Here is a 139786-nt window from a genome sequence, read left to right as displayed (position 1 = left end):
TCCCAAAATTTTTTAATCTCTGGACACATGGTATAGTTTACTTTTCTCATGTTTCTTGCCTCCATTACCAGAGGGCCGCAGCCTAGCTGTCATGATGAACTGCAAGCACATCGAGACGTCTGCGGCGCTGCATCACAACACAGAGGAGCTCTTTGAAGGCGTTGTGCGGCAGATACGGCTGCGCCGCCGTCGGCGTGAGGGCGATAGCTTCAGCAGGGAAGGGGCCGGGGGCCGGCGTGAGAGCCTCACCAAGAAAGCCAAACGCTTCCTCTCTAGCCTGGTGCCGAGGAATGGACGCTTCTTCAAGCAGAGGTCAAAATCCTGCAACGACCTTTCAGTGCTATGAGCCCCATACCAGCATGCCAGAAATCTCTGCAATGAAAGGAAACACGTAAGACTCCCCTTACTCTCAGCTGCATCGAGCTCAGGAGAGCAGCCACGTCGACCCAGGGGCAGTTCCCAAACATAGCAAAGCTCCCAAAATCCTCCTTGGCTCAGCTCTCCTCCCATCATCTTCAATGCATAACCGAACAAACTATTTGCTCCTGTCCTCTGCAGCGTCTTGGCTCCTTGAGAGGGCTTCTCAAACAAAGAAACACACGAGTTTTACAAAAAACACACATTTAGTATGCTTTACAGGACCTGGAGACACCTGCTCTCCAAACTCACGTGCCTCTCACCTTTTCAAATATTGCTCGTGGCACTCTTGTGAGATTTATTTTCTTGTCTGCCTTTAAGGGTGTCTTGTCTTAAAGGTGCCCAACTGGTACAAAACGCTTCAGTCAAGAGACTCAGGACTTTTGTTCGGGATTTCTGTTCCTTTCTCGTCCGTGACGCTCAGGTGCCCATAATCTCTCATGGGACAATATTTTTTTTCCCCCAAGGCACTAACTCTAGAGTGAAACGTTACGTCTACTGTGTATGTAAACAAATGGCCCCTAGACTCTTTGCGCAAAGCCTTATCCGTCATGCTACTTTGCTATGTCTTAGGAGGTATTTTCAGAGGTGCTGTTTTTTGCTGCCCTCTGCATCCGTACATATACCGAAGAGGATATAAAATGGTGGAAGTTTATTTTCTCTATAGTTGTGTGGCGCACCTCGCTTTTAAGAGGCCCTTGCTTAAAGGCACCGACTTTAGAATGTCCCTTCCTGTATGGTCTAGCAAACAGGAATGCTTTGTGTTCGCTTAAATGTTCAACTTTGAAAAGGTAGTTAAAGGCACCAGCTGGGGGATATTTCAATCTCATTGCATCGACACAGTGGAGGAATAGCACCTCTAAAGCTTTGTGTACCTCACTTTTAAAGAGCACATAAGGGCATCCCCCAGCCCTGTGCTTATTTCAGCCAGCTAACTGCAGCTTTGGAAAGCTTAATTCGTTTGCTTAATGATGCTTCCTATGCCAATGCTCACCTTTTAAACAATTGTTCTGTGTTTTTTTTTAAAAAAATTATTAAGGAATTCATCAAAGGAATTGCTGTTTTAAATACCAAACACATATGCTTCTCTTTTAATATCATCACCCACCTGAAGGGCACGCTCCTCTTAAGGAGAGTCGTTGTGGAAGATGGATTACCAGTTAACCGCCATATCTAGCACATCCTTTTAAAGAAGCCATCGCAACAGCAGCCTTCTCAATTCAGCTACAGATGGAGAATTCTGCACATGCCGTAGCTTTTAACCTCCCTTTTAAGAGGCAGACTAAAGGCACAAACCTCAAAGCATTTGCGACTGTGGGGCAGGGATGTGTGTGTGTGTGTCTTCTGACTGACTTGCTGGACCTTTTGTTTCGAAGGCTACAACCAATAATGAAATGGAACAATTAATGATTAACCAGCTTGGAGCCTGGTTCTTTTCTTAAAGGGACAGGAATTTTATTCCTGGAAGAAGACTGCTTTCAGATTCCAAAATGACGGATTTGAAGGATGTAGCCTTATATGTACACCCCACACCTGCCAAAAAAACACCTTGAGGAAGAGTGCCTGACAAATGCTGTGTGCTTATTTTCCAATTAAAGCCATTTTCTATTATAGTACCTTCATTTATCTAACCTGTAGCGTCTGGGCCAGGGGTTGCTCAGAACCGTTGGAAAGTGGTGTGGGATGTGGGGAGCAACAAAGGAAAGGGATGTAAAAGGATGGACTGGCAGGGAAGCTGCAGGGAGGGCAGGAAGAACGCAGGAGGCAAGGCAGTGAGTGGTAAGCCAGATTACTTGTGGAAAGGCCATGAAAATTATGTGATCCTGGAAGTGCACGGCTCCTACTCAAGAAATGGACTTTAGGATGATTTGACAGCAGGGTGGGGCGTAGGATGAGAAGCTCAAACGCATCCATTGTGTTCAGGGCAGTTATACGTGAACCCATTTTCCATGTTTGCACCTGCAAGAGTTTTGAGGGAGATTGGCTGATCCACCTTTGCTCAGCCTGTTTCCCCTGGGTCAGAGCGCTTTTCTTGTCATTCTGTGCCTTGCGAAATAAAAAATAAAATCAATCCAATCTTACCCACTGAATTGGATCAGATGCACGGGAAAATCGGAAGAAAGGTTTTGCTGAACCGAGCTTCAGCTCAGCAGGTCAGATCACATTTTCGCAAGGCAGAACAGTGAGAAAAGCTCTCGAACCCAGAGGGAATTAATCAGGACGCAACACAATCAAAATAAGGGTCAACCCAAAGGGTGGCTAAGCTCACGGCTTTCGGCATGTGTCCCTTAACTTCCTGATGAAATCCTGCAGGATTTTATACCACAAAATCCTCTTTTTTGTTGTGCTTTAGTGCAAGATCTCCCCTCCAGACTCAGCAGTGGAGGAAGCATCGCAGAACGACTCGTGAATTAGAACCATGTGTGGACAACAGGGCAGTGTAAATCCACCACTAATTCCCTATTAGTGAGTCAGTACTCCAAGAAAGTACTTCTTTGTGCAATGCACAGTTAAACTACGGAACTCGGCTCCAGAGGAGGCAGCAGCAATGATCGACAGCCAAGGTGGCTTATAAAAGAGGACTGAACAAATTAATGGAAGACAAGGCTATAAACAGCTACTAGGCGCAATGGCTAATGCTGCCTTCGCTGAGGCAGTCATGCTTCTTGAATTACCACTTGCTGGGAACCACAGGGAAGATGCTGTTGTGCTGAAATCCTGCTTGCAGGTTTCTCACAGGCATTTGGTTGGCTGACAGGAGGAGGTGGGTCACTGGCCTGATCCAGAAGGCTCTTCTTTGTGTTCTTAAAACTGCAAAGTGCATCCACAAAAAACAAGCCAAACAGAAAACCCACCAGTATGAAGGACCCTCCAAGATGTGATTTTCGCTCAGCTTTGCAGGGACTTGGCTGTGACAAGAAAGAAAGGCCTTCTCCACATGCTCTGTTACCGTCCTTTCCTTCATCCATTCCCTGGGCTTTTACCCATTGAGAGCAGGTTTCAAGGGGCTGCACTTTGCCTCTATAGGCTGGGGGTTGGGGAAAAGACAGATCAGGAGCAGGAGAGGGAGGAAGAGGAGGCGGTTTGCCTACAGAAGCCCGATGAGCAATGAGAGTGGCACAGCAGTCAGCGGGCCTAGAAGCAAAAGGCAGTGCAAGGAGCCTGCTTAAGATGCAAGCTGTGTGCCTCCCCTCATCAGAAGAGGAGACAGGCTGACGGTTCAAGCTGTCAACGCTTGCCAGGGGCCCTCCTACGCCTGCCTTAAAAGAGAAGCACCTGCAACGAAGATTGCTATTCCCTCACCACCGACACTCCACTTTCTGCAAAGCTTACCTTTGCACAGATCCAAAGCACCCGCTGCCACCTTCAAAACCTCCACCCTGAGCCGTGATAGGCACCCTTGAGGTGTCACCGCCTCTGCCCCTGTGTCCTCACCACTTCTAAGGAGTGGGTGGGGAGAGAGAGAAAGGGGCTTATCAAAAACTTCAGAAGCGCTTGCATTTTCTGAAGGAACCAGCTGGTCACACCTCGCAGACTTGAGGTGGGTGGAGGGTGTCTGAGTCAGCAGGTTCTGCAGAAAAAAGGGGACCTGAACACCTGGATGTGTTGTGTCTTTTGTGACCCCTTTGCCCCTTACAAGTTCTTAAACTTGGGAGGGCATTAAAAGAGAGCCAGGTCAATTGAGGAAGCAGAAGGCTATTGAAGGTAATAAGTAAAGGGACCCCTGACCATTAGGTCCAGTCGTGGCCGACTCTGGGGTTGCGGCGCTTTATTGGCGGAGGCAGCCGGCATACAGCTTCCGGGACATGTGGCCAGCATGACTAAGCCACTTCTGGCAAACCAGAGCAGCACACGGAAACACCGTTTACCTTCCTGCCGGAGCGGTTCCTATTTATCTACTCGCACTTTGATGTGCTTTCAAACTGCTAGGTTGGCAGAAGCAGGGACCGAGCAATGGGAGCTCACCCCGTCGCGAGGATTCGAACCGCCGACCTTCTGATCAGCAAGTCCTAGGCTCTGTGGTTTAACCCACAGCAAACATTCCAGCAGTGGCCACTGTGAGAACTAGATGGACTGCTGGCGTGATCCAGCAGGCTCTTATGTTAAGCTATAGATGTATTAACACACACACCTCCCTATGTATATTAGAAATCCTTACATTACACATTTTGAGTATAATGCTATACTGTTGGTGCACCCTGGTTGTATACTTGCTGAATGTAATGTGTGAACACTCCTGCAGTCAGCTATATAGCCAAGTGGGGATTTGAACATCTCTCAGCTTCTAAACCAACCCTCTTAGCATGCTGGTCCTCAAAGTGAATATGCCGCCCATACCAGAATTGAACCCATAAGAGAACCAACAGAATGCATCCCCGAATTGAATTTACTTTCAAACCAATGACTAAAAATGCCTCAATAATGTACTCTTTCCCCTTCACAAGTCTCCAAAACCAGATTAACTGGTTTGAAGCAGACCCTCTCATTTTCATGCACAGGAGCACGTAGCACTGATTGCTCATCAACTATAGCACAGGTGTGTTCACCATGAAGATGGCTCTTTTTTTAGAAAACAAAGAAAAGAAAAAAGGGTAAAAAGAGACAGCATTTGTTCAGTAAACACCTAAATGCAATTTCAGGTCACCAAGGACGGAAGTTGCCGCCATACAAATATTGCAGAAATATTTTTGCACAAGGAGCAAGGAATGCTTTCGACTCCACTGCCTCCTAGCTTAGCAAAACCAAACCCACATTGCAGCCCCTTTTTCTCTCTCCCCTCCCCAATTCCTTCCTTTGCCAGCAAAAGCTATCAAAGCTATCACACTTGAGAAAACAATGAGGAACAAAATGTCTTCCCCTCCCCCCCTTCCTTCCCTTTCCATGGCTCAAGTATTCAGAAATTGGATGAGCAAGAAAAAGGGGGGGATGGGAAAGAGATGTGCATCTCTTCACCATGGAAACACCCTTATGGGTCCACAGCTGGGTGGTTGCCATGGAGACAAAATGTTTCCCATTGCTATAGCGATGATCATCGATTGAGCAAGCTGGCAGCCAGACTGCCACCCTAGTCTTCTGCAACCGAAATCAAGGACAAGGGGCTTGGGGGGCGGGCAGGCGGTGGAAGATACGGGGTCCCCACAGATGAACCCAGGCTTGTAATTAGGGGAAAGGAACGCCATTTGGGAAACGGGAGAAAGAGGTTAAAGTTATTTATGGATCATCACTCTCCGTGTCCCTAGGGGAGACCATGCAGGTGCATAGCTAGAGGTTGTAGGAGGCTGGGGGGGGGGATGGATGCTGAATTTGCCGACAGATTTCGCAGTACATTCAGAGCCATCTGCAGCTCAGAGCGAAGCAGCACCTGGGAGCCAGGAGCAGGCAACCGAGAAGTCGTGAGGAGGAAGCAGCAGAAGAATGGGTCACATAATTTACTCCTGGGGTGTGTGCACACCCTCCATCTCCAAAGGAAGAAGAAGAAAAAGATCTGCCAAGATATCCATGAGCAAAACCAGCATGGGGGTGGGGGAAAATAATAATCTCACACCCTACAAGTCACACATTTCTGTCACAAGGATGGAGAAGGGAGCTGGAGGGTTGCTCCTCCGCTCCCACACCAGCTGGATCCTGTGGCTTTCAAGTGACAAACAACAGCCACAGCTGAGCAACTTAATGTGGCACTGTGAACGGGCTCTGGCCATCTTCCTGCAAGACCAGGAGCAAAAAAACCCCCCGAAGCGCATCAATGCATGTACATCTGCACTCACCCAAGCAGTGAACGTCTGACCCAATTACCAACATATGCCTTGTATTTCACAACTCTCTAAACACAGCGAAGAGAACAAGAGGAGAGAATCAGAAAATAAGACAAGGTGGCAGCTCTGGGCAACATGCGCTGTGAACAGCCATTTTCTCTACGCTAACCACACTCTCTGCCGGGCAAGAGGATCACACATACTCGAGGAACCCCCTGGGAATAAAAGCTGCAGGAAATCCTGTGGGGTGGGGTAGCCCATGGCTCTTAGCTGTTTCCCACCAGGAGGCAAGCTTAGGTGGGCCAACCAGGATCAAAAGACCCCTTTGAGTCACAAGGAGGGTGTGTAGGGATAAGTGATGGCGAGTGGGCTGAATTTGGCCCGGGGACACCCAGGCAGCCCAACCGCGGATGTTGACTTGCACCTTTCAAGCAAGGCATCCTGCCCAGAGCGTCGGTGGAAAACAGTCCCTCTCTTTCTCAAATCAGTCATTCCTGAACAGGGAGCCATGGGAAGACTGGTGATGTGCCATAAACAAGTTAAAAACCAAAGGCTCCTGGCAAGTCGACAGAAGGAAAGCAGATCAAGATCTAATGGTAGATCTCAAGATCTGCTGTCGGGACCAACAAGGTTTCAGACTCCCAGTTATTTGACAAGAGCAACAAAAATGTGACTTCTTCTGCCTACATCAGGCTGCCGAAACAAGCTGACAAACTCTGGACTTTTTGTGTGCGCAAATTCTGGCGCGGAGAACGAATTTCAAGGCTTCTTACTCTTTAATTCTAATTGTATAGCTTTCGGACCTGGCTCTCATTTTGAGGAAACAAAAGTTGATCCAGCAAGCCTGAAACTCTGCCCACCCCTAGTCCAGGGCTGCCCTGGACTGCCTCCTCTGGCCTTGGGGCCTTCCACACATCGACTCTGCCAGGGGTGGCAATTTTGCCAATTGTCTGTGGCATGTGGCATGAGCAGACCCATCAATCACTCCTGATGGAGAAATGCTTGGGTAGCTTTGAGGATGTTTCAGTTCTGACTTAATTTGGTGTACATGACTGAAGTGTGCATCTGCCCCCAGACGGTTTGGAAACATTTATCTAGACTAAGAACCACAGCATCCTCCCTGTCTCTCCAACCAATAGTCTTAACCTGACAGACCCTCCCAATAACACTTTCATCCCCATATTTCAGCCTCAACCTGCAGATGTGCATCACCTCTGCCCCTCAATTCCAGGAGTAGAAGCAACCTCACCTCCTGCTGCCCTTTCACTGCCACAAAATGAAAAACACACCTAGCTACATTTGGTGACTTTTTATTATTCATTTATAAGCAAAAAAGAGAAAAAAAGAGAAAAAAAAATTAAAAGAGACAGATAAAAAGAAAACCAAAATACACCTTCAAATTTGGGGATGGAGGGGGAAGGGGAAAGATGTGATCCAAGGGACTCGTTTGAGGGAAGGTGCGGCAGAAAATGGGAACATCAAGAAGAGGATACAGACCCAAGAAAAGGGAGGGGTGAGGGAAAGTAAAGGGAAGAACGGGACGACATCCCCACACTATAGGCAACCTCAGAGAGATTGAGAGGGGATTACAAAACACTGCTTGGGAAGGAGGGGGGGAATATCCCCTCGGGGCCAGGCCTCCCACCCAAATGCTGGTTCTCGACTCTCCCCATTTCCTCCCTCTCTGCTATGTACAAGACACACGCGCACACCCATCTGCAATGAGCTCAATTCATGAAGCCATCCAGCAAATACCCACAACACACCACTGGAGAGCAGAGGGTGGGAAAGAGGAATGGCAAATGTACACCCTGGCGCTGCAAGCCCCGCAGGGCCTCTGCCAGGAGGCGGCAAAAAACAAGAAGAGATGCTGAGAGCCCACGTCTGTGGGGGAAACGGGTCCCTGGTCCTCCTGAGGGTCCCATGCAGGGGATTTAACGCAACCCCGCCCCCCACATCCGATTATGATTCCAGAATCAAGGGGAAGAACACCAACCCCCTCCCACCCCCAGGCTCCTGGTGGGAAGGGAATCGGAGTAAAATCAGTTCGCATTGAGAAGGGGCCCCGAGGAGGAGGGGGTGTTCCTTCAGAGTCCATCCCGCTCTGCCTTGCATTCAATGAGGGCGGTGATGTGGTGATGATGTGGAGATGATCATTCCCCTCCTGGCTCCGTGGGAGAGGGAGGGCAGGGGGGGAACCGGGTTGAGTTACCTAGGGAGAGAGAGAGACACATACAAGGATTAGGAAGGTACAGTATAATTCCTCTCCATCCAGCTGCACAGATTTCGTGCAAGCACATGATAACCAACATAAAATACCGAGGGCAGATTAGGCCTTTGTGTGTCGGTTTCTAAAAGTAGAATTTTCTGAGCCACAAGGTTGCAGACAAAAGAAAAGAAAAAAAGGCTGGAAAACCATTTCTGGCAAACCATCTCTCTCCTTCCACCCCACTTCGCCACATAGGTTTCGTGCCAAAACATTGCAGCTCAGAAAAATCACACAGAAGTTGTTTGATGTGAAAACTGAGTATATCCTGAGGAGAACTGTCAGAACACTGATGGCCATTCCTGGCAACTGTGAGTAGCAAGTTTAGAAGTGAGGGGGATTCAGGGATAAGGCAGGAAGGGAACAGCCTGGCAGTGCATTTTGGGAATGCGGGAGAACACTAGGCCAGGACGACTCCATTTCCACACACCAATTTAAGAGAGTATCAGCCCAATCTGGCTGAGGGAAATGAAACAGGCACCACTGGATTTTCCGGCACATAGTAAACGACCCTTGCCCCCCACCCCACCCGTCTCTGTCATTCAGCCACTCACATTGTCTGGGGAGTGAAGAGGCCCGAAAGCTGGAAGCACTGGGAAGCCAATGTCTGTGAAGCCAGGTTCAGTGCTGGGCTGAGAGCTAGAAGTGGAGAAGGACAGAGGAAAACAATAAGAGATTTTTTTTTTTTTTTACGGAAGCAATTCCCAAACAAGACAGTGGTAAAACAGGTTCATGCCTTAGGGAGCTACTCAAGCTTCTTAGCCGAGACCTATGTAAGCAGGCTGGGCAAATGTCTGGTTGGATTAAGGCCAGGGTAGCCTTCCCTTGGATCTGGGTGGCGCTGTGGGTTAAACCACAGAGCCTAGGACTTGCTGATCAGAAGGTTGGCGGTTTGAATCCCCACGACGGGGGAGCTCCCGTTGCTTGGTCCCTGCTCCTGCCAACCTAGCAGTTCGAAAGCACCTCAAAGTGCAAGTAGATAAATAGGTACCACTCCAGCGGGAAGGTAAACAGTGTTTCTGTGTGCTGCTCTGGTTCGCCAGAAGTGGCTTAGGCCACATGACCTGGAAGCTGTACACTGGCTCCCTCGGCCAATAAAGCGAGATAAGCGCCACAACCCCAGAGTCGGCCACAACTGGACCTAATGGTCAGGGGTCCCTTTACCTTTTAGCCTTCCCTTACTGGATGCCCTCAAGAGGTTGGGCTACAAATTCCCATCAGCCCCAGACAGCATCGTCAATATTAAGCAGTGATGGGAGCTTATGGTTCAACAATATCTGAAGAGGACCAAGTTAGGAAAACTTGATCCACTGGAGAATAGCAGAATGCATGCCTTGAACGCAGAGTGACCCATTTTTCCGTAATCTGCAGCATCTCCAGTTTAGAGAAGCTCATGCAGCAGAGGTAGAAAGGACCTATCCCCAAGACTGTGGAGAACTGCTGCCAGTCAGAGCAGAGAAATGGGGCCAATGACTGGCTCAGTATAAAGAGGTATCTCCAGACACAATTCCCAGGAGTGTACAACAATGGTCAGGGATCTGTCTCCTTGCTAAAGATGCTTTATTAAAGATTGTGGCTGGACCTCATGTCCCTCAAGCTTCTCATCAGGGTCACACCCCCCCCACCCCCAAACAAGCCCATCCAATGGATCACACACATTTCCCGCCTTACCTGTCAGGGCAGCTGGGTTCAGTGCTCCCAGGGGTATCGCTCCGTTGAGCTGCAGGGCTGCCTGAGCCGCGGCTGTAGTTGACAAGGGGATCCCGGAACCTGCTGAGAGGGGAGACGCCCCAAAGGGGAGACTCAGCCACAGACACCTTTTCATCCAACAAGCATTTCCTTAGCAGAAGGCGTTAAGTGATTTAACAACTCTTTGCTCTAGGCTGCTGCCTGAGCCACAAGTATATTGGGACGTGAATGAGGACCCTTTCAAAAGTTTCCCCTGCGCTCCCCCAAATCCCAGTCTGAGGTTAGTGATAGGCACTTTTCGGTGCACAGATGCTCCCCCCAAATCTCCACCCCTCAACTGCAGATGGCCACACAAACTCTCCGAAGCAACGGAAGAATTCCAAGGGCATCTCTCTTTTAATATGACTAAATGCTCAAAAACAGTAAAAGCTGTTATGATGAATCCAATGATTTTTTTTTTTTGCTTTCCTTCCCACTAAATGGTCAGCTGTAATCATTTTGGACAATTCTGCAGGAACAGCAACTGTCCTCTTAGTGTCTCCTCTCCCCATCATATTATTCTGATTTCCTTCCCAGCATATCACGAAGCCCCTCTAATAATTTATCATCGCAATCTTATGAGGCAGGCTATCTGGAGATCATGGCAGAGAGCATTGACCTCTGTAAGAAGCAAGACTCCTGTCATGTTGAACAGAGGGGCCTGGGGAAGAAGGGAAGCAGACCCTACTCTGCAGCCAAAGGGAGGCACAGTGTTCCTGCTTCTGCCACACTAACTCTTTTCTCCATGAGAACAGAAAATGAAGTACATCGAAGGGTTCTAATTTAGAAGGAGCTGTTATGTGCTGACACAGACAGAGGAAGGGATACAGATTTATTCCATCCCCTCTAATAGAACCAATGCAAGAAAAGGTGTAATTAGCCAACAGGTGTGGGTGGGAATGAAGTTCTCTAAACCTGAACTAGGGGGCAACCTACTTCTTCTCCTTGCCCATTACCATAACTGTTAATAATGAAAGTATAGAAGAGAGGCTGGAGTATTGCGATTTCCTCCTCCCTCCACACCACCCCTGGGGTTGCATAACTTCCAGCTTCATAAAGAGTTCTGGAGAACTTGGAAGGTTGCTCAATGTTTTGTGGCATTTCAGTTGGTCATAATACTATAATTATTATTACTATTACTATTAAATTTTCTATACCACCCTTCAGCCAAAGATCAGAGGGCAGTTCACAATATAAAAACACAAAAATATATAACGTAACACCAAACAAAAACAATACATTCCCTGCCTGCGCAATTAAATTAGCCAAAGGCCAATAGAAGAGGAACGTTTTCATCTGGCACCTAGAGATATGCAATGAAGTAAGTGGGGAGCCACTGCAGAAAAGGCCTGTTTGTGTGTTGCAACCCTCTGGACCTCTTGTGGAAGAGGCACATAAAGGGCCTTAGATAGTGATCACAGGGTCCGGGTTCATATATGGAGGCGCAGTCCTTGAGGTATTGCGGTCCTGAGTATTGCCCAACTACTTGATTTTGGTGTGTTCCCAGTCAAAGAGAGTTCAAAGGTTTTAAGACCAAAATGGCCTGGGAAGGGGATATCTGAAGGACCGTCTTCTACTGTACAAGCCCTTGAAAACAGAGATCTAGAGATGAGGTCCTATTTGCAAGGTACACCCCTAGAGGCAAGCTAGGCAGATGTCTACTAGAAGCAGGTGCCTTCCTGGTGGTACCCGTTCCCTTCCGTAAAATTTACTTCCCATCAGATCAACACCCTCAATTGTAGTACCAAGCTTTTAAAGACTGCTGCTCTCCAGACATCCATCTTCTTGTTAATATTGCTTTTATTGCTCCCTGCACGGCATTATCACTTCTTAATAAACAAATCAGTTTGTTTCCGTGATTCATGTGAAGAAATCTCTCCCAGTTTCCTCGTTGCTCAATTCCTACCAGGAAACTCACCTTCTGCCAGTTTGGCCATGAGCTGGAGCTGGGAGCCAGTGGTGCTGAGATTAAGGGCCGACCGCTCGGGCTCATCACCATCCGGGAAGGTGATGTCGGTGGTGCCGTCCAGCCGCTCAGTGACCTGCCCCACCCGCATGGGTCGGCCGGCCAGCTCGAAACCATTCAGCTGCTCCAGGGCACGCCGGGCACACTCAGCCTCTGCAAACTGACAGGGGAAGAAAGTGCTTTAAAAGGGAAGTATCTGAGGCTCCCCACCCACCTTCAAAGCCAGGTGAGAAGAGATACATACCGTGATGAAGCCATAGCCCTTGGACTGCCCGGTATCCTGGTCACGCATCAGCACAATGCTGTCAATCTGCACGCAGGACGAAAAAGCCACAAATCAGAACTCTGTGAGCCCCCACCACGCTCCGCCCACTCGCTCCTCCAGCCCTCCCATCTCACCCCAGTTACGGCCTCCTACCTTGCCAAAGGGCTCAAAGATCCCACGCAGCATCTCTTTGGTGATGTTGCAGTGAAGGGAGCCAACGTAGAGCCGCATAGGCCCCCCACTGCCTTTCTGAAGGTTGTTAGCCATGGCTGCCAGCCGGTTCTTCTCTGCCTAAGGCCAGGGAAAACCAGGCAGGATTAGAAACAGCCGCAAGCAATAGGCATTATTTTTTTAAAAAAATCAAAAATCAAATGTTTTTTCCAAACATTTGTTCCCGCAAGATGGCTTGCAATATTAAAAACAGTAACAGAGTTAAAAAGTTGAGAGCCGGATACGAGTTTTACACAAGTGTAAACAGCTCCTCATCCCCTGGCCTTTGGGTGGGAGAAGAGGGCTGTACAAACATGCCCAAAGGAGTATCTTACTAACTCTGGGCTGGGGCTTTAAGAACTTCCAGCCCTTTCTTTAAAAACCCAACCCTTCCAGTTCCTCCGAACACTCCTTTGCTCCACCTCTCTGCATCATCTCTAGCTCCATTTTTTGCCATTAACGTGTTCACCGGGTCACATGCACCTACCCCAATCCACACCCCTCCTTCTCTTTCTCAGGCCACGCATACTAAGTTTCTTTACCCGCCCCCTCCCACCTCAAATGTGTCTCGCACCTGGGAGGCCTGGACAATGATGGGCACCCCGAGGAGGCGCTGCCCTGTCAGCCCAATGGCCAACGGTACCGACTGGATCTCACAGAACTCCACGTAGGCGATGCCCTTGGAGCGGCGGGAGTTTCGGTCAGAGATGATCCGCACGTCACGCACCTGCTCGGAGGTACAAGGGGAGGCAAGTGAGAGACGGAACGGCTGCAGGAAGCCCATAGAAGTGCAGCTGAGGATGACTAAAAAGGCGTTTCTGGTTGAGATCACTGGGTACCATGCAGAACACAGAGGGAACTGTGGGTTTCAAGACTGCACTTGAAGGGGGGGGGGGAATAAGCAAATGCCAAAGCCCAATGGAGGGAGGGAGGGGAAATTGCCAACCTTGCCGACAGCAGAGAAAAAGTCCTCAAGGTCACGTGGGCGAATGCGGGCAGCCAGCTGCATGCAGAAGACAGTGCGGGCATCACGCTCCTCTGGGCTCAAGCTGCCCAAGGGCTCCCTGTGGGAGAAAAGCAGAAGTTGCCAAGGAGGTTCAAACCTGGGAGGAGGAACTCAACAAGCCTTCTTGGTTCTGGGGGACAAGGGGTGGGCAGCTGTGGGGGAATCCCTGGTCCTGAATGGGGTAACTGTGCCCCTGAAGGACCAGGTGCACAGCTTTGGGGTCATTTTGGGACTCACAGTTGTCCACAGAGGTGCAGGTTAATTCTGCATGCAAGGCAACTGTCTACCAGCTCCATCTGGTACACTGGCTGAGACCCTACCTGCCTGTGCCCTGTTTTGCCAGAGTGGTGCATGCTCTGGTTATCTCCCACTTGGACTACTGCAATGCGCTCTACATGGGGCTACCTTCAAAGGTGACTCAGAAACTACAACTAATCCAGAATGTAGCAGCTAGACTGGTCACTGGGAGTGGCCGCCAGGACCATATAACACTGGCCCTAAAGGATCTACATTGACTCCCAGTACATTTTCAAGCCCAATTCAAAGTCTTGGTGCTGACCTTCAAAGTCTTAACTGGCCTCAGCCCTGTATACCTAAAAGGAACGTCTCCATCCCATTGTTCAGCCTGAACACTGAGATCCAGCACTGAGGGCCTACTGGCGGAAGTGAGGTTACAGGGAACCAGGCAGAGCGCCCTCTTGGTAGTGGTGCCCATCCTATGGACTACCCTCCCATCAGATGTCAAAGAGATAAAAAACTTTTTTACTTTTAGAAGACATCTGTATAGGGAAGTTTTTAACATTCGATGTTTTGTTGTGCTTTTATATTTTGCTGTAAGGTGTCCAGAGTGGCTGGGGCAACCCAGTCAGATTGGCGGCATATAAAAAAATAATATTATCATCATCATTATTATTCTGGCCCAAGAAGCACCACCCAGCCCTCCCCAGTCGCAAACACTCACCGGAGGGGGCTTTTCTCTCTGTACAAGGGACTCTTGCTGTGCCCAAACCGACGCCTGCAAGGAAAGGGAATGGGACACAATGCAAGATAGCCTAGTTCAACCACGAGAGCACAAACAGGGCAACCACTGTCAAAATACACCAACTACCCAGTCCTTTCTCATTTGCTTGAGATCAAAGCCAAGAGAAAACATCCCAAGGCAAGTGACAGCCTGGCTATCAAAGGAGAGGCTCAGTACCCCTGCTACTATCTGCTGCCATATACTACCCACTTCCCAATACTGTTGCTTCCTTCTTAGCTCTTTCACCTGAAACACCTTCCAGGGCAGGGTTCAGATAGGAAGCAGGAATCCTATACTGTTTATATATAGATTGTCTAGCCAGTGTGGGGAACCTTTGGCCGTCCGGATACTGCTGCACTACAACCCTCCTCAGCACCAGCAGTAACAACAAAGCGTCAAGAATCATCCGGGTTGTGGTTAAGCAAACACCTGGAAGGCCAAAGATTGTTATGTACATTGATTATTGTACATATCATTTGCATTGTACAATACATTTGCATTGTTTGTGTATTGTCAGCTACGTTAAGCATCCAGTCTGAAATTCATTTTTAAAAAGAGAGATTTGTGCATTAAATAAAATGGGGGGGGGGATTGTTTCTGGGATATGCAATGGGTGGAGAAAGCTTCAAGCCATGTCATGGAGACGCTGCTGTGGGAGAGCAGGCCGAGGATTTGGGAGAGATGGAAAGCAGGCTGAGGGAGAAGCTCAGAGGAACATGGTCCATTGCTGTAAGACGGGCATTAACTCAGCCTCTCGAGCCATCCCTGTTGCTGACACAGCTAAGACGAATTATTTCCTCTCTTTGCATTAAACATTTGATCACCCGGGGCTTTTGAGACAGGACTGTGGCGGTGTCCCTTACCCAGGGGGTGGGGGGCTCCGGTAGCGCACTCTCTCGTCCCGCCGGCGCTCTCTGCTGCGAGACCGGCTGCCCCGCCTGCGGTCCCGGCTGCGGCTCCGGTGGCGGCTTCTGCTCCGGTGGCGGCTACGGCGATCTCTGCTGCGGCTGCGCCTGCGGTGGCGGTCTCGGTCCCGGCTGCGGCTAGAAGAGGTTTGAAGAACAAGAAAGGAGTATGAAGAATGGCAGCCTCCCTCAAAATGCCCTCGTTGCGCCTCCTACTGCAGGACCGTGGGACAGGGAACTAAGTGTGCTGGGTGATACCAGGCCCTCCTTTCACCCCATGGTGCATAACACATTTCAAGTACGTTCAGAATCCTGGGAACTGCAGTCACACACACCCCCCCCCCCCAGCGCTACAACTGCCAGGACCCTTCCCCTGGGAAGTCCGTGGGGGAAGTTTGCCGAATGCACTTTAAATGTATGGCGTGGATCTGCCCAAAGATACTGGCTGAAATGCATGCATGCAGCTAAAATCCAACCATCCTGGCCAAAATCCTCCAATCTCTCTGGAGCATGCAAGGGGAAGTGCTCCCCCTCTTGCTCTCCCTGGAAAAGGAAGGACGGAAGGCAATAAGCTCCTGACAGCTACATGTTTGCCAACCATGGCAAGTGGGGGTCCTAGACTAGCAACCCACACAGTTCCTTGCTCACTGCTCAATCCTCTCTCTGCGCTCGTTGGAGCCCATCCCTACCTACCTATGTCTGTGGTCACGGCTCCTGCTACGACTCTTGCTCCTCTTCTTTTTGCTGCAATCGGGAAGGAAGGAAGGTGAGAGATGCGCAGGAAAGAGGGAGGGGAGAAGGAAACGCCAGAGGAAACAGACCAACTCACCTGCTGCTTTCCCCGCTGCTGCTGGGGGCGCTTTCTTTCTTTGCGTCCTTTGCTTGCTCCTCCTGAGGCGGCTGGAAAAAGGGTCGGAAGACAGAAGAGAGGGGGGTAATATGCAGCCCCTGCTCCTCCCTCGTATGCCTTGTAGCCCAGCCCCACTCTGCCCTCCCCCAGCTGCTCCCGACCGCTTTCATACATTACCTGTGCTGTGGGGGGATCAGCTGGTGGCTTTGAGGGTCCTGGCTGGGCCTGGAGCAAACACAGGAGGGATGGGCCCAGCAGGGAAGGGTCACTGAGACACACAGGGAGAGGGGGGGCATGCACACACACACTCTCCACCATTCAAACCAAGAAAACAACAGCAACCCAAAACACGCTTCTTTCCATATGTCTAGCACAGAGCGGCACATCTGAGGGACCTTGGAGAATCACTGGCAGTACGTCCGAGCTCATTAATTATACGAGGCATGGGAGGGGGGACCCAGAACCCCAACACTTGCAATTAAAGCAGCTGCACCCTCTCGTTCCTTGGAAAGTGCAGCTGCTTTAAGATACTACGCTTTTAATGTTTTGTCTTTCATAAAAATTAGGAGCACAGCTGCAAGAACAACTGAGTGCTTAAGCTGCCTCAGCAGACTGAGACATAAGAGCAAAACCCACACATGCACCCCAGTATAGGCCTGTCCCCCACCAAATGCTGGGAGGGGGACCTCCAGGGCTCTTTGGCAGGGAGATAAGCCACTTTTGAAGTTTGAAAACCAAAGAGTTTTCATTAGGAAAGTTAGAATTATTAGCTTTTCATATCTGCCATGTACCAAAACTCCCCCTGCCCATCATTCTACTACCAGGAATTGTTTCCTTTAAAAAATCGCAATATACTGTTCAGCGCAGAATTGTCGTAAGAGGATGATATTCAGCCACTCAACTTTCAAGGGGGTTTCCCTCTGCTTAAAGAAGGGTCAAATCTGCTTGCCTTACACCCACTTTGAAACTGGTGCAGGATTTGCTTCCCTGAGAACCCCAACTTCTACTGTAAAGAAAAAAAATGTTTCACCCACTGTTTAGCCTACCCAAAATACCAGTGATATTAAACTGAGTTCTCTCCTATTGCCAAAACCCACTCCAGGAACATTTACCTGGCAAGCATTCAGTTTCCAGGGGGGGACCGGGACCGGGGACCTGCAGTCGGAATCATCAACAACAAAATTCCTTGATTTAATTAACACAGAATTTGTTGTTTTCGAGCTAATAACTGCATGAGCCAAGACTCGGCATGGGATGCTGTTGTTCTGGTCACAACAGCAGGTGGGGCGAAGTGCCACATGCAACCAATGCTTAGGAAGAGATAAACGTCACCACGGCCAAAATCGTGGCCAGATTCGCACCCACTGATTTCTAATGGGAGCTGCTTCTAAAGAAGTGCATTCCGGAACTACCTTAAACAAATAAAGGCCAGGGGGAAAACAGCATGTCGCACAAATGCACATAGCTTTCTTTGGAATGTGTTATTCTGCTGCAAAGTTTGGGTGCTCTTTGGCAGGGATGGAGAGGACAAGTGGTCTAACGCTTATAAAAGAGAAGGAACGTTTTTATTTTATTTCCTAGACCCCAGGCAGTATGGTGACTGAATTGTGGCAAGCAACTGGCAACCCCTTGATCCAATAAGCTTGTCTCTGAATTAACATGATTTCACATCTTTAGTGGCCTGCATCTATATGCAAGCCAATAACCAATTTCTTTGGTGGCCTTACATTAACAATGGAAACAATAAAATGCAGCTACGTGAGCTAGAAACGTTACTTTTTTATAAAAAAAACAAAGTTGAGGCCCTCAGGGAAGGGAGCTACACAAGGGACTGCATTAGGCACCACACTGCAATCTTGGTAGCATGGCTAAGAACCCCCTTTTTTCACAGGTTGGGCATGCTGCTGCTGCTGCTGCTTTCGAGAACTCACTCCTTACCTCCTCTTTCTTGTACGGGGCCTCCAACATGGCCTCTATCACGATATCAAAGTCATCCGAGGCCATGCCGTCCTCTTGGCTCTGCAAGTAGGAAGAGAGAGAGAGGGGAAGGGTTAAACGCAGAGTTCCCTGCAATGGAACCCCACAACACTACCTTCCCGGAGAACAAGAGAAGGGGGTGAGGGTGGGTACTCACTGGGTCCTGGGATGGATTGGGGAACGCCGGATCCATGGCTGGCCCAAACGGGTGGGCTCCCCACCACCCCGAGACACAGGAGCTGCTAGTGGAGAAGGGCTTCTAGCAGGCAAAGAATTCGATCACAGCCTGGAGAAGATGGAGGCATGAGTGAAATTGAGAAGTGGGCTACGCAGGGGTGGGCAGGGAGGACCATGCATGTTGCTTGGATACGCTAGAGTTCTAGAATCTACGGATCTGTAAAACCAACTGGAGCCCACCATGTGACCTCTGGGATTCTGGAATGCCAAGACAAACGTGAAAGAGCATCTCAGGTTGCCTGCCCACCTCCCATGCAAACGATCCCTCTCCTCCAGTAACCTGCCCCTGCCTCCTTTTCTAATCTAGAATGATCTCAATCCACCCAGTAAATTCCTTCACATGGGAACCTGCACTCCACACTCCTTCCACAGACCTCACACTGCAAAACATCCCCCAGGAGAGTAAAAAAATAAAAACACCCCACTTCTCCGTCTGGGTAAAGGGGTGCCTGCCAGATACACCTGCAAAATACTGGCTGCAACGTTTTTGCTTTAGAATGAGGTGGGCAGGAGAGGATGTGGGGAAATAATAATTATGTGACATATTTTAATAAAATTGAAGTTTGGGCACAGAAACCGGTAACTTTTTTAGAGGGGGAGCAGAGAAAGGACATAGAGGGACTGTGTACAGTGGTGCCTCGCAAGACGAAATTAATCCGTTCCGCGAGTCTCTTCGTCTAGCGGTTTTTTCGTCTTGTGAAGCAAGCCCACTGACGGCTTAGCGGATTAGCGCTATTAGCAGCTTAGCGGCTTTTAGCGGCTTATCGGATCAGCTGATAAGCTGCTTAGCGGCTTAGAAAAGGGGGGGGGGGAGAAAAAAAAACCCGCAGGAACTCGCAATACATTTTCGTCTTGCGAAGCAAGCCCATAGGGAAATTCGTTTTGCGAAGCGCCTCCAAAACGGAAAACCCTTTTGTCTAGCGGGTTTTCCGTCTTGCGAGGAATTCGTCTTGCGGGGCACCACTGTATTGGCAACCTTTGTAAATGAGGACCTGTATTTTCACTCTAGAAAACCAGAGATCTTTACTAATACCTCATAATCCCAAATATCTCTACTCTGAACTGCCTTGCACTTATTTCTACAGTGGTGCCCCGCAAGACGAACGCCTCGCAAGATGGAAAACCCGCTAGACGAAAGGGTTTTCCGTTTTGGAGGCGCTTCGCAAAACGAATTTCCCTATGGGCTTCCTTCGCAAGACGCAGCGCGTCTTCCCCACTGTCCTCGGACCTCCTCCGAAGGCTGGCGGCGGGAGGAGGTCTCTTCGCCCCACCGGCAGCCTTCGGAATGCTGTTCTGAATGTTGGCGTGGGGAGGAAAAACCCTCCTCCCACCGCAAGCCCCGGGAACAGAGGAGAAGCGCTGCGCGCCTTCCCCTCTGTTCCCGTACCTGTCCTGAAGGCTTGCGGTGGGGAGAAAAGCCCTTCTCCGCACCGCCAGCCTGGCAAGCGGTCTCCATAGGAACGCATTAATTGATTTTCAATGCATTCCTATGGGAAACCGTGCTTCGCAAGACGAAAAACTCGCAAGAAGAAAAAACTTGCGGAACGAATTAATTTCGTCTTGCGAGGCACCACTGTACAGGACTTTGCATAGGATGGAGCAGTTAAGTCTTTAGCAAACAGGAGAGCTGTTGTTTTCTCTATGGCCATGAAGTCTTCACAGGCAACATCAGATTTTTCATGAAAATGGTCTTGTCATACCATTGTAGCAGTACTCAATTTTAGGCACACACCACACTGCCAAAACACATTGTTCTTCAAACCTTTTAAACTCATATTCTTCTAAGTTTACTCTAGCTACCTGAGCTAGGAAGTTACTATGCAGAAACCTTGCACACTTTTGTACGTATACTGTGAGTGTAAGGATCTGAGCACTGGGGCACTAATCCAACACTAGCAGTAGAAGAACCAGAAGTGGGCATCTCTTATCCCCTCCTACAGCCAGTCAGTCATTCAGAGAAGAAGGAAGAGCTACTTGATCAGAAACTCTAGTCTGTTCCCTTCCTCTTTGCTGCTTTCACTGTTAGCAAAGTAGATTGGGTTGTTGCAAACTTCTGTTGACAGGAGGAAAGCATATCTAGCTCTGTCTGTTGCAGGATCCACTGCCCTAAGAGTGCCCCACAGTAGATTCACACAACCGACAGTAACCCTAAGGCTAAGAAAAACCTGTAATTTTGGGATGCATGGAATTCATGTAGCTTGTGTATTGTCAAATACCCCATGAATAGTGAGTCTGTAAACATGCAATAATTTATGAGGGGCTTCCTCTGAAATTCCTAAGTATACATGTAGGAAAGAACCTTCATGTAGCTTTCCAACAGTGAAAATACTATCACAACATTGTTTTAAATTTTAAGTTGATTCAAAGTTTCTAGTCCTTGTTGTTTCGTTCAAACAATTAGTTTTGTCACCGCTGTAGAATTCTCCGCACCTTTGCCCTGGAGTTTTTGGACTTTAACTCTTCCATAGAAAGAGAACCTTGCTCTAGAATAGTAGCTGATCATTTACTGGGATACAGAGGCAAAATTTTCCCACCTTCCAGTGATTTACTCAGGCAGAAAGATCAAGTATCCACTAGATAATACAGTACAATTACTGGTAATTTTTTCATTTCTCTCGATAAATGCCTAAGCTTTATTACAACAGTGACAGGTTTTAAAGGGCACACAGTCTACTGAAGACTCAGAAGCTAAAAATGGACTTCAGAAGTATTCCCAATGGCCATGCAGGCCTAGAAAACTCTCCATAACTCCTACAGGCTACCAAACACAGCCTAGATTCTGGGTTGGGTGGTGGTCTTTTCTTGGGGTTTTTTAGCTTAAATATTCTGGTGAAGCCTAAAAAGTGCCCCCAACAGACCATGCATATTCACATGCAGATATCTGCCTAAGCTTGGGGTTTCCTTGGAATCTGGAATGTGTCCAACCTTAGTTAAGATCTCTCATGGTGTACAGCTGCATTCAGTTGTGACAACATGCATGGGCTTCTTATGTTAACAGACAAAAGATGCAGAGGAGCTGCTGCTCTTCCAGTCACTTGCAGATGTTTTCTGAAGTATCCAGAGTTGCCCAGCTCTAGTCTTCATGGTACAGTAGAAGCTATTATGTGTCCATCATGAGGAATTTAACCACACCAAAGAAAGCTAGCAGAGAAAGGCTAGAACATAGGATCTAAAGCACCCTGATAAAGAACTTGCTTGGATCTCAGGCTTTTCAAATCTTTGTATCCCCTAAAACAGAAGCAGCCAATGTGGTGCCCTCCAACCCCCACCACCCCACACCCCTAATGTGAGCTGGCAGTCCAACATCCAATGGAAGGTGCCAATAGTGACTACCCTTGCCCTAAAGCAGCCCTTCTCAACCTTCGGTCCCCAGATGTTTTTGGCCTACAACTCCCATCATCCCTGACCACTGGTCCTGTGAGCTAGGGATCATGGGAGTTGTAGGCTAAAACATCTGGGGATCCAAGGTTGAGAAAGGCTGCTCTAAAGCATCAAAATGATAAAACATCTATGAAGATCGTCAAGCCTCAAATTTAAGGATTCACTATGTAGAACCTGCTTGCTCCCTACTCTCCCTAATTCCAGCCTTTAATTACTGCTCAGGTTTTATTACAGTGTGCAACTTTTCCATCATGAAATCTATGACCAGCTTGACATACATACCTGTAGATCCAGACACCCACTAGTCTAAGGCAGTTGTGGGGAGCCTTTGCGCCTCCAGCGCTGGTTGGACTCCAACTCCCATCAGCCACTGACAACAAGGCCAGTAAGTGAGAGGTGATGTGAGTTGTAGTCCAGCAATATCTGGACAGCCACAAGCTCCCCACCCCTGTTCTATTCTGTTCATGTCAGATGTAGGTGAGGTGCCCTATGGCCACAAGACAAGTCCTCTTTAATACCAAAACAAACAAAACATGCAACTCCAACTCCGTCATTTGTTTACTAGCCTTTGGTCAAGGAGCTCACACATGTATTCCAGAAGACCAACTCACAGCCTGCTCCAGCTGAACTATTCCCTCTCCACCACAGGGCTACCTACAACCAACTGCTCTGTGGGAAGGATTCTCGGCAGACATAAACCACCCCAGAGTCTACTCTGGCTACACTTCCTTCACTCTCCCATAGGGCAATACTACCAACAATGGCTGGATGGGAAGAATTGTGACACTGATGTTTATTACTACTAGTATTATTATTACTATTATTATTATTATTATTATTATTATTACTATTATTATTATATGTGGTTGAATGCTTCTTGCAAGTTGTCTTTGAAGAGGATTTAAGGAAATGAGCAGAAGCCACCATATTCTCAGGGGTAGTCTCCAAATGTTCTTATACTGTACTACAATTCCCATCTCCCCTGACTATTGGGCGTGTTGTATTCCAACATGAGGAAAGCACCACACTGCCTACCCTTAGCATTAAATAAACCCTTATTTTGACTTTTCCTAATATAACTCAGTAGCTTCCCAAACTTCAATCTAGCGGAATCTAGAGACAGACAAGAATGGTTCACAACGTTTCAAAGTTTTTCCCTAAACAATATCCCTAGAGAATTCCACTCCAGCAGGCTCTTCTTCAACTCCCTGCCTACCCCAAATAATCTACTGAACTTTGAAATATTAGATTCCCACAGATCACTTAATACCTGTTCTGCCTTCAACTCGACTGTCAAAGTTACCCATACTTCAGAGTTGATAAGGTTGGCAAACCACAAGAAAAACAGCATTTCTTGTGCTTCAGGGACTGCAATACCATGCATGCTAACCTGAACACAACAGCACATACTTTTTAGGAAAGATACACAGGTCTATACTAGATCTGCAGTCTAACAGGGAACCCAACAGGCTGCAATCATGTACTTGCAACATCAGAACCTCACAGAATTCATATCTATGTATATGCACAACCCACTTTTCCACCAAAGTCTTCAAAGGGCCTCTTCACATTTACTGAAGTACAATGGATACACCACAACAGACACCTCCCCCACTCCAAAGTGTGGCCTTAAGCTTTCTTATCCCGAGGGGGATTGGCCCTCCTCGAGTCCTAACTCTCTTTAAAAACAAGTAGGAAATGAGCCACATACATCTTGAACATTTATGTTGCAAACCGCCCTGCGATTCTTGGATGAAAGGCGGCATATAAATTTAATAAGGATGAGCATACATACATATATAAAACACACCTACCGCCATGTTTGGCACCCCTCCCCCCGCTCTCTTTTAGGCTCAGAGGCACCATCTTGTTACCTGCCTGGAAACCCCCTCCCCCCCCATCGGAAGGAGACCCTGCACCGCCTACCTGGCCTTTCGTCCACCACCTGCCCCCGCCTGCAATGCGGGAGGCGGGTGGGAAGGAAAGCGGGAGGGCAACCCAAGGCCAGGCCACGCCCCCTCCCCCAAGCCCCGCCCTTTGCCTCTCGCGGCGTCTGCGGCCCTTCGGCCCGCGCTCCCGTCTCTTTTTCAGAACGGCGGGGAGCCCTAGAAACCCCTCCCGCTGACGTCACCGCCGCGGCCGTGACGTCACCGCCCCCACTTCTGCCCGTTCGGCGCCTCCGGGCTCTTTCCCCTCCCTCCCCTCAGGCCTTTCTCGAAGTCACTCACCCACCTCCCCCTCCCCTTTGGCCGTTAGACCCCAGAGGTCTCTTTCCGGCCCGGGTCAGCTCCAGAGTCTTTCGCTCTCTCCTCAGACGCGGCCGCAACAAGCAGCAGCGGCGATGCTAAGATGGCGGCGAACACTTCTCCCTCCAGAAGCTCCCCCCTCCCTTCTCCTTCGCCTCGCGGAGGCCCCAAAGCGCATGCGCGTGGACTCTAGCGCTGTTGATTGGCTAAGAGTGGAAGAGGAGGTGGAAAAAGAGCAAGAAGGGTCGGGGGAATGGGAGGGGGGGTGTCATTACAATCAAGACGGCGATTGGTCGGGCTACGGCACGAAGGCGGGCTTCCAAGCCGTGATCTCGATGCTCACTCGATAATGGCTCAGGAACGTTTGAGGTAAGGTTTTCCTTTCGCCCCCGCCCCCGAGTGGAACCAATGGTTGCGAGGCGGAGGTGGGCCGAAGGCGGGATATACTTAAAGGCGATTGGCCGAAACGACGGATGAACTGTGAGGACGAAGTCTGATTGGATAAAAGTGCGGGGGAAAATAAAGTGTATTGTTCGCCATAACAATCAGCATTGGCTGTCATTCCTCGAAGGAGAGGGGCTCCTCAAGCTATTTAATTATATGAAAAGCTTAGGAAACGGCACCCAATCGCTTGAGCTGATTGGACGGAGGCCTTCGTGGTGGAAGCGAATCCCTGATCGTGGCGGCGGCAAGGCCTCTTTCCTGGTAGAAGCCAGGAGCTCCTGTGAAAAAAGATGGAACGGAGGGGGGGCTGTGCCGCGCAGTTGCCATGGCAACAGAACCACAGGCCTGCTACGACTCCCGCGGTCCTACGGGCTGCGGCGGAAGCCAATCATCGCCCAGCCCGATCCAAGATGGCTTCCCTCCCCTGGGGCACCTCTCGCTCCACCTTTAAACCATATAAAGGAGGGGGGGGACACATATAAAATGGGACACCCAAGAGCCGTATTTTGCCGCCCCTTATCTTCCCCGTGAATCCTGCGCCAAGCACAAAAGAGCCATTTCCTTTTAAATACCTTTGGGGGCAAAGGGCACACCACCAAATCAGATAAAATGATAATGGCAGCAGTACTTCATATAAGCTGCTCCTGCGGTCAGAGCACATATCGGATTTAAACTGGTTTGTAACTAGTTTTGGCGCTTGTGGGTCCACAGCCCTGCCCAGCAAGGAAGAGCTGAGGCATTTTTGAATGAGAAACTTACGCAGGTGCCTTGCCCTACATAACCTGTTTGGGCACTTTGGAACTCCCTGCCTCTTGACATAAAGCAGGTGCCACCGCTATACTCCTTTTCGGCGCCTGCTGATGCTTAGGAAGTTGAAGGAATTTTAACCCGTTTTAGTATTTTAACTTTTGTATGTTTTAAAGTAGGGTTGTGATTTCCCCCCTCAATTTGCCTTATTCTTCAATTCTTCAAGTTTTTTTCACAACCAAGCAGAGTATAAATTTAGGAAATAAAATAAAATAAGCCAGCATTGCGTAGGAAATATTTTCATAACAACTGTTGGGTGTTCTGTTTGGTGAGACCGGAGCGGCTCAGGGATGCTTGGGGCCTCCAGCTGATGTGCATCCTGTTGGCCCTGGTTCCTGATAGACTGCCTCTGAACATGGAAGTTCCACTTAGCTGCGACAGTTAACAGCCATCAGCAGAGCTATCTTCAACTGGTTTTAATTGCTGTTTAAAGCTATCTAAGTTAAGACGTCACGACAGAAGATGGCAGCTAATTCTAAAACGGTTGTATCGCTTTCAAAACCAAATATCGAAAGCGAGTTCCCTGCTTCATCACAGACAGCAGCTCCAAATACACATTTGAATGACTTTATTGAAATTTCACAGACCAAAAGCAACACATGGAACAATAGCAGGTGTTAAGAGTGGACCTTTCCTGGACCTACACCCGCAGCAAGGTTGGAGCCCCGCCAGGCCTCTGCACAGTCTCTGATGCTCCTCTGAGTGGAAAGAGGATTTCTTGTGTCTCAGGGCTGGCAGCAAGAAGAACTTGGTTAAGGGGAATGGACTTGACTCCTCTCATAGTCCAATGGTGTAGGAACGTCCTGTGGGGTTGTGGATGACGGAGCACATGGGAGAGACAACGGCCCACTCGTACCACACTTTCTTCGAGTTGCTGCAGCGCCAGAAGGCCACACGAATGCGCTCACCTGCCTGCACGTTCATGGGTTGCTGGGGGGGGGGAGAGAGAGAAAAGCATTAATAGCTGAGGGTCCGTTCACAAACCAGGATAACACCACCCCAACACAGTGTTATATCAGGAACCGTTGTCCACAAGTCCTTTTCCCTCAGCAGTCTGCTAAAGACTTTTCTTCCCTTCTCTTGTTTGGTTGTAAGTCACTTTGGGTTGCCTTGGGCAAGAGAGAGGTTTAAAGACCCTCTCTCGAGGCAAATCTTTAAAAATGTAGTATAAACACAAACAACTGGGAAACACTGGCCTGGGAGCGCTTCAATTGGAGAACAGCCTTTACCAAAGGTGTCATGGGCTTTGAAGACACTCAGGACGAAAGGGAGAAACGTGCTAAGAGGAAGGCACATTTGGCAAACCCTCACCATAATCAGTTTCCACCTGGAAACCTATGTCCCCACTGTGGAAGGACGTGTAGATCCAGAATTGGCCTCCACAGTCACTATTAAAACTACAGATAGGTAGCCGTGTTGGTCTGCCATAGTCAAAACAAAACAAATTCCTTCCAGTAGCACCTTAAAGACCAACTAAGTCATACCAAGAACTGACTTAGTTGGTCTTTAAGGTGCTACTGGAAGGAATTTGTTTTGTTTTGACTATTAAAACTGTTTTCCTGGAAGACAATCTTACTCGGCTATGAGTAATCGCCAAAGAAGAAGAACGCACCTAATAATTTGAGAAATAATAAATAATTTCTCCACTGGAGGCAGTCTACTAGGGCAAACCGGGCATTGCTCCATCAAGCTCAGCCTGTGCTCAGACAGTTCTCACTTGCCTACTCTTGATGAAAGCCTTGTGCTCTCAGCCCTAATCCTAAAGCATTAGGAATGTGTGGGCTAGCTGGGAGCATCCTGTTTTGTTATTTCACCCCCAAATAGGTTTTCTTATAGGTGTGAAAACCAATTTAGAAGAACCATCCAGTCCCACCACCACCAACAAAAAAGAAAAAAGGAAAAAAGAGATCAAAAGCAAAGAAAAGGTGTGTAAGAGGGCAGAGGAGGAGAGACAGTGGGGGAAGAAGTGGCAAAGACAGAGATGAGGAGACAGAAACCGTGTTGCCTTAAATAGCATTTGATTATCCTGACACACATTGTTGTGTTTTTCCCCACTGAATGTAAAGCGCACAAAACGCCCACACCTTCTACAGCTGTACTTATCACCTTGGAGGTTCCCTTGGTGCAAAGTCTTACTGCCCAGCGGTAACAAGGGATGCCTTCCTCTCCCACAAGGGAGCGTTTAAGGAAGCACTTACCTTGAGAGGGAAGAAGATAGGGAACCACGAAAACATGCCAGGTGAGTGAGTCTCAGGCCGAATACCTACGTGGAGGAAACATTGAAAAAGGCACATTCTGCAACATCAAGGAACATCAAAGCAAGACCGCTCACTCCACACCTTCAACTTCTGAGGGGGCACACCTGGTGGTTCCCCACCTCCTGAGCTTCTGTTGGCCTTTGCTAGGAACCAAACCTTCAGTGCAACAGGTTCCCTACCCTGTGGAACTCCCTGCCACTAGAGGTTCAGTAGTAACCATTCAGCAAGAATGGCTCAGGACTGCAATACCTCAACACCACCTCTCTCTCTATGAACCTACCTGGACCCTGAGATCATCATCTGAGGCCCTTCTTCATGTGCCGCCTCCATTAGAGGTCTGAAGGGTGGCAACACAAGAACGAGCCTTTTCTGCAGTGGATTCCTGTTTGTGCGATGCTCTTCCCAAGGAAGTTTGGGCTGGCACTTTCATTAAATACCTTTAAGTGCCGGGCAAAAATGTTCCTTTTCGACCAGGCCTTTGGCTGACTGACATCCAACACCCTTTTAAATGTGGAAGGGGGATTGTTGAGTTGTCTTTGCTCTTATTATTATTATGTATTTTGTGTTTTTTATATCGTAATTTTATCCCTCCATCTACAGATATAGAGCAGTATACAAATTTAATAAATAATGTAATATTATTTCTTGCCTTTCGGGAGTCTCTCAAAAAAACCTGTTATTCGGACAGGCCTTTGCAACACAAATTTCTTTTTACCTAGCAGTGGCTACTGACATTTTAAATTGCTTTTGTTGCAGTTTTGTATGCTGCACACCGCCCTGTCATACGTTTCACGGGTTTAAAAGTATTTAAATGAAATAAATAACCCCCCTTATCTCCCCTCAACTTACTGAGAGTGATGTCTCCGTACAGAGTGGTCTCAAAGTAGCCTGCGAAACCGTGAAGCACTGTGTTTACATCCACGGGGAACTCCAGTGTCTGGTAGCGGTTGTTGTCTTTGACTCTGTCTACAAGAAGGAAAGGGGTGTGGTCAGCCAAGGCCACTTCCCCTCAAAGGACGGCCCACCTTGCTCTCTTAAGGGCACAAGCTGATCGCCCACCACTCACCTGGTCTGGGCCAACCCAGGTTCTATGGCAGTTTGGTTTTTAAAGGTGTGACTAGCAGTTCTTGCCACATCGTGTGGCTAGTCTAAGCCCCACCCTCCTCAGCAGGGAACGTGCAGTTAGCTCCTCTGCAGCCCTTCTCCTACCTGGGTTAGGGTGCTTGAAGGAGAAGCATGCCTGCGGGGGTGCCAACTGGTGGAAGTTGTGAAGCCGGACAACATACGGCATTTCAAACTGAGCCTGGGGATGTGAAAGACAGGAACAGAACAAAACGCTGTTAGGACACTGTTCTAAAATTCACTTTGCATACATAGGCGCCGACTGCTTGTCGTACTTGACAGAGCCACGTTAAAAGGTTTGCAATTATTTCCTCCTATTATTTGGGAGGGTGGGGAGTGAGACAGCTGTACAAAAACTGGGTTGGGCCTTCTTCAAAAGAATACTGTCTTCCTTCGTCTGCTGGGTTTGTGGAACTTGATCTGACAAGTTCAAAACAGCTCAGTTCATGTCACTAATTTCTCCTGTCCCTACGGACCATGTCATTCCCTGTGCTCTTAACATTAATTCTTTTACAAATCATTAAAAACAAGCGTCTAGTCCTTACTGTAACAAGCTCTTCACCTCTGATTACATTTAGGCTGGAAGCCAAGCCTTATGGGGAAAGGTTGAGAGAGCTGAGCATGTTTAGCCTGCAAAAGAAGAGGCTGAGAGAAGATATGAGAGCCATCTTGTAGCAAATGGAAAACTAGCACATTTATTACGCCCTAAAAGCCGTCAGTAACAAACACTGTGCTGTCCAGATGTTGTTGAACCACAAGTCCCATCATTCCTGGTTGTTGGCTTCTGGAGGTTTGGGCTGATGGGAGCTGGGAGTTCAATACTGACATAAGCTTTTCCAGATAAGAGTCCATTCCACGAAAGCTTATGGCCGTAACATACGTTCCCATCTTCCAGGTGCTACAAGAATCTGTTGTCTTAGCTGAATTTAGCTGTATGGTCTCATATCCTTCCAAATACATTTGTATTTGTGGGGGGGGGGGTACTAAAACAATAAAGGGGTATTTCTTTTTAACCTTGACCCAATGTTTTCATGCATTACTGGCGGTTAGGCAAAGTGCCATTTTCTGCCTGTGTTATTCAGAGTTCACAGAATCCTGCTTTTTCTCCATACAACAGTTTTTATTTCTTTTATGCATGCAGCAGCTGCAGAACTGCAGACCACAGGGCATGGAGAAAGTCTCACCTCGGGATCGCGGTCTTTCTCGCGACAGACGCGCACTTCGTTGTAGAGCTTCGAGGACGAGATTGGGCCCAGGAAAGAGGTGTAGTCGCCCGGGATGCTCACCCCTCCTTCTGCGTATAGGAGGAAGGGAAAAGGCATCAGGTGCTTGGAATTGGCTGGTAGCCCCAACCCACTTAGCATCTAGATGCTCAAAGCAGTGCTCCCTCTCCACTCAAAACGACCCCCAAATTATACTCTCCCTGTCCGCGGGCTGCCCTCCACTGTGCCCCACTCACCTTTCAGACAGTGCTCTGCCCCATCCAGGCACTCTGGGGACAGCTCGTTGTCAGCAAAGGACCCCAGCAACTCCGACACCATGAGGTCAGCCTTCTCGGGGGCTTCCCACTCACGCATGTCGCAGGAGACCACCGTCACCTGGGAACCCCATTCCTCGTACTGCCAGCTCTCCAGCCTGCAGGAAGGGAAGGCAGAGGTCAAAGGGCAAAACTAGCAAAGTTTCACCCTCAGCTGCTGTTGCCCACAGGTAGGTCCAGCTTGTGGGCTTCCCAGAAGAGGCATCTGGTTGGCCACTGTGAGAACAGAAAGCTGGACTAGATGGGCCCAATTCAGCTGGGCTCTTCTTATGAGGCTCCTTAGGAGGGTCATAAAACACCTTGGTGTGCAGAGCAGGTTATCCTGACATTTCAATCCCACAAGGACATCAGGGAGACTCAAGGCATGGGCATGTACACCATTCAACCCCACTCAAAGGGAGACTGGAATGAGTAACCGTTCCCAGCCTTTTGTTCCGGCAACACCACAGCTCCACCTTCCCCCTTATCGCCACAACACAAAGCAAGGGGTTTTATAATCTGTGCGTAAGAATATAGGGGAAGCCCTGCTGAATCAAGTCACAGGCCCGCCTGGTCCAGTATTATCCTCTCACAGAGGCCATCAAGACACCTTGGAGAAGCCTGCAAACTGGAGCATAACAGCACTGCAGTTTTATTATTATTATTTATTAAATTTTGTTTTACAATTTAGAATATACATTTAAACAACCTTAAGATATCAATGACTTCCCTTCTCCTCCTTCCATGCATATTTTATATAAACTAAACCGTTCAGTATTCCATTATTACATCCATCAAAACTTATTTACACTGTTGAATTTATCTCAATGCTGTCCATGTTTTCAAGTGTACACAATTTCCCCCCAATATATTCAATAAACATTTTCCAATCTTTAAGAAGAACAAATGTTCTTCTTGTTCTCTTATTCTATAAGTTAGATTCGCAAGCTGCGTATATTCCATCAGTTTTACGTTACCATTCTTCTTTGGTTGGGACATCGCTCGCTTTCCATTTTTGGGCTAAAAGAACACGGGCCACTGTAGTGGCATATATAAATTACCTTTTTTTGACACCTGGGAATTTCCATCTGAATTATGCCCAACAAAAAGGACTCTGGTTTTTTTTGGAAAAGTGCTTTAAAACATTTTTTTCCCCCAATTCATTATAAATTATTTCCCAATACTCTTTTACCCTTTTACACGTCCACCACATATGAAAGAACATATCCTCGGCCTCATTGCAATGAGCACTGCAGTTTCTAGTAACTGGTAATCCCAGCAGTGGAAGGAGAGCCTTACTATAAGGGTTAGTAGCCATCAATAGCCTAATCCTCCGTGAATTTCTCTAATCCTCTTTGAAAGCCATTCAAGTTAACCGCCATGTTCGCACAAGGCTGAGAAGGAGAGACAGGAAAAGCAAACTTTTGCTGTTTCCCAGTAATACATCTCTACAGTCTGGACTAGTTGTGGGGGAGCCTTTGCTGTTGCTCAACTACAACTGTGATCGGGCATACACGCTAGGGCTCATGGGAGTTGTAGTCCAGCAACAGCCAGAGGACCTCAGGTTCCCCAAACCTGACTCGGACAATGCCATTTCCCTGGGGGCACTGTGAACTGAACTCCACACTTGACTCACAGTATGAAGCCTCCTCACCAGTAAGGAAAAAACGAGTGTGTCATCAGGTCTCCCACCTGCAGATTATATAGGGAGTACGACAGGGTTGGGTGAGGCCTCTAAGACGGAACAAAGCCTTTTCACACCTCATGCCGCAATGAGGTAATAGTATTATTGCTGTTATATTTAGTAACGGGGAGTGCAAATGTGCCTGTAATTATATTTTAGCAACCTGCTAAAATCTCTTGATTTATTAGGAACCTGCCCAAAGAATATAAACCAATGCACAAGGTATCTGCCTGGAAGCTTCCATTTTAAACTAACATGTAATACAAAGCGAAGGGGGACGGAGATGAAACCCAAGCCCTCCCTAGTTCAGAAGGCGTTTTCTCTTCCCCAGTTAACAAACAACAACAAAGAAGGGGGGAGTGCCAGAGAGCAAAATTTGCACATTAAAACTATCTGTTAATCTGCAGACAGCAAAACATTCTAGATTGCGGGTTTCCTACGTTATCTCCCATCTCTTCCTGTTTTGGAGCATTTGTCCGAGGCAATAAGATGCAATGACCTGCGGGGGACTTATTGATGCAATCTTATACCTTTAAGTTATCCGCTGCAGTTACTGTCCAACTTTTGTAAAAAAAATATATCTTTCAATTTGTTAGTTTGTGCAGGATGAAGAGCAGAGCCCTGGTCCTGTAAACCTTCACAAATCCTGCAGTTTTCTGGTTTCCTTTTTCTCACAGCCAGTACGGGGGCCTGTGTGGGTTTCACCTGCTCTCCTCAGAGAAGAGAGGGCACAAAATGTTTCTTTTCAATTTCCACCGGGGGGGGGGGGGAGAGAGCTAAAGTACTTACGTCACCACAGCATTGGGGTTTTTCTCCACAGCGTAAATCTTGATGTGTCTGTCGGCCTGTCGCGCAGCGCGGAGAGAAGCATTCACAAGGGGGCCCCGTCCTGCTCCAAGCACCATCACCACCCTGAGCAGTTGGGGAAGGAGAGAACGGGAAAAGGAGGAAGAGGCTGTAAAGGTAAAGGTAAAGGGACCCCTGACCATTAGGTCCAGTCATGGCCGACTCTGGGGTTGTGGCGCTCATCTCGCTTTATTGGCCGAGGGAGCAGGCGTACAGCTTCCAGGTCATGTGGCCTAAGCTGCTTCTGGTGAACCAGAGCAGCGCACGGAAATGCCATTTACCTTCCCGCCAGAGCGGTACCTATTTATCTACTTGCACTTTGATGTGCTTTCGAACTGCTAGGTTGGCAGGAGCAGGGACCGAACAACGGGAGCTCACCCCGTCGCGGGGATTCAAACCGCCAACCTTCTGATCGGCAAGTCCTAGGCTCTGTGGAGGGGTGCTAAAATAACAGGCAACTAAGCAGCTTACTCTCCAGATGGGGGCAAGATGGCTGACCAGCTGGAAAGAGCCGTTGATGCAGACCCCAAAAGCACAATAAACTCAAGGCCCACCTACGTTTTGTGACGGAAGGCCATTATCCGTGCTCCATTTCTGAAGGAAGTATGCCAATTCATGCTAGACCACATTCAAACACAAGTTGGGCTACTTCATTTTAACCAACATACGCAGTTGGATTTTTGACCTTTACTCCTCAGGAGTGGTCCTGCAGGGATCAATGGTGTTCTCTCCCAATTTAAGTGTGCGCAGGAAACAGGCCTAGTGCTCCCGAACACAGTTTTCTCAGCGAGAGAAGAGTTAAAAGTGAAGGAGCGCCAATTTCTCTTAAAGACGAGAAATCCTGCTTCCGAACTGTTCATTCCTCTTTATTTATTTTTAATGTGCTACAAGAAACTGCTGGAGCCTGTGCTCAGGGCAAGACAGAGACAAAAAAGGGAGAAAGCTTCATCAAACGGTGTGTTTCTCTGGGTGCACCCTGTGGTAGTTTTGATGTCAAGCTTTTCTTGGAAGAGCCGGCAGTAAATTTGTTGCTCCTGCGGGTGGAGGGGCGGCTTGAAAGACACTGTGCAGATTAGAGGATCTGGGAGTTCAAGCCGAGTAAGAAGAAACAGGGAGAGGGCCCTTTTCAACTTATAATCCAATTATATGAAAGGAAAATGGGGCAGGTGGTGCCGAACAAGAGTTTCATCCCCACTGAGGTGGCACCACAAGCTGAACAGAACTGAAATGGTTTATTACGAAAGCTTCCCTGACTGCTCATCTACTACTGACCCTGCTGAAAACTTTTCTATTCCACCAGGCAATTGGGAATACGTCCTTCCACAACGGTTAACCAATGTTTGTTTTTAACTTTTAAATATGTTTTTATTGTGCGGTTATATGTTTTTATTGCTTAAAACATGTTTTTTATATGTTTTTATATTTTTTATTGCTTATAATTCTTAGTTTTAGATTTTGGATTTATGTGGAAATTGTTTCCCATTTTGTTGTGTATTTTTTGATGTGATTTATTTATTGTTTATGGCTTTTGTAATTATGTAAATCTTGTTATGCTGTAAGCTGCCTTGAGCATTGTTTTTTTAACTGTGGAAAAGCGGCATACAAATGAAAAATGATGATGATTTTATTGCTGTAAACAGCTTTGACATATTGTGTACATATATATATATATATATATATATATATATATATATATATGCAGGTTTTGGTGTCCTCGGGTGTCTTCCCGTGTAAAAGTTGGGGTGTCTAGGCGACGTTTCGACGAGGTCTCACTCGTCATCTTCAGGCTGGTGCTTTCGGCTTCTTGTTACTGGAACAGAGCAGGATCTCAGTGTTTGAGTTCCTATAAATACTGTAGAGGGGGTGTGGTGTATAGCCTCCAATGTTCTGGGTAGAGAGGAAGTTCCCAGGCTAGTGTGCCTTTTCTTCTTTTGTTCCTTAATTACTTGAGAGATATCTTGAGTGATTTCTTGAGTGATATCCTGAGTACCACTTAGGTGGGTCATTAGGTGTGGATTAGTTGCTAAAGTCTTTGTGTCTTGACCTCTTGAACTTTGTGAAGAGTTTTCCTGAGAAGATGGCTGTACTGTACTTAGTTGTGCTCTGGCTTGGCTTCGTGTATAGGGGCGAGCTGTGGTTTTGTGGCTTGTGTCAGCCAGATCTGTGTAGGGATTGCAGGGGGGTGCAGCATCCGGAGGTGCCACCATGGATTGGCTACTGGATGGTGTCTGTAATTCATCTGTGGAGAGGGTCTGGGTTTGGGTCTGGTGTGGTTGATTGGTGTTGGCGTTCTGTGTGCCTCTGGATCTGGTGTCAGTTTTTGTGGGGAGGGCTAATTTCCAGATGTCTGGCAAGCGGGATGTGTCGTCACGCTTGTTCATGTTGTGAGGGTGTTTCTCTATCTCGATGGCTTCCATGATTATTCTCTTGTGGTGATGTTCCGTGTTAAAGAGCAATTTGGAATCTGCAAAATTAATTTCGTGTCCTGTTTCTTTCATGTGTTGGAAAAGAGAGGAAGTTTTTTCTTCTTTTTTGACGGCATTCTTGTGTTCTGCGATACGTGCATTTATTCGTCTGTTTGTTTGTCCAATGTACGTGGCTGGGCAGACTTTGCAGGGTATTTCATAGATCCCTTGGTTTTCCAACTGGATTTTATCCTTGGGGTTTCTGAGGATATTGGCTATTTTTTGGTTGGTGCAAAAGGCTGTTTTGATATTGTGTTTATGGAGGATTTTGCTAATTTTATCTGTAGTGCCCTTGATATCAACATATAAAAAAAATATAACATATATAAAACATATATAACATATATATAAAAAAAAAACCACATACCGATATAGAATTTATAAACAAATATAATGTGGCAATAAACGGCTGGCTAAAAAGTGCCAAAGGGTGCCTCCCACATCCTCCCATTTCCCAGCAACCTCCGCAAAGGCGGTCAAATGAGGCCAACCCGGCTCAACGTTGGAATTCTTACTCACTGAATGTTAGTTTCTTTCTCCTCATCAGGCACACGGTCTAGGAGGCACTTGTATATCGCCTGATGGGAGGGAGAATAATGGGTTGGAGTGCGTCTGTAAAAGTCAGTTCCTCTCCCCGCCATCGAGAACTAGCTGATCATGTTCCCACTCCAATCTCCCCTTCACAAAACACGTTCCTTATGAGGCCTTCTCTCTCTAGCCCAAATGTGGAGTCCTCCAGGCACTGCTAGACTACAACTCCCATCACCCCTATTTGCCATCAGCTGGGGTTGATGGGAGTTGTAGTCCAACAACACTGGGAAGGCCCATTAGTAACCCTTCCCTCTAGTTTCCCCTCCTTCCCACAACATGTTGGCCCTACAGTGCTCCAACCAGCTTCTGTGTTCCACCCAAGCACAAATATTTGGCCTGTGCTCCTCCCCACATACCCCTCCCCCCACTCTTTCCCTCCCCACTTCTTGCCCCTCTCTCATAGCTCTAACCTCCCTCTCAGCAAGCCCCACACCTTTTCTCCACCACACACCAACCTGTTGGTACTGGGAGTACTTGATAGGGTCCTTCTCAAACACCTCATAGGTCTGGGATTCCAGGTTGTCCATCAGGGGCTGTGCAGGGAAAAAGCACCACAAGGAGAAAGGCTTCGCACCCAGTGTGGGCCACACAGCAAACAAAGGGGCCGGGTGTTTGTTAAGGAGCAGGACTTCCAGCACTGCGGGTAAGGAGATGGGCGGATGGAAAAGACACACCAAAGTAACACACTACAGAGGTCAAATGGGAAGATCACAGAGCTGCAAGGGACCCCGAGGGAATTCTAGTCCAACTCTTGCAATGCAGGAATCTTAACTAAGGCATCACCATCATAATTTATTAGCATCCGAAAGCACCCAGAGATAGATCAGACTATTTTAGTCCAACAACAACCTAGTGGGTGACAATCCTGGCTGCGGTGGAAGTCAGATGAGGAAGAAGAGGCGAGTGTGAAAGGCAGCGTTGGCAGGCTCTGCTCCTTTGCCTCTACAGGCTGGGGGAGGGGAGGCAGCCTCAGCCCCCACCGCCAGATCGATTTGGGAAGGGCGCTGACCAGCCAGGAGAGGAGGCGCTCAGCAAACCGTATCCAAGCAAGTTACGCCAAAGCAAAATATGTGCAGACTTCCTCAGTGTGGGTTTTGCGCCAGGGTGGTGGAATTCAACCAAAACACACAGCAGTCCTCTTTGCCTTGCACATCCAAGGTGGTCAGTTTTCAGAGGTGCACACCAAAGGCTGAGAGGGAGCAAGTCACGTATTCAGAGCTGGAGAGGACCTTGAACCCAGGAGACTCACCTGCAGTGGGGACTGGAGATAGTCTTCATAGCCCTTTGCAAAGAGCTCGTAGGCAGAAGGAGGAGGGCGGTTCTGGCTCAGGTACTCCAGGTACTGCAGGTAGGAGCAGAACTCCTTTTCCGGATGGTGGTGGGAGCCTGTGATGATGAACTGCACCTCAAGCTGGGGGGAGTGGAAGGGCCAAGTTTATTTCTTTACATCCAGCCTTTCCCCAAGGAGCTCAAAATGGCGTACAGGGTTCTCTGCCTCCCTCCTTTATCCTCACAACAACCCTGCGAAGTAGGTCAGGCTGACAGACTGTGACAGACCCAAGGTCACCCCCCAAGCTTCATGGCAGAGTGGAGATTTGAACCCTGGTCTCCCGTATCTTAGTCCAACAGTCTAACTAACCCCTACACCATCCTGGTTCACGCTAAAGTATCCGCTCATCCACCCTGGTGACCCATCGCTCTGCAAATTATTGTTAGCGTTAATTGTGTACATGACGCTTCGGGGAACCTTCCCGGCCTGGCGTGCCAGTTCCTCATCTCCCCTTTGCAAAGCCTGCCTATCAATCATTTGATAGGTGACTGACACCTGTCAAAGTCCCGTGCGCAGCACTTCGCAAATGCCTGGCAACCACCGGACTCTTGGGAAGTGTCATACAATAGGCTTTGCAGGCTCTGCAAATCACTCAAGCTCAGCTTTTAGCAGCCCCGCACCTGACATTACGTCTAATGTGGAAAAGGGAGGCCTGGACTAGGCCCACATGCTGGATAATCGCACCTCAGATCTAAAAACAGACCCAGAGAAACAGGGGAAGGTGAGGGATGGAGACAGGAACAAGCAGGCAAATACAGTGGTACCTCGGGTTACATACGCTTCAGGTTACAGACTCCGCTAACCCAGAAATAGTGCTTCGGGTTAAGAACTTTGCTTCAGGATGAGAACAGAAATTACGTTGCAGCAGTGTGGCGGCAGCAGGAGGCCCCATTAGCTAAAGTGGTGCTTCAGGTTAAGAACAGTTTCAGGTTAAGTACAGACCTCCGGAACGAATTAAGTACTTAACCCAAGGTACCACTGTAAGGTAAGATTATTTCAATCACATGTTATTTTGGCTTAGCTAGATCTCCCAGATGCCTGCTTCAACCTCACAGACTGCAAGTCCCTCAGGAGTTACCTGCCAGGCACCTGTTCTAGTCATACATCTTTTCCACACGTAGAGCTAACGTTTTCTCTTCAGGAGGATTTAATTTAGCAAAATCACGTGGGGCCGTAGCTCAGAATTCTCTGCTGCTTATTCTGCCCCCCCCCCTCATTCCTTGCGTGCCCTCGCAAAAAGCAAGGCTCTCTCCCAAAATGGCTTTGTTGCAGAAAATGGCGCCCTAGGGAGGAGGGCGTTGTGCTCTTTCCAACGGCCAGATTTGTTCTGGGAAAGGTAAAGAAGAATTTAGAGAGGTAACCCTTCACACAGGCGATAAACTCAGGGTCCCAGTGATGGAAAGAAGCAGGTAAGAACGTGAGAAGAGGCTGCTGGATCCGGCCAATGGCCCATCCAGCCCAGTATCCTGTTCTCAAGGAAGAGAAGGGGGAAGCTGACCTTCAGCAGGCGGAAGACCAGGCGCTGATGCATCTTGGAGAGGACAGGGAAGCCTTTCTTATTGGTCAGGAAGATGCTGGTGGGCAGTATGGCTGCTTTGATTGGCTCCCCCAGCCAGCGGTCAATGACGTGATTGGACGGCAGGTCGGGGCCCACCTCCAGCGCTGAGGAGAAGGCACAAAAAGGCGTCAAAGGAAGAGAAGAGGCGCCAGTCTCTGCGCCTCAAGGGTGCCATGGGGTGCAAGCCTCCCTCCCCCAGCCTCTGGGGTGCCCCCCCATCTCGACCCAGCAGCACTCACCCACGGCAACACGCTTGTTGTAGTCACACAGCGTCCGGAAATTGTGCCACCTGGAGAAACAAGAAACTCATGTGGCCCCATGGGAAGGCTGGCATCTCCTGTCTCTTCCTCGGACCTGCAGTGTCCTCTTCCCCTCCTTTCCTTCCTCTCTTTCTCCCCCAGGACTTGCTTACGCAACTAGTGGAGTGACTGATGTGTTCAGGAGATGAGTCAGAAGACTCAGGTGTTGAGTCTCGGGAGAGGCGAGCCAAAAGGCCAGCCCCACTTGGCCACACAAATTGAAACAGCCAGTATCAAAGGATCAAAACATTTTTTTAAAAAAAGAACACGATATCTAGTTCTTCAGCGGCATAACAAGAGTTCCAAGAACGAATCTGGATTCCGCCCCTGCTTTTAAAGAGAGACAATAACCTCTAGCAAGGTCAAGACCCCTCGATTCACTTCTTGCCCAGTTTGGGATAAATGAATATGGGGTTTTGGAAACCATCTCACCCCTGCCTTAAGTACTGGGCTGCATTTAGGTGAAAAAGGACCTCTTTGGTATACACGTTGATTTAGGTATGTGATTATCCCAACTGTTTTCATATATGAAATTATGTATTTATTGCTAAGCCATTTCAAGAGGTTTCATAGGAAGAGATTAACAGTTTTTTAAAATAAATAAATTTGATTTATTTATTAAATTTGTATACCGCCCTTCATCCGCAGATCTCAGGGCGGTTAAAATGAAAATAAAACAAACAAACAAAACTCAGCTTTAAAAGTGTGACTTGCACTCTGTTCTTATTCCGTAACAAACTGGCTCTGCCTTCCCAGCATCCGCCCAGGTTCCTGCTGACAGCCACTCACCACTGCCAGGTCTTCTCCTCGCCTACAGACTCGTCCTCTATCTCCTGCACTGCCTCGTTCTCGATAACGTCGTCCCGCAAGTCCTCAGGGGCCAGCAGTGGGACTCGCATCCAGAACTAAATTTGGGGGAGGGGGAAAGGGAGAGGGGGGAAATGATCACATGCATGAGGCAGGAAGGAAAGCGTTGGTCGGTCCTTGTCTTCAACACTGACCTGAGCATATTGACAGAATCAGGGAATAGTAGGGTTGGAAGGAACCCTCAGGGGTCATCTAGTCCAACCCCCCCCGGCAATGCAGGAATCACAGAGAAAGAATCCCTGGTGGATATCCACCCAACCTCTGCATAAAAACCTCCATCATCTTCTGATTAAAGATAAATTCCGATGAAAGGTAAATTAGGGTTTTCGTTTTGGAAGCTGCCTTTTAGAGGACACCTGAAGGCAGCCCTATATAGGGAAATTTTCAATGTTTGATGTTTTATTGTGTTTTTAATATTCTGTTGGAAGCCAGTCAGAGGGGTAGGGCAACCCAGCCAGATAAATATTATCATTATTATTATTAGTTTTTTATTGTGCTTCATTGCATTGCTTTGAATGACATTTATTTTTTTAATTGTTGTAGCAACAAACAAAACAGCATGTCAGAGGGATGCAGGTGAGGTTTTTGCAGGTGTACTGTGGCTATAATGGTGGGGGGGGGGGAGTATTTGAAGCCCTTACCATGGAAGTGTGATGCCCAGTATTGATGTGGTTACACAGAACGCGGGCCAAGTTGGGGTTGTCTGCCTGCTTCAGGGGCAGCAGGAACGCTGGGAGTCCCAAGTACGCCCCAAAATTAAGCTCCTGCAACATGGCCTGGGGAGGACAGAGAAAGCATAGAACAACATGTAACGTTATTGCCAAATTCAAACTTGAAAGGATATACTGGTGTTTTGTTTTTGAAAGGGCAATGCACTAAAAGAAAGGAAACCTCATTTCCCCTCCACAAGAACTCCAAGCGATACAAGGAAACGATTAAACAAGAGGTTCAGGACAAAACACAAGGAAGAACTATTTGAAATGGCCAGCAGCTAAGATGGCGCCCTCCAGATTTTGTTGGACCACAACTCCCATCATCTCTGACCATTGGCCACACCACACATGCTGGGTATGATGATAACTGAAGTCCAACAGCATCTTAGAGAAGGAATGCACAACCTGCGGCCCTCCAGATGTTTCTGGACTACAACTCCCATCATCCCTCATCACTGGCTATGCTGGCTGGGGCTGATGGGAGTTGTAGTCCAGAAACATCTGGAACGTAGAGCAGGTTGTGTACCCCTGGTCTAGAGTGTACCATGTTGGCTACTCCTGGCTTAGTGGCTCAGGGCCTGCTTTGCATGTAGAAGGCTAGAGGTTCAATCCTCAGAATCTCTAGCTAAAAGAATATCAGGTAGCAGGTCTGGAAAGAGACCTTGGAGAGTTTCCACCAATCAGAGTGGCCGATGCTGGGCTAGAACGACCAAAGCTCTGTCCCTTTATGCAATGCACATTTAATTTATGGAATTCAGTGCCACAGATGTCATGACAGCAATTGGCATTATATTATTAATTCAATTTATATGCCACCCTTTATCAAATGATGCCAGGGTGGCGTACAATATTATAAACACATTACAGAACATCAACGACAAAAACATAATAAAAACATAGTAAAAAGCATTCCAATGTACAGCCTAATAATAAAATAATCATCAGAATAACAGTCTTCTATCTATCCCACAATTTTACAGGCCATAGATTATTTAATAGCCATAGGCCTGAATAAAGAGGAATGTTTTTGCCTGGCGCCTAAAGACATGTAACGATGGCACCAGGCGAGCCTCTCTGGAGAGAGCGTTCCACAATTGGGGAACCACCACAGAAAAGGTCCGTTCTCTTGCTACCACCCTCTGAACCTCTCTGGGAGGGTGGGGACATAGCAAAGGGCCTCAGGTGACAAGTGCAGGGTCGGGTCAGTTTGTATGGGGAGAGGCGGTCCTTAAGCTATTGACCAGTTACAAGTACAGTGGTGCCCCGCAAGACGAACGCCTCGCAAGACGGAAAACCCGCTAGACGAAAGGGTTTTCCGTTTTGGAGGCGCTTCGCAAGACGAATTTCCCTATGGGCTTGCTTCGCAAGACGACAGCCCATAGGGAAATCTCCGGGACAGCGGGGAAGCGCAGCTCGTCTTCCCCGCTGTCCTCGGACCTCCTCCGAAGCCTGGCGGCGGGGCGGGGACACCTCCTCCCGCCGCCGGGCTTCGGAAGGATGCCCCGATGCCGGGCGGCGAGGCGGGAACGCCTCCCCCCGCCGCCCGGCATCGGAACGATGTCCCGAAGCCGAGCGGCGGGGCGGGAAAGTCTCCCCCCGCCGCCCGGCATCGGAACGATGTCCCGAAGCCGGGCGGCGGGGCGGGAAAGTCTCCCCCCGCCGCCCGGCATCGGAACGATGTCCCGAAGCCGGGCGGCGGGGCGGGAACGCCTCCCCCCGCCGCCCGGCTTTGGGGCGGGAAAGCCTCCCCCCGCCGCCCGGCATCGGAACGATGCCCCGATGCCGGGCGGCGAGGCGGGAAAGTCTCCCCCCGCCGCCCGGCATCGGAACGATGCCCCGATGCCGGGCGGCGAGGCGGGAAAGTCTCCCCCCGCCGCCCGGCATCGGAACGATGCCCCGATGCCGGGCGGCGAGGCGGGAAAGTCTCCCCCCGCCGCCCGGCATCGGAACGATGTCCCGAAGCCGAGCGGCGGGGCGGGAACGCCTCCCCCCGCCGCCCGGCTTCGGGGCGGGAAAGCCTCCCCCCGCCGCCCGGCTTCGGGGCAGGAACGCCTCCCCCCGCCGCCCGGCTTCGGGGCATCGTCCCGATGCCGGGCGGCGGGGCGAGAAAGCCTCCCCCCGCCGCCTGGCATCGGAACGATGTCCCGAAGCCGGGCGGCGGGGCCGCGAAGCCTGGGCGCGCTGGCAACTCTCCGCAAGGAGCGCCCAGGCTTCGTCCCCCCTGCTTGCCTTCCCAGGGGCTTTTAAATCGCCCGGACAGCGGAGAAGTCCTCCGCTGTCCCGGGCGATTTTAAAATGCCGCCAGAAGAGGTCGGGGGAAGGCGGTTTCCATAGGAACGCATTAATTGATTTTCAATGCATTCCTATGGAAAACCGTGCATCACAAGACGAAAAACTCGCAAGACGAAGAGACTTGCGGAACGAATTAATTTCGTCTTGCGAGGCACCACTGTACAGTAGTGCCCCGCAAGACGAATGCCTCGCAAGACGAAAAACCCGCTAGACGAAAGGGTTTTCCGTTTTTGAGGCGCTTCGCAAGACGAATTTCCCTATGGGCTTGCTTCACAAGATGAAAACGTCTTGCGAGTCTTGCGATTTTTTTCGCTCCCCCCCCCCCTTTTCTAAGCCGCTAAGCCGCTAATAGCGCTAATCGGGTTGCTTCGCAAGACGAAAAAACCGCTAGACAAAGAGACTCGCGGAACAGATTCTTTTCGTCTTGCGAGGCACCACTGTACCTGGTCAAAAAAAGGAAGCTCATACTAATTTATATGTCAGAGGATATTAGTTAGGACCAGGGGTTCCCATGCCAGATACCTCCAATTTCCACATGCCAGGAAAACACAGAACATCATCTGTTGAAATGTTTATTCAGCACAATAAATTGAATTTACACAGATTTTAATAGACAAATCAACATCCCCTGCTTATGATCTGGCTGGTCACTTCTGAAATGGTGGCGAAGACAGAGTTTTGAGTCTAACATGGCAAGGTAGTTTTTAAAGTCTTGGTGGACAGTTTCTCCATTTCCCAAACAGCACACACAAACCTTTGTAGACCATCTTAGAAACACCTCCCAACCCTTTGTTGCCAAGCTCACTCACCGCCTCAGAATTCCTGCGAACCTTTTCCACATTGGAGTCTGCCCGGATCCATGGGGACAGTTTGCCCACAATCAGCGTGTTCCAGTCTGCAAGGAAGCAGGATGTCAAGGAGAATTCATTTGGGGAGAGACAGACAGCTTGTTCAGAGCCAACAGCCACAATGAGAATGCAGCTTGCCCTTTAAAACCAAATGAAAGCTTTTTAAAAAAAATACAGTGGTGCCTCGCAAGACGAAAATAATCCGTTCCACGAGTCTCTTCGTCTAGCGGTTTTTTCGTCTTGCGAAGCAAGCCCATTGACGGCTTAGCGGATTAGCGCTATTAGCGGTTTAGCGGCTTTTAGCAGCTTATCGGCTTAGAAAAAGGGGGGGAAAGGAAAAAAACCCCGCAGGAACTCGCAAGACATTTTCGTCTTGCGAAGCAAGCCCATAGGAAATTCGTTTCGCGAAGCACCTCCAAAACGGAAAACTCTTTCGTCTAGCGAGTTTTCCGTCTTGCGAGGCATTCGTCGTGCGGGGCACCACTGTAACAAAAACTTGTACTACTCATGGGTCACACAGTAACAAGTAGTCAGTGACCTCCTACTAAGGAATTATCTCCTCTCCCCAAATTTTTATCCAAATCCAGACCTCCCAGCATTTGTAGTGGAGCTTCCTGCAGCCAATCAGAAGCCGCACTTTGGTTTCCAAATGTCTTAGAAGTCGAATGGACTTCTGGAACAGATTCTGTTTGTCTTCCAAGTTATGACTGTACTTTTTACTGTGATTTTGTTCCTTTCTTTTAAACTTTGTTTCTGGTAAACTGCATAGAGGTAAAGTAAGTGAGATATATATATATCTAGAGAGAAAGAGAGTTAAATAAATAAATAAATAAATTTAAATATTATTAAATACATTAAATAAATAAAAAATAAACCAAAGGGCCTTCCCTACATCAAGCCCTTGAGAATACCACTATATTTTGACAAGTAAATAAATTTGTTACTTCCTGCCCAGTCTTTAACAGACAGAGAAAGCAACAGCCGCAATCTGGGTTCCCAAGTTCTCACCTCTCCCCGAGAGCAAGAGGTCAGAGCGTGTCTGGGGTCCCGGTCGGTTTTTAGCCGGCTCCTGGAAAAACTCCCTCTTGTAGCGAGGGTGGAAAATGGGCATGCAAAGGAAATCAAACCTATTGGGTGAGGAGAGAAGAAATTGAGAAGTTAAGATCCTGGTATCACAAGTTAAAATGACAACACTGCATCCCACCGGCACCTGAGATGTGTTTAGTTGGGATGCAGAAAAGAACCTTCTCTGTGGATGTGTCTTGAGTTTGACAAGGGAGTCACATCTTAACAAACAGACCCCATATTTTCTATACATTTAAAACAGTATCATGCCACAGTTTGCAAAGGGTGCTGAGAATTGTCAGGAGTTCCCTATTCCCCTCAAAGAGCTACAATTCTCTGAGTGCTTTAATAAATCAATCCTTTTTCCCAGGGACCTCTGGAGGAAGCTATGTCTGTTTGAACTCGCATGATATAGCTTTAAAGTATAGTGCAGATCCACTCGTTCTGTTGGCCTTCAATTGTTGTGCAAGACCATTTACTTCCCACTTGGCCAACCAGGCAATTAAATTTAACCTCCCTGATAATGTTAGTTCACGTGCTCCCTACTCCTCTTCTCTCTAATCACTGATTATTTCATGGGGGTTTTTTTGTTGTTTTAACCTGCCAATCAGAACATAAGCATCTTCAGCATCTCTACTAATTGAAAGATGGAATAGCAAATGCTTTTTTTAAAAAGATAAGCTGCCTGTAGTTTTTCTAAGTTTATTAATTAATGGATTAAAATGATTAACTAGTGGATTAAAATTTTAATACGGTTGTACAGCTTATACCAACGTCCCTCCCCCATTTCTTTTCTTTTTGGGGATGATGTTATCTTTATAGTGGTGATAATCAACACAGTCTCCAGTGAATTGTGGAGTTTTTTCTATAGAATCCCTTGAGACAGAATTGAAGCTTGAGCAAGAACTGGGGGAAACTCTCACTTGTTGGAAAAGTTAATTTCTTTTCTCCTCCAAGGCCATCAATATGCCACTAACAATGGTCACATTAACAGCCAGGTTTCACCTATAGCTCTGCAGGTTCGTGACCGCAGGAATTTGACTGAGAAGAAATCTTACAATATACAGTACGAAGACTGAATCTAAATGTTTAGACCTACAAAATATATATGGCAAAGGATGTAACTACAAAGCTAGAACGTAGTGTCTAAACACAGCAACTCACCCCAGATGATATCAAAGTTCATGGCTGGCTAGATGGTTGCAAGCTACTTCCCAAACAAGGCTGAGGGTGCGGAAACTCACAGTTTAAGTGTTTCCTCAATGAATCATAGAGCTGGAAGGACCCTACAGGTCATCCGGTCCAACTCCCTGCGCTGCAAGAATCCTGCCATCCCTGGGTGGGCTCAAACAGCCAGACTGACCTATTGTGCCACCTGCTTCACTCATCAGTGAGCTTAGTGGCAGAAATCAAGCAGAGTTGCCACCACACCCTAGGGCAGCGGTTCTCAACCTGTGGATCCCCAGATGTTGTTGGACTACAACTCCCATCATCCCTGAGCTCTGGTCTTGCTGGCTAGGGGTGATGGGAGTTGTAGTTCAACATCTGGGGACCCACAGGTTGAGAAAGGCTGCCCTAGGGGAAGATTCCTCTACGTCAGAGCTGGGGAGCCGGTGGCCCTCCGGATGCTGTTATAGACTCTAGTGTCAGCCCCAGCCATGGCGGCCAAACCCTTGACTGGGTTACAAAAGTTGTAGGCCAGCAAGATCTGGAATGCCAAAGGTTCCACTGTCCTGATCTAGGAAGCGGACGCATTGATCCCCATCAATCTTATCTGTTCAAAAGTGGGACGGTCTCCCTCGGGTGGTAGTGGACTTTCCTTCACTGGAGGTTTATAAGCAGAGGCTGGATGGCCATCTGTCATGGATGCTTTTAGATGAGATTCCTGCGTTGCAGGGGGTTGGACTAGATGACTCTTGGAGGGCCCCTTCCAACTCTACCATTCTACGATCGTCAATGCTAGGAGAGTCTCTGCCTGCTGGGAAGCTGTTGGAAGCCACACAGAGGCAGCACCTTTGCATTCTCTGAGGTCAAGGGTCAGGTGGCATGACCTCCCCTGGGGTCAGAGGTCACCCCGGGATTCTGAGTAAGTGAGAAGGCATTAAAAAAGCAAACCCAACCCAACCAGCCCTCAGCCCAGGATGGTCCCCCAGGTGACCCGCAGGTAGAGGTCAGGGGTCACCATGGCACGCTTAAGGGAGGGGTCAAGGGTCAGCAGAGGACCACGTGGTCCCTCTCACCCCTGCCTGGCGACCGCTCCGAGGGTGCCCGCCACTTCCGGGACGCAGCTCAAGTCCCTCCCGCAGGAGACGCGCGCCGCCGCCGCCGCCGCCGCCCCCGGCCCCACCGCGGACGCCGCTGCCGCCGCCATCGCCGCCGCTGCGCTCGCCGCCATCGCCCGCCACACAAGGAGCCGGGAGCCCGGCAGCCGCGCCCACTTCGTCACCCTGGCCAATCAGCGGACGCCCTCGGAGAGGGGTGGGAAATAATAAAAGGTCCAGCCAATCGCAGGAGGCGTTTCCCGGGCAGGAATGAGAGGAGGAGCCAATTAGGCTCCAAGCCGGGGGCGGGGAAATAGCATTCTAGCTCAATGAGGCGTCGGGGGAAAGAAATCGGTTTCCCATCATGCTCTTGGGTGGAGAGGCGCTTGAGGTCTTTTATATTCCACGGATGTTAAGAGCAGCATGCCTTGCTCTCCGCTCGTCTGAGGACTGCAGTTCCCGTCATGCATTGCGGCACAGGTTTTCAGTTGTTAGACGAGCTCGCCCTATGTAGCGTGCCCTATAGGGATGGTGCCGTGAAGCTCACAGAACGTCCAAGGGCCAGTGGCGCAATGGATAACGCGTCTGACTACGGATCAGAAGATTCTAGGTTCGACTCCTGGCTGGCTCGGAAAGGGCGTAATTTTGCCCCACCACCCAAAAAAAAGACACCAGTTTAGAATTAGGAAAATTTAACTAGGTAATATTATTGCCATTTAGGCATTGGCGTTATTTTACATCTAGCCTCCGCCTCATACTGCAGGGGGAATCCGCATAAAAATAAGCCTGCCCAAACGTGGCAGAAATATTTGTCCACAAATTATAAATATTTTCATATGAACCCGTTAGAGTTGAGCAATATTTAAATACAGCAGAGAAAGTCCTAATTTTTCACATTGGGCTTAAACAATTGAATATTTCCTTCCAACATCATATTTAAATTCCCAAGCGATGTATATTTGCTTGCAGACTTAAGAAACCCTTTAGCTACTACTGGGAACAAGACAGAAAGCTGGTTTTCTTTTATGCAGTTAAATATGGGCTGCTGGCAGAACGCCCTTATTTGTTTTTCCTAAATAATGCAGTAGCTGAGCACATCATCGTTGAAAAGGCATCCCTTCTTCTCGCCTTCAAGAGGAATTTTTTTAATGCATCAAAGTTAGTCTCTATTAAAAGAAATAAAGCTTTTAAAAATAATCAAAAACATCAAGGAACAAATAGCAACCATTACAAAGTTAATTAATGGAAGTTGTATATGATATACTGAAAAATACTACAGGTGTCTTATTTTTAAATTCCTTTTTACCAACAGCAGTCTATTTTTAATTTCTGCTTGCTAAAAAAATTCACAAAAGTGTGTCACACTGTATGGCTGTTTAGTAACACAAAATATATCAGGAAAACGGACTATCCATAGGCCTGGAAGCAGATAGATAGATAGATAATATTCATGTATTGTATTCATAATTCAGTTGAATATTATATTTATACGTGCCTTTGAAACCAACTGGCTCACAAAGCAGCTGAAAATTACAGTCCAAACAGCTGCAGAACAATTTATCTTGGGTACAATATCTGAAGATTTTTAAGGCTCTCTTTCGGAACCTGGCAGCTAATACCATGTTCTGTTCTTTCTCCAGCAGGAGGCGCTGTAGATGGAACTTGGGAGCTGATCAATATGCCAAGCCACAAAAGCCATCCTTCCACTTATCTGCACATTTCACCAAGTAAGAAAATACGGGGACAAATGATTGCAGGGTTTATTTTTTGCTTTCGGATAAAGAGCAAGCCAGGAAAAGCCACAAGGGCAACCACAACAACTGCCGGTGCGATTCATTTGCTCTAATTAACCAAAGGTTTGCCGATTTCACCAACACGATGCACAAATCGGGTCCTTATGGAGGACGCAAGAGTCCCATGGACTGCAAGAAGATCAAACCTATCCATTCTGAAGGAAATCAGCCCTGAGTGCTCACTGGAAGGACAGATCCTGAAGCTGAGGCTCCAATACTTTGGCCACCTCATGAGAAGAGAAGACTCCCTGGAAAAGACCCTGATGTTGGGAAAGATGGAGGGCACAAGGAGAAGGGGACGACAGAGGACGAGATGGTGGGACAGTGTTCTCAAAGCTACCAGAATGAGTTTGAGCAAACTGCGGGAGGCAGTGGAAGACAGGAGTGCCTGTGGTGCTCTGGTCCATGGGGTCACAAAGAGTCGGACACGACTAAACAACAAAAGTGCAAGTTTTTCTTTTGGGAAACGCTAAGGTTTTAGTGAACTCGAAATGGATACTGCGAGAACTCCAGCAGTCTGTTCACAGGGCAGGGGAGAAAAGCAGGACCCAGGTGTCTATCCATTAGAGGGAAAGCAACAGAGACATGAGAAGCCAGCCAGCCAGCCTTTCCTCTGTACTTTATTGTACAAAACAGTCGTTACACACTAAACAGATCAATATTCAACCAGTCCGTGCCCAAACAAGGCCTCAGTCTTTGCTAAATTCTCTCAGGGCCCAGCGCCTGTTTTCAATGATGGCTTGCAGCCGGGCATATTCCTTCACCAGGTCTTCGAAATCTGGGCCCAGTGTCTCATAGTTGGAGACGATCTTGCGAGAAGTGGCCAGGTCTTGCTCCTCTTGGCTTAGTGCCGCCTGCAGTTTGTCCCTAGAAAAAACGAAGAATGAAAGACTGGCGTGTTGGATGAGCTTTTGCAAAATCTATGCCAGAGACACACTTTTCCAGCCTCCTAGCAGCTACCCAAAACCCAGCTTCTTTCCACAATCCGTTCCTGTCCATCTGGAAAAAAAGTCCGACTAGAGTCATGTTACTGAGAAGGTACTTCCTATCTCCATAGGTAGCTGAAAGGAGCCTCTTCAGCGTTATATCTTTGTGCTCTCCAAGCCACAAGAACAAATATCATTCCTTATATTTCTGGTATGGCATATTGGTTAGAGCGGGGGTTGCCAACCCAGTGCCAGTGGACACCAGGGTATCTGCTAAGACTACCTTCTCAGCTGTGATAGGAATTTTGAGGTCTTAGATATATGTTAAATGTTCGTAAGTGTACCAACCAAGCACATACATAGATCAGCACAGGAAGACCGACCTGGAACCATTTTGATTCCTAAACTGAGTAAATGTTTTCTCTGCAAGGTCAAAGTGGAAAAGCCTCCCCATTGTCTTTCCCTTCACAAATCCTGTCTTAAGGAAATTCCTTCCAGTAGCACCTTAAAGACCAACTAAGTTAGTTCTTGGTATGAGCTTTCGTGTGCATGCACACTTCTTCAGATACACTGAAACAGAAGTCACCAGACCCTTCTATATAGTGAGAAGGTGGGGAGGGGTATTACTCAGAAGGGTGGTGGGAATGGGTGATAGGCAGATAGCTGTGATGAGCCTGTTGACGACTCTTAACGACTGCAATAGGTCTTACAGGAACTAACTTAGTTGGTCTTTAAGGTGCTACTGGAAGGAACTAACTTAGTTGAACTAACTTAGTTGGTCTTTAAGGTGCTACTGGAAGGAATTTTTTAATTTTGTTTTGACTATGGCAGACCAACACGGCTACCTATCTGTACCTGTCTTAAGGGTATGTCTGTTTGAAGAGGGTGTGAGCCTGTGACCTGGCCCAGGAACTAAGTATTTATCATTACAAAAGACTGGCCAAGCTCCCCAGGCAATCCAATCAAGTAACCTGCCAGACAGGAGATAAACAAGGTCAGGAGAAAAACAACATTCTAATTTCTGTTTAGACCGCCTTTTCTGTGATGTATGTATGATGTATCTGGGGGTGGTCTTGATCTACAGGGTGGCAATTTCAATAGTCTTTATAAGGCCTTGCACGCCATTTTTCTGGATTTCTCCTCCTCTCCTGCGGGTGAGGGGAGCACCCTGTTGCAACAGTTCAATAAAGATCAAGCTTACTAGCTACTTTGCTTCTCAATATTCTCTGGTTGGCCTCTGTTATTCTCTCCTACCAATAGGGAACTTATGTAAGGACTCTATATGGGCTCTTGGATACCCCATAAGGGAAAAGGGCATTTTTTTTTTTTACAACACCACTTTAAACTCCTTGGAGAAAAGGAGGGATAGAAACATAATGGTACTCAGGCTGTGAGTACCATTGCTTTTTGCAAATCCAAAAATGGCACCACACACTCACAGAAATGAGACATATTGGCAGGCCTGGGGAACCCCACGGTGTACAAAAAAAAAACCCCAACTAGAATGAAGACTAAGAATGCTCAGAGTTCTGGCTGACCTTGAGAGGTAGGGTATGGCGGAAGAAAGAGAATGAACAGAAAGCCAGCCAGGAGGAAGAATGGACTGGATCAGGTGGAATCCTGAACAGCAGTATTTTTGTTGCTGGTCCCAGTTCTCCAATTCTCTATGTACGGCTGGACAGAGACCACAAACAAGCAAGTTTCCTGCACTGCCGGGGGTTGGACTAGATGATCCTTGAGGTCCCTTCCGACTCTACAATTCTACGTTTCAATAAGATCTTGGCATTACCCTCTAGCGCAGATGCGAAGTCAGCAAAAGCTCTGCAGCACAACTCGTCGTGACTTAAGGTACCTCAGAGATTTTGTTAAAAAAATAAATAAAAGGGAGATGCCTGCCAACAAAACACCATTTGCTGGTAATCACCTTCCAGCTGCTATCTGTATTCACACCTGCCACAGCAGTGGGACCCACGGGAGTCTCCATGTTTAGTTTTACGGACATAAATAAAGACTGGCCGCCTCAAAAACACACACACACACACACACACACACACACTTACACTTACCTCATCATCCGATGCACATCCACTTTCTCAGGCGTGTAGGTTTCCAAAAGGATGCTCAGCTCCTCAAGCCTGTGGCAGACAGAATTATTTGGAGGACCAGGATTGACAGACTAGTGTCCGCTTCCTATAACGTCTCCCATGTACAGCTTCAGCTCTGCCCCTCACTCACAGATGACCGCAACACTCCTAACCACTGAGCTGCATCCGACTTCCTACTCGCAAAAGGCCTGCTCAAATTAACAAATCTGAGTGAAGTCACGTCCCTTTGTTTCAAAGGATCTGCTGCGAGTACGACCAACGTTATGTGCAAACCAAAGTTGCAAAGCGTCTCCTGGATTCTAATTCTCTCTTGGGAACGACAGAAAACCTCCCATTGTGTCCTTTAGGGACATAATGACTTGCTACCCTATGACAGACACCCCAGGTTGGATATAAGGTGGATCACTAAACCATATTCATCAGACAGATCTGATCTGGGTGAGCATAGGAAGTTGCCTTACACCGAGTCGGACCATCGGTCAATCAGGCTCCATAATGTCTGCACTGACCGGCAGTGGCTTTCCAGGATTTTCAGGCAGCGTTCTCCCCGCACCCAACCTGGAGATGCCACCAGGGACTGAAGTCAGCATAGCTTACTTGTGCTGAGGAATAAACCTTATCAATAGAGGGGTGTCAGACTTCGGAGACTCGGCTTCCTCCCCCCGCCCTTTGGCCACAGATAAGCAGGACAAAGCGAAAAGAGTCGCTTACCATTTAACGTGTCTTTAATAATCACAGCAAAAGAACAAAGCAGCCATTCTCGGAATGAAGGTGCTCCCAATTAAGATTTCCACCCACTTTCCCCCAGTCACTTCTGCGCCTTGCAACCACCGTGCTTTTTGTGTAGCCACCTTGGACTGATAGGCTGGACACTTCCCAGGGAGAGAGAGTCTGTTAGCTCAGACTCTCGCTTTCCTGTTCACCCCCCAGTTCGTCCCAACTTTTGTCTTCTGAACTATGCCCCTCAGCAAACCACTGGTCCAAATCTATACTGCTCCATTGCTCCTGGGCAGTTTCAGGATCCTAGTCAGGAGCAGGGGGAGACACAGGTAAGGCCTCACCGTATCTTGAAGAACATGGCATTGCACTTGGTCTCCAGGTACTGGGTGCTGAAATAGTCGAGTTCAGACTGAGCATTAAGGCGGAGCTCACGGGCCAAGCGTTTCAGGATAGCCAAGCAGCGTAATAAGACCTGTGGTGCATGGGAGAGTGAAATCAGTGCTTAATTGATTAATCAGTTGCTTGCTACATTAAGACTTTCTCAGCAACTTAAAGGTAAAGTAAAGGGACCCCTGACCATTAGGTCCAGTCATGACCAACTCTGGAGTTGCGGCACTCATCTCACTTTATTGGCCGAGGGAGCCGGCGTACAGCTTCCGGGTCATGTGGCCAGCATGACTAAGCCGCTTCTGGCGAACCAGAGCAGCGCATGGAAACGCCGATTACCTTCCCGCCGGAGCGGTACCTATTTATCTACTTGCACTTTGACGTGCTTTCAAACTGTTAGGTGGGCAGGAGCAGGGACTGAGCAACAGGTAAACCCTGTCACAGGGATTCGAACCAAAATAAAAAAAATTCCTTCCAGTAGCACCTTAAAGACCAACTAAGTTAGTTCTGGGTATGAGCTTTCGTGTGCATGCACACTTCTTCAGATACACACAGTGTATCATGCACACTTCTTCAGGTATACACAGTGTATCTGAAGAAGTGTGCATGCACACGAAAGCTCATACCTAGAACTAACTTAGTTGGTCTTTAAGGTGCTACTGGAAGGAATTTTTTTTATTTTGTTTTGACTATAGCAGACCAACACGGCTACCTATCTGTAACAGGGATTCGAACCGTCGACCTTCTGACCGGCAAGTCCTAGGCTCTGTGGTTTAACCCACAGCGCCACCCGTGTCCCTGTCTCAGCAACTTAGGAAGCTTTATAAACATAGGGCTGTGTTGGACTAAACCCTGATCAGAGCATTGAAATTAATGGACCTAACTTAAGTCATGATGTATACAGGCAGAAGCGAAGTCTGAACGAAAAAGTCCAGCTTGTTTTCATCAGCCAAAAAAGAAGTGCCTCTGTTTGATATACAAGGTGTAAATATGCATATTTAGGAAATGATAAAGCGTAATGTTATCTGGCAGAGGCATTGATTCATTTTAAAGATTTGTTGTGGGGCTAGCAACACATTTATTTTCAGGTTTTTTAAATATTTACCTGGTTACTAATTATTCAAGAGAAACAGGGTATTTTGTACTTAAAAAAATCAAAGCAGTCGGTTGTCTCCAACATTTTTGGAATGCTCAGAAAAAAGATTGGACTCATTGAAACATTCTGATTTTTTTTAACAAGGTGCTCCTCTTATACTAGATGACTGTATTCCTCTCCTCTCCCCATGTCCCCCAAAACCTGCCCCAGGGGGTCCCCTGTCCTCCAGGAGCAAATTTTGAGAGGGGGTGACCACAAGTGAGAGGTGGGAGAAATTTCATTGCAAAATATTGTTTTTAACTATGTTAATCAATTTTATTCTCCCTGTTACACACACACACACACACACACACACAATGTGATTTAAACTGTGCAAGCTGAATGAATATATATCTATTTTTTCCTTATTTGCACATTTTTCTTGGCAAAATGCGCACAGAGACTTCTGGCGTGCCCAAAGCCCACACTGGCAGACTTCCCTCCTCCAGCTGTTACCTGGGGATAGGCAGCTTTCTGCTGCTCCAGCAACCCCACCAGTTCCTGGTGCCGAGCCTGGCTTTCTCGCAGGCGCCGCTTCTCTGCAGCCAAGCCCTCTGCCAAGGTCCCCAGCATCCCTGCCCGTGCAACTTCTCCAGCACCATCTGAGAAGAAGAGAGGTCAGGTCAACAGGCAGCCCTGACCCACACGGCCCCCCTTAAATCCCCCGGAATTGTCATGGGCTTTCCCACCCCCCCACACACCTGCAGGGGGCTCCCCCCATTTGTATTTCAAGTGTTTGTACCCTGCTCTTCAGCCAAAAAAAGGCTCTCGGAGCAGTTCACACACAATCCATTAAGACTAAACCGTCCCTGCTGCCCACAGGCCTACAAACTCGAAAACACGACGCACGAGGGAGAGGGGACAGGGAGGGAAGAGGGGGAAAGCAAACTCAGGCAGCGCTTCGTCCGATAATGACCAGCTGGCGCAGAAACAGCTCAAGGGCAGAAGGCGCCCGCTGGAGCCGGTATCTCGGCAAAGCTGCTGGAACGAGAGAACCTCTCCTGCTAAGGCAGCCTGGGGGGAAGAACAGCATCTCACCACTCTCAGGGAGGTAGTAACCGAGTACGGCAAGGCATTTGGACTTAAGGCGTTTCTCCAATTCCGCGGGGAGGTGTTTTCGCATTTGCTCCAGCTCCTGTGGCAAAGCGCAAAAAAGAGAGGACTATAAATGTGAACGAGCTTAACTGTCGCCGGGGATTTTTTTAGAGTGCTTTCGGGTAGCGTTGGGCACATTGGATCTGTACATCAAACACTCGCAAACCACGTCGACTGAAGTAACAGGGAGAGAGGAGATAAAAGCCCCTAAAGGAGCATCCCCTCATGCAGTGACCATACTTATGGTACCTCAGGTTACAGACGCTTCAGGTTACAGACTCCGCTAACCCAGAAATAGTACCTCGGGTTAAGAACTTTGCTTCAGGATGAGAACAGAAATCGTGTGGCGGTGGCGCGGCGGTAGTGGGAGGCCCCATTAGCTAAAGTCGTATTACAGGTTAAGAATAGTTTCAGGTTAAGAACGAACTTCCAGAACGAATTAAGTTCTTAACCTGAGGTACCACTGTAGTTTATTATTTATACCCTCCCTATCTGGCTGGGTTTCCCCAGCCACTCTGGCCGGCTCCCAATAGAATATTAAAAAAGTGGTAAAATGTCAAACATTAAAAACTTCCCTAAACAACGCTGCCTTCAGATGTCTTCTAAAGGTCAGATAGTTGTTTATTTGCTTGACATCTGATGGGAGGGCGTTCCACAGGGCGGGCGCCACTTCTGAGAAGGTCCTCTGCGTGGTTCCCTGCAACCTGACTTCTCGCAGTGAGGGAACCGCCAGAAGGCCCTCAGAGCTGGACCTCAGTGTCCGGGCAGAAGGATGGGGGTGGAGATGCTCCTTCAAGTATATTGGGCTGAGGCCGTTTAGGGATTTAAAGGTCAGCACCAACACTTTGAATTGTGCTCGGAAACGTACTGGGAGCCATTGTAAGTCGTTCAGGACTGGTGTTATGTGGTCTCAACGGCCACTCCCAGTCCCCAGTATAGCTGCCGCATTCTGGGTTAGTTGTAGTTTCCAGGTCACCTTCAAAGGCAGCCCCACGTAGAGCGTATTGCAGTAGTCCAAGCGGGAGATAACTAGAGCATGCACCACTCCAGACTAGCAGGCCTTTCTTTCTTGAAATATAGCTTCGCTCACACCTAGTTTGGTGATAAAAACATGGATTGTGGGGGTGGGAGGGAATACCACCTGGAAGCATTTTTAATTTCACAAAGGCACTAAGAACTCCCTTAGAGAACTAAGATTCCCAGGGTTTATTGAGAGGAAACGTGGCAAGTTAAGTCATGGTTTCTTTCTGGTAAAGACACACCTTTTGGGGGAGGTGGGAGTTTCACGTTGGCCCTGCCTGTGTCCTGGGGCAGGATCTCTCACATAGCCCCTGCCCTACAGATGAATCTTCACCAGGCACCCCCAAACTCAGCGCTCCAGATGTTTTGGGACTACAATTCCCATCATCCCTGACAACTGGTCCTGTTAGCTAGGGATGATGGGAGTCCCAAAACATCTGGAGGGCCGAGATTAGGGATACCTGATCTTCATGCACATTAAGCCTATCCTGAACAGGAGGGAAAGGCCAGTCAGGGAATAACGTGCCCTCTTCCTGCAGTAAATTATAAGTTTTGTAACGCGATCTAAAAAGGAAGGATTGGGTCTCTACGCTTGGGCCTCTCAACAGCTCTACTTGTGGGGAATTCTCCTGCTTATGCCCATCTTACTTGGTTAGGGGGAAGAAGCTCCTGTAGATCAGAGGCCTCCAAACCCAAAAGAGACGGTTCTGTGTCTTGCAGAGAAGGGCCGAGATCAAGCATCCGTTTCAGTTCAGCTACCGAAAGCTGTTGTTCCAGGACCTCAAGGAACTGAGGGACAGGAATGAAAGAGGTTGGGGGGGGCAAGCAAATCCCCCCCTACACACAAAGCCTCTCATCAGCCTCGCCAGACCTTCCACACACCCAAGGCTTTTCTCTGAAGCTTGCATAACACCATCACATTTCAGTGGTTCAAGGCTTGATGTTCCCGTTTATCACCCCATGTTTCTTTCCCCGACAAGAAGCAGCCAGGAGTTGACCTGCTCCTCTAAACGGCCAGAATCTACCCAGACAAAGCTTCATCACTTCATTATAAGAACTGTAGGTTTAAGCTCGTGGGCTTGAGCTCGCTTCTCCTTTCCTCTCTCTCCCATCCCATTTTCCTCATATGTCACGGGTTTCTTAGATAGTAGACAGGCAAGATCATCTTAGTACTCATTTCTGTAAGCTACCAGAGTCTTTCTTGCTAAAGGGCACGGTGTAAATGCCTTAAACAAACAAACCGAGATCTCGCTGTCTGCTTTTGAGCCTTGTTAGAGCGCTCCACGAACCCACTTCAAAAGCCGACTATAGGCACTACACCATTTTTCTTCAGGAATGCTTATTGCCAAACACTTTAGCCAGCCTTTCTCAAAGCTCTCTGTCTACTTCCAGATTCCTACCGACAGCCCTCACTCACCTGCCAATCCCCCCCCCCCCGTTTCCCTTCAAGCATTACTTTTTGGTCCCGTGGAGACAGGCCAGTCCCCAGTTCCCTTAGCGCCTCCTGCAGAAGCCGATGGACGACTTCCCATTTCAACCAGTTTCCTCGGCACCGCTGCAATTCCTTTCTTGCCTACAAAAGAGGAAATGTGTGACCATGGGGGTGGGGGGAGAGAGACAGCAGTGAGGATACCTCCTTAATAATAAAATAAACACACTCTTCCAGTCATCCACTGCTGAACAAATCCTGCATTAGGCAATGGCGGAGGGAGAGAGGACCAATGCAGCTCAGAGCAAAGCCAAATCATGCAGCCTGAATTCGATATAGGGCAGGGCAAACAGGTCTCATGGGGCTGGGCCACAGAGCCCTGCCATAATGGCTAGTAACCATCAGTAGCTGTTTCTTCCCTGAATTTGCCTAAACCTCTTTCATAGCCGTCCAAGTTGATAGCCATCACTGCCTCCCCGTGGGAGCGAGTTCTATAGTTTTAACTATTCACTGCATGAAGAAATACGTCTTTATTTATCTGCCCTGAGGCAACTAAAACTGTGCACAGGATTCCAAGTGCAGCTTAACCATAGATTTGTATGAGGGCATTCTTTGAGTAACAGCACAGCTGAGAGTCGGCATGTCACTTTCAGGACTCAAACGTCTGCCACCATCAACCCTAGAATCTTACCACGGCAGAGCCAGAAGGGACTCCCTCCCTCCTAAAAACGAGAGGTCGGATTTGCAGTCTGACGGCTTTTCTTGTCCAACACCGTGGTCCCGAAGCACAGACTAGCCTGGATGAGACAACCTGCTCTTACCTCCTCCATTTGTTGTGCCAAGTGTACACTGAGCCCACTGGAGTCCATATGGCTGGTCAGGCCCAAAAGGAGGTTAGCCAAGCCAGGGTAGGCAGCCAGGTCCTCATCGGTGAGTGAGCAAGGGGGCAGGCAGCTCCCACAACCTGTGGGGACGGGAAACGGCAAAAGAGAGTAAAGCTCTGTGCCAGGAGCAGAGAACCTTTGTCCCTCCAGATGTTGATGAACTACAACTCCCATCAGTCCTGGAAAGCATAGCCAATGGCCAGGGATAGTAGGCGTTGTAGTAGTATCTGCAGTATCTGGAGGGTCAAACGTTCCCCACATTTGCTTTACGCCTCAGTCTCCCCTCAAATAACCCCCATGAAGTTACCTGGCTGCCGCAGCAACTGAACACCGACGGTCCCTAAGGCAGATGCCATTGGCCCTTTACCAGGAAAAATCAGCTAGAAAAGAAAAAGGTGAGATGAGAGCTGTTAGCAGGCAGAAAGATAGACAGGTCCCTCGGGGGAAATATATACTCGCTGCCATACAGAACAGCCCCTACTGTCTTGTGTGGCAACAAGCAAACCTGGAAGCACAGCTGGTCTCTGGCATATCAGTGCTGGCTGAAGAAGGAATCTATATACTTCTGCCAACCAGATAAGCATATGTAAAAGGTGTCAGCGGAAGGGAGGGTTATGAGTTTGTCTCAGGCCAACTTTAGGAGATGCCTGTTGGAAGTGTGCCCCAACATATGTACAGGCACTGCTATGGAGGCATCTACTGCACAGGAATACATAAACTCCTCCCCTCCATCACCCCCAATTTCAGGAAAGTCATGCTAATCCCTAAAGGAGATGCAGACATATGCCAAACTCCAACCTGACACTCTAAACTGAGGAAGACCATTTTTGTTCTCTTCTTACAGAATCAGATAATTGTCGAGTTAGAAGGGACCTCAAGGCTCATCTAGTCCAACCGCTGCTTAAAAACCTCCAAGGAAGGAGAGTCCACAACCTCCCGAGGGAGACAGTCCCACGGTCAAAACAGCTCTTACTATCAGAAAATTCTTCCTGATGTCGAGTCCTAATCTCCTTTCTTGTAACTTGAACCAAGTTGGTTTGGGTCCTAACCTCCGGAGCAAGAGAAAATAAGCTCGCTCCAGCCTCCAGGTGTAAGCCAGGGGTCCCCCATCTTATATTTGTGCTGCTGGTTCTTCTTGCCTAAGTGCAGAACCTGTCATTTGTCCCTATTGAAATTCATTTTGTGAGTTTGGGCCCGGCTCTCCAATCTGTTAGGGTCACCTTGCATCCCAATTCTCTTTTCAGCGCCATTGGCTACCCCTCCCAGTTTGGTGTCATCTGAAAATGAGCATAATGGGTCATGCTAACCTATAAGCAGAATCCTTGAACATAGATTGTGCGATCCTGGGGTAGATCTACTTTAAGGCACCCCGGTTCATTGGTCCTCCTCTTGCCAATCCCATGATAAGCATGAGGTGGGTGTCCTTTCCATTTGCTCTCCCTCAAGGCGTAGGGCAAGTTGAGGGAGCCATCACTATATGCTGCTGCAGCCAATCACACGGACCCAAAACCAGACTCCTCATCCCATTGCCCCAGAATGCAACGGGGCACGCATCAAGCTAAACAGCCCATCCTTTGCACAGATCCACCACCGCCATCCCATGACACTCCCAGCCTGTGCTTGAGGCAACTGGTCTTCAACTGGCAGGCCAAGGCGGAAACAACAGCAGCACTGCCACCATACAAAGATATGGCAGAAGAAAGAAATAGGTCCTCCCAATGCATATAAATTGGATTTTAGGTGCTTCTTTCCAGGAGGGTCATTGCTTTCTGTGGGAAAAGCTCCAGGGCCTTAAAAACCTGCGAGGCAGGCAGAAATTCAACTGGTGCAGTTTGCCTTTAAAAGGAAGAGGGAACGCTTCACTGGTTGAATGTCTACCTGCCTGCCTGGTGTAAAACAGTCAAAAAGCACCTTGCCATATATGGGTTTTTTTAAACCCACAAACACCCCGCCTACTCACCCCAAAAGCCCATTCTCTTTGCGAAAAGTAAAAATTAGCGTGAGTTAAACATCGAGGCACACCAAGATGCCCCCCCCAATTCCGCGCTCGTTTCTTTTTTAGGAAAAAAGTGGGGGTTCTGCCAGTGACGTCACCAGAAGCGTTCGCCTTTCCCCACCTTTTCTTTCTGCCCCAGGGCTCGCTCTGCACACGGCCAAAACACGGCTTCCAACCGTCTCCCCCGCGCGCCCGGCAAAGCTAAAGTTCGAAGAGGAGGCGGAGCCACCTACTTGGGGCGCGCCTTAGAAACCGCAAGCCAATGAGCAGCGGCGAGAAGAAAAGGAAGACGGGAGGTTGGTGACAGAAAGGGCGGGACCTCGTCCGCTTCTTTACATCCCGATTGGTCTGTGTCTGCAAACCGCCTTCGTTGGGCGCTTTTAATATTCATTCTGAATCTTAAGGAGGCCTTCGCCCGCTGGGGCCGATGGGAGTTGTAGTCGTAAACATCTGGAGGTGCTCAGGCTGGCGATGAGTTTTGTTTTAGTCTATTCTATTCTATATAACATTCTGTAGATTGTGGTTGTAGATTTTTTAGTTATATTTTTTTTTTGTAAACCGCTTTGAGTTCTTTTCTACAATCTAGCAGTGTATAAATTTTATATAATAAATAAAAATTCCCAGCCAATGCTTTTAATCTGGTTTTTAAATTGTATTTTAATCAACTTGTTTTTATTATTGGTTGTTAGCCACCCTGAGCCCGGTCTTGGCTGGGGAGGGCGGGGTATAAATAAAAAAATTATTATTATTATTATTATTATTATTATTATTATTATTATCATCATCATCATGTTTTTCACAACTCCCAATGTTCTTTCTCTGCGTCCCAAGCATCACATATGTACCTCAGGTCTTATTGGGGAGTGACACACCGACAACAGAACAAAGGGCTCCCTCTTTAATAGTTTACTTGCAAGCGGGAATTTTGTCAGGGCATCTGGTCATGTCACAGCACTGCAGAAGTGAAGAAAGCTACACTCAAAAGATTTCTCTCTCCTAGTATTATCATTATTATTCATTTTATTAGTCATTTTTAGGTCACACCAACTCAAAGCCAGTTACAATATTTTAAGCAAAAGCCAAATACCAACCTTTTCTAAATAAATAAACAAACCATATTAAAACATCCCCACTCGTGTAAAAAGGCCACAGATAGTTAAAAGTCAAAGGCCTGATTAAAAAGGAATGTTTTTGCCTAAAGATATGCAACAATGGCACCAGGCAAGCCTCCTTGGGGAGAGCATTCCTACAACTATTAAAGGTACAGGAGTCCCATCTGCTCTTTTTGTACCCAGCCATCATGGCAGGATATAGTGTTAGCCTTGAGACCAGATGCCTTAGTTCTTCCTCTGGTACAGACCGATTACCCGAGAGACTTTGGGAGAATCACTAGCTCAGCCTCAGCTTACCCTGTTTGTAAAATAGGTGTATTCTATTAATGTACCACCCAAACATTTTATAGCAAGCTTTTGTTTATTTTTCCATTGGGGGGGGTGTCTTATGGGCTCAATGTGAACCACTATGAGATTCAGCTTGGTAAGGAATCCGTTACAAAACTGTACAGCACTGTGTACACTAGAAACTGCTTTTAAAAAGTGTGTATACATGTAGTAGCAGGTAGTGGGAGGAGTCCACCTTTCCCATTACCTTAAATTTGCCTTGTGAAACCAGCCTAAAACTCAGTTGTTCCAGTATTGTTGCCACCCATACAACTAGGTGATGGCCATGCCTAGCATCTGCTATTTGAACTGTCTCTGTCCATGGTAGCTTCTTTTAATTGATAGGTTTTGCAATCTATAGATTTCAGTTTGTGTTTATCTGTGGAGCTGAGATTCTATCTGAACCAGGAAAACATAGCCAGGGGACAGCCGTTAGCCCAGATCAATTAATGAGGAGTTTTACAAGTTTGTTAGGTGCCTTATGCATACTGTACCTAAGATTTTGAAAATAAGAAGTTGCCTCTTAGACCACCTACCCCTGTGCTCTAGGTGGCAGCCTATCTCCATTCCAATGTTCCTGCCAGTGTTATTTCCCATCACTGGAACCCGATCTTTACCAGTGACCTATTGTCCCATTCTTTCAATGCATTCTCTTATGATCAGAATGGAGTTTCTGATTATTGCTTGTGACTGTAAATAGAGACGGATGGATTGTCATAGAAACCAAGATACAGGGTCATGGGTTACAGGGAGCCGAGTGAGTGTCGAGGAAAGGAATAGAGGGCTGCAGCAAGCATAATAACACTGACCACTCTTACACTTTGCTTTTTTCTAGATCAAACAAAGACTGATAACAGGTGTCTGCCCAGCCAGAGAGGGAAAGGACCATCCATCCTTTTGTACTATCTAAAAAAAGCCACTAGAGGACAGTGATGACTCAATAAATATCCAGTTTATGCTTTTGATACAGTAGTATGCATAAGGATGGTACTGTGGCCCTCTTTTGGGGGGCTGTTTTGTACCCCCAATGTCTGCACACCTGACAGCACCCTCTAAAATATGTTTCTCATAAGTCCATCCATGTACATAGGAACATGAGAACAGCTTGCTGGATCAGGCCAATGGGCCATTTAGTCCAGCATCCTGTTCTCACAGCAGCTAGCCGGGTGCCCATGAGAAACCCACAAACAGGATCCAAGCAGAAGAGCCCTCCTCAGAAGCATTACGGACTCTAGCTGTGGAGGCAGAGCATAGCCATCATGGCTAGTAGAGCCAACATCAGCCTCCTCCATGAATTTGTCCAATCCTCTTTTATAGCCAGTATTAGTTGGTGGCCATCACTGCCTCCCATGGGAGCCAGTGCCATAGTTTAATGACAGGTCAGTGGTAAGACTCACACATAGTTAATTTGAAACAAATTCTTTTAAAAACTTGAGCCAGGCAAGTCAACACGTACTTTTACTTAGTAAGAACAATGAAGAGTCTCGTGGCACCTTAACACACTTATGGCGGCAAAAACTTTTGTGAACTAGAGTCCACTTCATCAGATGCATGAAGTGTTAATGACTCTTTGCTGTTTTGGCTGCAACATTCTAGCACAGCTAATCCTCTGGAAATTAATTAGTGCACATTTATGTGAATTAACATATGCAAATGTTTTTTTAAAAAAAAAAACCAAAAAGCCTGGTGTTTTACTGTTGGTAAAAGCCAGAGATATTTTTTATCTCCTGTTGTAGGGGACTTGGAGTTTGACAATAGAGAGCCATTCCTGAAACCTAGCAAAGGGGAAGTTATCACAACAATGCAATAATAAAAACCAGGAGTGTTGTTTCTTAGCTCTTCTTCGCGTTCCTACACAAGATTTTTACTCGTCCTGCAAATGAGAGGGAGGAATAGGAACTCTGCAACTAGGAGGGGGTTTATGAAGGAATAAAATACACACCTGCCTAATGTTTTCACACATACAGGTGAGAACAGTCAACTTGGTATCACTAAATGTTTCTAATTTAAAAGCATTGCTATCAATGAAGAGTCAACCAAGAAGCACTCTAAGTGTTCTCTTAACTCTTGTGGTCCCAAAAGCAGTTTGACTAAGCAGTGAGCAATCCCCATAATTTCAGAAAACGTCTCAGACATTATTATCATTTTTTTGCGCTACTATTAACTCAATAGTATAACTGAGAGTAGTTTTGTAATGTGAAAGGTTCTCCAAAGTTTCTGATCCACCCAGTCCACAATGTAGTCAGTTTTTACAGAAATTCCTATTTTTTTTGAAGGTTGCTTTTATTGAAGGCTCAGAAAAGACTTAATTCCCTTTGCAACGTTGTACTCTTCATGTTCACACCGTCAACCTGTAGGGTATAGACCAAACAGCCACATCTTTGTGAAGGGCTCCTTTTCCCAGTGGTGTCCCTCTCTATCCTCCATTTCTTCATCATGACCTAGAAGTAATAGCACCTTATGGAGCGAAGATGCGTCTCAGCCCACAAACACAACCTGGCGCATGACAGGCAATTTGCTTCCCTCCTTCTCTTTGGGAAGATACTGAGTTCAGCTGCTGGTGATCCTGTATTCTCTCCTTGTCTTCCTTTTGGCTGCCATATTAAACACGATCAGCATTCTCAGGTCACTCATCCTTTTCCACTTTGATCTCAACGAAGGAGCTGAGGTCAGGACAAAAGCCTTTGTGGCTGGGCGGCCTAGGCGGTGTGCCCGCCCTGGCTCCTTCCTCTTGAAAATGGGGGTTGTAGAGGTGCAAGGGCAGGAGCTGAGCTTCAGCGGAGGGCAGGCGGTCAGAGGGCGACCCATAAACCCGGTTAGCTTTGGTGCCATGCTTTGAGTTGGCATCAAGTCGGTAGCAAAGCTGAGTGAGAGGGGTAGCGCGGAATCGTGGGGGGCGTGCCACCCACACACCTGGCTCACTTAGGCTGTCTTCCTCGTCTGACATGAGCTCCTCCGTCACACCTTGCCACAAACGCTGCTCTTCAGGGCCCAGCAGACGCGCCACCCCTGAACGATTTGCAAAAAGCTAATGGTAAGACAAAATGAAGCCTAATTAGTCATTCTAAGAATATCATCTTTGCCTACGCCTCTGCAATTACTCACCCCATCTGTCCTCACTGGTCTGTCTTTCCCAAATGTCTCTCCCTGCCCCCAAACTCCTCTATCATATACCTTCCCCCCATTTTGTCCTCCCCCTAGTGTTGGAGGACTCCAAAACTCGGCTCTACCCGGGCCTGCCATATTGCAGGCTCCCACCACCTTAAGAATTTGCTTGCTTGCTGCCCAGTGTCTTTTAAAAAGTGGAACCCGCTCTGTGGCATGTGTCTGAAAATTATAGCTTTCTGCTGCCCAGCATTTGACAATCTAGCTTGGGAATCATCTCTGCAGCAGAAATAGAACACATGCTCCAAGGCCTGCAGTTTATAATGCAAACACCTCTTGGCAGCTGTGGGTTGATGGGCTCATTTGCCCCACCACCCGAGTGTCTGCTCCCCTGGGTGAAGGAAAGTCTCTTCTGCTACAGGGAGGTCTCAGAAAAGAGTGAAGCTTTACTCTGAGGCAGGCTTCATTTTTCTTTCTTTTTAAAGGAAGACTAGCACTGCTTTGATAAATGATATTGGAAAACAAGTGGGATGCAGACATAATGATCCAGTTCCCTGGTTTTGTCTTCTTCCTTTTTTCTGTTTTAGGCTGCTGTCTTAGAAGCCGACACTTGCAAATAAGCCATATTGAACTCAATGGGCCTTATGTCTGAGTAAATACACTTAGGAACGAACTGCTAGGTAGGAAGCTAATTAGAATGAATAGTAGTTTGTTTAACAACTTTGATCAAGTAATTTATTTTTGACTGAGAGAATCCTCTCACCCTGCTAACAGACCAATCCTGTGCGTATTTATTCAGAAGTCACACTTTTTCCAATGGGATTACCTTATGTATGTGCATGAGACTGCAGTCTTTAAAAAATAACATTTCAGTTGCAATCCTAACCTACCCAGGATTATGCCCTATTGGAGTCAAAAGGACTTCTAAGCAGACATAGGATAGCACTACTCATTAAGGATTTTACCAGTTAAATCACTTCTAAAACTTCCATAACATTTTGTAAACCGTCTCCGGTTACCTTTGGCAACTTTCCATAAAGCATAGGCATATTTAACTCAGATGTAAGTCTCACTGCAGTTCGTAGGGCTTATTCGCTAGAAGTGTACATAAGATGACAGCCTTAAGGAGTAAGCTCCATTGAACACAGTGCCATTTACTTCTTAGTTAGGATCAGGTTATAAAAAGGGGAATGAAATGGTGTTGTCTGAGGAAATGTCGTTACGGCTGGAATCCAAGAACAGTCAGAACTCAAATGTTATGTAAGTCACAGCTGAGGAGGAAACATGCACTCATTAATTAGGAAATCTGAGTTATTTAACACCTAAACTGCTTGATGAAACTGATGGAATGTCTTTGCAGCAGCTTGAACATATATTTACTTCAAGTAATTTCAACATCACATAGTTCACTGAAGATATAGAGCAGTTCCCACTACATGTAGCCTGTTCTAAGCTGCCTTATATAATCAGGGTTAGAAAGGACCCCAAAGATCTATGAGTGGGGAACCTCTGGCCCTCCAGAGGTTGTTAAACTACAACTTCCACCATCCATGGTCATAGGCCATGCTTGTTGGGGCTGATGGGAAGTTGCTGTTCAACAACATCTGGAGGGCTAAGTCAAATCCCCCTGCCAATGCAGGAAATTCTCTGCTACAGCATCCCTGATAGCCATCTGCCTTCGGCATAAAAAACAAAGAGTCCAACTTCTGAGGCAGGTCTGTTCCACTGTTAAGCAACCCATCCCATTCAACAACCGGAGTGTGTTGAGCAGAGATGAAATGGGCCTAGAGACTAGCCCTGTAATGAAAATTTGGAAGGAGTTGTGGTATGTTTAGCCTGGAGCATAAGAAGCCATCTTTAAATATTTGAAGGTCTGTCATAGATGACAGAGCAAATTTCCAGGGAATAGGATATGAACCTACAGTTCAAATTACAAGGAAGAGAATTCCAGCTAAATATTAAGAACTTTCTTAGTGCACCAAACCTATTCCTTCACCTGTCATATACAGTGTTGCTTCTTTATGTTTTTAACCAGAATATAAATGCCATTTCCTACTCCACTTCAGTGTGATTTTTGGAATTGATGGAGGAATGCATTTGGGCTTAAATAAAAAGAGGGGCAAAAACCTATTTTTGCTGGATAATGTAGCGTTGAGATAATACGGGAGAAATACTTCCTCAGAATAATGGATTGGTCCCTTACCCGGTAGCGTCTACTTCGTAGTTTCTTCTCCTCCTTCTCCTTGAGTCCTTTGAAGGGATTCAGAGAGTTGCGATACTCACGTCGTTTGGTTAGAAAGTAGGCCACACAAGCACCTAACAGAACAAAAAGTGGGCAAAGCAATTGCAGGCATAAAAAGCAGGAACCGGGGCACACTTGAGTGTGGAGGGTATTTATGTCTGCATGTCTGTGTATATGAACAGCCAGCATTTCAATGTCACCAGAAGGTAAAGACTTTTCTCTTTACCTGGGATATTTGGCTCCTAATTTGAAGGGTGGCACTGTGGCCTCTTTTAGTGGGGTAGAGTTTGCAAATCCTGCCTTTCTTCTGCATAGCTGTGCTTTTGCATTGTCATTGGATATTCCGAACTGGTTCCAACATAAGTCACTTTAGTCACTGTCTGAGAAAAGTGACTGACAAATATCACAACAACAACAGCAGCAGCAGTAAGTTCCAGAGTGAATGCCAAGAGAGATATTTATTTTCAGACCTGGAGTAAAATTTACCAGCAAAGTGTATAAGGATTACTCAACAGGTAAAAATGTTCTAGGTATGTTCTAACAATAAAATCCAGACATGAAACAAGTGAAGTGTTTTTATTCACCCTCATCTTACCTTTTAGTTCTTTGTCAGTGTAATTGTGGTGATTTGATACCAATTCATGCTTCAGTTTCTCCAGCAAGAATTTCACTACAGAGATATTCCATGAAGATTTAATGCTGGGGTGGAGGGAGAGAGGAAGAGAATGGAGAATCATAAAGACTAGAACAAATCCATCTTCAAATCCCATATTTTTAGCAATACCTTCAGCACAACCTCAAAGTCCTCATACCATAATCTAACTAACCCTAAGCACGTTATTCTCCCATCTTTACCGTGACTCTCTCCTTCTCCTTCCTGCTGTCTCCCATGTGTTGCATTCTATATTACAAGCCCTTAAGGCAGAGACCTCTCCTCTTGTAGTTTATAAAGCACGTTGCAAACAGTTGGCCCTATATAAGCATTAATAACCTGAACGTTATTAAGGTGTCTTAATAAGGGATAATAATAATGAAGGCTGACTATTCAGGATGTTGAGATTAATTTCAGTGGGAACATGGGTTGCCAGATCAATAAAGGCGTTCTGCGCTTCTATTAGCTATGCAGAAAAGACCAGCTTGATCCATGCAACTTCCTTCTCCCATCACAACACAGTGAGAAGAGAAGCCACACTTGTTGGCTATCTTTCCTTTGCAGTTACTCTTCCTTATCTTATTTGCCAATCCCACCCAGAGCTCACCTCTCAGAGCCATCAAACCTCTTGTCATTGGTGATGTGGTTGTGGACATTATGGACCAGTTTCTGGGAGAGTAAACAGAAAGAGATAAGTGCCCCTCCACAGTAACTCTGCAAACCCCAAGCTATTAAAACAGAGCAGCATGCCCCAGAAAGTTAATTAAAATAAGCTTTGCAGTGTCTAAGCTGCTGGGCCCATGCCAAGTTCCTTGTGAGACACAAGCTCCAATATGTGGCAGCTATCTAAGGCAACTAACCGAGAGCACCAAGTCCCTCTTGCGCCTTGCATTCTTCTGTCCCATGCTTCGGTTTCTACAAGGAAGACTTGCAAAGCCCAAAGAGAAACGTGGCTCCCCGCGCATGTTGTCCTCCAAGGTGATGCTGTTGGGGGATACCTCTGGGCAGGAGAGAGAAGGATCATCCAGTGGCTGAGAGGAGGGGGAAGGTGGTGTGGCATAGACCCGTTGAATGGAGACATCTACTGCAGGTGATTCTTCTGCTCCCTGAGAACAAGAAAAAGACTTGTACAACTTAATATGATATCCTTCATTCCAAACTGCAGCTACCCTTCCTATCGCAGCTGCTATTCCAATTCTACAGCTCTGACTCAAAATGTGGGCCTTTAATTCATCTCTGCTCTACTATCCTTTAAAGTTCCTCCAAACCTTCTTTTGTGTGTTTACACGCACGCACACAAAACGCATTGGCCTGCAAACACAAGTGCGTAATGGCCAAAACACATAGCTGAATTTTAAAGCCTCTTTTTATCTTGCACTGACAAAAGTTCACAGTTGGCTCAAGTGGTACGGAAGGCTCAAAGGCACTTCTCATAGCCCCATATATATGAAAACATTCTAACACTAACCCACTAGAACGTCTGCCAATCACAACGTTGCCAATGCCCCTTAATCATCGCAAACAGCTCCAGCCTGGCTCCCGTACCAGCTTTGGTATCACATATACAAATACACATACACTTTTAGCTCTTGCCAGTGCCCCCCAACCCCAGGCCACAACAGCAGAGCAGAGCTTGGCATGGCTCCCAGAATGCATCTCTCCTGAGCAGGTCATTGGCAGAGGAGGCGAGAGATGCCATCAAATATTCATGAGCCCATCTGTGTCTGACCGGAGGGACATGGGGACTGTGTGTATTTTGTGGGGTGGGAGGGACAAAGAAGCTCTTAATCTTCAGCCTACATACCCCGCCAAGCCCCCCAGGCCCCAGATGCACAGGCGAGAAACCCAAGTGTCCAGGTGGCCCTGCCGCCGCTCCCAGCTGCCGCAGCTCTTCAATGACCACCTGGACGCCAGTTCTGAAGCCTTCAGCCTCTTGTTCCTCCTCATTCTGCTCTTCATTGTCCTCTTGCCGCTCCTCAGGACCACTCAGGGGGCTGGCTTTGACGACAGGGGCCATCCTTTGGCGCAGTGTCCCCATTTCTTCCTCCAGCCGCCTCAGGGCTTCATTATTGGCCTTGGCCAGGCTCAGCGCCACCTCAGCAAGGCCCACTGCCTTCTCTACACGTTGATAGATGACATGGAGCAGTTGCTCTGAAGACTGTACCGCTAGCCCACTGCCTGTAACTGTGATAGGGGTGCCTGATGAAGATGGTGGCGGGGGCGGCGTAGTCGCCTGAGCCCCCGGCTCCTGCTTGCAGGTGCAGCAGCAGCATTTTGCCCCTTTGGTGTCGGGAGGGGAGAACAAAATTGTGGCACTGAATGACATGACGATGCAGGTTTACGAGGGATTCTTGGTGTTCCCCAGCTAGTTCTCTTGGAGGAGGCAAGGCGAGCTTCAGATCTGGCCTTGAATGCTCTGCGGTGGAGGCATGCCCATGGCCCTGCTCAGAAGGCTGGGTCTCAGCAAACAAGAGGAAAGATATTAAAGAAATATTTCTAAGAGTATGACTGGAGCAGACAGCCATGTTGTAGTACATCTGAACCTACCTGCTTCTGATCATCTAAATTGCTTAGATTTAGGCTCTAACCTCTGTATACAGATCTGCTGTAGCCAAACCCAACAGGCAAGGCCATTTCATATTTGCATTCAATCTAATATGTCTAAATCTGTGGTTCAGAAACTCCCCCCTCCCCAATCCCTTGATGCAGTTGTAATGCTTTTTGCTAGATGCTGTATTTTAAACTGCATTTTCCTTTGTTCTTTTATTTCTTATATTGTATCAGGCTGAATTACAATTTGGATTCCATAGAATTCAAATTATAATTCAATAAATTTGAGAAATAAAAGAAGCAATTAAAATACAATCAAAAATCATTATATTTAAGGCAGACATGCCACAGAACACCTGAATAAATAAAAAAAAAACTCAACAGACTATGAATCAGTTTGTGAGCCCCAATCTAGATTTATGCTCAGTGTGATTAACATTAGGAGGGATTCAGCACTATCTTCCAGCCACCCGACTTGTCCATTTGGATCTATATGAACCCACAGCTGACCTCTTGTAAATCTTATTGCTTTTACAGTCTATATCTATTGATTATTTTGGCAGTCAAAGTCCTGCAATGAACTCAAGAGCTGAACTAGCAGTTCGGGTTTTGGCTACCTCTTTTCAATTTCTTTGTAGAAGCACTGAGACCCTGCCAAAAGAAAAAAGTGGGGGGAAACCTCTGCTTTGTTTCAGTAGTTCACACTGTGCCACGTTTGTTTTTCCTCCTCAACAGTACAGTTTGCTTTTAACCAGCAGCGCATTCAGCTCTTGCAAAGCACTTGCAAACAGCCCTTGAAGAACCAATGTTTTTGAATCTCCGTAACTGGGGACGGAGGAGGGGACCGAGTCTGAGGTGATAATGGAAAGTAAAGCGGAGAGGGGAAACTATCCACCCCCATCCCTAGGAAGCTGTTCCGTTTTCTCCAATTTCAACTGCTCGAAAGTGGTTTTAAAGTTCATGCAAGGCATCTCTTTGCATATTTAAAATTCGCAACCCCCAAGGCGAGAAACGTGCCCGGGGCTTCTCCTCGTTTGCTTCTGCGGCCCAACGGTTTGGAATCCTACACTCCCCAGCATTCCATCCCGCGTGTGCAGCGCCCGGGGGTGGGGGGGGGGCGGGGGCCGCAGGAGAAGCAAGAGCGCCGCAGTCGTGTACGAACGGCACAGCCCTCCGTCCGCCCCGCCGCTCTCCGATTGGCTATTGCGGAAGAGCAGGAGGGAGCCGATTGGTTGCAGACGGTGGCGCCTAGGCCCGGGGATAGGAGCGAGGGGCGGGGGGAAGGAACATGGACGGGGGCGAAGGGGGCTCTCTAAGGAGGTCCGCGAGGCTGGGCCCTTTTCAAGGCCGCCTTCCCCGCACTGGGTGGTCGAGGGCTTTCCTTTCCGTGGCCCCGCGAAAGGCGCCGGTCATATTCTACGTTTTAAAATCCAATATAAGGACATGTCAAATACCCAGTAATTACACACCAACGACAACGTATTAAATAAATGATTTCCAAAAGAAAAGTTGCCTTGACTGGGGTATCTTCCAAAATGGCTGACCAGGCCCAAGGTCATGTCAAGACTCGAGCCCCACTGGCACAGGGGCACCAACCATGGCCTTGAATAAGAAACCCACCACATTTAAATCCTCATTTTCTAATAATATTGTTTCTCCCTCCATTTGTTGCTGGGTTTTATTGCCCCCCTGCCCACCCAGTTACTGGGTATCTGATAAGTATTTTCCCTATAAGTCCTCCCTCAGCTGGTATCCTGACTAGCAAAGCTGTCTGTCCCCAATGGGTTTGTGTGTCACTCACAATTTTAAAAATTATGTGGCCAGTCTTTCCCTTCTTAATTTACCCTTGCTTTCTAAGTGAAGGTTAATTTATTACTTGGAGGAGGGGAAATACTGACAGGCCTCACAGCACCTGCTTCCCAAGCACCTGACACAACCCTTCCACACAAAATACTATACAGATCCTCCAATTTATTAGCTGCCATGTTCCCACTGCAATGTCAGGGCTAGCACACCCCCAGGGTCATAAACACTTAAGAGTACTCTTTTATTCCAGGGAAGGCAGGCGAACTAATGCCAGTGTACTGGAAGAAGCAAAGATCAATAGTGTCGAAGCAATGATTCTTCAACATTAACTTCGTTGGACTGGTCTTGATGTTCGAGTGCCTGATTATCGTCTTCCAAAGCAACTACACTACTCTATTCCGAACTTAAAAATGGAAAGCGTAATGCTGGCGGTAAACAAAAGAGGTTTAAAGACTCTTGAGGCAAATCTATAAAAATGTAGTATAAACACCGACAATTGGGAAACACTAGCCTGCGAGCACTCCAATTGGAGAAATCTTTGCCAAAGGTGTCATGGGCTTTGAAGACACTCGAACTCAGGACGAAAGGGAGAAACATGCTAAGAGGAAGGCATGTTTGGCAAACCCTCACCGTGATCTACTCCCACCCAGAAACAAACCTACGTCCCCACTGTAAAAGGTGTGGATCCAGACTTGGCCTTCACTATGTTCATGGAAGGCAATCTTACTTGGTTACGAGTGATCGCCAAAGAAGAAGAAGAAAACCCTTTAATTCCAGGTTAATTTAAGTCCAAAATGATTCCGCAGCCAGTCACTAATGAAAAATTGGGCCAAAGGAAATTCACCGTTTCACTGCTTTACAGCAATCCTGACAGGGTGAACAAAAGAATTAATAATGCATGTTAGCATATTTGTCACCCCAAATGATATTGAATAAGCCCCCTGTGCCTTTTCTAATCACCCTCTTGTAGAAACAAAAGCATGATTAGATTGAGACGAGAGAAGGTATATTTGATTAAAAAATCCAGCGCAGATGCATGCATTATTCCTCTGCAAGCCTGATAATGTAGACACACATCCTGTGTGCCTAATTAGTATACTCACAGCCTCACCTCTCCACTTATTTTCCTATCCGCTCTTCTTGAAACACCATTTACCTCTACAGCATCACAGCCAAATCACATTACTTTACACAGCGTTAAATAATCCAGACTAACTGCCTTGTTATTAATGACCACTACTAATTCCCATTAAAATTCTCACATCATCCACAATAAAATGAAGAAAGGTATTCCCCCCACCCCCATTCTTTAAAGCCCCATAGCAGTTAAAGGGCTAGGAGGGGTAAACTAATCTTTGATCTATGATATCTGAGTGTTACCTATTTTCCTCAGCATTATATAGACTTCTTTCTCCCTCTCTTCGCTATGTACAAAAACCTCCAAAGCTACTCTGTTCCTGCATATACATATATTTTCTGCCAAGCATATCCCTGCTCTCCTGCTTTCCCCCCTCCCACATTCTGCCACATACAAGCCTCTCTCTCCCTTGGCGTATATTTTCCCTGGCAAGGCCAAACAAGGGATTGGGGTGCTTCCCTTTTCAATCCCTCCCCAGATCCTTTCCCCTCCACCCCCACCACCCCCAATTCCATCCCACACGTCCCTGGGAAAAGGATACTGGAAGGTCGTGCAGCTCTTTGTATTCGTGTGTGTGCAAAGGGGGAGGATGTGCACCCTGCTGCCAACCGCCACACCCCCGTGCTCCCCCCTTCTGCCCTGATTGGCCAATCTCCTGTACGCACACAAACACACACCAAAGCTGCACACGCATTCCTGAGCAGGGCCCCAGCAGGGGACACCTAGACTAGCTGGGCACTGCCAATTTCCCCCTTTCCTGGACATGTACAATCAGGCTGTTTTTTATTCCTCCAATTTACACTTCCCTTTGATCCTTGCCACCCTCTACTTCTGCATGCTATTTTGTTTCTCAAAGCCTTCCTCTCATGCTCCTGCTAGTCCCTCGTGTTTCTTCTTCTATATTTATTTCACTCCAAACTGTTTCTGTTATTGCTCTCCCCTTGGCTCCTGTGTACACACAGCTTTCATCTCATTGCCTTCCTCCTTCTGTTCATCCTTCTTGCCGGCTGTTCCCTTCAACCTTTGCAGCTGTACCCCCCCAACCCAATCCAGGAAACCTCTTGGCCCATGCCTCACTCATTTTGTTGTGTGCTGTAACCCTAATTTTCTTCCTCTCCACCCACTAAACAAGCATGGGGGGGGGGCAGATTTGGAAAAGGAAAGGCCGTTTACCCAGGAAGGTTTCTTTTGTTTTCGACTCTCTACAAAACTACGCCTCCATCTTGGCTGCTTTGTTCATTCTGTTCCTGCTGCCCTGCAGCTGGCAATAACCTTTTCTGTTCACATTAGGTTCTACGCACTGCACACACATCGCTCGCGTCAATTGGGTGGGAACCAGAAAATCCAACGGTGCATAAAAGTATTTGGGATGGCTATGCTTGGCGAGGGGGCCAGCATGGGTTAATATTGGCATGCACTTCTTCATCTACGACTGTCAACATTCAACAAGCATAGATTTGGGGTGGGTGAGGGGGTGGGATCCCTACGAAGGGCAAGGGACCGGTTTGATCAAACGTGTGTGAAAATGCAAGTGAAGTAACGGGGGCTATCATGGGGGAAAGGAGCAATTATTTAACAATTGTTTGACTTCCTCCCTCCCTTGGTATCGGCAGACACGTATGCTTCAGTGCCTGTGGGAACAGCCGACCTTCTGCTTTCTTGCCTAGGAACAATGAATTTCAAGAGACATTTATCTCCCACCTCCTGTGCCCAATCACTAACGCCCACAGAGGCAGCCAGCATGTTTGCCCCTCCAAGGCATCCCTCCGTTGGCAGGAATCCAAAGCCAACAACACACCTCTGACGGGACTGGAGTAGCCAAGATTTCCCTTGCCCACTCTCGTTTTTCAAGCGAAGACAAAAAACAGTTTGGACAGCAGAAGTTTAATTCTGAACAAGCAAAAAAAACCCAAATACTACATGAAACATGGGTTACAAGCATGAGACATCTTCCCAGACAGCGGCATCTGTGAGTCCCACCCTTCCTCCAGCCAACAACCCTTAAAAGACCCCAAATCAGCACCCCAGCTTTCTCCCAAAGTCCATCATCTCAAGCGACTGTTTCTGTGGCTTTGTCATTATATAATTCATGAAGTTTGGACACGTCGTCGCTGGAGACACGGACCCAGCCATCCTGGCGTACGTGGTAGAGGTTGACTGTGCCCCCAGAGTAGGCATCGCGGTATGTAGCCTGGTAGATGGCGCGACGGGCCAGATTGCAGGCTTCTTCGACGGTGAGATCGTTAGAGTAGCCACGGTCCATCACTCCGTAGGCGTAGACAGAACCGGAGCCCACCGAGAAAACTTTGCCCGAGATGCGGTTCCCTTCACTGTCCACGTAATAAAGGCCTGAAAGGCAAGGCGGGGAAGTTTGTGTTACTGGGGCTTTTCACAAAACAATTACAATTATCGTATCAGCACCAAAGGTTGCCTTGCACACCCTTCTCCCCTCCAAAAATGATCTCAATTTCTATACCGTGTTTTTAAACAGGTTGATGGAAGGGAGCATTCAGCCCTCTGAGCTTCTTCCAGCAACCATCTCCAAGTTTCAACACCCAAGCGCTAGTTCCTGATGCTGCTGCATGTGTCCCAACATGGGGCTATGCAACATCCAAAGGAAATGTGGCAACTGGAATGCTGGGGGGGGGGTATGTTTATTGGGAGGAGCTATAGCTATGCATTTTGTTCCAAGCTCAAGAATAAACTTGGCCACAGCTCCAGGCATCTTCTGCCCAGTATTCCCTGCTCTAATCAGCCTTCCTGGACCGTTGACAAAACCCAAAAGGATTAATCCTTCAAGATCAGTTTCCTAGCCTCATGGAACAAGCTACACAGATACCTTCATGATGAAAACACTGGGGTTTCCCTTTCTATAAAAAGAGCTGCAACACACAGCTATGTGTCCTGTACCCTACACCAGAAATAGGGAACCTGTAGCCCTCCAAATGTTGCTGGTCTCCAACTCCCATCAGCTCCAGCAAGCATAGCCTATGGTCAGGGATGGTGGAAGTTGCAGTCCAACACCTGGAGGGGAAAGGTGGTCCTGGGAAGAATGTGCTTTTAAGTGTTTAGGTGGGGGACGGAATCCTTTGGGGAATGTTAAATGAAGAGGTATTTTAGGGTATCCTGAAACTGTAGGCACTGATTTAGAAAGAAGTAGGGGGGGGGGTTGCACTGAGAGCATAGCCTTGGTGACGGAAAGGGTAGAATATGATGTAGAATACGGAACAAGATCCTCATGCCTAAGTCAGAGGAATAAAGGGATACAGAAAGGTTTATATCCTAGTCCTTTGCATACTTGGATGCAAAGTACAGTGGTGCCTCGCAAGACGAAATTAATCCGTTCTGTGAGGCTCTTCGTATAGCGGTTTTTTCGTCTTGCGAAGCAAGCCCATTGACAGCTTAGCGGATTAGCGCTATTAGCGGTTTAGCGGCTTTTAGCGGATCAGCTGATAAGCGGCTTAGCGGCTTAGGAAAAGGGAGGAGAAGGGGGAAAAACCCACAGGAACTCGCAAGACATTTAGTCTTGCGAAGCAAGCCCATAGGGAAATTCGTTTTGCGAAGCGCCTCCAAAATGGAAAACCCTTTCGTCTAGCGGGTTTTCCGTCTTGCAAGGCGTTCGTCTTGCGGGGCACCACTGTATCATAGATTTCAGAGGAACCAAAGACTGCAGCTTCTCTCAGCCCCAACCATATTTAGACATATTGGGTATTCCACATGGAAAGACAGGATGTAACAAATAAACATATGAGAAAGGGATTTATCAAAGGGACTAGTCAGTGCAAACACTGAGGAAATTAAAAATGTGCAGAGCCCATGTAAATTCTTTGGATTTTTTCTCAGGAGAGCAGCCAACCTGGCCCAATGGTCTGCTATACAAATATTAAAAGTAGACAAAACCATTTTAAATACGATCACCACCCTGTGATTCTACGCTAGTGCAACCAATGCTTCCAGAGGAAGGCCTTCATGGGCAACAAGTACTGGGTACCAACCATCTGTGTGGAGATTGTGGGAATCTTCCTGCTTTCAAATGCAAGCCCAGTCAACTTAGTACATACACCCTTCCCCTGGTATCCTCCAGAATTCTTGGACCACTGCTCCCATCAGTGCCAGACAGCACAGCTGTGGACTAAAATATCTGGAGGGAACCAGGTAGGGGAACATTTAGTAAAACCCACGCGCATGGCACAGCTAGCTGTACCAAAGGAACAATGGCTGTACCAAGCACACTCTACCTGGAGATACCACCTCCCTAGTTAGCATAGTCAACCTGGAGGCACAACCACCTTTGCTTCTAGACACATTTTTACACAGCCAGAGACTTTGAAAGAGTTTCTAGCAGCAGCCCTGCAGAAGCTAAATAGGTCAGGGTCTGATCTGTGCCTGAATGGGAGGCCCCTTGTGAGCCCTACATGCGTCATCTTAAGTTTCAAGATGGAAGAAAGCAGGATATAAAATAATATACTTAACTGGTAAACTATAATAACCTCACCACTAGCAAGTTGGTTGTAAAAGTGCAGCAGTGTTTGGGGGGGGGGGGAAGTTGCAGCTACGACTATAAGTGAGACATTGGCCCTAACTGTCCTATATATTTGAAGCAGCATCATACTATTTTAAACAGTCATGGCTTCCCCCAAAGAATCCTGGGAAATGTAGTTTGTTAAGGGTGCTGAATGTTGTTAGGATGCTCCTATTCCCCTCACAGAGCTACAACTCTCAAGACTTCCCCAGGGAAGAGGGATTGACTGTTCTGTGAACTCGGCTCTTGTGAGGGGAATATAAGCCTCATAACAACTCTCAGCTGTTCCCAGGACTCTTTGGGAGAAGCCATGACTGTTTAAAGTGGTATGATACTGCTTTCAATGAATGGTGCAAATAGGGCGACAATCAGTCACTTCTCCAATACAGTGGACACTCGGGTTGTGAACGTGATCCGTGCGAGATACACGTTTGCAACCTGCAGCGTTCGCAACCCGCAGCAGCGCGTCTGTACACACGTGCATTGCGATTCGGCACTTCTGCGCACGCGCGGCCGCCGAAACCCGGAAGTAACCCGTTCCGGTACTTCCAGGTTTCAGCGGGTGCGTAACCCAAAAAAACACAACCTGAAGCGGCTGTAACCCGAGGTATGACTGTAATTTATCCAGGTATCTGCCAGATATTTTAATTCAGCTAGCAGGGCAGTATGTTTCCTATGTTACTAGCTCCACCTCCCTACAGAATTGAACACTTACCTATAGAGAGTATTAACGTGCTGTAGTTTCCCAAGGAAGTAGAAACAAACAAAAGTGAGCGAGAGAGAGCAGGAGCCAAAGTATCACTTGAGATGCACAGCAGAATTCAGAACCAGTGCATGTTCTTTTCCCAGTGTCAAAATGCAATGTCAGAAAACCCAACCCAAAACTCGGACAGCATGTGAGGTAGGGGTACAGCCTTAATTAGTCCTAAACCAATGCAAATGTAAAGGTTGGGGAGTCTCAGAAGGTAGTTTTAAGTGAAGAAAGCAGAAACAGGAAGACACTGGACCCCAAAAAGGTAATCTTAACCATCATTTATTTTTTTTTATCCTGCCCTTTCTCCCAAAGGAGCACAGGGTGCCAGATAAAAAAATATATGTGCATTCAGGAACATCACACAATGGATTTATCACCGCCTGTATAGCACTTCCCACAGCAAATGCCAATGTAAATACAGACAAGGATTGTGGAGTCACCAGAACATAGGGGTGGGTACGGGCATGATCAAGGAAAATACAGTCATACCTCGGGCTGAAGTTGCTTCAGGTTGAGCGCTTTTGGGTTGCGCTCCACGGCGACCCAGAAGTAAAGGAACATGTTACTTACAGGTTTCACCGCTTGTGCATACGCTCAAAATGACGTCACGCACATGCGCGGAAGTGGCAAATCGCGACCCACGCACACACAGTTGCAGGTTGCATTCGCTTCAAGATGCGAACGGGGCTCTGGAACGGATCCCGTTCGCATCCTGAGGTACCACTGTAGCGCAAAGGCTAAATCTGGTTAGAATTTAGTAAGACAGAGGAGTGGAGAGGACATTTAAATCTTATGAAAGCTCCCCCCCCCAGGAAAAATGTGGTGTCCTCACCTGGCCCTCGCTTGTCCCAGCCACAGATCATGGTACCCATAGAGAGCCCCATTCCCTTGTACTGATACACCATGTTGGCCAACAGCTTCGAGGCAGCAGCCACAGATATCCGCTCCTTGTTGCGGAGTTCATAGATGCGACACTGCCGTGCCAGCAGCCGCTCCCAGAAGCTGCAATCGGCTGCACCACCAGCCATGGTGCCCAGCAGGTAAGGGTTAATCTCGATGACCTTCTTGACCGTCTGAGAAGCAATGTAGACACCTGCTGTTGCCCGGGAATCCACGGCCACTATCACACCATGCTGAAACTGGAGGATCAAGGAATCAAGAGGTCAAGATCATGATGAACAAACCACAAAGGATACACACAACCAGAATGAATGGCAATCCAAAGTGTGCCCACCCTGTTTGAAGGCACCAGTGCAAGAGGGTTCCTCACACCCCATTACATGGTCCAGGTGATAAGATACCATCCTGAGGCAACATTCACCTGCCAATCCAGTATGGGATTTGCCAAAGCAGCCTACCTCTGTCTCAACCTGAATCACCAGTCCAAAAGAACACCAGGGTTTGTGAGGCCAGTATCCCTCTCCCTCAGAAGTGCCCACAAGACATCAAAAGCCCATTAATTCTATTCCGAAAAACTCAGGTGATAATCTCAAAGTGACTTTTGAAGACAATGCCACCCTTTGCCCACCTTCTCAGGTCTTCCGTTTCCTGAAGCCTTTCCTTCAAGTGAATCCCTCTCTACAAAGTGCGCCTTCCACTTCCCAATTTTCTATGCCCCCAACTGAACCAACCTATTCTCCCAAATTACCCCAATATGGACTCCAGTATCCTTCGCACATATCTGAACATCCAGTTCAGGCCTCTTATTCGCCACTAACTACAGTGGTGCCTCGCAAGACGAAATTAATTCGTTCCGCAAGTTTTTTCTTCTTGAGAGTTTTTCGTCTTGCGAAGCACGGTTTCCCATAGGAATGCATTGAAAATCAATCAATGCGTTCCTATGGAAACCGCCTTCAGACCAGGTCCGGGGACAGTCTGTCCCCCGACCTCTTCTGAAGGCTGGGGGGGGGGGGGACAAGGGCTTTTCTTTCCACCCCCAGCATTTTAAAAAACCCCGGGACAGCGGAGGACTTCTCTGCTGTCCGGGGCAATCTTAAAATGCTGACGGGCGGCAGCGAACCCTTCGCTGCCGCCCGCCAGCATTTTAAAAAACCCTGGGACAGCGATCTTAAAATGCTGGCGGGCGGCAGCGCTGCCGCTGTCCCGGGGCGATTTAAAAGCCCCTGGGAAGGCAGGCGGGGGGGCAAAAGTCTTTGCTCCCCCCGCCTGCCTTCAAAAGCCGTCCGGGATAGCGGGAAGCGCTTCCCTGCTATCCTGGACTGCTTTTAAAATGCTGGTGGTGGGGAGCAAAGCCTTTCGGCCCCCGCCGGCCTTCCTGGACCTCTTCTGAAGGCCGGAGGGGGGGAAAGGCTTTGCTCCCCACCACCAGCATTTAAAAGAGGTCCCCGGAGATTTCCCTATGGGCTTTCTTCTTGCGAAGCAAGCCCATAGGGAAATTCGTCTTGCGAAGCAACTCGCAAAATGAAAACCCTTTCGTCTTGCGGGTTTTCCGTCTTGCGAGGCATTCGTCTTGCGGGGCACCACTGTACAGCCACCACCAGCCAGATATCTTTCTTGTCATCCCTACTCCCAGGAGAGCTTATGTATTTTAAGTCATTAACATTCCATACCACCTTGTGACCCTCAGATGAAGGGCGGTATACAAATTTAATTAAACAAACAAATAATCATCAATATTATTAAATTTGTATACCACCCTTCATCCGCAGATCTCATGGTGACTCGCAATCATAAAAACACAGTATCAAAACACAAATTACATAATAAAAAGCCCAGAACGAACTCACAACAAGCACCCACCGCCCTGTGAGGCTGAGAGATGGTGACTGGCCTAAGGTCACCCAGGGAGGTTTCATGGCTGAGTGGGGATTCGAACCCTGGTCTCCCGGGTCCTAGTCGGACACTGTAAAAGCTGCACTTTGCCTTCCACGTGCAAATAATAAAAACAGCCAAGAACAGCTTTGAGCAAACAAATAAGATAAAGGTTGCAAAACCTGGGTTTGTAATCCAATGCTGGCCGTACTCAAGAGAGGACCCAACTCAGTCGTCTCAATGAGTCTTCTCCAAGTAGGGCTCACCCCCCAAAGGCGACACATCCAACCCCCCACCACCCTCACCCAAAGCGCCCCCTCTCAGCCCCCAAAGGGGCGTGTCCCCCCACTCCCCGCCGCCCACCTTGAAGGCCAGGGTGGTGGTGCCGTGCAGCAGCTCGATCTTGGCATCCCCCGCGGCGGTGCCTCGGTCCAGGCCGGGACAAGGGGCCGCCAGAAGCGGGGGCATCCCCGAGGCCTGGGCCTCCGCCCCATGGCCGCCCCCACCGCAGGTGCCGAGCGCGGGGACTCGGAACTCGTTGCCGGCCCCGAAACCGAAGAACCCGGCCCTGTTCACGGGCAGCTGCGGCTCCAGCAGGCTGGCCAGCGCCATCTTGGATAAGGGCTAGTCACCGTGACTCAGGGCCTACAGCCTATATAGGCTCCGGGCGCCATGTTTGGTGTGGGCAGAGCTCGCGGGAGCCGCACGCCTGTAAGCAAGCGGCGGGCGCCATCTTGGTTGCGGCCTCGTTCTTATTTCACGCCGCGCGTGAGAGGCTGGCTTCGCCATTTTTAGTGAGGGAGCAGCGCCGTTGCCTGAGGCTTGCTGGTACGAATAAAATGCCGGGCGCCATCTTAGGTGAGGGCAAGGCTAGACCTGAGAGACCGGCTGCCCCGGCGAAAGCAAATAAGTCAATGGAAGGGAAATGTGTTAGTCACCGTCTTCATTTCCTGGGAGGGATGTCGTTTGGGGATGGGAAAGGACGAGTGCTTTTATTCCTTTATATTCCTTTATTTTCCTATATATTCCTTTATATTCTGAGCAACTAGTGAAGTTAGGGGTTGGACTAGATGACCCACAGGGTCCCTTCCAACTCTACAATTCTAGGATTCTAGAACAAAGGAAACCAGTTTTTCTTGTACGGTGCAAGATGTGCAAAGTGCTAGTTTCGTTTCCTATGGAACTCACCGCCACATGGTGGCCTGGAGGCCAACAACAAATACTGGGCTAAAACAAGTAAACAAGATAGCCCCTCATTCATGATTGGACAGTAGTAGCTGGGGAATCCAGAAGCAGAATTCAAGTACCCTGAAGTGTCTGATCTTTGCAAGTGTGAAAAATAGGGGTTAAACACTCATGTTCAATTGCGCCACTCTTCTTCTGAACTACTATTATTAAATTTATTTTCAGCTTTTCACCATCTAGGTCCCAAAGCAGCTTATAACAATAAAATGACAAAAACAAACAGAATGTAAAGCATAAATTTAACCTCACAAATTTTATATAATAAAAATAAAAAATAAACCTAGAGCATCAGAAAATGTAAAACTTCAAAGACGCAGTCATGTTGCAAAGGCCTCCTGAAATAAAACAGTTTTAACCAGGCACCTGAAACTCAGCAGGGATGGTGACAGACTAACATCTAGTGCAGGAATACCCTCTGGAGTACAACTTCAATCAACCCCAGCCAGCATGGTCAGTGTGTCTAGAGGTCCTGGGCTGCCCAGTCGACAAGCCCCCCCCCCCCCAGCCTCACTGTGCAGTCACTGAAGTTATTCAGGGCTTTATACACTAATTCAACAACTTTGATAGGAAGCCGGTACAAGTCTTTTAACACTGGTGTCCTATGTTGACGATAATGCAGTTCCCATCACCATACAAAACCACAGCACTCAGCACTGGCAGAAGCTTTGACTGGAATGATCAGGAAGCAGCCAGTATCCCCACATCTTTGGTATCAGCCTCTTCACCTTCTCCCTGGCACCATCGGGGTGGGGTGGGGTGAAAGCCTCTGAGATGGAGCGTATGCATTTACACACGGGCTTCCTAGAGGTGGCACTGCTCTCCAGCGAGCCTGAACGGCCGTGCTGTTTCACAGCACTTGAAGGATGCTGATGAAAGGAGACAGGATTCCCTTCTACCATCCCTCGTGCCCCAGCAGCTGCCTAAGCCAGTGGGGCAGCTGGCTCAGCCTTTTTGCTTCAGGTGGTGGAAAGGGAAAACTCTAAGCCTGTATCCGTGGTCTCTGGCAGCTGCCTGTTAAAGCCCAGAGGAATGCAAGAAGAGCCAGCTGGACTGGGCCAAAGGCCCACCTAGTTCAGCACCCTCTTCTCACAGTGGCCGACCAGATACCCAAATGGGAAACCCGCAAGTGGGACCTGCGTACAACAGCTCTCTCTGCTCCTGTGGTTTCCAGCAGCTGGTATTCAGGAGCAGCCATGGAGGCAGAGCATACCCATGAGGGCTAGTAACCATCGATGACCCTCTCCCCCAGGAATTCGTCTAATCCTCTTTTAAAGCCATGTTGGTGGTCATCACTGATTCCAGTGGCAGCAGGTCCCATAGTTCAACTCTGCATTACATGGAGAAGTTCTTCCTTTTACTGCACGGTCCGGGGAAAAACAATGCTGTCCAGGGTTGTAAAGACTGTGGAGAGAATAATTGGGTGCACTCTTCCCAGCTTGGATCAAATCTATGCTTCCAGGTACCATAAGAAAGCTGCAGAGATAGCGCACCCCGGAAATGATTTCTTTCAGCTTCTGCCTTCTGGAAGAGGGTACAGGGTTATAAAGACTAGGACTAGCCGCCTGAGAAACAGTTTCTATCCAAATGCGATTTTGGTTTTAAACGCATTGTAAGGAGTCTGTATGGGAGTATCAGAGTTTTTAGGGGGCTAACCAGGTTGGGATAGCTGGGATAGCAGACTTCTTGGGTTCTGAATGACTTATGTAAATTTTTCAATTTCATTGTTCTGTAAGGGACAATGACAATAAAGATTATCGTATCGTATCGATTATCGTACCTATCCTGAACCTTCCAACATTCAGCTTCATTGAACATCCATGAGTCCTAGAGTTACGACAGAGGGATAAAAACTGTTCTGTCCACTTTCTCCATAGCAGACATAATTTTATAAACTTAACTGTGACTTGAATTTACCACACACACACACACACACCCCGTGCCAAGTTCGGAATGCATTCACACTTACCTTTTCTGCTGCAGTTAAGATCTTCGGATTGTACTCGTCTGATAGTTCCAGTGATAAATGCTCTGCCTCCCATTAATGCAGCGTTAGCACTAAACATCTTCTGAAAAGGAACTTCTGCTTCCCATTAACATGGGTGTCTCTCGTCCTGCTCTTTTCTGCTGGAAATGCCTGTTTGCTTTGTACACCTTTAATGGCACTGAAGCCAACTGTTTTGGTCTTGGAGGACAGAGGACATCCTCCAAAAAAACCCCCCCTCTTTCGGCACTAGTTTCTCTAAGACATTTTGCATGCAGAGGGCCTCTGATTCAGTCCCCAATGGCGTCTCCAGTGCAGGCAATACTGAGTTAGGCAGACCAACTGTCTGAATAAGCATAAGGCAGCATCCTGCAGTTGCTACCCATAGCAGGATCATCCACAGGTCTTGATTGTCATTGAGCTAAGTGTGACCCACCCTCCTGCCCCCGGCAAAGGTCAAGGCATTTCTGGAGAGAAAGCGGAGTGGAGCCATTAGTGCAAAGCCTGGTGACAGAGTGTACAGGATTGCCCCATCACCATGTAACTGGATCACAACCAGGATTGCCCTTTGAGGGTCTTCTTCACACACCCCTCCCATTCCCTCCTGGCTCCCACATTCCCCCACTCACTTCCCCCAGCCCCCCAAGTGCTAGATGGATGCTGCTGGGGGACTCGGCATCACATTTCGTTGGAGCACGCGGAAGGACGCATTTGAGGGTGACAGATGCTGACAGGGCAGCGTCTCTTTCAGGTCAGGGCGGGAGGGAAAGGAGAGGTAACCCTCTCAGTGCCGGGGACCAGTTTGGCTCAGGGTCCCACTTTCGCTAGGCCAAGGTGTCTGGGCTGCACGAGGGGCTACCTAATCGAAGCTGAGTTGGTCGATGCCTGTTTTGCGCTGATGGGCCATCCTTGCCAATAACTGGTGGAGACGAGAAAACAAAGCAATATTTATTATGAGCTAAATTGCAAGCAGCAAAAGCATATTTGATGTGTCTGGTTGTATAATTCCAGCTGCCAGTTTGCTCTCTCTGAGACTGTCCTAAAGAAGCTTCCCAGGAGCCAAACACAAAAGCAGATTGCAGCCTCTGCCAAGAAAGAACCCCATCGCTTCTGCCTTTGACATGGCGCTGGGGACGCGGCAAGGGTGAAACGTGCTTTATTGGTCTGACTGGGCTTCCACTCGGCCCCCGACCCAAACGCTTGGGGGAACAACAATACCTTCACTTGATTGTGATGGCTCTGGGTGTAGTGAGGTTTTGTTGCGGTGGTTGCTTTACAAAAAGAGGGACCTCGATGCCAAAGTATATGGAAAGTTCTCCTTGTGAAGAAAGGAGATGGACCCAGGCTAAAGTCCCCACATCTCCAGGTAGGCCTGAGAGAAACTCCATGCCTGAAACCCAGTGTGTGATGGGCGAGTGTGTCAGACTAGGCCCTGGGAGACCAGAATCCAACGCCCTGCTTGACCATGAAACCATTGCTGCATTGCCTAACTACCTCCCAAGGCTGGTTCAATAAATGTTGCCGCTTGAGGCAGAACAGAAAATGGCACACACAAACACACCACCTGAAGCAACTGGAAATGGCCTGGGGAAGCTCTGGCATGCTGAGGGGGATGGGAGGGAAGGGAGGCTAGAGAGGAGCAGGTGGCAGCCCTGATCTTTGCAGGAGGGGGAGAACAGCACACTCCTGGGGGGGCTGGCTTTGCCACCCCTCTCAGCTGTCCCCACCTGAGGCAACTGCCTCACCCTGGCGAACGGGTCGTTTGCGGGGATTGAATGTGGAGGGAGGGGGAGGGACCAGGCACACCACCTGGAGCTCCTTGGAGAAGATGGCTTGTCAATGCAAGAAATAAAGAGTACAGTGGTACCTCGGGTTAAGTTCTTAATTCGTTCCGGAGGTCTGTTCTTAACTAGAAACTGTTCTTAACCTGAAGCACCACTTTAGCTAATGGGGCCTCCTGCTGCCGCTGCGACGCCGGAGCACGATTTCTGTTCTCATCCTGAAGCAAAGTTCTTAACCCGAGGTAATATTTCTGGGTTAGCGGAGTCTGTAACCTGAAGCGTATGTAACCCGAGGTACAACTGTAAATAAAATACGCCCAGTCAGCATAGGCTTATCCTGGGCTAGATGGACAAATACTGTGACTCAAGTCTAGGGCAGAATCTTCGGTCTCTCTGGGGGCCCAAGAGACGGGAGAAGGAACAACCCTGGGACAGAGGAGGTCACTCACTAACTTATGTTATCTAGGCTCTAGTAACCTCTAGGTTATATCACTGCATGCATTACACATAGGGCTGCCTCTGAAGATGGTTCAAAAACCACCTGGTGTAAAATTCAGCTGCCAGGTTGCTCACCAGGGCAAGATGTTTTGAGCGTATACAGTGGTACCTCGGGTTACAGACGCTTCAGGTTACAGACTCCGCTAACCCAGAAGTAGTACCTCGGGTTAAGAACTTTGCTTCAGGATGAGAACAGAAATCGCACAGCAGTAGCGCGGCAGCAGCAGGAGGCCCCATTAGCTAAAGTGATACCTCAGGTTAAGAAGAGTTTCAGGTTAAGAACGGACCTCCAGAACGAATTAAGTTCTTAACCCGAGGTACCACTGTAATGCCAATCCTGGCCCAACTACACTGGCTGCCAATTAGTTTCCAGGCCCAATTCAAAGTGTTGGTTTTGACCGATAAAATCTTAAATGGCTCAGGACCTCAATACCTCAAGGACCACCTCTCTCCATATGAACCTACCTGGGATCTGAGATCACCATCTGAGGCCCTTAGTCATGTGCATTCTCCACGAGGTCCAGAGGGAGGCAACACGTGAATAGGCCTTTTCTGTGGTGGCTCCCCATTTGTGGGATCCTCTCCCCAGGGAGGCTTACCTGGCACCTTCATTATACACCTGTAGGTGACAGGCAAAAAGGTTCCTCTTCAACCAGGCCTTGGGCCACAAAGAACCAGGCCTTCTTTGTGGAAGGTAGGGTTATGGGTTTGTTCTTGCTCGTTACGTATTTTTGCGTTTTCATTTTGTATGTTCATGTTCTGAACTGCCCCAAGATCTTCGGTGGAAGGGCAGTATATAAATTTAACAAATAAATGAAGAAGACGCACCACGGGGCGTGAACGAGACCCAGCTTTTCTTGCTGCATCATTCACCGCTCACTGTTTCAACCCCATTATGAAGTACTCGCACACCCGCTTCTTAGGCTGCTTAGTCCTAGACACAGGTTTGGGAGCCTGCCAAACTGAATACAATAGAATCCACTGCTCATAAACGAAGGATGCTTCTCCCACCTGCCTTTAGACGAAAATAAAAAAGGAAATTAGTCAGTGTCAAAAAACAGGTCAGAGCCTGTCACCTAGCAGAAGCTTCCTGTAGCTTTTCGTCACCCTCCTTTCCCCACCGTTAAACATGCAGCTTTACCTGACCATCTCACCTTGTCTCCAGCCCTGCCCCAATCCTCTATCTGATCCTTCCCGAAATCTAGGCCCCCTCCCTCCTTTTATAAGCTCTCTTCTCCCAGTGTTTCCAAAACTCTTCCCAAATGGCTCTCCAGAGCGTCCTGGGCCTGGACCTCCCGCTGCAGGCCCCCAGCTGGCCCCTGCCACCCCCAAGTGGGAGAGTGGTGCCCCTGCCGTTTCCGCTGGCCCATGGCACCACCACGCTGGCCTTCCGCTGCAGCCATGGGGTGGTGGTGGCAGCGGACACCCGTGCTTCGAGCGGGAACCTCGTGTCTGATCCGTCGGCCCGCAAGGTCATGACCCTCCACCGCCACCTCCTGGCGACCACGTCCGGGACATCGGCCGACTGCGCCTCCTGGTTGCGCTTGCTGCGGTGCTCTCTGCGCCTGAGGCAGCTCCACGGCGGGCGCCAGATCAGCGTGGCAGGGGCCGCCAAGCTGCTGGCTTTCCTCTTGCGGGGCTGCCGCCACAAGGACCTGTGCGTGGCCACCGTGCTGTGCGGCTGGGACGACGGCGGGCCTGCTCTGCGCTACGTCTACAGCGATGGCACGTGCCTCCAAGGAGACCTTTTCGCAGTGGGCTCCGGGTCTCCCTACGCCTACGGGGTGATGGACGGCTCCTACCGCTTTGACCTGCCACGTGACGAGGCTTTCATGCTGGCCCGCCAGGCTGTGGCTCACGCCGCCCACCGAGACGCCTACTCCGGGGGGAATGTGGACCTCTACCATGTGCGGCCAAGCGGCTGGGTGTGCGTCTCCCGGGAAGATCTCAGCCAGGTCTACCGGGGATTGGGGCCACTGGGCGACGGAGAGGGCGACACTAAAGAAAGGCACCGTGGAATTGACTAGATACCAGCCTAAAACGGGACGGGTCTGTCGGTTTTCAGCAAGAAGCAGCCATAACCCAGATTCAGAAACCATTCATTTCAGCAAAGCGGTGCAGAGAAAACAAAGCACAGGTTGTAAAATAGGGAGCGGGAGTGGACTAAATTGATTTTTTTTCCTAAACCCACCCCAAAGCTGCAAAGATGGCAGCTTGGACCAGCGCAAACCCAACATAGGGACAATATTGTAGCAGCAAGATGCTTAGCGGAGAGGGAAACCAATCGCTTATTTCTACAAATGGCGAATCAGAACCCCAAATAATTCACAAATATGGCGAAAAGCAATCAGTGTGGCTTATTAAAAAAACAGCTTGATTTAGCATAGGGCCAATTACGGAGCAGATGGTAGCGCAGTGTACATTAGATGTGGGGCGGCGGGGGGAGCCTTGGGCCAGTGTAAACCAGTATGGAACGGACTCTGCTGGTTCTGATGTATGGAACTGATCTGTGGAGGCCGAAATGACGCCCAGGATCCCTTTGGACCGGCCAGGAGGGCGGCTAGGAACCCCCCTAGGCCTGGACTCATGTTTGTGCAACTGGGTCGGAATAACCTGCGCGTCTCCTTGCATGGACCAAACATGTTCACCCTCCTGCCTTGGAGGGGAAAAACCAGACGCAGCCGGCACCAAGGGGGACCGAGCCAGGGCTGCTCCATTGTTTGAGAAAACAAATGGGGGGCGTCTGCTGGCCGGCGCCTTTCATCGCCTCATCTCCTCCTCCATCCGCCGCGCTGCGGAACGTGTCCCGGCGACGGTGACAGATAGGCGCTGTTATCTCTGCCGTCTCGCCGCCGCCGCCGCCGCCTCCTGGTATCTTGCTGCCATCTCCCCGCTTCAATGTCCTCCTTGCCCGGCCCGCGTCGCCGCCCGTCATCTCATTACACTCCCCCCCCCCCCCGCCGCCGCCGCCCTCCAACAGCATTGTCTGCCGCCGCCGGGAGCGCAGCCTCCTTCTCCCTTATCGCGCCTCTCCATCTCCCAGGCGCGGCTGCTGGGGAGAAAACAGCTCCGCCGAGGGAGGAGGAGGAGGAGGAGGAGGAGGGCGGCGATCGAACCTTCGGCAGCAACGCGCCGCGGGCCGGATCCCGGCCCCCGGGTCCCTAAAGCGCCCCCTAGTGGCTGCCCCTCCCCCAAAAACAGCCGCGTAAACACAGCTCCTTGCTAAGCCTGGCGCGCTTCCCGGCTGCGTCCTGGGGACGCCGCGCCATTGTGCGCCCTCATCTTCATTGGCATCTCCCGGCCGCGGCTGCGGTGCTGGCGGGTGGCCCCTCCTGCCTCGCCCTGACGCTCCCCATCCGTCTGCCTCCAGCCGACGCTCCACCTTCCCCTTCTCTTCTCCATCTGCCCCTTTCTCCTTCTGTCCATCATCCGCGCTCCCTCCCCGGCGGCGCCTGCCCCCTTTTCTTCCTGGGCCCATAGCTTTCTCCATTCTCCTGCTGCTGCTGCCGCCTCTTTCCATCTTCTCCAGCCCGCCCTCCGATTCCTTCCATCCCTCTTTCATTATTTCTGCCTTCCGTCTTTCCCCACTCCCTCCCACCCCCATCTTGCCTTGGCTCCTGTCTCCCCCCCCCCATCTCTCCTCCCCACGTGGCCCCTCTGCGGGGCGGGGTGGGGGGCGCCCGGGCCTGTCCATCAGCGCTCTCGCGCCACGGGGTGTCAGTCCATTAGCAAGCGCCGCGGGGGAGGGGGGCACCAATTATCAGCACTTTAGCTGTTTCACGCCTGGGTGGAGGCTGCACCTTGAGGCGCAGAAGAGAGCGAAGGAATGAAAAAGTGGCTGGGAAGGAGTGCAGATGGGAAGGGAGAGGCAAGGAGGGAGGCAGAGAGAGAGACAGCCTGTTTGGGGGGCACGCCGAGGGGGGAATAAATGGGGAGAAAGGGTGTTAGGGGCGAGGCGACGGCGGAGCGAAGGAGTGTGAAAGTGATGCGAAAGGAATGCAGAAAGGGAGAGGAGGAGGCCTGTGAATTAATGGAGGGAGCGAAGGGAATAGGGAGGTGAGAGAGGAGTGCAGAGAAAGATGGGCGGAAGGAATGAGGAAAGAACGGCAAGGGAATGGGAAAAGAGGAGGGAGAAACAAGGCAGTGAAGAAGGGACAGTGGGTGAATTGTGGAGGAGAGATGCGGAGAGCCCTGAGGAGAAGGCCAAGGAAAGCAGGAGTCGGCTGAGGGATGCAGAACGAAGGAGTGAGAAAGTTAACCGTGCCAGTGAGCAAAGGCAGACAGTGGCGTAGCGTGGGTTGTCAGCACCCGGGGCAAGGCAAGTAATTTGCGCCCCCTAACCCATGGATTTGCGCCCCCTAACCCTAACCCCCACATGGTGCGGCCGGGCCCCCCTGCACCCCCCATGCTACGCCACTGAAGGCAGAGAAAGAATTTTATTTTATTTTAGGTTTTGTACCCTGCCTTTCCCTCAAGGAGCTCTCCGCACAATCCTCACGACAACCCTACCAGGTAGGTTAGGCTGAGAGATAGGCCCCTCCCTCCCCAAGGTGGGGATTCTAACCCTGGTCTCCCAGGTCCTGGTCTTAACACCCTAGCCCACTACACTGCAGTGGCTGTTTCGTAGCCGAGTGAGCTAGTGCTGGCCTCAAAGCTCAGGCAGACCTGGAAGGGATGGCTGGCCAAGAAGGGAGAACATCGGGAACCAGCCTTCGTTTTATTAAAATATTCATATACGCCGCCCACTCATAAAATATCAAGGCGGTGTACAGCAGCGTGTGTACCAGACACAACAGAAGGTAGAATGCCATTAAAAAATGCAGTGCAGAATTAATCGTAAAAGTTGATTGGCTCAATGCAAGGAAGGGTGGGGAGGAGGAAGGGAATGTGCCTTGTTAAGTAATGAAAAGGGACAGTGGGCCAAGCGTGGAGATCAAGACAGAGGAGATGAATGGAGGAACAAGAGGGGATCAAAGGAAAGAAGGGAGGAAAGGGGATTGCAGATGCATACAGACAAGGGGAGAGGAAGCGAAGGAATGAGAAAGCAGGAAAAGGAGTCTGCCCTGTGGATGTGGCCAGGGATGAACTGGAGGAGGAAGAGGAGCCTGCCTGTTTGCACTTGAGCTCTGCACTCCCCTTGGAAAGTAATTAATATTCTTGTAGTGCTGGGCACAGAGGGGGCAGGCCCGCCCTCCTCATTTGCATATAAATTAAACGACAGACAAAGACACTGGCAGCCAGAAAAGCAATCACAGCCCCAGCTCCCTCCAGCCCAGGGGTACCACTACCACCCTCCAGGCCTTCTGCCCCAGACAAGCCCAGAAGTGCCCAGATGGAACTTCTCCCTGCACCAAATCACGGGAGCGCAATCCCACCCAGAGAGAGTCCTTGGACTGACATGAAATCTGTCTTTGGAACCTAGATTCCTTCTCCATGCTGGGATGAGAACCCAGGAGATGCCCACCTTTCCAACCAGCTCTTCAGAGACGCCCCAAACCCAGGAGATGTATCCCCCTCTCTTCCAAAACAGTCGGGTATCACACCTTCCTTTCTCCCCTGCTGCCGTAAAAACCATATTGTGAGTGTGTGGGGAGGCAGGCATCTCTTACACGTTCATCATTAGTCATCTTTGTCATGGGGTGGTCAACTTTAACTGGACCCTGGTTGCCTTACCAATGTTCGTCCAACCTACAGTAGGGTTGACATATTTCAAAAAGTAAAAACCAGGACACCCTGAAATTGAGTTGTTAAGCTTTTTTAAGGAAACCTCCAAAATTGTTGAGCGCCACCTTTCGGAAATCTGCCCCCACCCCACCCCCGGACCTCAATTCTGCCTTTGAAATCCCAGTAATGTCCAGGAAAATCCAGATGTATGGCAGTCCTAACCTACAGCAAGGAGAAACGTCTTTTTAAGTTGTAAGAAATAAAGAGATTTCCCGCAACATAATGTTATTTGTCTCTAGTTGTTTTGTTTGCTTGCTTGTATTTAGCATGTAATTTTTCCCTGCAGGTGTGATATATGCAAAATCCTTATTGATAGATCAGTGTTTCCCAACCTTTTTTGGGCAAAGGCACACTTGTTTCATGAAAAAAATCTCGAGGCACACCACCATGCCAGATGGGGAAAGGTCACTTTTTACTTATGTAAAAAAAAATAAAAAAATAGTAACAGCATAGAAGGTAATGATTATCTCTTTGATGTCTGATGGGAGGGCATTCCACAGGGCGGGCGCCACTACTGAGAAGGCCCTCTGCCTGGTTCCCTGTAACCTCACTTTTCACAGTGAGGGAATTGCCAGAAGGCCCTTGGCACTGGATCTCAGTGTCTGGGCTGAACGATGGTGGCGGAGACGCTACTTCAGGTATACTGGACCGAAACCGCTTAGGGCTTTAAAGGTCAGCACCAACACTTTGAATTGTGCTCGGAAAGGTACTGGGAGCCAATGTAGGTCTTTCAAGACTGTCGTTACGTGGTCTCGGCGGCAGGTAGCAGCGCTCACAGCTTACGGACTGCACCGTGTAACAGGTGTCTGGCCCAGCAGCCTAAGGTGGACAAGCCACTGAAACAGGCATTCAGAATCCATTCATTTCATAAAACCTGCAGGGCTCAATCTCTGTGTTTGTGTATGTGTGTGTTTCTGTTTTGCCCAAGGGTCTGGGGGTGGGAGAGAGCTCTTTAGCATGATGCTTTTAAAACAATTAAATTATCAACAAACAAACCTGATGATACGAATAGCAACGTCAGGTGCTACCGGGGGGGGGAGGGGGCCTACTCGGAAGTAAATACTGCGTCCAGGCGCAATTAGCGCTGATTTAAGGTGCACCAAGACTGCCTAAAAACCTCACCAAAGATATGCAACAAAGCGCTTCGTTGCAGAGGGGAGAGTTTGTGCACCGTGGAGGCTGGAGGGCTTCTATTCTACATGCGGGGGTTGGGGGGGCGAGGAAAATGTGCTCCGTGGGGGGGGGGGGCGGGGAAGGCAAGAAAAGGAGCTGAGCTCTAACTATAGGCTCCCACGCTTGAGCACGCCCGACTCGGTGGGGCAGACCACCCTCTCTCCTGGAGGAGGAGGAGGAAGAGGAGGAGGAGATTCCCATCCACGGCGTGGCCTCCCGCGCTCCTGAACGGGAAATCTCTGCAGCCCAAGACTCTCCGCGAGGCAGCTCCTCCCTTCCTGCCTTGAGCCGCCGCCAGCCGCGCCCCCTCCCCAGTTATCTGCTGCCTGCCAAGCCCCGCCCCTCTTCATTGTCCTCCCCTTCTGTTTATTCCCCTTCCTCCATCCCTCGCTTTTTTCCCTCTCTTTCCTTTTTTTAAAAAAATATTTTCTCTTCCCCTTCTTTTTTCCCACCCTTTCTCCCCACCCTCCTGGGTTAAAGGATTTGAGCAATGGGTCTGGAGGTGGAGCTCGTCGGAGGATTAGCCCGACTCGCCCGCCTCCCTCCCACGGCACACTAGGCAACGTCCGGCGGCACACTAGTGTGCCGCGGAACACCGGTTGGGAAACACTGTGATAGATGGTATCAGTTATTTTACAGAGCCCAGTCACTTGTAAGCTGGTCAGTTTGTGCCACGATGATATACTTCCAGCCTCCGGTCACTTCTCCTAGGTGCTGGGTGGTTTGGTGGGGTTGTAGAATTGGGCATTCCCACTATACAATTCAACAATCTTAAACGTACAAAGTGTTCTCCATGAGAGGAGCTTTGCGTGGCGAGTTCATGCCCCCCACCAGGATAAATAAAGACACAAGACACCATAATTTAAGGTTAAATGGGCGAATTAGGCCACAACTTTATTGAATTCAGGAATGAGAGGCATTGGCTTAGGCATTGGTCCTATCGACTATCCGGCTACAGCCCATTTGCTGGAGACACGGGAAGGGTTAACACCATAGAGGGGGAGTCTCTGGGTCACCTCTCGTGCAAGTCCTTTATCGGACCACCCTTCGTTCACTGGGGGGAGGTGATGGCGTTCCTCCCCACACACACATCCTCTTAACCCCTTCTTACTAATGCCTAACCGCCACACGAGCAATCGCTCGCCGCCAATACTCTCATGCCTGAAACCAATCCCTAATCCCCTTTGCGATGTCAGTCAGCCAAATATCATTTCCCGCATCCGAAAGATGCACGCCATCAGCCAAATATCATTTCAGCCATCATTTCCCGCATCCGAAAGATGCACGCCATCAGCCAAATATCATTTCAGCCATCATTTCCCGCATCCGAAAGATGCACGCCATCAGCCAAATATCATTTCAGCCATCATTTCCCGCATCCGAAAGATGCACGCCATCAGCCAAATATCATTTCAGCCATCATTTCCCGCATCCGAAAGATGCACGCCATCAAACCGGTAGAGGGCCTCGCAGTTGAAACGTATGCCCGGGTGGTCAATGACCCTCCCACCCAGGGCTGCCACTCTACGCACCACTGCCCGATCCAAGGCTTTCCTAGCCCTATTTATGGCTATCGGGCACCTGCAATCTCTCCAAACACGCCTCTCCATCAACGAGGCCCAAATAATGGTGACGTTTGGGTAAGAGGCCTTAAGTTCCTCACAGTCACTAAAGATATGCCACATCAAGTCGACTGCCTTTCTGTAAGCCAAATAATTTTCGCCTAAGTGGATAACTAAAGCATCTGGGGGGCCCTCCGCTGCCGCTCTGGCCCTAATTGCGGGCAACATTTCGGCCCAGCACATCGAGTCCAGCATCCTGTTGCGGCCAGTGGCAGACCAGACACGTCTGGGAAGCCATGAAGCAGGGCTTTGAATGCCACGTTCCTCCCCTCTTGATGCTCCTCAGCACCTGATAATCAGGGGCATATCCTGCCTTTGCAGGATAATTGTGAACTCAGCTGGTGAGTAACTGAAGTCAGAAGAGGGTAGCTGAGGTCCCTCTCTGCACTATCCCTTTAAAGCAGCATCACTCTTCTCCAAGCAGTTGTAGCTCTTCCCAGAGAATTCTGGGAAGTGTAGTTTGCTAAGGGTGCTAAGAGTTGTTAGGAGACCCATCTATTGCCTTTGCGGAACTACATTTATCAGAGCAGAGTAACAATCCTTGCATGGAACTCTGGGAACTTCTGTGAGGGGAATAGGGATCTTCAAACTTCTCTCAGCACCCTTAAACTACATTTCCCAGGATTCTTTGGCTGTTTAAAGTGGCATAACACGGCTTTAAATGCATAGTGCAGATAGGGCCCGAGAAACAAGAGTACAGTGGTACCTCGGGTTAAGAACTTATTTCGTTCTGGAGGTCCATTCTTAACCTGAAACTGTTCTTAACCTGAGGTACCATTTTAGCTAATGGGGCCTCCCACTGCCGCCGCCACTGTGCGATTTCTGTTCTCATCCTGAAGCAAAGTTCTTAACCCTGAGGCATCTAATCATAAGCCTGCATTTTTATCAAAGCTTCTATATATTTCAATCAAGGCTTGTATTTAAAAATGAGCTTAAAAAAAGGATTTTCAAATGTTTCATGCCAGGCAAAAGACCAGCTGCCTAAAAGAACCTTGGCAAGATGTTTTTCCTCCTAAGACAAGAAGGGCCCCATTGATTTATAGTAGAAAAACAATTCTCAAAGTCATAAAAAGGGAGAATTACATATGCTGCCCCAAGGCTGAGAAAACACCATTAGGAATGGGGAAGATAATACCAATGTGCCTCCCAGTAAAATGAGCCAGATCTTCTTTCTAAGGTTAAAAGGCCAGGAGCAATGGGGAGAAACATTTAGCTGGTAGAAAGAAAGAGAGCATTTTTTGGGGAAGTCTCTTCTAAAGCTGTTTCTTAAACTAAGAGAGTTAAAAAAGGTTAAAATGTGTTAAATGTTGGAAAGGCAACTGGCTTGGCAGAAGAAGCAGCTTCTTCCTATTTTATTTTGAGGCTGGAGAGGAGGGGGAAAGGGGGAGGTGCAAACTGAAGAGGCTTCTTTTAAAAGCTGTGTTTTATTGAGTTCCTTCCTTTTTACTTTGAAAAGCTTTATTCTTTTAAGAGGCTACCTATGATAAATGTATGAAATATATTAGCTTAAATATATTGGCTTAAATGTAATTATGCAAAGGATTTAAGGAATGCTAGATTCTTATTTCATATGGTTGTAAGAGTTGTATTTATCCTGAAATTAAGTCAGCCACCAGCCTAGCCCCCCTGCCAGACAGAAGACGCCATCTAAGCAGTCTTGATATATAGTTGTCAGGCATTTGTTTAGAAACATTAAATGAAGGAAATCTTTCAATGTTGATGTGAAACTCAAGATCCTTGACATCTGTTGAACATAAAAATGTAAGATTAAACATCTGTTTTAGAAGGCAATAGGGCAAGAAGGGCAAGAGGTGAGCTGGTAATTAAGATTCCATGTAAGATATATTATTACTTATATGTCATATATATAGCTCTTTGTCTCCCTTATAAGGGCAAGGAAATGGGTGTATCTTTTGTGGGTGTATCTTTTGTGATTGGCTCTAGCAAACAGCCAATAGGAATTTCAACCAGGCTGATTGGACAGAGGCAGCCACAGGAGGAGCAAAGGGGGCTGGATTAAGGGAATATAAGTGCTGGCCAGAATGGCAGGAGGCCAGGCCAGAGCTTGGTAACCACGTACCACTGAGCCTCTTATTTATTTGTCTGACAAATAAATTACTATTTTAATTTCTCTATTGCTGCGTTGAATATTTCATTCCAGCTAAGCGTTAACCACAAGCAGGGTGCTACAACCCGAGGTACTATTTCTGGTTAGCGGAGTCTGTAACATGAAGCGTATGTAACCCGAGGTACCACTGCATTGGCCTGAAAACCAAGGGGAAAGGTGGGATATCCTTCTTGTGCACTTTAGTATTCTGGGAGAAAACGTGGCTGAACAGGAAGACTCATAGGAAGGTCCATCAACCTCAGAATTGCCTACACGGACTGGCAGCAGCTCTGCAGGGTATCAGGCCGGGTATCTCTTCCAGCCCAAGCCAGAGATGCCGGGGATCGAACCTGCAACCTCTGGCATGCAAAGCCTCTTCCCCACACAGCTGCATTTTCTTTCAGGTCCCGCTTGTCTCAGCCAATCGCCTCTGATATATGTCCCCTCCTCCTCTCTGAACTTGGCTAAACCATTTTAAAAGCCATCTACGTTAATTGGCTATTGCCGCATCTTTTGGCAGCGGCTTCCGTCAATTAATTCTGTGCGGTGTGAAGAAGGGCTTTCTCTTGTGCCTCCTGAATTTATTGCCAATCGCCTGGCGGACCCTTTGGCCTAGTAATATCAGAGAGGATGGGGCGCGTGTGAAAACTCTCACAATTTTAACCACACCTTGCATAATGCAGCATTATAAACCTCTCGTCAAGCTCTGTGTTTGTGGTTTAGCCCAAGGCCACACAGAGAACATGCTGGAAAAGTGGAATACGGACCCAAGTCCCCCAGGACATCCTGTCTAAACCATGACTTCTGAGCTTTCGGTTGCCACATCCCCAGCCAAGATGATTTGGGGTTGCTCAGCGGTGGAAGGGGACCTGTGGCCCTACCAGCCCCAGGCAACATGGCCAATAATCAGGGGTGATGGGAATTGTAGTCCAGCAAGAGCAGGCGCCCCCATCCTGGCTCTGTGGGACTCCCCCAAGTCCCTCAGGACCCTTTACAACTTTGCAAGCAGAGATACAAATCCTGCAGGACTTACCCTCCCTAGATATTTAGCATGGTGGCTGCTTTAAAAGAGCTGAAACTTCACATTTCTTTTGTTCGTTTGTGTTTTGCTTTGCTGGGCAGCCGGAGGCGACCGAATGCATTTATTACCAGGCTTAAGGGGTGTGTGTAATTATTTAGGGTATGCGTTCGCCTGTGTTTTCAATCTCCGCCTTGCTTTTAATAATATCGCAAGCTGTTTCTGAAAAGTGGTGTGTTTGTGGTATAATATTCACCCCCTTCCGGTTGACCTATAGGGCCTGTGCTTTGCAGTAGATTTCTGCAAAAACAAAAAAAGCAAAAACAAAAACTCCAAAGCCGCACATTTTGCTTTTATTTATTTATTTTGCCAGCCCGAGGCGGCAGAGTGCGCCAAAGTTGCCAGCCCAGCACTCCCCCCCCCCCACAGGTGGAGCCCAGATTCCGGCACTTTCTGAAAGGAGAGGCATTGTGACTTTGGCTCATTTGCTTCCCTGTGGCATTTTGATTTCAAAGCAGTAGGGAACAATTTCAAATACCTGGGCCTTAAAAAAAAAAAAGTGATGCAAAGGCCAGAGAGTTAGAAAGAAAGAGAGAGAGATTACTTTGCCAGCTTCCTCTAAATGGGCCTGTCTCCTAGTGCCAGCAGAGATTGGAGGTTTAGGGGTTGGATGGGAGGGAAAGGGTAGAAAAAACGTGGGGCAGGATATAAATTTTGCCAGTGGGAAAAGGATTGGATGGACGTGGCACTAGAGACTGGAGGTTGTGTCTAATGTTAGCCCTACTCAAATCAGACCCACTGAAAATAATGGGTGCATTATTCGAATAAAAGAATTGCAGAGTTGGAAACGGGTTCGGAGGGTCATCTAGTCCAACCCACTACAATGCGAGAATTTTTTGCCCAACATGGGACTAGTCCATTTGTTTCAGCGGGTCTACTTTGAGTTCATTTTAGTTGGAAAGAAGTAGGGGAAGGCTTAGCCTTTTTCAGCGTCGGGACTCCGTCGTGGAACGTGTGGGTGTTCTACAATGAAAGGGGGGGAAGCCTCTGAGCATGTGCAAAGTGTTTCTCCCTCAGGAGAGAGAAGGCCTAACCAGTCCACACAAATATGGGCTTAAGGAAACAGGGTTGGCCTCTGTTATTTTCTCCTACCAATAGGGAACCCACGTAAGGACTCTATACCGGCTCTTGGGTACCCCATAAGGGAAGAAGGGCAGGTTTTGTTTACAACAGAGGGCACAATAGTTCAATATGAAAGAGCAAGAGAGTGCCTCTGTGCCACGTGCAGATTGCCTTTCAGCCCCAGATTGGGGGACAAGGAGTTTCCAGAGCAGAGGGCGCAACTCCTAGGCAGGCTTTGAGGCCTAGCAGCCTCCTGGCTTGGGATGCCTGGGTCCTGAGCCTGTTTTCCACAGAGCCGCTCCTCTGTGTGGGAGTGAATCCAGAAACTATCGACATTAATTTGGAGGCCGCCGTTGTCTCGGCATCAGGGACGGCGACGGCATTAACAGCAGGTGAGCCAGCCTTGAGCTGCGGACGAGGGTCAGGCGGCTGTGGAAGAAAGGAAACAGAACGAGCGCAGCTCAAATAACGGGGGAAATGAAAAGAGGACCCGGCCTTTGAAACGGAGCGATGCGAATGATAGAGAAAGGAGGCAGCGGGAAGGAAGACAACACCCTTTTGAAGAGGAAAAGTTGCACAGAGAAGAATGGACGCTTTTCTCGAGAGGAAGAGAGGGGAATGGACGGAGATCAGCTTGGCTGCTACGGCTGCTTTCAAGATGGTTACTAGATGATCAGAGAAACAAGGATTTTCCCTTATTCCATCCTCTATTTCTGAGCCCCACCTGGGTACCAGGATTTTGAGTTGTAGGAGTGGCCAGCATTCAACATCTAAATTCTGTCTCGCCCCACATTTGCACTATTTCGCTTTGCGGCATCAAAAACACCCACGTGAGACCAACAACTTCCACATTATTGAAGTGGGCTTCAGCAGCTTGGGGTAGTGGGTGGAGTCCAAAGTCCTTTTTGAAAGTTCTCTGTGTTAATCCGTTAGGATAAGGGCTCAGCATCCAGCTGGGTACAGTTCCTTTGGGGTCCTCACTCCTGCCCATCAGCCGTTAAGCAGGGATCCGCTTAAAGGTAAAACGGCTTTGATGTTGTGCAAAGTGTGCAGCGCATCTCCTGCCTCAGCAAAAAAATAAAAATAAAGTATCTGTTGCAAGAATATCAATGCAGAGGGGTTGGAAATGCCTCAGCACAGAAGCAGACTTGCAAATATGACATAAACTTGGAAATTGCACGCATGCGATTTCCAGGATGCAATTGCATTTTGAAATTCATGGCTTTGAGTAGTTGTTAAGGCAGGGCTGGCAGTTCAGCTGTGTCTTGAAGGTGTTTTTTTATTATTATTTTTTGCCACTTGCAAAGTCAGGATAGATAAGGGGTATTGGATAAGTTTCTTATTCATTCTTTTTCCTTTGCACACCAGAGTGGAGTTAGTTGCTAACAATTAAATAGATGTCTGTTTCCGACAGGAACATTATTTATTGATGTTGTTTATTATTAGGATTTGTATCCTGAGCTCCCTCCGAGGGCAGCAAAGACCAAGGGGTTTAAAACAGTGCCACTTAAAATCAAACAGAAACGCATTTAAAACATTTAAAAACAACTAAAAACCACCTAAAAACTAGCTGAAATACCTGTCTGTGTGATTGTTTGTGGAATGTGGCCCCCTAACTGCTTTCCAACAGGTGATGTGGCCCAAAAAGTTTCCTCACTCCTATGCTTGAGGCCCACACAGGTACGTTACTTAAATAACTTTTCTTTAAAAACATGGTTAGAAATTAACATTCTCGGGAAGTGAAGTGGTGGGGGATACTGCTTCCTCGTCCATATTGCCAGAAGTGGAATCTATTTGAAATGTGTTGCTTAGGGCTTGGTTATCTGCATATACTTCTGATAAGGCTTAATTAAATTAAATTAAAATGTTTAAGGAAGATACATCCTTGGTGCAGGGAGGGGCCCAGGAGTTCTCCTCGCTGTTACTTCTGGCGCTAGATATGTCCTCTCTCTCAGCAATGGGTCACAAGGACACAAGAAGCTGCATTGCACTGATCCTTCTAACTTTGTGGCCGTGGCTCTCCAGGATTTCAGCAAGGAACATTCCCAGCTTTACTGGGAAATGGCATTAAGGACAGACGGTGTTCTGCACCTGAGCTACAAACCTCCACCTAGAACATGAAGGCAATAGGCTTCTTTTGCTTATGTGTAACGCACAGGTAGAGTGCCTCTGCTCCTGGAGGAACCGATTATTGCCATTGTGTTCAGCGGCTGATAAAGACGGTCCCTTTACCAGTAGGCAATGCCTCTACCTTGTCATATTATCTGCTAAGCGATTGGAAGGATGCTGACAGGAGGGAAGGAGAGCTTAGCTGGGAGGGGGGTCCGGGGGGGTCCTTACCTGGCCTGGCTGGGAGGAGACACAGCAGCTCAGTTTATCCCAGCAGTTCTGCCTGGAGGCTGATGGGAGTTGGAGCCTGAAATGCTCCAGAATGACACAGGTGCTGTACCTTATACAGTGGTACCTCGAGTTAAGTACTTAATTCGTTCTGGAGGTCTGTTCTTAACCTGAAACTGTTCTTAACCTGGAGCACCACTTTAGCTAATGGGGCCTCCTGCTGCTGCCACGCCGCCAGAGCACGATTTCTGTTCTCATCCTGAAGCAAAGTTCTTAACCCGAGGTACTATTTCTGGGTTAGTGGAGTGTGTAACCTGAAGCGTATGTAACCCGAGGTACCACTGTAGATCTTATTCTCCAGGTCGAGCCAACAGGTGCTCATGCATAGCTGTCAACTTTTCCCTTTTCTTGCGAGGAATCCTATTCGGAATAAGCAAATTTCCCTAAAAAACGGGAAATGTTAACGGCTATGTGCTCATGGCACCCAGGGCCTGAGGGAGTGGGCAGCCTTTTCACCCAGGGGAGGTGAGACCCAGCCCTGGGGGAATGCTGCGCCTTAATAAGCCAAGGAAAGAGACGGAACGCCTTGCAGCACTGCTTTCGCCACCCTTTTTTGCCCCTCCATCTGCTTCACACGGCAGCTCCTGTAACAGAACCTGGCAGCCTGGCCTCCAACACACTGTTTCCAATCTACAGTGGTACCTTGGGTTAAGTACTTAATTCGTTCCGGAGGTCCATTCTTAACCTGAAACTGTTCTTGACCTGAAGCACCACTTTAGCTAATGGGGCCTCCTGCTGCTGCCACGCTGCTGGAGCACAATTTCTGTTCTCATCCTGAAGCAAAGTTCTTAACCTGAAGCACTATTTCGGGGTTAGCGGAGTCTGTAACCTGAAGCGTATGTAACCCGAGATACCACTGTATTATACTGCCCACCCTGCTCCTCTTCTAGACAAGGCTAGACCTTCGCCTGCAAAAGCTCACACCAGCTACGGCAAACTCATAAAGGGGGCCGTGCCAGATCAGATCAAAGACCTTTCAGTCTGGTCTGGCGTTCTGTTCCAAGAGTAGCCAGCCAAATGCCTGGGGGAAGCCCACAAGAGGAGTTGAGCCCAGTCTGTCTGAGGGTGTTTCCAGATGACTCGTTTACCGAGCATTTAACCTGATCTGTTTGCAGGGAGACTAAACGGCAGTTGGCCATTTAATAAGCACTCCTGATTTGTTTGTGGGGAGGGGAGGCAACTCTGTCAAAGCAAGCTACCTCACAACCACCAGTACGTTGCAAAAAGCCCAATATTTTGGGGAGGTGGAGGGTTTGTTTTTGCACAAGACCGCCTAATGCGCTATAATTGCACAACCTGAATTTGCCAGAATCCTATCCCCAAACAGAGACAATCTGGAAGAGCCCAAAGCTTTATTGGTTGTCATGGTATCATGGGGTGTGGGCGTTGTTAGGGGAGGGGTAGCACCTCTGCGGGACACACACACACACACACACACACACACACACACACACACACACTGTGCTCCTTCTGGGGTAGTTTGTCTACCTTTGCACTCATCTCTCTCTTTTGGCTCCTGGAAGCTGCCAGCATGTGACAGCGGCCACAGCCCGGGAAACAGCTTCAACTAGCCAGCTAAATCAGGTGAGGGCAGCCGATGGGTCTCAAACCCTCGGTGAGTTAGGGGCTTGTCTGCATGTGAAGACAGGCTCTGGCAGACTGGATGAGAGCTAGAGTAGGCCCAAGAAGGCACTTTCTGCATGTGCTGTAGAGGAAAAAGAGGGGCAGATGGGAAGGTAGCCCATCTAGGAGAAGGAAAACTAATTCTAAACCTCTGCTGCCTTGTGGGATATCTTCACGTGTAAACCCTACACAAATCCAGTGCGGAGACCCTAAGGCAGTTGAATGGCGCCTTGTACTCCTCCTTCCTGCAACTCTTGCAGCCAAGCTGGTGCCAAACGTCTTCTCTGCTTTCCTTTGGACCACATCAGTGAGGCTGAGAGGGGAGTCTTGTCGTCTGGGCAGTCCAGGACCTCCAGACACACTGCCTAGACTTGCATATTGGGGAGGTCACCGCTAATGAAGTGGTTTGACTTCACCCCCAGAGGCACACTCCATTGTCGCTCGAGACATACGGATGCCAGCAACAACATGCCAACTTGTTCACATCTCGCTCAGGCAGACGCACAACTGAAAATCCAGTCGTCTTTTTTTTTAGAAAATAAATTGTTTATTACGAAATTATAACATGGATGTCCCCCACCCAACACCGATTATGCCTTAGCTCCCTAGAATAAAATTGTCCTGGCTATAGAAAGTCCCTTTGTGGTATCAGGAGAGGAGGGCTTTGTCCAGAGGTCAGAGGCCAGATCTGTCCTCCGGCCTCGCTGCCATCTCCACGCCTTTTCCTGGGAGCCCATGCAGGGGTGCTGGTGGTGAGGTCAGAAGCCCTGCCCTGGCTGGGGGGGCTGCAAGTTGAATGAGAGGTAAATCCATGCTGGCAAGACTGGATTGTTAGGGTCCAGGGAGGGAGGGAGTTTGGTACCAAAGGATTCTGGGAGAAAATGAATGCATAGAGTTATTTTGTACAGGAGAAGGGGGAAAGAAAAAAACGGAAACCGAAAACAGAATAAACACGGCACAGGTAACAGCAAAATGAAGAGAAAACAATGTGAATTACAGAGGGGACCAAAACAAAACCAACCCAAAGCAACCCATAACATTTTTGTTTAAAGGCTGAATAAATGACAAAGTAGCATAATGGAAAGGGAATCGAGGACGTCTAAAGGAACAGAGTAAGGAATGGCGGAAGCTGGAAGTGCAAAGTAGCTGAAGAAGGGAAGAGAAGAATCCAAAATAAAATCAAAGTAATTTAAACATGAAAGATTTGGGGAGCGGGAAAACCGCGAGAGAATGAAAGATGCACTGAAAGAATAATTGGGTTGGCTAGCCTGTGGCCATGCAGATGTTGCACAACCACAGCTCCCCCATCATCCCTGACCGCCGGCCATGCCGGGTGGGACTGATGTGACTCAGAAACATCTGGAAGGCCACAGACCAGCCGCCCCGGCCTACAGGGAGGCGACGTAAACAAGGACAGGAGATGTCTAGAAGACAAGCTGAAACCGAGAGCGAACCAAAAGGGAGAAAGCAACAAGCAACACGACAGGGACAGAGAGGACTGGAGGGCCGCGCTGTTCCGTGGATGTGACCCCTCCCCGGTTCGAAGTCCCTCAGGTTGGAGGTGGCCCTTCTGGAGTGCCGTAGAGCTCAGCCAGCGTTCGGAAGAGTGGCCCCCATTCTTCCAGGTACTCGTACCCTCCGGCGTCGCTGTCGCCCGCACACGAGGACCCTGGGGAGCTGAGGGAGCCGGCCGAGGAGCCCTGTCCCTCATAGCCGTACACCTGGATGGAGTCGTAGGGGGGGACGGAGGGGTCGGCGTCCACTTCGCTCAGGCGGGCCGCCAGGAAGCTGGCCACGTCGTGGGGCTGCGGGGGCCGGCGGGCCGGCAAGGAGGGCGGGAAGTGCAGGCGGGGGAGCACATCCCGCCGGAAGAGGCGGCGCTGCTGAGGCGGCGGAGGGGCAGCGTCGGGGTTCTGCAGGGCGGCCATGTCGAAGGCCTCTGTGTCCTCTTCGCCTCCGCCCTCGTCGTCGTAGGTGATGATGTTCTCACGGACGTCCTCTTCTTCGAAAGGCAGCAGCGCCGCCTGCTTCTGCCTCCGGAGGGCGACAAACAGCAGCACCAGGGCTGGATGCAGGGAGGCGGGTGGCAGGGGCAGGCAGAAAGAAGCAGGGGAAGAAGAAGAAGAAGAAGAGTTTGGATTTGATATCCCGCTTTATCACTACCCGAAGGAGTCTCAAAGCGGCTAACACTCTCCTTTCCCTTCCTCCCCCACAACAAACACTCTGTGAGGTGAGCGGGGCTGAGAGACTTCAAAGAAGTGTGACTAGCCCAAAGTCACCCAGCAGCTGCATGTGGAGGAGCGGGGAAGCGAACCCGGTTCCCCAGATTACAAGTCTATTGCTCTTAACCACTACACCACACTGGCTCTCTGGGGAAAAGGACAGGCATTAGCAAGGCACAACAAACAGCAGGGCTTTCATCACCACACACACACCCATACACCTTGTTGGACGCTTCTTGTGCAATCAGAGGGACAACACAATAAGAGCCTTCCCAGGCCAGGACAATGGCCCCTCGAGTCCAACATCTTGTTTTCACAGTGGCCAGAAACCCACAAGGAGGACCTGGGTGCAACAGAGCTCTTCTCCACTTCAGTGGAGATAGAAAAGGCTACTTCTCAAAAGTCCACCCTCCATAATTACAACACAAGATGGAAGAAGTAAAAAAATATTGAGATCACACATGGGTGAAGGGGAGTGGGGGGTATAGGGGAACTTATAAAAAATTCTAATATAATATTTCTAATTGCGCTGCATTTATATACAGCGCCGGTGGCGCTGTAGGTTAAACCACAGAGCCTAGGACTTGTCGATCAGAAGGTCGGCGGTTTGAATCCCCGCAATGGGGTGAGCTCCCATTGCTCAGCCCCTGTTCCTGCCAACCTAGCAGTTCGAAAGCACATCAAAGTGCAAGTAGATAAATAGGTAACGCTCCAGCGGGAAGGTAAACGGCGTTTCCGTGCACTGTTCTGGTTCGCCAGAAGCGGCTTAGTCATGCTGGCCACATGACCCGGAAGCTGTACGCCGGCTCCCTCGGCCAGTAAAGCAAGATGAGCGCCACAACCCCAGAGTCGGTCACGACTGGACCTAATGGTCAGGGGTCCCTTTACCTTTAACTTAGTTAATTATGTAATAGGCTTATGTTACAAAACGAATATGGATTTTGAATTTGATGTTTGTAATTCTTTTTCGGTTTTGGAATAAAGTTTTTTTTTAAAAAAAGGTCCACCCTCCATGTTTCTAGAGGTCCTCTGCTCAGTTTTGACACCCATCCTTGGCGCCCAACCTCTACTCTCAGATCTTTCCGGTGACTCTTTCTGAGCTCGTGATCTGCAAGGCCCACATTCTTGGAATACCACAACAGTGGCTCGCTCTACTGCTTTGCTCTTGACCCCAGGACTCTGTCTCAACCCCTGGCACTGTTAACAGAAGCCCACGTTCACATTTCAAGCTGTTGGTTTTTGTTGTTGTTGTCCGAGATCCATCCTTAGATAAACATTAGAGATTTAGATAAAGCCTCTTCCTAGTTTTGAAACTTGATCTCCAGGAATCATTGATTCCACTCATTCTGAAAATCTACCCCTGCCCTGTCTGGGTTTTCGGTGAGGATGGACAAATCGTCCAATTGCAGTTACTCATTTTTTTAAAAAACGCTCTTAAATTCACTTCTCTACATTTCTGCAGTAAATTGCAATTTTAAAAAATCCTTGCGAAAATTTGTTCTAGCACAGATTTCCCATAATTACGCTCTTGCACACAGTTTTAGCTAAGATGCAAAATTTCGCAAGCAATTTCCCCCCAACGCAATGCATTTCTGTACGTAATTTGCAGTAACGTTTTTACACACACTTCCTGCTGACATAAACATGTTTGCACCAGTTGTTTGTTCGGCGAAGTGCATCACAAAATTCTGAAACGCGTGAACTCTGAAGTTTAGCTATGTTTCAGTTGGCGTATTGGTGCAGAAGTGTGAATTGCCGATCTTCTCACTGGAGTGCGGAAAGAATCAAATTCCTCCCCCCTCCCCAGTTCACAACCCCCATTTCTGCCGCCTGAGTGCAGCCCCTGCTCTTTCTCACCAAGCAGAGTGCCCACACAGGCGAGGATGGCAAGAAGGGCACCCGTGCTGAGGCCTGCCGGGGAGCCCAGGGCCTCGGCCCCGCAGGAGTGCATGGCCCCATCGCGCCGACACCGGCAGATGCTGACGGTCAGGGTGGGGGAGCCTGTGCGGGTGGGAGAGCCCCCGTCCACCAGTTCCAGCGGCACCAGCAGGGACCCGCCTTGTGTGGGCAGGCGGGCGGCACGAAGTAGCAAGGAGGCAGAGTTGTCTGGGGAGGGAAAAGATGAAAGGTGGTTAGGGGAACAAACTTATAGACCGCTGCATAAAGCGATGTAAGGCACAGGCACACACACACACACACAGAGAGAGAGAGAGAGAGAGAGAGAGAGAGAGAGAGCTCTGAAAATCATAATATCAACAAACCCTTCAAAACAGTAAGGAAAGCCTACAAACTTCAGAAACAAAGCAATTTTCTCAGCTATAAAATTGATATTCCATAAATGATTGGGGTACCCCTTGGGGAAAGCGCTCCTAAACAAAAATGGATTCAGTAGGCACCAATGCATCCTGGCACTAGGCGATGGTCTTATTTCAGCTGGTAATTGATCCCAGAGAGCTGGAGCTGCAACACTAAAAGCCTAGTTTGTACTACAGGCTAAGCACACAACTCTCTGCAACTCCCCATCTGAGAAGCGCAGTTGCTAGGCAGTGGGGTCCCTCGGATATACAGTGGTACCTCGGGTTACATACGCTTCAGGTTACATACGCTTCAGGTTACAGACTCCGCTAACCCAGAAATAGTACCTCGGGTTAAGAACTTTGCTTCAGGATGAGAACAGAAATTGTGCAGCAGCGGCGCAGCAGCAGCAGCAGGAGGCCCCATTAGCTAAAGTGGTGCTTCAGGTTAAGAACAGTTTCAGGTTAAGTATGGACCTCCGGAACAAATGAAGTACTTAACCCGAGGTACTACTGTATTGGTCTCAAGTTAGAACTACAGAATTGTAGAGTTCGAAGGGACCCCAGGGGTCATCTAGTCCAGCCCCCTGCAGTGCAGGAACCGCTGTCAAGTTGCTCAGGGCTTTAAATGCCGAAAGGCAAACCTTGAACTGCGCCTGTGTTGGCAGCCTGTGCGGCAGAGGTGTCGATGGGATGCCCTGGGTCAACCTAGCTGCTGTATCCTGCGCCGGCTGCCCCTCCCAGGGGAAGCCCCACACAGAGAGCACTTTGTGGAAATCCAGGCTTGAGGTTCTCAGCGCCAAAGTCACAGCAGCCAAGCTATGTCAGTCGAGGAGCAGCTGCAACCAAATGTGCTCAAAGGCACTCCTCGACTTTGGCTAATGAAACAATCTATGGTCTTTGAAGCTGTGTGTCAAGGTTATCATTTCCCTTTCTTGTTATGGTATGTTTTCTGCGTGTTTTCATATTGCAGACTGCCCTGTGGTCCTCGGACGAAAGGTGGTACAGAAATTCAATTAGCGACAAACAACAACCGTAACAGCCACTGGTGCCATCTGTGCCTTGAGTGACAAAAATGGATCCAGCAGCAGCCTCAGGCTCTGTACCTGTTCCTTTACTGTCCGCAACAGGTAACTGAACTACGCTCTGGATGTGGGCAGCACTCGCACACAGGACCTCTGTCTTTCCAGGGTTTAAGCTCTGTTTGTTGGCACTCATCCAGCCCTCCACTGTGGCCAGATGGTGGTTCAGAGCCTGCCTGGCCATTCTCAATTCAGAGTCTACATACTGTAGGTACCAATCGCCTGATGAGCATTCCTAAGGGTTTCATATGCTAAGTAGCATTAGGGGGGAAAGAGTGCCCCACAGCACCCCAAAACATAGATGCCAAGGCTGAGGAGCATTTTCTCCAATGCTACTCTCCGGAGATGATCCTGCAGGGGGGACTGGAACCGCTGTAAAGCAGTGCCCCCAACACCCATCCCACAGAGAGGACGCCACGGTTGATGGTGTATCAAAAGTCACAGAGAGATCAAGCAAAAGAAGCAAGGTTGCAGTTGTGGAGTCCCCTTTTCCCTCTCCTAGAAGAGCTCAAGGCCAATTCAGACCTGAAACCGTTCTGAAATGAGTCGAGATCCGTGGTTCCCAAACCACCCCCCTCCTTGGTTCCATAAACTCATGCCCAATGTCCCCTGCCCTACAAAAAGCACCATTCAGAATAGCAGTCGGCACGACCCACTAAGGAAGATAATAACACAATAAAATTAAACAGTAACGATTCATTGCACATGTATTCAAAATCCAATTAAAACTATTTAGTTTAATTAATTCAGCAAAGTTGATGAACTAGATCCAGGGATACCAGCGTTTCAAGGTCTGATTGTCATTTACACCTCCAGCTGCCACTGCCACCAACCAGTCCCCCAGCCTTTTTGCCTCTTAGTGCCCCCCCCCCCCAGGTTATCCTACTACCTCCCAGGCCACTGGACAAGATGACCAGCTTTATCTGAGATTGCCTACCAACCGCCTGGGACGTTTGAGAAAGCCACACCTGAGAGCAATTCCTCACCCTTGTTATCTCGCACAGTGACGTTCGGGTCCCTGGCCCCAAGCGGGGAGCGGATTATGATGCGGCTCACGTTCCCGTCCTCGTCTCGATCCACCGCTCGGATCAGCTGCACCAACTAGCGGGAGAAGGGGAAAGGAAAGGGGTGAAGGAGCCAAGCTGCGGCCTCCTCACCTAGCTCCACGCCCCCCCGTTTTATTTATTTATTAGCATTGTTACATTACATTGGTAAACATTGTCATATTACATTACAGAGCTTATTATAATATATTTTCCAACATGTATACCGAGATTATATACAAACTTTATATACCTGGAAAAAAAGAAAAGAAAAGAAAAGGGAAAAAACAAAGACAACACCACCCCCCCCAAATCATATACGTACCAACACATTGGACTTCCTGTCTATCCCGTTGTATATTCCTTTTTTTACAAATGAATGTACTCATATTATTATTTTTTAAAAATTCATTACATACTATGCCAACAAAACCTTCTTCCCACAAGATAGAAAAGGAGGGAAAACGAGCAGTGAGTTAAACAGACAATGAAGGGGTCTTTACATTGTCGTCCATAAATCTTTCCCTGGTATGTAATGAATTTTAATATTTTTAACTACTGTAGTGTTGATTTTTGTGCACAGGCATGGTCCTCACAATAAACGGATTTGATTTGATTTTTATTTTTTTAAATAATATTTATTAAGAGTTTAAAGATTACAAAAAGAAAGAAAAAGAATTAAACAAATCAACATAATAAAATACAAAAACAGAAACAAAAACACTACATAAAACATTGAATTAACAAAACAAAACAAAAACAATTAAAAACACTTCCAATATTTTCAATCTTAACTTTCATTCACTTGTTTCATTGATTTCCTCACGCCTCCCTTTTTGTATTCCACTTCAATTAACTGTTTCAACAATTCCTTTCCATCTTCATCTATTTTCTGTCCTATAATTAATCTTAACATATTCTAACCTTGTTTTTCCCCTTTAATACATTAACAATGAATGTACTCATATTATTGTATATTTTGTTTACATTTTATCTAGTACATTCCTGTAACAACATGTGCCGCCTAGCTCCACCCCAATAGCCAAACCGGTGGGAGTTATTACCCGTAGCAGGGTCCCAGGTAGCACTTACGTGGCCGGGGGCGGCATTGTCACAGACAAAGGGCTCGTAGCTGTGCTCCAGCTGGGGTGGGTTGTCATTGACGTCCAGAATCTGGATGGCCACTTGCACATGGGAGGCCTGTGTGGGGCTGTCTGGGGGCAAGAGCGGGGGGATGGGGAGCAGCCCACAGCCCACACACAGCGTGAGGCGGCCGAGGAAAAGCCACGCGGGACATGCCGGGAATGGAATGCAGGCGACACGGAGGGACACGCAACAGGCAATTCACCAGGATCCCCCAAATTAAAAAATGTTAAAGTTGCAAAAGGGGGAAAGCCATACAGATCAGCCGCCCCAGGCCAGGGCAGTTCCATGTGACAAGTGTGCATACGAAGCCATAGGATTAGACGCAGTCCGTGTCAGAGAGATTACAGCAGGCAAAGAGGGGGCATAGGAGCGCATGCCAGGCGGACCATAAGGTGGGGTAGTTAGGAGGTTACACAAAAATGAACACAAGGCAGGTACACAGAAATTGGCACCCATGCGAATACAGCATTTTAGATCGTGCACACACACACAGCCCCATAAGATCCAAGGAGAAGGAGGGGCCAGCGCATGGTGTGCCGCGTTTACACGGGGGTAAGGAGATGCACGCGATCAAGCAGCCACATTGTGCCCGGCGTATACAACCATGCAAAAACAAGGGAGCCAGTGAGGTGTGCAGGCCACAGAATTGGAATGCAGAGGAGTGCGTCGCCGCCACGCCAGACATGCATGGTGATCACGACAAGTAAGGAGCCACACGGGACAAAGATGGCAGAAAAGAGCAAAGTGCGCGAGGCAGGTGGCGCAAAGAGGAAGTGCATCCCGAGCAGGCAGCCGCATGCAAAACGATGTACGGAGAGAGAAAGAGAGCGAGAGAGACAATGAGTAAATATTTGCCCATTGGGAAATAGGCGTATATATTGCACACTGTGAAATAAAAGCATTGGTTGCGGTGTCTGTTGACGGGGGGGAAACGGACCCGCAAATGAATACCCCAAGCCCTGCCACCACATCCCAGAGCCACCCACCTGGCCCTCCCCAAACCCACCCGTCCCTTACCAAGTTCTGTTGCCACCACGGTCATGTTATGCCAGGGCAAGAGCTCCCGGTCGAGAGGCACAGAGGTCAGGATCGTCCCGTCCTGAGGGTTGATGCTGAAATAGCGCTCGGGGTCCGTGTGCGGAAGGATGGAGTATCTAGAAGATGGGGGGGAACCTGGGGCATCAGGTTGTCGTGGCAACCAGGTACAAATGGAGCAACTGTAACTTTCACACACAAGGCAGGCAGATGCTAATCCGCACAGTCCCCCCCCACCCCTGCTCCTGCGGCCCCCCGCTTGCCGTTACCGGATGGCGCTGCTGGGGGAGTCGAGGTCCACGGCTGTCACCTTGCCCAGTAGGGTCCCCGGGGGGCTGTTCTCGTAGACGGCGAGGTGGTAGTCAGAGCGGGAGAAAGCCGGGGGCTCGTCGGCGTCCTCCACCGTGATGCGGACGGTGGCCATGTCCTTGAAGGGGCCTTTGCGGATGTACTGGGGGTCGATGAGTGTGTTGGTGGCTTCCACACGGAAGGTGTACGAGTGGCGCGATTCGAAGTCGAGGGGCTGTGGGAGGGTTTGGGCAAGTTAGAGCGGGGAACTGGAGGGAAAGAGGGAGGGGAGCTCTATGGGACGGGGAGACCCGTGTCAAAAGATGGCAATGGGGATGCTTGCGGAAGCAGAATAGTGAAGGTCTGGGTCACTTCTTAGCGTGGGTCAGGGAAATAAGAAAAGCAGGCTGTGAAGCTACAACTAAGGTGCAAGGCTGGAAGCCTGTCAGTCATCGTCTACTGAGTATTCAGTATCGCTCAGTCCAGGCTGACAGTTTAGCAGCCGGTTCCAGGTCTCATCAATCCCACTTTCCTGAGCATCCTGTTGGTGACCACATTTGCTGGGACATTAGGACTTATTCCACTGCTTTAAAGGACATCAGAACATAAAAGTCGTCTGCTGGCTCAGGACTGCAATACCTCAAGGATCGCCTCTTTCCATATGAACCTACCCGGACCCTGAGATCACCTTCTGAGGCCCTTCTTCATGTGTCTCCGCCTCGGGAGGTCCAGAGGGTGGCAACATGAGAACGGGGCCTTCTCTGGAGTGGCTCCCCATCTGTGGAATGCTCTCCCTAGCAAAGTTCGCCTGGCGCCTTCATTATACACCTTTAGGTGCCAGGCAAAAACGTTCCTTTCTAACCAGGCCTTTGGTTGACCTGATTGACATAATATACCCTCTTAAAATGTGAGGGGGGGGGTGTTATTGTTCTTATTTTGATTTTATATATTGGGATCTTTTCCGTGACCTGCCCTGAGACCTCCGGGCATAGGGTGGCATATAAATTCAATAGATAAAATCATCACCAGTGGTCTTTCCCTCCATGAACTTGCTGAATCCTTCAGAACCCACAGCTCCCATCTTATGCTGCCTGCGGGGCAAATGGAGGGGGTGGTCCCTGGGAGGAAGGAATGAGGATCAGCGCCCCCCCTAATTCCAAGGTACCCCCAGATTCGGGGCGCCTCCACCAACCTTTTTCACTGTGATGATCCCATCCTGCCCCAGCACATCGGTGTGGATAGCAAAGGCTTCGGCCCCGTCTCCTCCATCCAGAATGCTGTAGGCCAGCAGAGCATTCTCCCCTTCGTCGGGGTCGTGCGCTCGCAACCGCCCCACGGCAGAGCCGGGAGGTGCAGTCTCTACCACGGAAAACTGGTAGGAGCCTGGGGGATGGGAAGGAAGTGCAAAGAAACAGGCGTGTGTATGCAAGAGAATGGGCGGCAGCCAACAAAGCAAGGACTTTTGGCTAACCAGCAGAACCTCCCCACTCCTCTCCCTCTATGTCCCCCTAAATCTATCTATCTATCTGTCTATCTATCTATTATTAAATTTTCTGTTTTACAGTTTAAAATACTCATTTAAACATCCTTAAAACATCAATGACTTCCCTTCTTCTCTTTCCACGGTTCATTTTGCATATCATAAATCCCTGCCTATTTTACGGAAACTAAACCATTCAGTATCCCATTATTACATCCGTCAAAACTTACTCACACAGTTGAATTTACCTTAATGCTGCCAAAGCTTTCAAGTGTACACAATTTGCCCCCATATATTCAATAAACGTTTTCCAATCTTCTCTAAACGTGTGTTCTTCTTGTTCTCTTATTCTATATGTTAAGTCTGCAAGCTGCGCATATTCTGTCAGCTTAAGTTGCCACTCTTCTTTAGCTGGGAACTTGCTTGTTTTCCATTTTGGGCTAACAAAACACGGGCCGCAATAGTTGTTGTTGTTTAGTCGTTTAGTCGTGTCCGACTCTTCGTGACCCCATGGACCAGAGCACGCCAGGCACTCCTGTCTTCCACTGCCTCCCGCAGTTTGGTCAGACTCATGTTTGTAGCTTCGAGAACACTGTCCAACCATCTCATCCTCTGTCGTCCCCTTCTCCTTGGGCCCTCCATCTTTCCCAACATCAGGGTCTTTTCCAGGGAGTCTTCTCTTCTCATGAGGTGGCCAAAGTATTGGAGCCTCAGCTTCACGATCTGTCCTTCCAGTGAGCACTCAGGGCTGATTTCCTTCAGAATGGAGAGGTTTGATCTTCTTGCAGTCCATGGGACTCTAAGAGTCTCCTCCAGCACCATAATTCAAAAGCATCCATTCTTCGGCAATCAGCTTTATTTATGGTCCAGCTCTCACTTCCATACATCACTACTGGGAAAACCATGGCCTTTACTATACGGACCTTTGTTGGCAAGGTGATGTCTCTGCTTTTTAAGATGTTGTCTAGGTTTGCCATCACCTTTCTCCCAAGGAGCAGGTGTCTTTTAATTTCATGACTGCTGTCACCATCTGCAGTGATCATGGAGCTCAAGAAAGTAAAATCTCTCACTGCCTCCATTTCTTCCCCTTCTATTTGCCAGGAGGTGATGGGACCAGTGGCCATGATCTTCGTTTTTTTGATGTTGAGCTTCAGACCATATTTTGTGCTCTCCTCTTTCACCCTCATTAAAAGGTTCTTTAATTCCTCCTCACTTTCTGCCATCAAGGTTGTGTCATCTGCATATCTGAGGTTGTTGATAAAGGTTATTTATGCATGCCGCAATAGTAGCATGCATAAATAACCTTTTTTGACACCTGGGAATCTCAGTCTGAATTATCCCCAACAAAAAGGACTCTGGGGTGTGTGTGTTTTTTGGAAAAGCACTTTTAAACATTTTTTTTTCCAATTCGTTATGGATCATTTCCCAATACTCTTTTACCCTTTTACAAGTCCACCACATGTGAAAGAACGTTCCCTCAACCTCTTTGCATCTCCAGCACCCTAAATCCTAGAATAGAATCATAGAATCATAGAATCATAGAACTGGAAGAGACCCCAAGGGCCATGGAGTCCAACCCCCTGCCAAGCAGGAAACACCATCAGAGCACTCCTGACATATGGTTGTCAAGCCTCTGCTTAAAGACCTCCAAAGAAGGAGACTCCACCACACTCCTTGGCAGCAAATTCCACTGTCAAACAGCTCTTACTGTCAGGAAGTTCTTCCTAATGTTTAGGTGGAATCTTCTTTCTTGTAGTTTGGAACCATTGCTCCGTGTCCGCTTCTCTGGAGCAGCAGAAAACAACCTTTCTCCCTCCTCTATGTGGCATCCTTTTATATATTTGAACATGGCTATCATATCACCCCTTAACCTCCTCTTCTCCAGGCTAAACATGCCTAGCTCCCTTAGCCGTTCCTCATAAGGCATTGTTTCCAGGCCTTTGACCATTTTGGTTGCCCTCCTCTGGACACGTTCTCTGGACACGTTCCTAAGGGCTGCCCAAACCTTTCAGAGTGAATGTGGGGACAGGCGACACAGGGAGATTTCTGCTGCATGAGCATAAATCCTTGCACTAGCAGAGGTAGGATGTGTACACAGCCCACATTGAAAGAACATCCCTCCCTGCCTCAGAGGATCCTGGTAACTATAATTTACTTCCCACAGAGCTGCATTTACCAGCACCCTTAAACTACAGTTCCCAGGATTTTGTGTGTGTGTGTGCGTGTGCTTTAAATGCACGGTGCGTACACACCAATTCTCTGTTGAAGACTACCCAATCATAGAGTCATGGAATCATAGAATTGTAGGGATCCCCAGGGGCCATGTAGTCCAATCCCCTGCAATGCAGGAATCTCAACTAAAGCATCCATGACAGACAGACAGTCCTGTATACCTGAAGGAGCATCTCCACCCCCATCATCCAGCCCGGACACTGAGATCCAGCGCCGAGGGCCTTCTGGTGGTTCCCTCCCTGCGAGAAGTGAGGTAACAGGGAACCAGGCAGAGGGCCTTCTTGGTGGTAGCGCCCACCCTGTGGAACGTCCTCCCAGCAGATGTCAAGGCAATAAACTACTATTTTACTTTTAAAAGACAACTGAAGGCGGCCCCGTTTAGGGAAGTTTTTAATGTCTGACGCTGTATTGTTTTTAATATTCGGTTGGAAGCCGCCCAGAGGGGCTGGGGAAACCCAGCCTATTATTATTATTATTATTATGGCCATCCAACCTCTACTTGAAAACCTCCAAGGAAGGAGAGTCTGCAACCTCCCGAGGGAGACCATTCCGCTGTCAAACAGCTCTTATTGACAGAAAGCACTTCCTGATGTTGAGTCGGAATGTCCTTTCCTGTCACTTGAATTTATTGCTTCAATGTGCCGCCTCTGACTTGAGTCATTTTAACACACACACACACCCCATCTACACACTACAAAGTGGCAGCCACTGATTCAGACTGTGTTAAGCACACACTGTACCCTGAAAGCACATTCAAAGCACATTCCCCTTCCTCAGAGAATTCTGGGCACTGCAGTTTACCCCTCACCGAGTCACACTTCCCAGCAGCCCTTGACAAACTACAGCTCCCAGAATTCTTTGAGGGGAATGTGCTTTGAATATGCTTTAAAGGTACAGTGTGCTCACCCTTGCTGTGCTCCAAGCAGCCCTGCTCAGTCCTCTGCCCCGCTAAACTGGGACCACATGAGAAGCAGGAAAGGGTGAGTGGACTACCATGAACAGACCGGCCGGATTTCATTATTCAAGAAACGTCATCTCCTTTCCTGATCTTCCTTCTCCCCTACGACTTCACACATCATGAATATGAAAGCAAGACATTGCAACATCCTGCATTAATTCATAATCACGCTCTTAAAACATTTACAGTATTTGTTCGCCTGTTACATATTTTTCAACAATCGTTAACATCAAGGATAACGTAACGTCTGAGGATGTCGCAGGTTTCCTTGTGAGTGCATGAGCCGCGTTTCTTTGCAGTTTTGTGTGTGGTTACATTAAAAACGTTTAATATGCTAGGCTCTGAGGCTAAACCATAAACAAAACATCCAATTAGATTGCAAAACCTGTCCCAGAAACATCTTGCCTCTCCTTAACAAAGTTAAGAACCAAGCAAGACAATTTTGCTGGTAGACAGCTCAGATCCAACGTTTTCGATTAGCAAGACCTTAGTTCTGAGCTATCTGGCGGCTCAAATCTAGCAAACTAACATGGAAACGAGTAGCAAAAGTGGCTAGGGAGCTAGGAATTGTAGCTTTCGTTTGTGGGTTTTGCTTTGCTTTACTTTGCAAATTCAAGTCCAATCCCAGCTTTCTGTTAACATCTGAAGTTTCTGGTCAACCTCTAAAATCCTCTGTTCCCCCAATACAGTGGTACCTCAGGTTAAGTACTTAATTCGTTCCGGAGGTCCATTCTTAACCTAAAACTGTTCTTAACCTGAAGCACCACTTTAGTCAATGGGGCTTTCTGCTGCCGCCGCGCCGCCGGAACACGATTTCTGTTCTCATCCTGAAGCAAAGTTCTTAACCTGAAGCACTATTTCTGGGTTAGCAGAGTCTGTAACCTGAAGCGTATGTAACCCGAGGTACCACTGTAAAGTGGCAGGCATGTCCTGTCCACAGCCTCCCCCACACCAGCCTTTCTGCCCTCCACATGAAAATACGGACACATCCATAGAAAGAACCAAGGTCCGATGCGGACTACCCCTTCCCAACTTACTCTGAGGGAAGCGAGGCGGGTTATCGTTGACGTCGCTCAGTGTGACAGTGACGGTCGTGCTTCCTGAGAGACCCCCGGCATGCCCCCCCATGTCCTTGGCCTGAACCACAACAAGGAATTCTTGCTGGGTTTCCCGGTCCATGTTGGGGGTCGCTGTCCGGATCACACCTAAAACACAGGAGGAAGAAGGAGAAGTATCAGAGAGAGAGAGTGGCAAAAGGAGCAGTGGGTGAAGGACCAGGATAGATAGATAGATAGATAGATAGATAGATAGATAGATAGACAGACAGACAGACAGACAGACAGACAGACAGACAGACAGATGATAGATTCCCACCCTGCAAATTTCCCTTCCATCCTCTCAGTTAGCTCCACCTAAAGGGAAGGAAGTGTTATGTATTCAGTGGTCTGTGTTGGCCTGAGCTTGAGTCTGGACTAAGGATTCTGAGCTCCTGTGTTCTGATTCGATACATGTTGTCCAATCACAGAACATTACAGGATTTGGGCCTCTGCCATTGGCCCTTCAACTCTTGAGTCATGATTCGCAGTTTGGAAGTTTAGACAGCCAATCACGTTGGGAGTGGGAGTGGCCCCAGGCTTTCAGAAATGTATATAGGCAGTTGCTTTGCCTCTGTTTCCCAGCAATGTAGTTCAATAAAGGTTCTTGCTGTTATCACTGTGCCTTGCCTTGTGGGAACACACCTACACTTCACTGGAGACAAGGATGGGGTGCTAGGCTAGGTATGCAGCCCTGGCTAGCTTCCACAAGCTGAAATCACTGCTGAGCTGAAATGACTGACTGCAGCTGTAAGGCAGACCACACAGAGCAGACATCATGGGCACCCAGGGCCACACACCTACACTTCAGGAAGTGACAGATGAAGCCAAGCAGGGCTGGTCAGATGATCTGGATGAATGTAAAGACAGGTGGCCGACCCAATAGATTCAGAGGTGGTTGTTCACGTGACCATGAAGCTGGACAAACAGATGGAGGTTGGTGGGATGAGTCACTGGTGATTGGATAGACTTGCAGAGAAGAAGGCGGCAACTCAGAGGCTGCATGACAGCACCTTTAAACCTCCCCTATGGCACACTAGTTGGGATGCGGGTGGCATTGTGGTCTAAACCACAGAGCCTAGGGCTTGCCGATCAGAAGGTCGGCGGTTCAAATCCCCGCGACGGGGTGAGCTCCCGTTGCTTGGTCCCTGCTCCTGCCAACCTAGCAGTTCGAAAGCATGTCAAAGTGCAAGTAGATAAATAGGTATCGCTCTGGCGGGAAGGTAAATGGCGTTTCCGTGCGCTGCTCTGGTTTGCCAGAAGCGGCTTAGTCATGCTGGCCACATGACCTGGAAGCTGTCTGCGGACAAACGCCGGCTCCCTCGGCCTATAGAGCGAGATGAGTGCACAACCCCAGAGTCGTCCGTGACTGGACCTAATGGTCAGGGGTACCTTTACCTTTACCTTTATGGCACACACACACACACACACACACACACACACACACACTTGCATAGGCTTGGATTTGAGGGCCTGTCTATGAGCCCTTCCAGATTTTGGAGAGGGGGCCGTGTTGCAGGTGTGCTCTGCAATGCGCCACTGATGCAATAATAGTGCCTCAGTAAGGATTTATAGTGGACTGGCACCACATCATCCTATGTTATTCTGCGATGCTTCCCCAATGTTAACCACGTTATTTCTTTCTGGAGGGGAGCTCCTGTGCAGCAACACGACAAAAGGAAGTAAAAAAACAAACCCACTAATAGGGCATTGGTGGTATGTAAAGCTACAGGATTTCGGCAGGACGTTACAGGGCACGCGCTGGTTGGAAGCAAGGCAGGGCGTCAACCCAAAATATTTGCAGGTGCACACTGTATTGAAATAACAAACGCCCAATAAAAAGAACATCTGTAAGGGGCTCTATCATTCCCAAACATTAAAACTTGGCCTATTGCAGCCTTTCCCTACCTAGCACCCTCCAAATATGGAGGGCATAGTTGTGCAGTTCAAAACATCTGGAGGATGCCCAGTTGAGAAAGGGTGGCCTATTAATAACCAGTTGTTCCAAAATGCAAGGAAGGGAGTGTCGCACTCCCCGCTGAAGAAGCTTTCTCCATCATCAGCTTTGATGACCATCTCTGTGATTCCAAGCCAATCTGCCATTCCACGGCAAATCACAAATCCGCCCACTTGCCCCAGTCCCCAAGAGCGCACAACAATGGCCTCTTGCCGCATTCTTCCCTTCGCAATGGGTCGACACTGGCACCATCGCCCTCCCACCCCGAAACCTGCCCCCTCCTCCCCGTTGTGTACCCGTCTGGGGGTCGACGGAGAAGAATGGCAACCCCTCGAGTACCGTATAGACCAGCCTGGCACTGTTCCCGTAGGCAGGGTCATCCGCATCGTGGGCCGTCACCTGAATCACGGACGTACCTGGAGAAACGGGGCAGATTAACAGAAAAAAGAAAAACCAAACACACACAGGTTATTGAGGATGCTGGTTGCGAGAGTCCGCAGGTCAGAGTTCAAGAAGGGTCTTGTTGGCACAGAGACGTAGTTTCCGTCTTGGCCATAGTGCTGCTATTTCTTTGGAGGCCCGTCAAAAAGAGCAAAGTCGTAAGGCGTTTGAAAAGCAGGAACCCGGCACTGTTGAGAATTCACCAAAAAAAAACCTGAAAGGCATCTTAGGTACCATAAATAAATTTTTAAAAAATATAAAAATAAGGAAGACCACCTGTACTACCTGCCAGGCTTAAATTTTAAAAATTGCTCAAAAGAGCCCCCCAGGGAGGCAAACAGCATCTTAAAACAGCCATAAAAATCCAACATGTATTCTCCATTAAGAGCAAACTGTAAAATGCCAAAATAACAATATAAAAAAGGAGCATCTCCAAACAGAATGCTAGATGAGAACTCCTCCAAGCCTCTTCACAAGAGTCCTGCTTGCAGACTCAAAGCTCTGGCAGGCTGCAGCGTGGTTGCTGTCGTTCCCAATCCCGCAACCCTGAAAAGTTACTATTAAATCATCAAAAGTACCTGTCTCCACCCTCCTCCCAAAGTACTCACCCCATAAAGGGAGGCTCCCTGCTGTGTCTCTGTATGATTCACCACCCTGGCCATGTCTCATTCTACTCAGCCTCCGCAGGGGAATAGGTAATTTCGGCTGTGAGCCAGCATGGGGTGTGACTCGAGCGTTCAATCAGGCCCAATAAAGAGGCACAGGCTGTGCACATACTTTGCCTTCAAAGCCCGTTCTTTCCCCTCAAAGAATTCTGGGAACCGCAGCTCACCCCTCACAGAGCTACAGTTCCCAGCAACCCTTAAGAAACTACAGTGCCCATAATTCTTTGGGGGAAAGAATGTCCTTCAGATGTGCTTTAAAGGAACAGCGTGTACGCAGCCATAGTGGATTTGCCTGCCCTGAGAAGAGGCTACACCAGGCTTCCTCAACCTTGGCCCTCCAGATGTTTTTGGCCTACAACTCCCATGATCCCTAGCTAGCAGGACCAGTGGTCAGGGATGATGGGAATTGTAGTCTCAAAACATCTGGAGGGCCGAGGTTGAGGAAGCCTGGGCTACATGTTACCTCCCTTTGTGAGTCGCAGGCCTCGTCTGCTTCCAGTTAGGAGGCATGCCGAGATCAACAACTCCTGCAGAAACACAGAGGGGGTAGATTTATCTGAGGCTGGGCAGTTCGTCCTCTTAACATACGAAAAGTCAACATGACTTTCTGACTTTTGATTTGGAAGAGATGTGAACATGGGAACTCATGGACTTCCAAAGATGCTGAACGATGGAAGATTCAGGATACAGTGGTACCTCGGGTTACAGACGCTTCAGGTTACAGACTCCGCTAAGCCAGAAATATTACCTTGGGTTAAGAACTTTGCTTCAGGATGAGAACCGAAATCGTGCTCTGGCGGCACAGCGACAGCAGGAGGCCCGATTAGCTAAAGTGGTCTTCAGGTTAAGAACAGTTTCAGGTCAAGAGCGGACCTCTGGAACGAATTAAGTACTTAACCCGAGGTACCACTGTATATAAAAGAAAGGACTTCTCCATGCAGGTTGAACTATGGAACTGTCTCCCACAGGAAGCAATGATGGCCACCAACTCGGATGGCCTTAAAAGAGGATTGGACAATTCATGGAGCAGAGGGCTATCAATGGCTACCAGCCTCAGGGAGGGTCAGGCCCTGCAGGACTTTGGTGGGCATGGTGTGCAGCAGGAAATCCGGGGTAGGATAATGTCATGTGAGGAGTGCAACCCGGCTTCAAGCTTGGTTCTGATTTGAATCATCGTCTAGGGATGCCATTCACACACTTAAAAGCACACAGGGCCAACCCAAGATATTTGGGTGGCTCAGGAGGCCATCTAGAATAGCTCCCGCAATTTCACCTCAAACTCTTCGCCTGTGTTCTCTGGGGCAGGAGCTCGGAGCAGGAGGAATTGGAGCACCCAGCAAAATGGGCAATGTCCCTCCATAATGTCCCCCCACCCAGGAAGAAACAGGAAGGGGAAAAACTGGTATTTCTGAGACTCCTCTTCCCTCCTCCAGTTTCCTTCATATGGACATAAGAACTACTTTGCTGGACTAGGCCCACATCCTGTTCTAACAGTGGCCAACCAGATGTCTGTGGGAAACATGCAAGCAAGATTCGGGCGCAATAGCCCTCTCCCGTCCCATCTTGTGTGGGGAAGCAAGAAGACAATAAAAGGAGGGGTGCCCTGGTCCCTGGTCCAAACACAGACATGCTGGAGGCAACAGTACATGGTCTGCAATATTTACACAAGGCCAACCCCATATCTGTGGGAAGCTTGCCACGCAGTGATGTTGAGCTGTTCACCCAGAGGGTGACCCCGCCTGTGAGCTTCCTCTTCCTCCTTATTCTCCGTGTTGCCCCTTGTACGACTCAGGAAGGACTCATGCTCTGCCTTATGATACCATTCATGGCTTCTCCCAAGGAATTCTGGGAACTTTGGTTTGCTCAGAGTTAGGAGAGTCGTTAGAAGACTCTCTCCCCCATAAGCAACACTTCCCAGAGTGCTTTACCGATCTCAAGGCCTCTTCCCAGGGAACTCTGGGAACTGTAGCTCCGTGCGGGGAATAACAGCTCTCGGCACTCTTAACAAACTACAGCTCCCAGAATTCTCTGGAGGAAGCCATGACTGCTTAAAGCAGCATCACAGCACTTTAGGGCGTGGAGGAGGCCTTAAGATTGGCTGTGCCTCCTGTTGTTTTCCATGCCTTCTGCCATTCCAGCCCAAAGAGTGCCAGCTGCAGCAGGGTGGGAGACAGGGAGAAGAAAGGAAAGGTCCCAGCTGAGAGCTGGGAGGGTCGACCTCTTCCTGTGTGAGACAAGGGTTAAGATCCACCTGTGAGAGAGGACGTTGCATTCGCCTTCGTCTTTTTTCCGTTTCTGTTTTTGTTTAAATTTGGCGGGTTGTGTTTTTTTTTTATTGCATTAGGAAAAGGCCCAATAAAATCTTATCGAAAAGGGTACTCTGCAAAGGGTCAGCTAAGGGCTACTAGCCAGGCCACTGAACTCACCCACGTTGCTCATTTCGGGCACAGTAGCGTGGTAAGGGCCATGGAGGAAGACCGGCGGGTTGTCATTGATGTCTTGGACTTTGATGATGAACTCAGACGGCGGCTCTAAAGGCCGGTTAGAGGCCCGGTCCACAGCCTGGGCCAGCAACGTATACTGGGATTTCTCCTCCCGGTCCAAGGTTTTGGTGACGTGGATGTTGCCCGTTTTCTCGTCGATCACGAAGACCGTGCCGGCCCCCTCTCCGGTCAAGACGTACTTGATGCGGCCCTCGCCCCGGTCCACATCGGTGTGAAGCTGTCAGAGGAAAACAAGAGTAGAGACATGGAACTCAGTAAAAAAAAAATTTTTTTTAATCCATAACCCTAACACAGCCTTTGCCAACCATGAGTTTTGGAGCGCAGCCCCCTAAACACAGCTGAGGCTAATGGGAGCCGAATTAATCATAGACCTGTAGCGCTGGAAGGGACTTGGAGGGTCATCTAGTCTAACCCCCTGCAACGGGGGAATCTCAACTAGATCTCAACATACACGACAGATGGGCTGCTGGGAGTTGTAGCCCAAAACGTCCCAAGGGCATCAGGGTGGTGAACGCTGTCCTAATATAAGGGATTGGGTGGTGGTGGTGGGAGCACCGGCAATGAAACCGCTGGCGGTGATTGGCTGAACTGCCCTAATGCCAAGCATTCACTGGCTACCATTGGTTGACTTGCTCTAATCAAAGTGATGGGCTGGGCAGGTGGCCAAGATTACTAAAGCTACTTTCACACCTTATGTTTAAAGTGCTATGATAAAACTTTATACCAGCCGTGGCTTTTCCCAAAGAATCCTGTGTGCTGAGAGTTGTTCGGAAGACCTCTTATTCCTCTCCCGAGGCTAGTTTCCCAGAGTGGTGTAACCACCAATCTCTCTTCCTGGGAACTCTGGGAATTGTAGTACCTGTAACCGCCTACAATTCCCATAATTCCTTGGGGGAAGACATGCCTGCTTAAAATGGTATCATAACACTTTGACAGTTTGGAGGTGACCTAACCAGCAAGACTGCTTTTTCATGTACAATAATCCAGGGTTCAAGGTACAATATATCTTGTATGCCCACATCTTCAAGTGCGAGAATCTTGCCTTGTGCCAGCTCCCATCCCCTCCGCTGACCAACTTGCTCATTTATTACTGTACTGCGCTTTGAGGCTGATAAATGCAGCGTGTCTAAATTAGTTCACAGCTCAGGTGCCATTCGAGCCAGGGACATCTTGACTGAAAGCCAGTCAGAAATGAATATTATATTGTTTCTGCATCCTGTGTGCAATAAATGGCTTTCTGTCTGGTTGTCTGGGGAAAATTTTTTGTGTGTGTTTTTTGTTTTTTTAGACATCATTTTCCCTGAGTCTGTTCCAGGAAGCTATTGTGCAGATGAGAATTCTGAAAAAAAGGCCTGAGCGCTTGCTTCCAAACGCAAAACTCCGCAATATTGGGGTGGGCTGTTAGGGCCTAGGGAAGGAGGGTCCCAGGAATGAGGGAGAGAGGAGAAGGGCTGAGGCAGGAGCCTGAAAGGAGGAATAATAATAATAATAATAATAATAATAATAATAATTTTATTTATATCCCACCCTCCCCAGCCAAAGCCGGGCTCAGAGTGGCTAACAACAGTAAAAGTAACACAGTTTACATAAAATCATGATCAATTAATTGAAATACATTCTAAAATCAATTCATTCCAAAATCAATTCAGAATAAAACCTCAAGGGGTTTAGCCAGGAGGAGTGGGGTACCTGTGGCCCTCCAAAGGTTGCCTGCGACTCCAGATCCCATCATCCCTGACCACTGGACACGCTGCCTGGGGCTGACGGGATCTGGGTCCTAGCAAAATCTGTAGGGCCGCAGATTCCTCATTCGTGGCCACAAGTCTCTGTCAGAAGTTCAAAGCACTGCCGGAAATAGCGCTGCGGGAAATCTTATTGCATTCCCACCTTTTCTCCAAAGACCTCAAGGTAGCACCCATACGTCTCCCCCTCTCCATTCCCCCCCTCACAATAACCCTGTGGGATAGATTAGGCAGAGAGATAGCGACTGGCCCAAAGTGGACTTCATGGCTGAGTAGGAATTTGAACCCAGGTCCAGAGCTCTAACCACTACTCCACACTGTCTCCCTCGCTCGGCACTTTGAAAGCGGCATAGCAGGGACTTCCAGTCAGCTGATCCGCTGTGCCCAGGAAACATCCTTTGGGCTGAGTCTCACTCTTACCTGCCCCACACATAAATGATGTAGGGCAGGTAGCTTGGCTGAACCGGCCTTGCAAACCATGTCGCAAGGTCTGGTGGGCCCACCAATTAGGATCCATCCCTTTGCAAAAGTTAGGGCTGCACCCCCTAGGTCCAGGCTGCCCCTCGTTGCCTCCTCAGCCCTCCACACCGGCCAGTGTGGGGCCCAGCCATCCTGCAGCTCACCCTCCCAATGAGGACGGGCTCCGGTCCGGCGTATTCCTCAATGACGAAGAACTGGTTCCAGACCCAGCTGCGACGGGACCTCACCAGCGGGCGCTCCCAGCGCTGAGACACGTTCCCCCGCAGAGACCCGGCTCTGGCACCCTGGCTGGGCGGCATGAGGCGGCCTGCACAGCCGCAGCCTCCCAACCAGGCCAGCAGGAGCTGGAGGAAACTGGCCATCGCTCAGCCCCGCAGTTCAGTCCTCCTGCAGCGGGGGGCGCTGCTCATCTGTGTTGCCCATAAGGAACAGCTACCCCATCTGGGTGGATCTGGGTGCATGGGGGGCAAGGTGGGGGGAGAGAGAAGGGGAGAGAGAGAGGGAGAGAAAGACTAGATATCATTGCCGGTCAGATGCATCCTTCCAATCACATACATCACCACCCACCCCTGTCCAGAATAAATGGCTGATTCATGCAGATAATCCATAAAGAACACCGTTCCTCTTCCTTTCTCCGATTCCCATCCGATTGTGCCAGAGTTTTTTACTTATTATGGCATGTGCAACCCCCTTCCCCTCCAAGGAGCCCACTTCTGTCTCGAGTGGGGGTCAGCCTAAGGCAGGCTTCCTAAACCTCGGCCCTCCAAATGTTTTTGGCCTACAACTCCCATGATGGCTAGCTAGCAGGACCAGTGGTCAGGGATGATGGGACTTGTAGACTCAAAACATCTGGAGGGCCGAGGTTGAGGAAGCCTGGCCTAAGGAGTGGCAACTAGCTCAAGGTCACCCCACAAGGTCAGATCCCCAGGTCTACCAACTGCAACTTATGGGTCAGAGATATCCAAAATCCTTCCCGGCCTTCTGAAAAGAACCAGACACCAGATCTACGAATGATAACTAATAACAGGTAGACCAGGAGACACATCCACACTTGGCCAAACACTGTCCCCAAATGGACTATAGGTCTTCCCACTGCAACCCATGAGCAAGACCTAGCCCAAATCCCTCCTAGCCTCCCGGATCCCTTCCCAAGGCAAGCTGGCCAACGTTGCCCGCAGTCCTACAGGACTTCTGCAGAAAACTACCTTCCTGTTGGATCTAACCAATGGGCATAGCTGTCAACATTTCCCTTTTTTTAAGGGAAATTCCCTTATTCCGAATAGGATTCCTCGCAAGAAAAGGGAAAAGTTGACAGCTATGCCAATGGGCTCCAAATTGGAATTTGGGGGGGGGGGAACTGTCTGCCAGGGATTCGAACCCTGGTCTCGCAGGTCTTGGTCCAACACTGTAAGCCCTACACCATACTGGCTCTCTTCAGGAAAGGGCGAAGCCAAGGCCGCACTCTGCACGTCTTCGGGTGCACACTGCGCTGGCACCGCCTGACGCAGCAAACGATCGAGTCGAGAGGCAATCTTTGGGCTCGCGCTCCACTGCGGATGCTGCTTGGCTGGCGCGTGAGCTGAGAACCTCATCCCAGCATTCTCTATTCTTATTGATTTGCAATATTTGCGGACCACCTCCTAGCTAGGATTCTCCGGGCGGTTTAAAACGGGACTGGGGAAACCTGTGGCCCTCTAGATTTTGTGGCTAGTATGGCTCACCATCAGGGAACAATGGGAACCGGAGTGCCACAACATTCGGAAGGCCATGGGTTCCCCACCTCTCGGTTCACAGTACACATTAAAATTATACGAAGGCAGAAATGGGAAATCTAAGGACAAAACCAGTATCACAGGGGCATGCGGGTTCTTCGGCTCAACCCTTGGTTTCCTAAACTACTCCACAGGTGAAACTCAGCTGCTTCTGGCGGCGGAGAGGAGGAAAAGGCTCATTTAATGGAGACAGATTTACCTATTATGGGTACCAGAAGGCCAGTTCAGCAGTGGGTAAATCGGTCCCACTGGAGGTTATACTAGTTATGCGTGACGACGGAGACGGGTCGTGGCTCAGTGACAGAGCATTTGCTCTGCATGCAGAAGGTTGCAGGTTCAATCCTAGCATCTCCAGTTACGGAGAGGCTGAAACCCTAGAGAACGGCTGCCAGTCCGTGCAGGCAACACTGGCCTAGTTGCTCTGACTCAGCATAAGGCAGCTTCCTAGGTACTACTCCTTCTGACCTAGGACCTCAAACTCTGGGTCTTTCTTTGCCTAGGGTGTCAGCCTGCCACAAATCATAGAATCGTACAGCTGGAAGAAAAGTCCACTGCCTTCTGAGCAAGCTGAACTGTCAAACAGCACTTATTCCTAACGTTTAAGTCGCAACCTAGTCCTGGTAGCTTCAGGATCCCGGGTGACGTAAGCTGTACTCGTGAAAGTTACATCCACCGACAAGGGTGTCAGCCTAAACACAGTTCTGGGGTCTGACTCAGGAACGGGAAAGAATGAATGGGGAGGAAGAGGGCCGGCCCTATCATTGGGCGGAGAAAGGAGAACGCCTCAGGGGGCAGGTGCGGAGGGCCTCCACCTCTGCTTCCTAGAGCTTCCTTCCGAAGGCCCCCCTCCGTGTTGCTCTCTGTTGGAGGACCAAGCTGTGCAAGTGACATGGGCCAGCCCAGCGTCCCTAAAATAGTCTGCTGCCTTCGGGTTGTCAGGAGGATGCTATTTCCGTTGCTGGCACTGAAGTCAGCTCAGCTGGAGTGGGGAGGGGCGCCATCTTGTCCTTCGCCTCAGGCAGCAAAACGGCTTGGACCAGCCCTGAGGTCAAGAAGAAGAGGCCGCAGCTCAGCAGGAGAACATCTGCTTTGCAGGCAGGCGGTCCCAGGTTCAAGTCCCGGTGTCTCCAGGTACGGCTGAGAGAGAGTCCTGCCTTGAACCCTGAAGAACTGCTGCCCAGTTTGTTTAGGCAATACAGTGGTACCTCGGGTTACGAACTTAATTTGTTCCGGAGGTTCGTTCTTAACCTGAAGCACCACTTTAGCTAAAGGGGCCTCCCGCTGCCGCCACGCCGCTGGAGCACAATTTCTGTTCTCATCCTGAAGCAAAGTTCTTAACCTGAGGTAATATTTCTGGGTTAGCAGAGTCTGTAACCTGAAGTGCCTGTAACCTGAAGCGTATGTAACCCAAGGTACCACTGTAGAGCCATTTTGTTGCTCGGGTCTGTGGGGTTCGCTCCTCTTTCCCGCCTGGGGAAGCCCCGAATCATTCACAAAGCACCCCTTGGGTGCAGCCATCTTTCCACACCCACAAAACCACTAGGGCCTCCTCGTGGAGTTCCTAGTTGCCCACCATCCAGAGTCTACCACCCGCACGTGTACCCCTGATGCGAAATGTTCCGACCATCCACACATCTCCAAGCTCCTTTTTTCCTCCATGCACCCACCCCTTTCCCCCTTCCTCCTCTCCCCACACGTCCCTCTTTAAACCACCCATCCATCTCCTGCAGCACCCGCCCACTATTCATCCATCCGTCCACAGAGATCTTCAAATATGCCCATCGCTCCATCTACCTGCCCATCACCAACCTGTCCAAAGACAGCACTTAACTATTCATCTAAGCCATCTGCCCGTCCGTCCATCCATCCATCCATGCAGATTATTTATCTATGCATCTGCCCGTGCCTCCCTCTCTCCTTCCTTCCCCGCATCTTCTCTCCCTCTTGTTCTCACTCCCTGCCCCCCCCCACAACACACACACTCCTGGTGTCTCTGTTCTACATTCCCCTCAGGTCCTGCTCCCCAGCCTGCCCTGCAGACGAGAGAGGACAGATGATGGATGGAGCGAGAAATGGACAGACGGAGAGATAAACGCAGTTGCAAGGAAGGGCAGAACGAGACAGAGATACCGGCTCATCCTGTTTTGTGTAGGGATATATATATATATACGTACACTCTGGGGTTAATTCGTTGTCGTCCCCCGACAACCTACCCAGTGGGATCTAGCGGTGGAAATGGGCAGGAGGAGCCGGGGGCCAGGAAAACTTGATGGCTCCTCGGCAAAATATTTCGGCCACGTTTGCCTCTGTGCTTAAAACCTCTGCCATCATTGACTGGGGCCACCGAGGAAGCCCTGAGGCCCTGTCCTCTTTCTTCTAGGACCCTTGGCCACGCTAGGGGGATAATAGCAGGGCAGTCAGGGTACCCTCTTCACTTAACCCTCTGCAATATTTTGCCTGGCTACCTGCCTGCCTCCCCAGTCCTTGCTTTTGAGAGGGTGGGGGACAGATGCCAGGACCCAGAACTGCCTGGAAGGAGCATCCTCTGACCTGGAAGCTCTCATCCTCAGCCCTCGACGTGGGAAGACTCTCTGACCTCAGGATCCTGCAGCAGTCGGTCAGTTGCTCCTGCAGGAAGCGGTGAGGAGGGCCACCGACTTGGATGGCTATAAAAGAGGATCAGGCGAATCTGCAGGAGGATTCGGCCATCGACAGCTACAAGCCGTCATGGCTGACTTCTGCAGCATGTTTCTGGGAATCTCAGGAGGTGGAGAGTGTTTTGGTGCTCAAATCCTGCCTCTGGGTTTCCTCCCGGGACATCTGGTTGACCACTGTGAGATCAGGATGCTGGACTAGATGGGCCACTGGCCTGATCCAGCAAGGTCTTCTTATGCTCTTAAGGGAGATGCATTCTGCATCTGCTCTGGAGAGCCCTTGTTTTGCTCTTGCTTCATAACCTCAAGGGTTAAGCTCTGCCATTGGCAACTAGTGCTAGGGCTGAGCTCCACCACAGACCCACCCTTCCTTCCTTCCTTCCTTCCTTCCTTCCTTCCTTCCTTCCTTCCTTCCTCCCTCCCTCCCTCCCTCCCTCCCTCCCTCCCTCCCTCCCTCCCTCAGTTTTGTTGCTCCTTCTTCCACAACCTGGGAGCTTCCAGACTGTCACTGCTTTCAAGCGGGATTCAACCACATACCAGCAAATTTAGGCTGCATGGTTAAAGTTGACTTGGCCCTCTTGTACTCAAAACCCTGTAGATACAGTATATATATCCTGCCGTGAGCTGCCCTAAGATCTTCGGATGAAGGGCAGAATACAAATTTAAGCAAGAAAGAAATAAGAAACCCACTTTCCCCAAAAGATCCAACTTTTCACGACACGGAAAGTGCAGGGGTAACACTGGCTTTGGCGCAAAATCATCTAACCTCCCTGAAAACAAACTGGGGCGAACGCTCACTAAATGGCCAACGTTGTCTCGCTTCCCCGTGAACAAATCAGGACGAAATGCGCAATGCACTGGTCGTTCGGAAGCGCCCCGGATCTCCCCACCTCTCTGTATTTCTTTTGCTCAGCCGGCATCTGCATTCTCTGCCTTTCTCACAGTTTTTTTCCCCTCCTCTCTCTCGCCTTCCTTGTTAGCGGTTTCCCTCTGAGGCCTTCGTTCAACCCAATTAACCTGCGGGGCAGTTGGGCCCAACTGCGGCCTGACCTGCTTTAACCTTTCGAGCGTGATCCAGAAATGCAGTTAATAATTTTTTCCTTTCTTTTTTTTAAACCCCCCCCCCCCCGCCTTGCCCTCCAGTGGCGCCCTCTGTTGAAACTGGCACGAAGATCTGGTCCCCAGTTCCTCCTCCTCCTCGTCCTCCTCACCATACCGGGGCCTAATCGCTGTAATTCATTCAGAGCGACAACTGATTCAGTCACTTGGCTTCTCCTTATTGATCGGAAATGAAGATAAACAGCGAGGAAATGAGCAAGGGGGGAAGGGGAATGGGAGGCTGAGAGCGTGTGTCCAGCAGGTGCTTCCTCAAGAAGCAGCCCGCCCCGGATTTAATTTGAGATGGCGGCAGAGGGAGGGAAAAGACTGGGCTTTACTCCTGCTGAGCAGGCACTCTCTCTGGCCTCGGCCCCCGTTTTCAGTAGCCAAATGCAGCCCTTGGGCAATACAGGCTGTGCGGCTCAGTGGCAGAGAATCAGCTTTGCACGCAGAAACTCCCAGGTTCGATCCCAGCCTGGGGGTGTCTCCCTGCCTGACACCCTGGAGACCCACTGCTGCCAGTCAGTGTAGGCAAAACTGCACTCGGTGGGCCGAGTAAGGTAGCTGGCCGTGCTCCTGTAAGCAACTTGTTCGATTCAGGCATGAACCCAAGAGCCATTGCCTCTCTCAACCGCTTTTGGTAATATAGATCAGCGGTCAGCAACCTTTTTCAGCCGTCTGGCTCAACGTAAGGCAGCTCCGTAAGGCCGTGCTCCTGTAAGCAACTTGTTCGATTCAGGCACGAACCCAACAGCCATTGCCTCTCTCAACTGCTTTTGGTAATGTAGATCAGGGGTCAGCAACCTTTTTCAGCTGTGGGCCGGTCCACCGTCCCTCAGACCATGTGGTGGGCCGGACTATATTTTTTAAAAAATAATGAACAAATTTCTATTCCCCCCAAATAACCCAGAGATGCATTTTAAATAAAAGGACACATTCTACTCATGTAAAAACACGAGGGCCGGATTGAGAAGGCCAATGGGCCGCATCCGGCCCCTGGCCCTTAGGTTGCCTACCCCGGTGTAGATTATACAATCGTAGAGTTGGGAGGGACCCTGTGGGTCATCTAGTCCAACCCCTGCAATGCAGCCATCTCACGCGAGGATTTGAACCTTCAGCCTTGGCATTATCAGCACCAAGGGATTGTGCGGGTAGAGCATCCGCTCTGCAGGCAGAAGGTTGCAGGTGAAATCCCCGATGGCATCACTGAGGAGGGCTGGGAGAGACACCTGACTGCAGCCTTGGAGAAATGCTGCCAGTCAGTGCAGGCAATACTAGATAGACCAGTGGTGTGACTCTAGCGCAAGACAGCTTTCTATTCTCCTATAATTCCAAGGCACCAAAGTCAAGTTTCCTTCCCTGCCCTCAGAGGAGTCCCAAAACGTCGCCTGCTTCCTGCAACTGGAGACCAAGAGTGAAAAACTCGACCCTGGAGGGCCTCTGAACATGTGCAGAGTTCTCTCCCTTCACCTGCGAGTTGCCACAAAAATCTCTCCATGTGTTCGAGGCTACAGGGGTGTGACTGCAAGGGGAAGTATTTCAGAGACTGATCTCTTTCACGGGCCTAAAACTAGGCGAGGCCTGGCTCAAACTTGCCCAACTTTTCATGCCCCATCTCACGTCTTTTTTTCTCAGTTTTGTGGGCTGGCCTGCCCCCTTCTGCCCACCGACCCTGCGGACAACTATGGCGTTCACAACACTATTTCCCAGAAGCCTCTGCAGCCTTGCAAGGCGCTGCAGGGCAAAACCCTTGGACCTCATTGTGGTGTGATCGTTTCAAGACCAAGCCCTGTGGAGAAGGAGGAATATGCTGAATTATCTTTCCCCAAGGGACAACTTATGTGGCTTTCCCAATATGGTTGGGCACCGAAATCCAGCCGTCCCCAGCCAGCAGGCCAATCAATGGTGGGGGATTGTGGGAGCTGAAGCCCAGGAGGGGGTGGGCGCCAGGAAATGGCTTGAACTTTGGGACTTCTGCATTTTAAACAAAGTGCTCTGGTGCGGAGCTACAGTCCTTTTGCCATAAAACCTAGGGTCTCCCAGGTTCCCCCACCAGCAACCCTTGCTCTAAGAAGCGGCGGTTTCCTCCCAAGTATTTTAAAAGGGTGTCAGAAAGAAGACGGAGAGTATGCCGTATCTGCTGAGGGCGAGGATAAGAAGAAACAATTTTAAATTACAGGAAGGCGCATTTAAGATCTGAGAGATCTGAGGGCTGGGGAGAGGCAGGATGGGAAAGCCCCCCTTTCTAATTTCAAAAGCAGATCAGCGTGGAGCAACCGACTTTGGGAGGGCAGGCGGGGAGAGATGGGATTTTCACCGTTGCAGGTTTCTCAGGAAGCCAGCAAGGCACAAAAGCTCAGGTCTAAGCTTCTAGTCAGCACCGCATTTTCCCAGAGGCAACTTGCCCTGTCCCACAACAACGACATCTCCTCCCTTCGCTTTTCCCTCAGTGTTACCGATTCAGCCCAAAAGTTGCCTGAGCACCAGCCTCAGATATCCATTTACAAAAAGTAGGACTTGATTCCTTTCCTACCCCCTTCCAAATTTCCCGTTGTCTGTAATTTGACTGAAAAGACCCGGATCTCTTTACTCCTTTGCCCTGCATTAGTTACATTCACACATGCAGGCACGTATCCCGCCTATCAGGCGCCTAGCTCAGTCGGCAGAGCATGAGACTCACAATGTCAGGGTTGTGGATTCGAGTTCCGTGTCAGGCAAAAGATTCCTGCATCGCAGAGGGTTGGACTAGTTGACCCGCGAGCCCCTTTCTTCCAATTCTACGATTCTATGATTATATCACACAAATAACTCAAGAGGGTCTCAGAGGATCTGCCGTCGCGCGTGAAAAGACACGCCGATGCCACTCTCTTGTTCCCTGAGCCTGGCTAACAAACCCAGAGTAATGACCATTCGCAGGTTGTTACCACAGGTCAGAATTAGCTCCCGCAAAACACACATTTCAAGGGTGCCTGGGGTGTGCGTGGTAGCAGCACCCATTTCCCACCGGAAAAAGGAGGCTAATGAAATAAACATGCTAGGAAGCTGCAGGAGTTTCGTTTCCTACTTTTTACATTTCCCTAGACAGGCATCTTAAGACAGATGTCCGAAAGCAACCCCAAGCTGCATTAAAAAATAATAAAAAAAGTTAGCTTACAAGTGGGTCAGGTCAAATACATCTAAACTCCCTCCACGGGAGCCAAAAGCTGACCGGCCAACCACAAATCTGGGCAGTCAAACAGGCACAGAGGCAGACTGTTGTAAAGTTTCCGTTTCATAAATTTTGGAACGCTTCCCAAGATGTGTGCGATGTCCAGAGCCAGCCTCAGATATTTTGCCACCTGAGGCAAAACAGCTAAGCTGCTTCTCTCCCGCCCAGGCCTGGCAAGATTCAGGCCGGCAGATCCAAAATGGCGCTTACTTCCTGCCGCCGAGCCGCTAAAATTATACTGCCAAGGGGGTACGTTTGGGACGGAACTTGCCCCAAAAAGACAAGCCCTCAAATTGTGTCCCGGTTCTGCCGCCTGAGGCAATGACTTTTGATCTGGCCCAGCCCAGGACAAACAGAAAGAAAACACAGAAATCGCTCTCTGGGATTACTTTAGCAACACAACCCTCTTTTTGTTTGCACAACTGGGGTGGTTCAAACGACAGTATTCTTCACATACTGCCCCCCCCAAAAAAACTATTTTCAATGTGCTTTTATATGAAGTGGCAGCTGTTATCTGTGTCAATGATTGAAGAAAGGGATGACAGAATAGTCAATACAGAATAAATATTAGTGATTTTGCTTATGAGAATATATTTGAGGAAGTTGCCTTCTACCGAATGAAACTTATTTGTCCACTTTATCATGTTTAGCCTCCTCTGACTGGCCACGATCCACCATCTTGTTATTATTAAATTTATTATGATTATGTAACTGGAGACATCAGGGATCGAACCTTGGACTTTCTCCATGCAAAGCGAATGCTCTGCCAGTGAGCTACAGATCCCCATTTTGAGGGGTTAAAGGAAGGCACTCGCATGCTCAAATGTGCTAGGAGGTTTGAACTTCTGTGGGTACAATAGCTGGTTGTGGCTAATGACAGTTGAGGGGAAAGGCACTCTGCCAATGCTCAGAGCACATACTGCTTTTTTATTATTTCCCTGCGTCCCAAGGCTAGATCCCAGCACTCCAAAATATCTCAAGCATTAAGACCAGGTAATAATTCAAATTTTTGTTTGTTTAACAAGGATGCTGACAGCACCTTTTATTCCTGGAATCTGTCACTTGCAAATTTTGTGAACGGTGGCCCAGAAAGCAGCAAACAGGCAATTATTATGTTTCTTGTGATCAAATGTACATTCTTGTTTTCGCTTAACTTACTACAGATCTGGGAAGTGTTAAGACACCGGCTTGTTTTTGTTTTTAAAAAGGAGACACAACACGGAAATGTGGATTCTAATAGGCACCAGGGAGTGTGATTATGGGATCAGGGGGTGGTACTTATTCCGGATTAATTAATCCAGATTGAAAGACTGATCAATCTGATACACACCCTCATCTCCCTTAAGTGATTTTGAGCCCGCGCTCCCTGCCTGCCTGTCCTTCAGAGAGTTGCCAACTGCTTCCCTGTTCCCCAGCGGCTGTGTTTTTGATGTTAGCCCATTGCACAGAAACGTAGCCCGCTAAAAAGCTTTTTTTCTGGCTTGGAGATCAGGAGATGAGAAAAGCTTTACCCTGCCTAATTTCTCCTCAGATCAGACTGCCGTTAAAAGCCCAAGGGGCAAGAGCAGTATGATAAAGGTGGCACCTCTTCTAGGACATAAGGAAAGATGAACCTAAAAGACTAGGTCCCTGTTCATTCATGCCCCACTGATTTAAAAGTGCTTGCATTTCTTTCTATGCAAAAAGCAAAAAAAAAGGGGGGGCAGAGACATATATAAGTATCTCACTTATTACTTCGCTGTTTAAATGCCAATTTCCAGTAGCCTCTGTAACTGTAAATCTTGTATCCCAGATTTCCTAGATGCCATTAAAATAAATCAGGGCTCCGAATGAGGCCCTAAACTGGGACCAAGGCTGGTTGTGTTTGTTTTAATTCCCCGCTGCTTCCTCCTGAAAGTGATGCCCTCCTCCCCAGCCCTCTCCACCCCACCCCATCCTTCATTTATTCCTTCTCCCCCTCCAGGCAGGCTCTGTCTCTTTCCTCCCTTCCCCTCCCCTCCTGCCCAAATCTAAGCGGATTTTTTAGGATTAGTTATTCCCAGACCCTGGGAGAATAAACCCAGCAAATCTTATTTCGCCTCGTCAGAAAATTGACTCCAAGAGAAAGCGGGGTGGGGGGTGGGGGTAATGCAGCCCTTAGTGGTGGGGAGGGAAATATAATGAGGAGGGGGGCATGATGGACCTGCGGGGGGGGGCAGATTCCCCCCTGAAACTAGAAGTCCAAAAAGATGGGTTTTGGGGTTTTTCTTTTGAGAAGCCACAAGCGAATTTGGTTAGAGTCAAACTGGGTGTAGATAATGTTGGGGGTGGCTGGGCCTCTGAAGTCCAGTTGGACAGGGTGGTCTTCTGGGGGACCCTGGCACCCCAGTTTTACGATTCAGTGTGTTCCTAAAAATGAAAAACCTTTCAGTAGGTAGAGTGGGGGCAGAATTAGGTCCGAAATGGAGACCTTGAAGTACTGATCAGGACCAAAGCTGGGATTTATTTATTTATTTGCGGTTTTGAGGGGAGAGGGAATCGGGTCTGAAATTGAACCTGAGGAGCAATAATCGAAAGAGTGAGGCCACAACACCAGGGGTTTGGCGTGCGACGAAGAGGTCAAGGGCCATGGGGAGTGAGCATGGCGACAGGTAATCCAGGAAGAACAGCATTCATTTAAAGATCAGGGGGCAGCTTTCGGGGGCTGTGGGTCAGGAGGACCAAGGTGCATTGAGGAATGCAGAGGATTATTGGGGGGGGGAATAATGGGCTGAGACGGGAGACTGAGGGCTGAGCCACCCCAAATCTATAGCCACCCCATAGCCCTTGTGGGGTACCTACGACACTTGAAGAGGGGGTGAGCTGATGCTGATGCATAAATGAATTTGGGGAGGGGGGCTGTCATAAAATGCCTTGTAGGGGGTCTCTCCAGATCTGGGTGGATGTGGGGGGGGGGCTGTGGGTCAGGTTTCAGCAACCCTCACCATAGCCCTCCCTCTCCTGGGAATCCTTGTGGGGCGGGAGGCTGAGGTGGTGGGGGTCCTGATTTATCTCCATCTCCCCCCTCCCTCGGTCATGCCAGCAGGTGTCCCCCCTCTTTTTCCAGCCTCCCAATGCCCCCCGCAATCCTTTCCCCCGCGCTGCAGTCTTAAGACTCCCGGGGTAGATTTACAACCCAGGGCTGCGTGAGTGAAATTCCTAATGAGGCGCCTCGGAATCGCGGAATGAGACAGGCAGAAAGAAAGAAAGAGGGGAAGAGAAAACGGGGGGTGGGGGGAAGAGAGAGAGAAGGAGGGAGAGAAAGGCGAGAGCGCGTCTGTTTGGGGGAAAGGGGGGGGGGTCCCTCGCCGTCCCAGCCTCCCCTCCCAGACGGGAATCCCGCCAGCCACAACATTTGTCACAATCAATACGGAATTCTCTCCGGAACGAAGGAACGAAAAAGCCCGGCGGACGGATGAGTGCGGGCGCCGCTGGCTCCCCATCGCTTTCCCCCCCTCCTCGCTCCCGTCACGTCCCTAATCAAACTTTGATCCCCGACTCCCCCCGGGAATAGGAGGGGGGGGGAAACACACACACATACACAGCTGGGGCTGGAAAGAAGGAATGAGAAAGTGGGAGGGACGGAGAAGTGCAGGATGGAACCGCCCCCCCCCAATAGAATTCTACATATTTTGCCTTTTTATCAATTAGTGATTCCCGCGCTCCTCCCACGCCCTGGAGCCAAGGTCTAGAAACAGCCCCCTCCCCAAATAATATTATTATTAATAATAATATAACATGGTTGGGGGAAAGAATGGATAAAGATGGGGGGAACTGAGCTCTTGTAGGGAAGTGGGGTGGGTTGTGGGGTTCGCCCGCACTCCGTCCCCCCCCCACTCCACCCCCACATTTTGCCGCCCCCCTCTTCTTGTGGGTACCCTCTGGGGGCTCCACCCCTCTATCCTCCTTCTCCCTCTGCCTTCCCCCCACCCTAAAAGTGAAGGGAACCTACCTGAGTCGCTGGGAGTCCTGGAAAAGGGGTTAAGGAAGGAGGGAACGAGACAGAGATGTAGAAGGAAGGGGGGAAGAGAGGAAGAGAGAGAAAGAGGAGGGAGGTAGAAGAGAAGAGAGAAAGAGAGAGAGAGAAGCAAAGGGCGAGAAGGAAGACGGGAGCGCAGCAGGACCAGCGACAGAGAGATGCAGGGATGCTCCTTCCGCAGAGATGCTCGTCTGATCCTCCCCCCTCCCTCCCTCGTCTTTCTCAGCTACTACTCACGCTCCCCCCTCCCGCCAGGGTGGTCTGAGCAGAGGGAGAGAAATAATGGAGAGGAAGAGATAAGAGCCCCCCCCCCGAAAAAAACAACTGAAAAGCGCGACCCCCCTCTGCCTGGCACTGCGACAATGTCTGCCCCCAAACGCTGACCCACAGAAACCCCCGACAGCCGTGCCACTGTCCCAGTCCTGGACCCCTAGAAGCC

At 48.9% G+C, this 139786-nt stretch overlaps 8 protein-coding genes across 29 annotated transcripts in view; 2 read left to right on the top strand and 6 right to left on the bottom strand.

The window, feature by feature from the left end:
* The window catches only part of REM2 (RRAD and GEM like GTPase 2), a 17393-nt gene extending 15363 nt beyond the window's left edge, over positions 1-2030 (top strand). For all 3 annotated transcript variants that reach the window (XM_081836930.1, XM_081836931.1, XM_081836929.1), the window contains exon 5: positions 72-2030. In XM_081836930.1, the coding sequence (XP_081693056.1) occupies positions 72-346 (275 nt within the window). In that variant the 3' untranslated portion in view covers positions 347-2030. The remainder of the gene's footprint in view (positions 1-71) is intronic.
* Positions 2031-7464: 5434 nt separating this feature from the next.
* Positions 7465-24383, bottom strand: RBM23 (RNA binding motif protein 23; the record flags this gene model as incomplete). Of its 14 annotated transcripts, none has more annotated exons than XM_081836107.1 (16): positions 24215-24383; positions 18522-18650; positions 18326-18406; positions 16565-16612; positions 16367-16437; positions 16231-16281; positions 15496-15675; positions 14573-14626; positions 13552-13669; positions 13180-13332; positions 12549-12686; positions 12375-12440; positions 12083-12290; positions 10108-10206; positions 8991-9075; positions 7465-8382 (listed from the first exon to the last, which is right to left on the bottom strand). In XM_081836107.1, the coding sequence occupies exons 2-16, from the start codon at positions 18555-18557 to the stop codon at positions 8379-8381; spliced, it is 1392 nt and encodes a 463-aa protein (XP_081692233.1). In that variant the 5' UTR covers positions 18558-18650; positions 24215-24383. The 14 variants fall into 14 exon arrangements, with proteins under 14 accessions (XP_081692233.1, XP_081692230.1, XP_081692224.1 ...); XM_081836104.1 differs by having other exon boundaries at positions 10108-10209; positions 24211-24382; XM_081836098.1 differs by having other exon boundaries at positions 10108-10209; positions 24215-24382.
* Positions 24384-26032: 1649 nt separating this feature from the next.
* PRMT5 (protein arginine methyltransferase 5) lies at positions 26033-47333 on the bottom strand. The gene is made up of 17 exons (XM_081836097.1): positions 47174-47333; positions 44877-44995; positions 43830-43915; positions 40657-40791; positions 39938-40053; positions 39089-39138; positions 38790-38953; positions 37211-37372; positions 36417-36494; positions 35890-35948; positions 32849-32971; positions 30319-30494; positions 30044-30153; positions 28947-29040; positions 28587-28703; positions 27678-27742; positions 26033-26409 (listed from the first exon to the last, which is right to left on the bottom strand). Exons 1-17 carry the CDS (start codon positions 47326-47328, stop codon positions 26257-26259), a joined length of 1962 nt encoding a protein of 653 aa, XP_081692223.1. The 5' UTR covers positions 47329-47333; the 3' UTR covers positions 26033-26256.
* A 2258-nt stretch (positions 47334-49591) lies between these two features.
* Positions 49592-60932, bottom strand: HAUS4 (HAUS augmin like complex subunit 4). Of its 3 annotated transcripts, XM_081836606.1 has the most exons (11): positions 60806-60932; positions 59841-59965; positions 58996-59068; positions 58626-58768; positions 57832-57948; positions 57024-57164; positions 55299-55395; positions 54717-54862; positions 53080-53210; positions 51980-52048; positions 49592-49854 (listed from the first exon to the last, which is right to left on the bottom strand). In XM_081836606.1, exons 3-11 carry the CDS (start codon positions 59042-59044, stop codon positions 49677-49679), a joined length of 1071 nt encoding a protein of 356 aa, XP_081692732.1. In that variant the 5' UTR covers positions 59045-59068; positions 59841-59965; positions 60806-60932; the 3' UTR covers positions 49592-49676. The 3 variants fall into 3 exon arrangements, with proteins under 3 accessions (XP_081692732.1, XP_081692733.1, XP_081692731.1); XM_081836607.1 differs by lacking the exon at positions 59841-59965 and having other exon boundaries at positions 60806-60891; XM_081836605.1 differs by lacking the exon at positions 59841-59965 and having other exon boundaries at positions 60649-60887.
* Positions 60933-63563: 2631 nt separating this feature from the next.
* On the bottom strand, positions 63564-75060 carry LOC309327375 (uncharacterized protein C14orf93). The gene is made up of 7 exons (XM_081836602.1): positions 74158-75060; positions 69927-70581; positions 68983-69228; positions 68730-68791; positions 68066-68169; positions 67432-67544; positions 63564-65151 (listed from the first exon to the last, which is right to left on the bottom strand). The coding sequence occupies exons 2-7, from the start codon at positions 70446-70448 to the stop codon at positions 64750-64752; spliced, it is 1449 nt and encodes a 482-aa protein (XP_081692728.1). The 5' UTR covers positions 70449-70581; positions 74158-75060; the 3' UTR covers positions 63564-64749.
* Positions 75061-75484: 424 nt separating this feature from the next.
* On the bottom strand, positions 75485-82309 carry PSMB5 (proteasome 20S subunit beta 5). Its single transcript, XM_081836619.1, has 3 exons — positions 82028-82309; positions 79725-80031; positions 75485-75965 (listed from the first exon to the last, which is right to left on the bottom strand). Exons 1-3 carry the CDS (start codon positions 82274-82276, stop codon positions 75667-75669), a joined length of 855 nt encoding a protein of 284 aa, XP_081692745.1. The 5' UTR covers positions 82277-82309; the 3' UTR covers positions 75485-75666.
* Positions 82310-88431: 6122 nt separating this feature from the next.
* On the top strand, positions 88432-89196 carry PSMB11 (proteasome subunit beta 11; the record flags this gene model as incomplete). The annotated part of the gene is made up of 1 exon (XM_081838512.1): positions 88432-89196. One exon carries the CDS (start codon positions 88432-88434, stop codon positions 89194-89196), a length of 765 nt encoding a protein of 254 aa, XP_081694638.1.
* A 15277-nt stretch (positions 89197-104473) lies between these two features.
* CDH24 (cadherin 24) lies at positions 104474-139574 on the bottom strand. 5 transcript variants are annotated; one of them, XM_081836586.1, is made up of 12 exons: positions 139321-139574; positions 126762-127069; positions 124319-124613; positions 121083-121202; positions 118773-118940; positions 114258-114448; positions 113047-113300; positions 112760-112896; positions 111689-111810; positions 110540-110654; positions 108035-108283; positions 104474-106020 (listed from the first exon to the last, which is right to left on the bottom strand). In XM_081836586.1, exons 2-12 carry the CDS (start codon positions 126978-126980, stop codon positions 105506-105508), a joined length of 2385 nt encoding a protein of 794 aa, XP_081692712.1. In that variant the 5' UTR covers positions 126981-127069; positions 139321-139574; the 3' UTR covers positions 104474-105505. The 5 variants fall into 5 exon arrangements, with proteins under 5 accessions (XP_081692712.1, XP_081692716.1, XP_081692714.1 ...); XM_081836590.1 differs by lacking the exon at positions 139321-139574 and adding an exon at positions 133899-134624; XM_081836588.1 differs by lacking the exon at positions 139321-139574 and adding an exon at positions 132261-132449.
* Between the last annotated feature and the right edge of the window lie 212 nt (positions 139575-139786).

This window comes from Podarcis erhardii (genome assembly GCF_964252035.2).
Source record: "Podarcis erhardii genome assembly, chromosome: 13".
Lineage (NCBI taxonomy): Eukaryota > Metazoa > Chordata > Lepidosauria > Squamata > Lacertidae > Podarcis > Podarcis erhardii.
The sequence above is the reverse complement of the archived record's forward strand: the minus strand, read 5'-3'. Positions and strand labels throughout refer to the sequence as shown.

Excerpts from the sequence above, each read along its gene's own strand:
- PRMT5 (XM_081836097.1), bottom strand. The coding sequence starts at position 47,328 with ATGGCGGCGAGCGCAGCGGCGGCGATGGCGGCGGCAGCGGCGTCCGCG. Across the intron at positions 43,916-44,876 it reads CCTCTTGCTCTCGGGGAGAG|ACTGGAACACGCTGATTGTG; the intron begins GTGAGAACTTGG and ends GCTTCCTTGCAG. Across the intron at positions 28,704-28,946 it reads CTTCAAGCACCCTAACCCAG|ACAGAGTCAAAGACAACAAC; the intron begins GTAGGAGAAGGG and ends TCCTTCTTGTAG.
- PSMB5 (XM_081836619.1), bottom strand. The coding sequence starts at position 82,276 with ATGGCGCTGGCCAGCCTGCTGGAGCCGCAGCTGCCCGTGAACAGGGCC. Across the intron at positions 80,032-82,027 it reads CCACCACCCTGGCCTTCAAG|TTTCAGCATGGTGTGATAGT; the intron begins GTGGGCGGCGGG and ends TTGATCCTCCAG. Across the intron at positions 75,966-79,724 it reads CTGGGACAAGCGAGGGCCAG|GCCTTTATTACGTGGACAGT; the intron begins GTGAGGACACCA and ends CTTGCCTTTCAG.
- LOC309327375 (XM_081836602.1), bottom strand. The coding sequence starts at position 70,448 with ATGTCATTCAGTGCCACAATTTTGTTCTCCCCTCCCGACACCAAAGGG. Across the intron at positions 68,792-68,982 it reads AGAGGGACTTGGTGCTCTCG|AAACTGGTCCATAATGTCCA; the intron begins GTTAGTTGCCTT and ends TTACTCTCCCAG. Across the intron at positions 67,545-68,065 it reads CACTGACAAAGAACTAAAAG|GTGCTTGTGTGGCCTACTTT; the intron begins GTAAGATGAGGG and ends TTGTTCTGTTAG.
- CDH24 (XM_081836586.1), bottom strand. The coding sequence starts at position 126,980 with ATGGCCAGTTTCCTCCAGCTCCTGCTGGCCTGGTTGGGAGGCTGCGGC. Across the intron at positions 124,614-126,761 it reads AGCCCGTCCTCATTGGGAGG|CTTCACACCGATGTGGACCG; the intron begins GTGAGCTGCAGG and ends TTCCTCTGACAG. Across the intron at positions 114,449-118,772 it reads CCCGCCTCGCTTCCCTCAGA|GCTCCTACCAGTTTTCCGTG; the intron begins GTAAGTTGGGAA and ends CCCATCCCCCAG.
- HAUS4 (XM_081836606.1), bottom strand. The coding sequence starts at position 59,044 with ATGGCATCTGCCTTAGGGACCGTCGGTGTTCAGTTGCTGCGGCAGCCA. Across the intron at positions 58,769-58,995 it reads TCAGTTGCTGCGGCAGCCAG|GTTGTGGGAGCTGCCTGCCC; the intron begins GTAACTTCATGG and ends CCGTCCCCACAG. Across the intron at positions 57,949-58,625 it reads TGGCACAACAAATGGAGGAG|GCAAGAAAGGAATTGCAGCG; the intron begins GTAAGAGCAGGT and ends CCTCTTTTGTAG.